This window comes from Eurosta solidaginis, chromosome 2 (genome assembly GCF_040869045.1).
Source record: "Eurosta solidaginis isolate ZX-2024a chromosome 2, ASM4086904v1, whole genome shotgun sequence".
Lineage (NCBI taxonomy): Eukaryota > Metazoa > Arthropoda > Insecta > Diptera > Tephritidae > Eurosta > Eurosta solidaginis.
Window position 1 is genome coordinate 82,702,118 of NC_090320.1, and position 144,179 is coordinate 82,846,296.

The following is a 144,179-nucleotide window of genomic DNA, read 5'->3' on the forward strand; positions in this document are numbered from 1 at the left end:
TCTCATTATTAAGGGCGAATTAATGGTGACTTATAACCATAAAGCCATAACCAGATAAATCAGCTGATCGAACCTACGTTATGGAAAGGAATGTTATCGATTAATGGTGCCATACCATAACGCTAACGCCATAGCCAATCAATTGGTTTTTGGTTTCTCGCCATATCCATAACCTAAAAATATTTGAGTTGGTGAATTTAATAACTTTTTTTTAGATTTTTTTCATTGTTTTGGATACGTTATGACTAAGATACTTATTTTTTGTGGAATATGTTTGTAATTTTTTGCGTTTTCATCATTTTTATGAAATTTTCACGATTTTTAGGTTAAGGCACCATTAATCGATCACATTGAGATGGTTATGGATATGGGTATGGTTACGACTATGGCGTTAGGGTTAAGGAAGTTTAATTTGGCTTTTATTTCATTCTATTATTTTACTGCAGACGTCAAGCGTTGCCACATCAACTCATATGCTATAATTTGAACAAATTTTTTTATGAGTTTTTCACTTTATAACTTCACTGGATGCTACGAGATAGTGATCCGAACCGATGTTAGTTCCTCGGATCTTAAACACTGGTGGCAAGACGTCCGTCTATCACATAAAGTTGAAATGAAAGATACACTTTTTTAAATGTTTTTATATTTTTATTTCAACTTAATGAAATTTTTTAGTATAAATCGGTATGTATGTACGTATGTATATACTTAAGCCATAGCTTACATTATTTATTAAAAGTAAGCACATAAAAAACGTTCCCTCAAGGTTGCATTACATTTCTATAAATTGTATTCTTTCTTGCGCCTCACACACGCACGAAGAAATTTTTGAATATTTTTTTTTCAGTTATTATAATTTTAACTATTAGTTAATATAATGGTGCTAAAACTATAGAATACTTTACTTCTACTTATTTCGGGAAAGAACGAACACATACCATTTTCTTGTCTAATTCGCAGCGACTATTGACAGCGCGAAAATTAGTCACTTGTATGCAGCTATGTCTGATTATAAGTTTCTTGCAAAACTACTAAAGTTTTGCCAAATGGTCAACTTCAAGTAATCTGGTTGTATCACATTGAGCTCTGAGCATGATATATCGGGTACGAATGGAGGGTCCTTGACAGGCCATCTATTCAAACCATGTATTTATCAGCTTCAGCATCCCTCTAAACAGGGTAGAGAAGGGAAACCCCTACATAGTACCACCACCGTGCTAAACGCCATTAACACGCAGACAAATTGAAGATTGAATTAAAAATCTCACCACAGAACAGTACTCGTTGCGCTAGAGCTATCAAAAGCTTTTGATACAGTCAACCACGGCTCGTTACTTCAAGACCTGGAATGGTCCTCCCTTCCTCCAAGTCTCCAAAGGTGGACCGCAAATTATGTCTGGTCGGCATGCATCGGTGCAGTTCAAGAAAATAACATCTCAACACAGGAGAATTAAGCAAGGGGTGCCACAGAGTGGTGTCCTATCCCCGCTTTTGTTTAACTTCTACATATCGAAGCTACCTTCACCACCAGAAGGAGTCACCAGTGTATCCTACGCCGATGACTGCACAATAATGGCCACAAGTCCAGGCCCCCACATCGATGAGCTTTGTAATCACTGATCTCTCCAATTTTTCGCCTCGCGAAACATTATCACCGACCAAATCATCGGCGACCTTATTTACAATATGGACATGGTAAATGTCCACTATATTGGACATCCACTTCAATGGCATTACGCTACCGACTGTCTTACATCCAAATACAAATATTGCGTGTGACGTTCGATCAGGATCTCCATTTTGGTGAGCATGCAACCGCAATTGTACCTAAAAGCCAGAGACGTAATTAAATCCTCGAATCTCTTGTTGGTAGTACTTGGGGTAAAGATAAAAAACGCTCATTACCACTTACAACGCAATTGGCCGGCCGATTGCATGCTACGCGTCCCCAGTATGGTCGCCAAGCCTAAGGGTTTCTCACTGGAAGAAAATACAGGCCTGCCAAACACCGCTCTCAGAACCGCTACGAACTGTCTGTCAGAACTCCACATACATAATGAGGCAAGAGTACTCCCCATTAGGGAAAGAAATGAAATGCTGAACAAACCAGGGACGGAAAATAATAATAATTTTTTTTTTTTGGAGTCGAAAAGGTCCTGGTCAAAAAATTGTCCTAGGTGAAAATGTTTGAGTTCCCAGGTATCCCTATAGCAATATCAAGTCGAATCATGCATCCTTTTTATTTTTCGAACTTTTTCCATAAAAGTCCACATATAAAAGTAAAATCTTTATTTTTATTTTTTGAGTCCGATAGAACTAGTTAAACTGGGACTTTTAAAAATAAAAGTCCGGAAATAAAAGTTAAATCCGGACTTTTATTTTTTAAGGCCCAAATAAAAGTCCCGCTTGATAACTAAGAAACGGCTTATCCGAAATAAAAAAATGTTTTAATATTATTTTTAAAAGTCCGAGTTTAAATAGTTTTCTATCGGACTTAAAAAATAAAAATCCGAAAATAATTTTTATCTTGATACAAATATATTTAAAGCCCAAAATTAACAGTTTTGCAAGAAATTATATTATAAAAGGAATAACAGTTTCAGTCCCTGGAACAAACAGTTTCTGTTAAATACCAAGAAACCTGGGCATCCCAACAGACATCTGATTGAAGAGGCCACACGTCCCAGCGGCTTAAGAAGTCATTTCCGTAAGCATTATGAGGAAATACAGCACCTGAGAACACAGCCGTATGAAGTAAAAAAACACAAACAGATCCTCAGTGATACCCACAAATAGGCTTGGGACCGGCGAACCCAATTCTTAAAGGAAAATACCCAGAACTCGTAGAAGAGGAGCGCACTGCTCGCCGGGAGACGAGCGTCACTCTAGCTCAACTTCGATCTGAGTACTGTAACAGGTTAAACTCTTACCTATCCAGAATCAACCCCGACATACATAGTGTATGTTCTGCTTGCAATGTGTCCCCATATGACACCAACCAGTTTCTGAAAGCGACCAGTGCTAAGACGGGTATAGGAATGTGTTGAGGAACCATACACGTAAAATCAACAAATCGAAAAGGTTTTCATGATAAAATGGCTGCGGACAAAGGATGTCCCAGCAAAACGGCGAGACGGACGAAAGTGCCATCTCAGTGAGACACAGTCCACCGTCTGATAAAAAAGGACGATGGCAAATGGTAACATAGTAGTGAAGAGATCTCTGAGGCACTACTTAATTCACACTTCCCATCGGGAGATGATGCGGAAGAGTTGTATGACAATGTCTATATCCAAATACGGAGCGAGGAGTAGTAGAATCGGTGACAAATACCAAAAACGTTGGTCAAAGTGGAACTACCTTGTTTTCTTGTATCTTGCAGGATGTATTAGTTTGCCATATATTCTACTCGAACCTCTAGAGAAATTAATATATGTGTATTAAGCTGTCCGCTAAAAAAAGTTCGCTTTGCCGGGCGGGATATGACAAATTAAGGTCTAAACGCGTATGGTAGGAAGCTGTCATAGGTCGCCAGATATCTCCATCGTGAGTGCAGGGCTCTTTTAACTGCGTCAACTGACAGCCCATGGTAACATTGGCATCCGAACACCTACCCATTCTACTTTCGCTCGAGCTGATCACCAAATTCATTACCATGGAAAAACGCACTTTCATAAACTTTAAGAAAGAATTTGGCAAGGCTATAAAAAATATACTGACAATCGCTTTGCTGCCCTCCCAATCCAGACTGATGCCCGTCAAGAGCGTCTTTTCGACAAGATCATTGAATCCACGTCGGCTCGTTTCATTCCCGCTGGAAGAATCCCGGAAATCCGGCCACACTTGCCAGCGGAGCCGCAACTTTTACGAGAGAGCGTGACCTTATAACGACCAATGAATCTTACACCCCTCTAACTCTGGTCCACCCGAGTTGGAACTGCAAGTTTCGTGGGCCTTCCTTTACAGGATATTGATGACAATTTGTGAGTGGTCGCACCTATTGGATGGGGCGAAGCACTGCTACACCAACAACAAAATAACTTGGAATTATACTACATAATAAATTGTCGTGAAAGCTCCTTGTCGAAGGAAGGGCGAAGAAGACCTCCGCGTAGCTCTACATCGGCCTACCGAATGTCGTTTTGTTGCTAACAAAATTTACTCGCAGTGCTTTTGCTCTGCAGACTATTGACTCAGCCCAGTTAGCCTAAAAAAGTAAACTCAAAATTATCGCAAACTATCGATGGCAATGAAATTAGTAACACTACTACGGGCACATTCAATCTATGTGACGTCTTTATTGACTGATAACTTTAACCTAACCTCACCAGCCTAAATCAAGAACTTCAACTGAACAATGAAAAAGTAATTTTTAAAATTACCTTTTTATGTGCTGTAAGCTTGCAGAAACCCGTTTTCCTCAAGTAGCTATTTTTATTTGATTTTAAAAAAATTCCACAAACAGAGGAAATTTTCTGTTTTGGTATCACTGACTGTTATGTGCGTGCGTGCATGGGGATATGGTAGTGTGTTTACATTTCAAATTTGAAAATTTCAGCTCTTTCTTTACCAGTCCTATTGTTCTTAACATTTAAAAAATTTAAACCAAATATTATTTATGATATTATTTATGGTAATAATGCTAATTTAAACCACAAACTTCAATATCAAAGAATTGTTTCCAAATATAAATCGTAATGAATTCGGTACTGTGATTTGAGAATACATACAACCGTATGCAAGTATATATTTTATAGTTCTTAAAATAATACTTTTGGCGACATTAATGTTAATATAATTTTTTAACTTAAAATTGAAGTCTAAGTTTACATTGATTCCGATTCGTAGTCCGCAGCGTAGTCCAAAACAACAATGTAACTCTTTTTATTCGCAGCATCAAATTTATATACATATATGTATAGTATCTACTTATGTATTTATATAAGTAAATACATACATATGTATTAACAGTCTTTAATTGTTATCCTGAATTGAAACATTTTTAAGTTGTGCGGTATCCACTAAGTTTTGCTTTGAGTTATGAAGCTTTAGCAAACTGTATAACCGAGCTCATGCGCATCACTTTTGCTCCTGTTTCATCGCTTACGTTAGTAACGCCAAGTTTTACATTTGATTCATCATTAGTCGATTCTGAATTGAAGTGACTGTTCGGCTTATCTATTTGTTTCGAAGATAAATTCCTAGTTGGTCCTTCCATGGGTGAACCCTCGCGCATGTAAACCTTACGTTTACGCAGCGGTAGTGTCATTACGTCACGATCGGCCATCATCATGGAATCGCTTTCAGGTGAAGATGAACGTTCGGGTGATTCCGTTGAAGAGCGTAATGGTGCTATTGCCGCTTCAACTTGGCGAACAATTTCGTTGTTAAGAAGTGAAGGTCTGGTAAAAGAAATTAATTGGTTATAAGCGAAATAAAAATAAGTCTTTGAATAAATATATTTTTCAAACAGTTTACAAAACCAAAATAGATAAATAAAAGTCCGTTTATCCAACCCAAAATTATTGCAGAACAGGTCAGGGCAGAGCAGAGTAGAGCAGCTTTCAAAAGCTAATAGACCAAGCTTGTGTAATCCAGAGCAAACAGCTCATGAAACGCTTTTAAGGCTAAACATTTCAAAACAACCAATTCGTGGCTAATTAAAATGGGGCATTTGGCTAAAATATAAACTAAACTACGAAAGAATTTGTGATCTAGATTGTTCTAGTTCAATTACACGAGCAGACTCATGAAACCAAAAGTAGAACAACTCAAAGCAAGAAAGTTTGTCACTAAACACTGTTATGTAAAATATTTCAGCTGCATTTCTGCAGCTAGAGCTTTAACTGGATAAAAACCTAAAGAAAGAAATCTGGGTAAATTCAGCGAAAAAGACATAGAAACTGGAATTAAATGATTGTATTTTTATAAAAAAATTAAGCAGCTATATTAATCCTTAAGCAATTCCACTTTTACTTATTGAGTTTTTGTTTTCTCTATGACTACATTTGACCTTTCTTCCCCATATCTCTCTCTATAATATCGTGAAATACGTCAAACATATTTTTAGAAATTTACACAACTTCAGAAATGTTTTATTTTAAGCATTGTTGTGGTTGTTGTTGTAGCATTGTCGCTTACACTTCCGTATATATTGGGTTTTTTACGTTTTCCAACTTTGTTGCCTAACTCATTTTGTTGTGTTGATTTTCCGACAGGGTGGATAAATGATGTATGTATATTGACAAATGTATGTATGTATATTGAAACGAATTTCCGTCATCCGTTCTCAAATTTGGTTTAAAGATAAACCGGTTTAGGCGTTGGTTGTGCCATCACCAGTGTCGAGAACCAAAATCGAAACCGGTTTATCTCGAAACCAAATTTGAGAAGGGATGACGGAAAATCGTTTCAATATACATCATTTATCCACCCTGTCGGAAAATCAACACAACAAAATGAGTTAGACAACAAAGTTGGAAAACCTAAAAAACCCAATATATACGACAATGCTTAAAATAAAAATTTTCATTATCGTAAACAGGCAAACTCTGACGGCAGATTCATTTTTTGTGAGAAGTCGAGGGACGACGCCGTGTATTTTGACCTTTGAACTGGCTGCTAAAAATTTCGTTTTGGTAAACAAGCACATCACCTATGTATATACCGCGTCAGTAGCTTTGATCTACTATATTCATTTTTTGTTTTTATAAACAAATTACTAAATATTAGTTTCGTTACGATTTCGTGCTTTGCTAAAAAAAACGTACTAGATTCAATACTGTTTCAGCAAGTGGGCTCTTCTGTTCTTCCCCTTTCTCTTATCATTCGTATTGTATGGGAGTTTTCAAAACGAGCTGTCACTACATAGAACACCTGGCATTATTACATTATGGGCCTAACATTATAAATATAAGAAAGTTAATATTAAACTTTGGGCCATGGCTCAACTATATGGTTGGCTCATGTCATCAGCTGATTTTATTTTTTTCATTTCACTGGAGTAGGGATCGTCAAAAGGAGATGGCAAATGCAAATGCAACCAACTCATTGACAGTATTTTCTTACAACACACAAGAATCGCAGAGTTTTATGTTTTCATTCCATGTCATTCGCCTAACACCAACACGCAGACTTTGACAATCTGAACAAAGGTATGTTGTTGGTGTAGAGATGAGCCAACCATATAGTTGAACCATGCTTTCATATATATTCATTTTGTTATTTGACTTACTCAAATTTAGGCACTGGTGCGTATCCCTTATGCATTCCGTGCTGAGCGAGTTCGCCTCGTTTGTAATGTTCAATCAGTTCGTTCGCCTCTCGTGTATCATCATATTGTGATAGCTCCTTACTAAGCGATGTAAGCCGTTGAAGTCCGTGTGATGTTGTTGGCATGGGAGATGTCGTTAAAGAATTGTCATCAATATCATATTCAGACGAAACGTGGTATTTATGATTATGCAATAATTGGCTTTGTTTTAATCGTATTTCTGATTGTGCTTCTTCCTCTTTACAAGAAGACTCTAACATATCACGCCTTCTCACAATAGATGCCGCTTCAAGTAAAGCTGGATTAATGGTAGGCGGTTCAAGTACGTGTTGATCTGATTCAGTCTGTTGCTGCTGCAGCTGCTGGTAACGGTAGTTTGATGACACTTTTTGTTGATTATATATTCCTGAGTCTTTCATTTGGTTACTTTGATACAACTTAGTAGCTGTTGGATGCTGAAATTGCCGCTGTTCCAACTGTTGTTTACTTAAATCTGTTGGTAACTCATCTATAATGTAAGTGAATGACTGTTCGTTGTTATCTGTTGAATTTGTGGTGCCTAAGGCCAAAGATAATTGACGGTTATTACTAGCACTAGCTACACCACTATCGGGACTTTGAAGATCGACTTCAAGTGCATGTGACGTTTGAGGTGATATAGGCAAAGAATCTGTTGAATCTGCAGAAAGTCGTGATGTTGAGGCAAAAGATGAGCTTGGGGAAAATGTGGATCGCGGTGATTTCGGTGATACTGGATGTACTAAACTAGACGCAGATGTTGTTATATGTGCCGCATAAGTGCGTTCTTCTATTCTTTTTCGTGCTTTGTTATTTGCAGCTCCACAGGAATTTGGTGAAGCGGGCGATCCCGGTGTCGACGTAGCTTCACTACTTGAACTACCCGATATAGAATTGCTAGTATTGCAACTACTGTTAGGTGCCACAGTCGCAGATAAAGTATCATCCTCATCATCTGGGACTTCTTTGGCGTGTCCTTTGATATGCGCCTCCATTTCTTTCTTACTCTTGAATGTTTCATCGCAAATTGTGCATTTGTAGCATTTTGATCCGTAATGTTGAACTCTATGCAGCTTAAGTACGTGATTATAACCAAAATCGCGAAAGCAAATGTCACAATGATACGGTTTCTCGCCCGTATGAGTGCGTGAATGCACTTTGAGTTGTTTAGAGCATGTAAAACCTTTTCCACAACCTTCAACAGGACATTTGTATGGTTTTTCACCGGTATGAGTTCGCATATGAATAACCAGTTGTCCCGATTGAATGAATGTTTTCTCGCATACTGAGCATTTATGTGGCCGTTCGCCGGTATGGATACGCATGTGTCGATGTAACTTTCCCGAGTGCTCAAATGCTCTCTCACAAACATCACACTTATATGGCCGTTCTTTTGTATGTATCCGACGATGTACTTGTAGATTTTCCTTCACGCTGAAAAGTTTATGACAAAATTCACATTCGAAAGGCCTTTCACCAGTGTGGGTTCGGTAGTGTCGAATCTGAAATGATATACATAAATAAGTATGTAGCATGGGATGATTAATTTATAAATAAACACACTGGGGGCCAACGGTAACATACGATCCGCGACCGAATGTCGTTTTTTAAATTACAATATTTTTCGGAGCTGTATCGAATTAATGAAATAAGCTAACTAGGGGCAACACGTTCTCCCTAGATCCATAATATATTATTATTTTTTAAACGGTTTTATTTAGCTCGAGTTGACAGGCCGGCCGTTGTGAACGAATCTTGTAATTGAAATTTAAGTAACTTCCCGACAAGCTACAAGCTTGAAACTTGGAATATAGTTCAGAACCCGATGACAATGCAATAATAAGAAAAAAAATCGCCGCTAGGTGGCGCATGGATCGAGATATTCGCAAAATTCGCATTTGTGGTCCGGTTTGGCTCATATTTGGAACACATAATACATGCAAGAATAGAAATCGACCTGTGAAAAAAAATCGCCGCTAGGTGGCGCATGGATCGGGATATTCAAAAAATCGTATTTGTGGTCCGATTTGATTTGGTCCATATTTGGAACACATAATACATACATGAATAGAAAGCGACCTATGATGCCCGATTTGGCTCATATTTGGAACAAATATTGCATACAGTCTAGTAGAAGTGACATCAAAATATTTTGGAGTTGGAGGAGGGACAAGCATACGTGGCGCAGTCGAGTAAAGTCTTTGGAAGGATTATGTATTGAGGACTTAGGTTGTAACAAAATGTCAGGAAGAGTCCTTGTAATAATGAGTCACTAAATGACCTAAATAGAATGAGAAATAACAGGCAATTAAATAAAGACTAAAAACTTGAAAATAAAATAATTAAAAAAAAATTGTTTCCTTGTAATAATGAGTCACTAAATGAACTAAATAGAATGAGAAATAATAGGCAATTAAATAAAGACTAAAAACTTGAAAATAAAATAATTAAAAAAAAAATTTTAAGTTAAACGGTTTTATTGAAAACAATACTTACATGAAATAATAATAATACGAAAAGGTAGAAAATAATTAGGTTCCTTGGTACTAGTCATCACACTCCTTATGAATCTAGGGCGTTGATCAGACAATTAAATAAAAGCTTTGGACGCGTCATATTTCTATTGATAGTCAGCCATACCAACTGAACCTTAATCAGGTTATGCTACGCCTCACATTTTTAGAAATTTCACGCGCCCAACAACGCCCTAGATTGATAAGGAGTGTGATGACTAGTACCTAGGACCTACCTAATTATTTTCTAGCTTTTCGTATTATTATTATTTCATGTAAGTATTGTTTTCAATAAAACCGTTTAACTTAAAAATTTTTTTAATTATTTTATTAAACCAAATATACGCAGATTACTATCGAACGTCGCACACAGTATTTTTTTGTGCCCGACAGTCGGTAACATAATACCATCGAAGTGGATGCTCATATTATATATACATTTGCTGCGTCGTAAATAAAGTCGCCAAGGTAGCCCTTGTTTAATTATTCTCGGTTTGGATGTTGTTTCTAAACTAGAGCGATGATTGCTGATAATTCAAATAGTTTGCGAGCCACACAAGTCTTGCAGTAACGTGCCGTGATTAATTTTTGATACGATTAACAAGTCTAAATAGGTTTATGGTGAATACTTGGCGCGATTTACCTCCGAGCATGGCCGGATCCAGAGAGGCATTTTGGGAAGGGGAACTTCTCGAAAACAAAAAAATTTCAATTTTTTCGGTAGCCACTATCATTTTAATCGGTGGTAGCGCCTAGTGATGTGTTTTATATCCTACTTAAGTCAACCGGTAAAAAAGTTTTTGTTAGCATTTGTCGTCCATTCTTCGGTCTATTCGTTATCCTATTTGTCCTATGATGACCTCACAGGTTAGTTTTTTTTTTTGCAATAACTGTCATTTAAAGAAATGTATTGTAATGTAATGTGTTTTCAATCAGCGTTTTCAACTAACCGGCGTACGTGCGCTGTAAAAAATTTAAGCTTATGGAAACGTACATACGTAACGTGCGCCGCATATATGTAAACTGTATTTTTAAAATTAAAGAGTTATATTATTAATGCTCGCCCTCCGGATTAACATTTCTGTGAACCAAACGTGTTTTTCGATACAGCTCTTAACATGTTGGGCGTGTTTTAGCAGTCAAGTGCTAAAGCAAAGAATTAAAAGAGTTTTGTTTTCATCTTTATTTCTAAATAATGGCCACTCTGATTAAAACGCGTCAGAAAATATCGCCTGGCATTGTTTTTTGAGTAGACGAAATATCTGCGCGTACCTAATATGCGCCCGACGCGGCGCATATCGTCATCGCGCGGCATTGTATTTACAACTTAAGGGGTATGCTATATGTGTAGAATGTAAAGGCAGGCGTAGTGTGTAATAATGGTATATGTACTACATGGAGTACTACAGAATGTGTAAGTGTAGGCGTAGTGTGTGGTGTTGATACGCTGTATGGAGTAATAAGGGATGAGAGCGTTAGTATAGTCGCTACACAGCAACTCAAGGCAAAGATGTCACCTACATATAAATTAAAGTTTCTGATCATATACAAATTTTTGTGCATGAAAGTGCTCGAGCAAATGTTTACACTGATGTTTTGTTGGAAGTAAAGAGCCAGAGTAAACATGAGAAAATATGTGATTTTTATTACTGATAAAAAAGTGTTAACCCACAAAGCAAGTGGTTAGGTATTCAGTTTTACTTTATTTGGTGAGATTTATATGAAGTAATAAAGTGCAAGCAAAGAAAAAAAATGTTATTTAAATTGAATTAAATTGAAGATAAAAAATAAAATAAATAAAAATAAAAAATTTGAAAAGGTATCATAAAATAAAAGAGAACAAAATAATATAAACTGAACAAAAATAAAATAACACAAAATAGAACAAAATAAAATAAAATTAAATTATATAAAACAAAAATAAAGCAGTGCGTGAAAATGCTATATTGCTCTGGATTTTTTTTTTCTGTTGCTCCGACTCCTAACATGAACAGCGCAGATAAAGTTCTGCATAACAATTTCCAACAGAGCAAATTTTCAATAAAATTTTTTTTACTTCGCTCCACTAAGAATAGCATTTTGTTTGGAGTATTTATTTGCAAATCTGATCAGCTTGCTGTTGATACAGAAGCTGCAACTACATATTCACAATAGCTATAAGAGCAATGAGTACGCCTTCGGGAAGCACAATAAGAAGTGGAGGTGTCCTGTAGCTAAATCTAATTTTTAACGCTTTATGGCGACACAAAAACAATCGAGTGGCGATGTAACTCAGGCTGCACTTGCACCCGTACGCATACCGCTTCTAGAGCTGCAATTACCATCATTTAATGGAGACCCTACTGGACGCATAACGCATTCTGTTCTTTAGTCAATGCTAATACAAGTCCGTCGGACGGACAGCAGCTACAGTATTTAATAAGCAGTCTAAAAAGTGAGGCATTGGAATTAGTTAGTAGTTTTGCAGTGAGTGACAAGATCTACAGTGAAGCCTGGGACATGCTGACGACCAGATACAAATGATGCGATTGAAAAAATAGCAGAGGACAATGCTAAGGCAATTAAACATATTATCAACCTAATTTTGCAGCACATTGGTCCCCTACGTAAGCTCAGCCGACCGGTTGAGATCTGGGATGACAGGCTCGTCCATTTAATTGTTTCGAAATTAGCCTTCGAAACTCGCAAACAATGGGAATTGTCGATTGTATCAGACGATGTGCCATCATTCAGCGAACTTCATGATTTCCTTGAAGCTCGTGAGCGGTGGTTGGATAAATAAATAAAGGTGCAGGATAAATAAATTTGAAAAGAAGACTTGTTGTTAACCGACGATGTCTTCATTGACGAGCTGAACACAAATCTAAGCTTAGTGGTGGAACTTGTTCCTTTAACCACTCCGTGATGTGGCATATAATACATATGCGGTTTGCGCTGCTGGTTCGGCTAGCTCCATAAGGGCCAAGTCAACAAGCTCCTCATGAACTTGCTATACTTCTCGTGAAGACTTTATTTCGCAACGCTTTTTTCCATTCACAGTAATGCCCTTACTGCAGCGTTTCGCGACTCACCAACCAACACGTCTTGTTTTCGCAAAATTAGTAAGAAGGCTAGTTAATTGTATGTCGTAGTAGTGTAGAGATTAAAGTCGGCTTTACATGTTATGGAGTCGCGTTTCCGAACAGCACCCAACCAAATACGGTGTTCTGCGTCATCGGAGTGCCATTTTCACTCTTTTTTAGAAACTTGTCCATTTCGTCCATGCCCAAGAAAACAACTATTGGGCCAGGCTTGAAATTGTTTGAGTCGGCTAGCGGCAAATGTCTTATATGCGGCCACCGTGAAGCGGGTACCAAGTTGGTTGGAAGGTCGTTAGTAATTTTAGGTAAAATAAGTGTACTCACGTGAAAGGTTGAGTCTTGTGATTTCGGAAAGATGCATAGTTTTACCTCACTAAAAGTCACTAAATGAACTAAATAGAATGAGAAATAATAGGCAATTAAATAAAGACTAAAAACTTGAAAATAAAATAATTAAAAAAAAATTTTAAGTTAAACGGTTTTATTGAAAACAATACTTACATGAAATAATAATAATACGAAAAGCTAGAAAATAATTAGGTTCCTTGGTACTAGTCATCACACTCCTTATCAATCTAGGGCGTTGATCAGACAATTAAATAAAAGCTTTGGACGCGTCATATTTCTATTGATAGTCAGCCATAATAACTGAACCTTAATCAGGTTATGCTACGCCTCACATTTTTAGAAATTTCACGCGCCCAACAACGCCCTAGATTGATAAGGAGTGTGATGACTAGTACCTAGGACCTACCTAATTATTTTCTAGCTTTTCGTATTATTATTATTTCATGTAAGTATTGTTTTCAATAAAACCGTTTAACTTAAAAATTTTTTTAATTATTTTATTTAACCAAATATACGCAGATTACTATCGAACGTCGCACACAGTATTTTTTTGTGCCCGACAGTCGGTAACATAATACCATCGAAGTGGATGCTCATATTATATATACATTTGCTGCGTCGTAAATAATGTCGCCAAGGTAGCCCTTGTTTAATTATTCTCGGTTTGGATGTTGTTTCTAAACTAGAGCGATGATTGCTGATAATTCAAATAGTTTGCGAGCCACTCAAGTCTTGCAGTAACGTGCCGTGATTAATTTTTGATACGATTAACAAGTATAAATAGGTTTATGGTGAATACTTGGCGCGATTTACCTCCGAGCATGGCCGGATCCAGAGAGGCATTTTGGGAAGGGGAACTTCTCGAAAACAAAAAAATTTCAATTTTTTCGGTAGCCACTATCATTTTAATCGGTGGTAGCGCCTAGTGATGTGTTTTATATCCTACTTAAGTCAACCGGTAAAAAAGTTTTTGTTAGCATTTGTCGTCCATTCTTCGGTCTATTCGTTATCCTATTTGTCCTATGATGACCTCACAGGTTAGTTTTTTTTTTGCAATAACTGTCATTTAAAGAAATGTATTGTAATGTAATGTGTTTTCAATCAGCGTTTTCAACTAACCGGCGTACGTGCGCTGTAAAAAATTTAAGCTTATGGAAACGTACATACGTAACGTGCGCCGCATATATGTAAACTGTATTTTTAAAATTAAAGAGTTATATTATTAATGCTCGCCCTCCGGATTAACATTTCTGTGAACCAAACGTGTTTTTCGATACAGCTCTTAACATGTTGGGCGTGTTTTAGCAGTCAAGTGCTAAAGCAAAGAATTAAAAGTTTTGTTTTCATCTTTATTTCTAAATAATGGCCACTCTGATTAAAACGCGTCAGAAAATATCGCCTGGCATTGTTTTTTGAGTAGACGAAATATCTGCGCGTACCTAATATGCGCCCGACGCGGCGCATATCGTCATCGCGCGGCATTGTATTTACAACTTAAGGGGTATGCTATATGTGTAGCATGTAAAGGCAGGCGTAGTGTGTAATAATGGTATATGTACTACATGGAGTACTACAGAATGTGTAAGTGTAGGCGTAGTGTGTGGTGTTGATACGCTGTATGGAGTAATAAGGGATGAGAGCGTTAGTATAGTCGCTACACAGCAACTCAAGGCAAAGATGTCACCTACATATAAATTAAAGTTTCTGATCATATACAAATTTTTGTGCATGAAAGTGCTCGAGCAAATGTGTACACTGATGTTTTGTTGGAAGTAAAGAGCCAGAGTAAACATGAGAAAATATGTGATTTTTATTACTGATAAAAAAGTGTTAACCCACAAAGCAAGTGGTTAGGTATTCAGTTTTACTTTATTTGGTGGGATTTATATGAAGTAATAAAGTGCAAGCAAAGAAAAAAAATGTTATTTAAATTGAATTAAATTGAAGATAAAAAATAAAATAAATAAAAATAAAAAATTTGAAAAGGTAACATAAAATAAAAGAGAACAAAATAATATAAACTGAACAAAAATAAAATAACACAAAATAGAACAAAATAAAATAAAATTAAATTATATAAAACAAAAATAAAGCAGTGCGTGAAAATGCTATATTGCTCTGGATTTTTTTTTTTCTGTTGCTCCGACTCCTAACATGAACAGCGCAGATAAAGTTCTGCATAACAATTTCCAACAGAGCAAATTTTCAATAACATTTTTTTTACTTCGCTCCACTAAGAATAGCATTTTGTTTGGAGTATTTATTTGCAAATCTGATCAGCTTGCTGTTGATACAGAAGCTGCAACTACATATTCACAATAGCTATAAGAGCAATGAGTACGCCTTCGGGAAGCACAATAAGAAGTGGAGGTGTCCTGTAGCTAAATCTAATTTTTAACGCTTTATGGCGACACAAAAACAATCGAGTGGCGATGTAACTCAGGCTACACTTGCACCCGTACGCATACCGCTTCTAGAGCTGCAATTACCATCATTTAATGGAGACCCTACTGGACGCATAACGCATTCTGTTCTTTAGTCAATGCTAATACAAGTCCGTCGGACGGACAGCAGCTACAGTATTTAATAAGCAGTCTAAAAAGTGAGGCATTGGAATTAGTTAGTAGTTTTGCAGTGAGTGACAAGATCTACAGTGAAGCCTGGGACATGCTGACGACCAGATACAAATGATGCGATTGAAAAAATAGCAGAGGACAATGCTAAGGCAATTAAACATATTATCAACCTAATTTTGCAGCACATTGGTCCCCTACGTAAGCTCAGCCGACCGGTTGAGATCTGGGATGACAGGCTCGTCCATTTAATTGTTTCGAAATTAGCCTTCGAAACTCGCAAACAATGGGAATTGTCGATTGTATCAGACGATGTGCCATCATTCAGCGAACTTCATGATTTCCTTGAAGCTCGTGAGCTGTGGTTGGATAAATAAATAAAGGTGCAGGATAAATAAATTTGAAAAGAAGACTTGTTGTTAACCGACGATGTCTTCATTGACGAGCTGAACACAAATCTAAGCTTAGTGGTGGAACTTGGTTCTTTTACCACTCCGTGATGTGGCATATAATACATATGCGGTTTGCGCTGCTGGTTCGGCTAGCTCCATAAGGGCCAAGTCAACAAGCTCCTCATGAACTTGCTATACTTCTCGTGAAGACTTTATTTCGCAACGCTTTTTTCCATTCACAGTAATGCCCTTACTGCAGCGTTTCGCGACTCACCAACCAACACGTCTTGTTTTCGCAAAATTAGTAAGAAGGCTAGTTAATTGTATGTCGTAGTAGTGTAGAGATTAAAGTCGGCTTTACATGTTATGGAGTCGCGTTTCCGAACAGCACCCAACCAAATACGGTGTTCTGCGTCATCGGAGTGCCATTTTCACTCTTTTTTAGAAACTTGTCCATTTCGTCCATGCCCAAGAAAACAACTATTGGGACAGGCTTGAAATTGTTTGAGTCGGCTAGCGGCAAATGTCTTATATGCGGCCACCGTGAAGCGGGTACCAAGTTGGTTGGAAGGTCGTTAGTAATTTTAGGTAAAATAAGTGTACTCACGTGAAAGGTTGAGTCTTGTGATTTCGGAAAGATGCATAGTTTTACCTCACTAAAAGTCACTAAATGAACTAAATAGAATGAGAAATAATAGGCAATTAAATAAAGACTAAAAACTTGAAAATAAAATAATTAAAAAAAAATTTTAAGTTAAACGGTTTTATTGAAAACAATACTTACATGAAATAATAATAATACGAAAAGCTAGAAAATAATTAGGTTCCTTGGTACTAGTCATCACACTCCTTATCAATCTAGGGCGTTGATCAGACAATTAAATAAAAGCTTTGGACGCGTCATATTTCTATTGATAGTCAGCCATAATAACTGAACCTTAATCAGGTTATGCTACGCCTCACATTTTTAGAAATTTCACGCGCCCAACAACGCCCTAGATTGATAAGGAGTGTGATGACTAGTACCTAGGACCTACCTAATTATTTTCTAGCTTTTCGTATTATTATTATTTCATGTAAGTATTGTTTTCAATAAAACCGTTTAACTTAAAAATTTTTTTAATTATTTTATTTAACCAAATATACGCAGATTACTATCGAACGTCGCACACAGTATTTTTTTGTGCCCGACAGTCGGTAACATAATACCATCGAAGTGGATGCTCATATTATATATACATTTGCTGCGTCGTAAATAATGACGCCAAGGTAGCCCTTGTTTAATTATTCTCGGTTTGGATGTTGTTTCTAAACTAGAGCGATGATTGCTGATAATTCAAATAGTTTGCGAGCCACTCAAGTCTTGCAGTAACGTGCCGTGATTAATTTTTGATACGATTAACAAGTATAAATAGGTTTATGGTGAATACTTGGCGCGATTTACCTCCGAGCATGGCCGGATCCAGAGAGGCATTTTGGGAAGGGGAACTTCTCGAAAACAAAAAAATTTCAATTTTTTCGGTAGCCACTATCATTTTAATCGGTGGTAGCGCCTAGTGATGTGTTTTATATCCTACTTAAGTCAACCGGTAAAAAAGTTTTTGTTAGCATTTGTCGTCCATTCTTCGGTCTATTCGTTATCCTATTTGTCCTATGATGACCTCACAGGTTAGTTTTTTTTTTGCAATAACTGTCATTTAAAGAAATGTATTGTAATGTAATGTGTTTTCAATCAGCGTTTTCAACTAACCGGCGTACGTGCGCTGTAAAAAATTTAAGCTTATGGAAACGTACATACGTAACGTGCGCCGCATATATGTAAACTGTATTTTTAAAATTAAAGAGTTATATTATTAATGCTCGCCCTCCGGATTAACATTTCTGTGAACCAAACGTGTTTTTCGATACAGCTCTTAACATGTTGGGCGTGTTTTAGCAGTCAAGTGCTAAAGCAAAGAATTAAAAGAGTTTTGTTTTCATCTTTATTTCTAAATAATGGCCACTCTGATTAAAACGCGTCAGAAAATATCGCCTGGCATTGTTTTTTGAGTAGACGAAATATCTGCGCGTACCTAATATGCGCCCGACGCGGCGCATATCGTCATCGCGCGGCATTGTATTTACAACTTAAGGGGTATGCTATATGTGTAGCATGTAAAGGCAGGCGTAGTGTGTAATAATGGTATATGTACTACATGGAGTACTACAGAATGTGTAAGTGTAGGCGTAGTGTGTGGTGTTGATACGCTGTATGGAGTAATAAGGGATGAGAGCGTTAGTATAGTCGCTACACAGCAACTCAAGGCAAAGATGTCACCTACATATAAATTAAAGTTTCTGATCATATACAAATTTTTGTGCATGCAAGTGCTCGAGCAAATGTGTACACTGATGTTTTGTTGGAAGTAAAGAGCCAGAGTAAACATGAGAAAATATGTGATTTTTATTACTGATAAAAAAGTGTTAACCCACAAAGCAAGTGGTTAGGTATTCAGGTTTACTTTATTTGGTGAGATTTATATGAAGTAATAAAGTGCAAGCAAAGAAAAAAAATGTTATTTAAATTGAATTAAATTGAAGATAAAAAATAAAATAAATAAAAATAAAAAATTTGAAAAGGTAACATAAAATAAAAGAGAACAAAATAATATAAACTGAACACAAATAAAATAACACAAAATAGAACAAAATAAAATAAAATTAAATTATATAAAACAAAAATAAAGCAGTGCGTGAAAATGCTATATTGCTCTGGATTTTTTTTTTCTGTTGCTCCGACTCCTAACATGAACAGCGCAGATAAAGTTCTGCATAACAATTTCCAACAGAGCAAATTTTCAATAACATTTTTTTTTTACTTCGCTCCACTAAGAATAGCATTTTGTTTGGAGTATTTATTTGCAAATCTGATCAGCTTGCTGTTGACACAGAAGCTGCAACTACATATTCACAATAGCTATAAGAGCAATGAGTACGCCTTCGGGAAGCACAATAAGAAGTGGAGGTGTCCTGTAGCTAAATCTAATTTTTAACGCTTTATGGCGACACAAAAACAATCGAGTGGCGATGTAACTCAGGCTGCACTTGCACCCGTACGCATACCGCTTCTAGAGCTGCAATTACCATCATTTAATGGAGACCCTACTGGACGCATAACGCATTCTGTTCTTTAGTCAATGCTAATACAAGTCTGTCGGACGGACAGCAGCTACAGTATTTAATAAGCAGTCTAAAAAGTGAGGCATTGGAATTAGTTAGTAGTTTTGCAGTGAGTGACAAGATCTACAGTGAAGCCTGGGACATGCTGACGACCAGATACAAATGATGCGATTGAAAAAATAGCAGAGGACAATGCTAAGGCAATTAAACATATTATCAACCTAATTTTGCAGCACATTGGTCCCCTACGTAAGCTCAGCCGACCGGTTGAGATCTGGGATGACTGGCTCGTCCATTTAATTGTTTCGAAATTAGCCTTTGAAACTCGCAAACAATGGGAATTGTCGATTGTATCAGACGATGTGCCATCATTCAGCGAACTTCATGGTTTCCTTGAAGCTCGTGAGCGGTGGTTGGATAAATAAATAAAGGTGCAGGATAAATAAATTTGAAAAGAAGACTTGTTGTTAACCGACGATGTCTTCATTGACGAGCTGAACACAAATCTAAGCTTAGTGGTGAAACTTGGTTCTTTTACCACTCCGTGATGTGGCATATAATACATATGCGGTTTGCGCTGCTGGTTCGGCTAGCTCCATAAGGCCCAAGTCAACAAGCTCCTCATGAACTTGCTATACTTCTCGTGAAGACTTTATTTCGCAACGCTTTTTTCCATTCGCAGTAATGCCCTTACTGCAGCGTTTCGCGACTCACCAACCAACACGTCTTGTTTTCGCAAAATTAGTAAGAAGGCTAGTTAATTGTATGTCGTAGTAGTGTAGAGATTAAAGTCGGCTTTACATGTTATGGAGTCGCGTTTCCGAACAGCACCCAACCAAATACGGTGTTCTGCGTCATCGGAGTGCCATTTTCACTCTTTTTTAGAAACTTGTCCATTTCGTCCATGCCCAAGAAAACAACTATTGGACCAGGCTTGAAATTGTTTGAGTCGGCTAGCGGCAAATGTCTTACATTTACTCCTGCAGTTTTAAGCAATGCAAGGGTAAATGTAAAAAATGTTCTGCATACAACATGCAACGAAAGCGATTCGTTGTTGTAGCGATAAGGTTGCTCCCCGAAGGCTTTGGGGAGTGTTATCGATGTGATGGTCCTTTGCCGTATACGGATCCGGTACGCTCAGGTACCACAGTATAGTGTTAACTACTTTGTACTCTTTACTTTAATTTTTAAAATAATTTTAATTGAGTTTTCGTGTTAACTTAAAATTTTGAATAACTTCAAAAAAAGAAAATTCTAATTAGTTGGAAAATATCTAAACTCAAAAATAAACAAAAATAAATTTTTATATTTAAAATCAAAATAAAAGATTTTTTTTTAAATATCAACATGAATGTTGATATATTGGCGATCCTACCAATGATCCTACAACTTTAAAACGAACTTTAAAACCAAAATCAACTTGGATCATAGACGAATTTATTTTGCTTTTATGTGATTTCGCAATATATAGACACGTGATCATAATGCAGTACGCACTGAAAAATTAACTGAATAAAAAAATTTTATAAATAGCACTATTGAAATTCTTGTGCATATAATTTAACTATGTTTGTGTTCCCTATACATTTGTGAACAAGAAGCAATACAACAACATTCTGTGCAAATTTCATATAAAAGTCGCTGTAAATTATATATACGAAACATTAAAACAAAGAATAAGTGTTGAAAATCAAATTAAAAATATAAAAGTACGTATAACAGAAATTTACTAGTAAGCATTCTATGAATTTTATGCAACATAAACAAAATACAAAATAAAATTTGTTTACGATTTGTTAATTAATAAAGAACTCTAAAAACGTGTGTGTTAACAAAATAAAAACATTTACAACGATTGGGTTATCCAAGCCACAACAACAATTTTGCACGCAATACACACAAGAACAGATTAAAATGAAGACATCACGATGAAAATTAAGAGATTTACAAAGAAAACAACAAAGCCATTGCATATTTTAAAAGCATTACAATATCAAACAATCCAGATATTAATTTCAAGATATTTTTAAACAATCATCAATCAACTACTTATTAATTTTAATATTTTTTTATTAAATTTAATGTAAGTATAATTTTTATTTTAATATTAAATTTAAATTTTTTAATTATAATTTAAATTAAAATTTTAAACCTTTTAACTTTCAAATTTATTTTAAGATTATTTTTATATCTTAAAAATTTTAATATAAGTTATTTAAATTTATTTATTTTTTATATAAAATTAAATATTGTATTTAAATTGTTAACTCCCTTTCCAAAAAATTCTTAAATATTTTCTTATTTTCAAATTTTTCATTTAAATTTCTTTTCATATGGTTCTACGCTCACCAATACGAACTCGTAAATTTACAAATTCAGAAAATCAAAATATTAACCATACAAATAACATCATGACTCACAATACAACTCAAAATTCTAACATTAATACAACACAAAACAACATCTCTAATACAACACAAAATACTTCAACACAAGATAACTTTACAAATTTTCCTTCTACTAAATCTATTAAATTACCACAATTTTGGCAAGATTGTCCTGATGCCTGGTTTTTGCTTGTTGAAGGACAATTTGAAATTAACAATATCAATGATGATAATTTAAAATTTCAAAATATTCTAATTACTCTTCAACGAGATACTATATCTAAAATTTTAGATGTTATTAACCCTCCTCCTCTTTTTAATAAATATGATACAATCAAAAAAGTTCTATGTGAAAGATTTTCTCTTAGCGAAGAAAAACGATTAGAACAATTATTTTCAAAAACTGAACTTGGTGATCGTTCACCATCTGAATTATTCAGATTTATGAAATCACTTATAGGTTCTGACTCCATAGTTAGCCAAGAATTACTCTTTAAATTGTGGATTCGTAAATTACCACAAGAAATACAAATTCATTTGACTTCCAATAATAATCAAAACAGAGATGAAATTATTATTTTAGCTGACAAACTTTTTGATTTAATCAATAAACCTCATTCTTCCAAATCTCCTGTAGTCTCAAGTATAAATAATAATATTTTAGAACAATGCGTTAAAAATTTAACTGAATTAACTACGGCTATTTATCAAAATTTAAATAAAATTTCTAATGATATTAATTAATTACAAATCCGTTCAAGATATAAAGATAAAAATAGATCTAAATCTCGAAATTTTTCAGGATCAAGAAATTTTTCAAACAATCGTAATTTTAATTCACAAACAACTATTTGTTGGTATCACAAAAAATTTAAGAATAACGCTCTCAAATGTATACCCCCATGCAATTTTAATCAAAATCATAATTCAAATTACGAACAAAATTTAAACTGAAACGATCCATTATGACTATTATTAAACCTACTCGTCGCCTATTCATATTTGATAAATTCAATAAACTTAGTTTTCTTATCGATACCGGTGCAGTTGTATGAGTTATTCCTTTTTCTAAATTTAAAATTTATAAAAGAAATTCGGATCTTACTTTGACCGCAGCAAACGGTTCTTCAATTGAAACTTTCGGTACAAAACTACTTAAAATTGATTTAGGTTTAAGAAGAGATTTTGAATTTCCATTCATTATTGCGAACATTGATACACCAATTTTAGGATCAAACTTTTTAGAAAAATTCGGAATTATTGTCAATATTAAAAATAAAGAAATAATGGATTCTACTACAAAAATTAAAGTTGCTGGATCTTCTGGATTTTCTGATATTTTCTCACTCAAAATTCCTATTGTCGAAAATAAGTTTTCAAAATTACTTTATGAATTTCCATCTATTACCTGTGAACCAGATTATACTAAAAAAGTTAAACACCATACGTTACACAGGATAGAAACAAAAGGTATTTTACCATTTTCGAAACCCAGACGTCTTGATCCAATCAAACTTAAAATTGCTAAAGCTGAATTTGAATTTTTAGTTAAAACGGGTATATGCAGACCCTCAAATTCTCCTATTGCATCTCCACTTCATCTCGTTCCTAAAAAAGAACCAAATGATTGGAGACCTTGCGGAGACTATCGAAGACTTAATTTTATTACTACACCAGATCGGTATCCTTTACCACATATTCACGATTTAACAATTGATTTAAAAAACAAACAATTTTTTTCCAAAATTGATCTTGTGCGTGCTTACCACCAAATTCCAATGGCAGAAGAAGACATTCATAAAACTGCAATAACTACCCCTTTTGGAATGTTTGAATTCGTAAGAATGCCTTTCGGTTTACGAAACAGTGCTCAAACTTTCCAACGCTTTATTAATGAAGTATTTTCTGATTTCGATTTTGTATTTACATACATTGATGACATTCTTATTGCCAGTGATAATGAAGATCAACATATAAATCATTTAAAATCAATTTTCAAAAGACTTGAAGAATATAATTTAAATATCAAACCTTCAAAATGTACTCTCGGTGTAAATAAATTAAATTTTTTAAGTTACGAAATTTCAGGCGAAGGTATTAAACCATCTTTCGATAGAATTGAAATCATAACAAATTTTGAAAAACCAATTTCTATAAATAAATTACAAAAATTTTTAGGTATGATAAATTACTATCACAGATATATTAAAATGTTAGCAACAGAACTTAGTCCTCTGCATGAAATGCTAACACATGCAATTAAAAACAAACTCAAACAATTAAATTGGACAAATGAAACCACAACAGCTTTCGAAAATGTTAAAAAACTTTTTGCTAAAAATACTTTACTTACACATTTCGACAAAAATGGTATTTTATCATTAGCAGTAGATGCATCAAATGTTGCTATTGGAGCAGTTCTTCAACAAACTAGCAATAATATTCTAGAACCCTTAGCTTATTTTTCAAGAAAATTAACTACAACAGAAACTAAATATTCAACATTTGATCGTGAACTTTTGGCTATTTATAATTCAATTAAACATTTTAATCATTTTCTTGAAGGTAGAACTTTTACTATTTATACTGATCATAAACCTTTAATTCATGTTCTAAATTCTAAAGTAGATAGATCTCCTCGTCAACTACGTCATCTTGAATATATTGCTCAATTTACAAATGATATTCAATATATACGTGGAAAAGACAACATAGTTGCCGACACACTTTCCCGTATTCCAGAAATAAATGCAATTTCAACTCAAGATATTTAGAAACTTTATATAAAGAACAACAAACTGATACATTTTTACAAAAAACCATTTCTGATCAAAATTCTAAAAATAATTTAAAGGAAATTCATATTCCAGTTATTAATTTAAATATATGGTGTGATGTTTCTCTACAACCTTTTCGACCTTATGTTCCACATTCTATGAGAAGAATTATATTTGACAAAATTCACTCATTATCTCATCTAAGTATAAGAACAACTAGAAAATTAATTCAAAATAAATATTATTGGCCTAACATGCGTAAAGAGATTAACGATTGGACTTCATCTTGCATCAATTGTCAAAAATCCAAAATTTCAAGACATACTAAATCTCCTATCCAAAAAATTCAAATACCATCAGGCCGTTTTGAACATATTCATATGGATATTGTTGGACCTCTTCCAGTTTCAAAGGGAAATTGTTATATTTTAACAATTATTGACAGATTTTCACGTTGGCCTGAAGCTTATCCGCTTAAAGATATTTCAACAAATACTATAGTAAAAACTTTTATTCAAAATTATATACCACGATTTGGTATACCATTAAATATTACAGTAGATCAAGGTTCACAATTCACCTCAAAATTTTTTACGGAATTAACTAAACTTTTAGGTTCTCATAAAATTCATACATCTCCTTACCATCCCCAAGCAAATGGCATGATAGAGAGATTTCATCGAACTTTAAAAGCAGCAATTATAGTATCAAACGACTCGGTTCATTGGTCTGACATTTTACCATTCATTCTACTTGGTTTACGAACTTATATTAAAGAAGATTTAAAATGTTCATCTGCTGAACTTGTTTATGGCCAAACACTTAGAATACCTGGTGAATTAATTATTTCAAATAGTAATAAAGAACATGATTTTTCTAATGACGCTCTTCATAAAATAAGAGAATATTTTTCGCTTGTTCGTTCTAAAGTTTTTCATCATAACAAAGAAAATGTTTTCGTTCCTAAACAATTAGAAAATTGTGAGTATGTTTTTGTTAAAGTTCTTCGTAAATCTAATTTAGAATCACCTTATGAAGGACCTTTTAAAGTTATCTCTAAGAAAAATAAAACATTTACAATTCAATACAAAAATACTATTAAAAATATTTCAATTGATTTACTTAAACCAGCAAACATACTTATTAACACTAATTTAAATACAAATACATTAAACAACAAAAAAACAAAAAAAGGTTACTTTTAATATTAATTAATAATTTGTTTGTTTCAAATTTTCTTGGAGGGGGAGTAAATATAGTGTTAACTACTTTGTACTCTTTACTTTAATTTTTAAAATAATTTTAATTGAGTTTTCGTGTTAACTTAAAATTTTGAATAACTTCAAAAAAAGAAAATTCTAATTAGTTGGAAAATATCTAAACTCAAAAATAAACAAAAATAAATTTTTATATTTAAAATCAAAATAAAAGATTTTTTTTTAAATATCAACATGAATGTTGATATACACAGCACCATTAAGGTGCTAGCCCGACCATCTCGGGAACGATTTATGTGGCCACATTAAACCTTCAGGCCATCCCCTCCCTACCCACCCCCAAGTTCCATGAGGAGCTTGGGGTCGCCAGAGCCTCATCTGTTAGTGAAACAGGATTCGCCGCGGATAGGTGAGGTTGACAATTGGGTTTGGAGAAGCTATATATTGCGCTGGCAACCTGAAGGGTTGCGCTACACAGCCCCTTGAATCTGGTATTTAGTCGCCTCTTACGAAAGGCATACCTACCGCGGGTATATTCTGACCCCCTAACCCGCTGGGGTAAATCGATTCGTCTTCAGACACAGCTAAGGTAGAGTAATCTCTTCATATTGCAAAGATGATCATGTTGGAAATTCAATCAACTGAACGCTAAAGCAAAGCTAACTGCTATAAAATCGCAAAGTACCTGTTTAAATTGCCTCAACTAGGGCCAGTCCTTGCAAAATGTCGTAGTTCCTGATCATGCCGCATATGCCAACGTCGACAACAAACGCTTTTACACGCTGACCTCAACAACCAAGAGGCAGCACCAGCTTACAACAACTCCATCCAAGGCGCCAACAAAACCTCACAATATGCTAATGCTGAACGGGTGGTTTTACTAGCCACTGCTGAAATTTACATACACGATAACGCTGGTCGCTAGGGCACTTCTCGACAACGGTTCACACGCCTAGGTTATCACCGAGTCATACGTCCAGCGTCTACGTTTACCTAGAAGTGCATCATTAGTTTGCGTCACAGGTGAGGTAAAACTATGCATCTTTCCGAAATCACAAGACTCAACCTTTCACGTGAGTACACTTATTTTACCTAAAATTACTAACGACCTTCCAACCAACTTGGTACCCGCTTAACGGTGGCCGCATATAAGACATTTGCCGCTAGCCGACTCAAACAATTTCAAGCCTGGCCCAATAGTTGTTTTGTTGGGCATGGACGAAATGGACAAGTTTCTAAAAAAGAGTGAAAATGGCACTCCGATGACGCAGTACACCGTATTTGGTTGGGTGCTGTTCGGAAACGCGACTCCATAACATGTAAAGCCGCCTTTAATCTCTACACTACTACGACATACAATTAACTAGGCTTCTTACTAATTTTGCGAAAAGAAGACGTGTTGGTTGGTGAATCGCGAAACGCTGCAGTAAGGGCATTACTGCGAATGGAAAAAAGCGTTGCGAAATAAAGTCTTCACGAGAAGTATAGCAAGTTCATGAGGAGCTTGTTGACTTGGGCCTTATAGAGCTAGCCGAACCAGCAGCGCAAACCGCATATGTATTATATGCCACATCACGGAGTGGTAAAAGAACCAAGTTCCACCACTAAGCTTAGATTTGTGTTCAGCTCGTCAATGAAGACATCGTCGGTTAACAACAAGACTTCAAATTTGGTTCGCTTCCGCACACATCGGTATGGGATAATCGCCGACAGGTATACGTCGCTTAAGAGGACATCGACTACCAACGCATTGTATGGCGCGATGATTCGCCCGAGCCTTTGCGTGACTATCGCCTTCTATCACCTATGGAATGACCTCCACCTCACACCTCGCTGTAAAATCTATGCATTGCGCTGCGCAACACGCAGCCGAAGAATATCAAAACGCCGCTAAATTAATTATGTCCGCTTATGTCGATTTGCTAACAGGGCCTGATTCTCTAAAACCGCTTACAATACTTCAACGTGATATTTCACACGTTCTCTATCAGAACGGGTTTGCGCTCCTAAAGTGGGCAATAAATTGCGAACCATTAAAGAACAAATACCGCATGCAAAAAGTCTTACCGACATCCAAACCTTGGGTTGTATTTGGCCTACAGAAGATGATTCGCTTTCGATTTAAAGCAATTACGGAGTAAACTAACAAAACGTATTTTCCTTTCCGATACGTGCAAGATATTCGACCCGCTTGTTCTTATATCCTTTCGCTTAATAATATGGTTGCAGAAAATCTGGCGCTCTAATACGCTTTGGGATGAGTTAGTATCACCAGACGTAGCTTCATACTGGTTATCGAACTGAAGGGAGTTGCCAAAGCTTTCATCGCTTAAGCTCAGACGGTGGCTAGGTACTAGTCCAACTACAAATGTAAAATTTCATATATTCACCGACACTTCGGAAGCTACCTATTCAGATACTATCTACTGCCGTACACAAACACAAGACGACGAGGTAAACGCTGTGCTGAATGCTGCGTAAACCAGCGCAGCACCCCTAAAAACTACTTCACTACCCCGCCTCAAACTATGCGCAGCTCATATAGGCGCTAGGCTAATGCGCCAAATTCAGCAAAGTTTCGGACACAATGCGAATGCGTACCTATGCCAAAGAGTATATATTGTCAAGAGGCGTCACTCGATACTTTTGTTGTTGCCAAAGCAAATTACTCGATGTTTTCTCAAGGTAGTCGTTGTTTTTTTTTATCAGATGTATTTATAAAAACGCCTTCTATACATTTTCGTGGGGTATTTGTGTTTATTTTACTGATTGTATTAAATTAATTAATTAATTCTCTTTCCAAAAATCGTAATTATGCAAAGTCACTTTACCGCATAACTATATAGGATTCAATTAAAAAAAACTAAACAAAACTTCCTTGAGAATCACATTCGACATGACAGGGTTGCTTTGGCAACAACAAAGTATCGAGTGACGCCTCTTAACAAATATATACTCTTTGCCTATGCGTGGTCCGATTCGATGGTAAACCTGGCGTGGCTGCAAACAATCAACTTTCGTCGCAAACCGCGTGGCAGACGTAAAAGAAGTCTTACCTCAACAAATTGGAGACATGTCCCTTCGGAGCATAGCCCTTCACGGGGTCTTAGCCCTGCTCAACTTCTTAATAATTAGTTGTGGTGGCATGAACCACCTTGGCTTAGTGAAAACCAATTCGGAGCTCAAATCAAGCAAAACCAGCTCGCATCTAACGCAAACCGACGAGAAATGGGATCTTCTAACAAGATTTCATTCATACAACGAGCTCAAACGAGTTACCGCATACCTGCTTCGATTTAGTAATAATGCTCGCATATCTATACGACGTTCTACTGCAGATGGACGATTATCTGGTCCCTTAACCTGCTGAAATTAGCAAAACTGAACTATCATTGGTAAGGTATTCCTAACCTAACGTTTCTCCAAGCCGATGCTAAACAGTGACTTGATGCACATCAATAATTCAATCATTATGTCTACACATATGTACGTACACGCAGCAGAGAAGCAACGCACGAACACATGCATATATCTTATCTGAGTTGCTCACAAGAGAGGGCAATAATTTGTGCAATTGGTTGGCTACGATACGGTTACGACCTTAGCGGCACCAATAATCGATTGCATTGATTCTCATAAGGTTGGTCGAATCAGCTGTTAAAAGGTTACCGATACGGTTACCGATAAAGCACCAATGTCTCCAGCTTTACTCATGCGCATATGAGAAGTTATAAACGTAGTTGTGGCTGGTGATTTTGTAGCTGATAACTAACTAGTAAGTTCTGGAATTGAAAAGCCTAGAAGTATGCAACGAGAAATCAAAAAGTATAAAAGGCGCGACAGTAGAGGCGCAAAAAGTCAGTTTCGTTTAAGCTATCAATCAGTTTGAGTTAAGCAAGTTATCAGTAAGCGAAATATAAGTGTTATTGTGAAGTACTTTAATAAAGGCCATTTTGCATTATTGAAGAGTGGAGTTATTTATTCAACAGCTTAGTGATTCGAACTAAGCAGAAGGTTGCAAATAAGAGGATTTACAGTAAATTCGTTACAATTGGTGTCAGAAGAGGAATTGTTGAATAAATTCCAGAGAACAACAAGGACATGGCAAAGTTCAGTGAATTGAAGATCCAGCAACTGAAGAAGGAGTTGGAGAGCCGTGGATTGAATACAACCGGCATTAAACTCGAACTTCAGGCACGACTACGAGATGCAATGGAAGCAGAAGGAATTAACGTGGAAGAGTATGTCTTTCATCTTGATGTCGACGAGACAACAACAAAAATTGAAGAGAAAAACGAAACATCGCAGACAGTTACGAGCACAGACTTGAACATGATTTTAGCTGCAATATCTGCTCAAGCATCGACAGTGTCATCTCAACTGGCAGAACAGAAGACATATATGGAACCGCAGGATAACCGTATAACATCCAAGATGGAAGAACAGAAGACACGTATTGCAGAAATGTCGTCAGAAATAACATCGAAGATTGAAGCACATGAAACGCGTATTTCAGAAATGTCGTCACAAATGTCATCTCAACTGGCAGAACAGAAGACAAGTATAGCATCCCAATTGGAATCGCAAGAGACACGTATAACATCCAAGAAGAACAAGAGGAGCGCTTATCATTGCAGGTGGCACAAATGTCTTCGCAGTTAGAAGCACAGAAAGCAAGGGTTACATTAAAGCTGGAAGCGCAGGATGAAAAAATCGCTCAATTTCAGGCAGAAGTCGATGATTTGAAAGGTCATGTGCAGCAGTTACAACTAAACCGCTCAGCTGTTTCAGCGAGTAATCCAAAGGTAAAAACACCATTCTTTGACGGGTCTGTTCCTTTCCAGATCTTTAAGCTACAGTTTGAGAAGACCGCAGCAGTGAACAACTGGAATGCGGAAGATAAAGTTGCAGCTCTATTCGTAGCATTGAAGGGGCCAGCAGCCGAAATCCTACAGACGATTCCCGAAGGAGAGCGGAACAACTATGAAACATTGATGGCCGCTGTCGAGAGACATTATGGAAGCGAGCATAGAAAACAGATATTCCAAGTTGAGTTGCAAAACCGTCACCAAAGAGCGAATGAGACTGCAGGAGTTTGCCTCGGATTTTGAAAGATTCGCTCATCTCGCAAATGCGGACGCACCCGTGGAATACACTGACAGGGTAAAGATTCAGAGCTTTATAAATGGCATACGGGACGCCGAAACAAAGCGAGCTACATACGCAAACCCAAAGCCAACATTCGTAGAAACGGTGTCACAAGCTCTGATTCAGGAAACAGCGTCGTTTCTGTGTAAGCCAGTTTTCAAAGCACGCCCTGTTGAAGTAGAAAGGAGAGAGTGGGTAGACGCAATATTGGAGGTGCTGAAAGGATCGCAAAAGCGGAGTGGAAGAGTTATCAAATGCTTCAAATGCGGGAAGCGGGAAGAAGAGTCATTGCGATCTTGATCCTAGTGGTTGCAACAGCATGAGTGATTTTAATAACAAAGCTGGAGGGGATGAGCAAGAGCGAGTAAGATGTAGAGATCAAGAGCTATCTCCAGCTATTGAATGTCCTGTGATATCTGTCTCGCAAATTGGTAGAAAATCGACCGTCAGAGGGAATGTGGATGGCAAAGAACGTGTACTGACTGTAGATACGGGCGCATCTCATTCCTTAATTCCATCTGACTTGGTCAACAGGAGAGTAAAAACGTTACCTGGAGCAAGGTTGTGTACGGTCAATGGCGAGTATAACCAAGTCCAGGGAAAAGTGGTATGTGAAGTCTTGATTGGAAAGGTCACAGTTCTACACAAATTCGTTGTGGCGGAGATCGTTGATGAAGTCATATTGGGAGTGGACTTCTTGGTTGACCATGACATCAAGATCTATATGCAGAGAAGGGTGATGCGCTATAAGAACCAGGATATACCACTTAACTTCAGTTTGCAGAAAGGGTTCAGTAGTAATCGAGTACTGGTGAAGAAGACTCGATAAAGACCACGGAAGTCAAAGGCAAAGGGTGATAGATCGAAAGGGCCAAATAAAGCAAAATCAAAAGTACCTGCGAGAGAAACACTGGCATTGACAAAACCTAATGGACGCACAAAAACGAAGCAACGAATTTCCCAGAAAGAATGCGAGGGTAGTTTCAAGCCGGAGCGCACTACTGTTGTGAAACGTGGGAACGATACTGATTATGCGAAGCCAATCCGTCAAGCGCAAGCTCTACGAAGTAGTTCATTGGCCAAACAACAGAGTGTGAGGGAACGGCCCAGGGTAATGAGTAGTAAGATCAGACACTGGCATGACAAGAACTTTAATTCGGAAGGTTTCTTGGAGGGAGATTTGGTACTGCTATACAACCCTCACCGGCGGAAAGGTGTTCCATCCATATATCGGTGCAGTTGGGAAGGCCCGTACAGAGTTGTGAAGAGGATCAGTGATGCCATCTACCGCATACAAATAATTGGGAAACCACGAAATAGAAGGGTGGTTCATTTGGAGAGGCTAGCTGCGGTTAGATCGAGAGATTTGTCTGATCGGGACGATCAGACTTAGATGGAGGGCAGTGTTATGAATATTAGCAACACTAAGGGGTACTGCCATCTCTAAGCCGATGCTAAACAGTGACTTGATGCACAACAATAATTCAATCATTATGTCTACACATATGTACGTACACGCAGCAGAGAAGCAACGCACGAACACATGCATATATCTTATCTGAGTTGCTCACAAGAGAGGGCAATAATTTGTGCAAGTATTACTAATGCGCATATGAGAAGTTATAAACGTAGTTGTGGCTGGTGATTTTGTAGCTGATAACTAACTAGTAAGTTCTGGAATGGAAAAGCCTAGAAGTATGCAACGAGAAATCAAAAAGTATAAAAGGCTCGACAGTAGAGGCGCAAAAAGTCAGTTTCGTTTAAGCTATCAATCAGTTTGAAATAGCGAAATATAAGTGTTACTGTGATGTACTTTAATCAAAGAGGATAAATATAATAAGAGCTGTCACTCGTTAGTAGCAACTACCTCACAGTTTACATTGAGTAAATGCCTCAAAAATAACGAGTGACGGCTCTTATTATATTTATCGTCTTTGCTTTAATAAAGGCAATTTTGCATTATTGAAGAGTGGAGTTATTTATTCAACAGTTTAGTGATTCGAACTTAGCAGAAGGTTGCAAATAAGAGGATTTGCAGTAAATTCGTTACAATATTTATTCGGACAACGGCACCAAATTTGTCGGTACTGACAAGAAGCTTCCAACTGTTGTTATTGTTGTAGCGGTAAGGACACTCCCCATTCCCGTCCCCTCTGTTGGATACCATCTGACAGACAAGATTTTGAAGTGCTAACAGCGGGTCATTTTATGGTCGAAGAACTAACAAGGGGCCTAATGGAACCTAGCTTAGAACCCTTTATCAACGGTGGCAAGCAATCACTGCAATAAGACAACATTTTTGGAAGCGATGGCGAGATGAATATCTCTCGAAACTTCAGCGGCAATCAAAATGGCTTCGCCCAACACAAAATCTACAACGAGATGGTGTGGTGGTCATACACGATAACAAGGTTCCACCTACCAAATGGAAGCTCGCTCGGGTACTCGATGGCTATTCCGGCAAAGATGATCGCGTACGAGTGGTCAACCTAAGGACATACGAAGGGGAACTACTGAGGCCTATTGCAAAACTATCGATTTTACCAACATTTGTATATTTAAATTTGCAAAGTAATTTATATTTCAAACCGTCGTTCAATGCGGCCGGCATGTTTGAGCCCAATTGGAATCTCTGTATCAATCAATCTATAACTTGACAATATGTCCTAGCATTGTTAGCACTGACCATCAGCTGTTACTATTTACTTCCTTTTTCTTCCCTTCTAATTAAATGAATTGAACCAAGTGGAAGTGTGTTTTTTATCAATCGAGGTTAATCCGCAAGTAAGTATAAAACTTTCGACTTGCAAACTACTAAAAACCACCAACACAGAGCATATTTTTCGCTGCTACTGTCAGTAGCAAATGCAAACACCGAAAAAAAGTGACGAAAAAAAACAAAATAATATAGAAAAATAAAATAAAATGTTTACTAACTAAATTAAACGATTTTTAATCAATGCGTTATCCGTTTGTTATCCAAAAGTTTTGGATTTATCAATCCTGAAAAAAGTATCGAAAAGTTATCGATTTATTATCGGATTGTTACCAATTTCTTATTGGAGTGATATCGAAACGGTATCGATGCTTTTGGAAACTTATGAATTTGATATGAGAGTGTTACCAATTTGTTATCGGCATGTATTTGGATTTATCATCGAAAAACTATCGATACATTATCAATATCTTTTTGATTTGTTACCAATTTCTTATCGGGGTGTTATCAAAAATATATCTACTTATTATCGAAAATTTATCTTATTAGCGGTGTGTTACCAGTTTCTTATGATACTGATACCTATAAAACTTTAATATAAAATCGATGACAAATCTGTAACCCTTCTATGGCAAGCTGATTACAAACCGATAACTGGACGATAATTATTCGTTATCGATAATAAGGTGATTATAAAACCATATGGGTCGTTACCAATAAGAAGCCGGCGGGAGCTCTTCTCAAAAAGCCCGGAACTATTTGTTTCTGGTAGAGTTACCTCTGTTGTCGGTTAACCTCAACCCCAGTTTCAAGACGTATGTTAATAAATAGAATTGCACGAATACTTGATACTCTTGCACGTTTTTAATGTTTCATTTGTTTAATTTTGGTTATATTTAAAATATAAGAACAATTCTTGCAATGCACAACTAAAGGAAATATTTTACACTTTAATTGCTAAAATTAATGCTCATATTCAGTAATTTGTTTCTCATTTATAGCTTTGTAAACTACATTCAAAAAAAATGGTTTCAAAGCGGAGCTTTCTGTGCCGAGTTATCACGTTAAACGGACGTTTAGCGACTTTATTTTATATGATCTATAGATAGATACAACACGATAACTTACCAGCCTTGCGGGTACTGCAAAAGTCTTTTGGCAAACATTGCACTGATATGGATCACTACCAGGAACTCCACTTGTATTGGGTGTTTTTGTAATACCCGCTGTTACATCCCCCTCGCTGATCTCCACTAATTTTGTGGTTGTGGCATCAACACTAACCGATAAATCAATATTCTTCGTATGCGATTTTATATGAGATGTATGAGCCGATTTACTACCAAAAGTTATTCCACATTGTTCACATTTAAACTGTGGCTTATTTGGTTTGCGACTAATAGGAACTTTGCCTGCATTGCCATTGCTTTTTATTGTGACTATGGATGTACCTGATGGCGAAGCTTCATATTCTTGTAACTCATATTCTTGTAAGTCAATGCTAGATTCGGATTTTATATTGGTATGTAAATAAGTATGCGATGCATTTATTGGTAAATTATGTGCAGGAATTTGCTTAGTATTTGTGGCGATAATACTTTTGTTAGTGTTGGATTGTTGTTGTTGTTCTTGCATTATAACAACATTATTGCAGTTTGTATACAAGTTCGATGGGATTTGTTGAAATTCAGGTCCTGGTGGCATATAGATTAATGACGGAACTTCTATCTTTGGTGTTTGTTCCGATGTTACTGTTGGTGTTGGTGTTAACGGTGTACAGTATTGCGCCTGCGATGGCTGCTCTGTTTTGATAACCAGGGGCGCCGATTGGTAATACACCATATTTTGTTTTGTTTCTATAAAAGAAAAAAATATTTTTATTAATGATTTACAGCACAGACCTCGTTAGTACATATGGGAATTTCCACCAAATCAGACCCCTCTCAGCTAATAAATAAATAGCATCTTGCAAAGTCCATACACGTTTACATATGTACATTCAAGTAAGGTTCCTCCATTATAATATAACATTTTTTTGCATAATGTGACGAAGTTGCAAGCTCGGTTCAAATTTGATAGCAAGATAGTTTAAAATATCTTCAAAATCATCATAGCAACTAAAATTTTCACAAATTTAATTCTTTGTATAAGTGTCAAACAACATCTAAATATTACAATATCATTAAGAAAGGTTAATTTTTTCTAACTTTTTATACTTGTCGCGACCTAACATTTGATACATTTTCCTTGATAATTTGGTTCCCCCATAAATTCAGAAAACATAAGTCAGAACCCTTCTTTCAGAAAGCCAAAATTCAGAAGTCAAATTTCAGAGGTCAAAATTTAGAAGGCAAAAAACATTAAATTTGCGCAAATTTGTTTTTGAATTTTGACTTCTGAAATTTTTTTCAGACGTTTAGCATTCTCGCAGCTGTGGTTCATGATTGTTTTCTCCGCTGTGCTAAAAACGTTTGGAGACATATACAATCATTAAAGCTGCAAACAAGTTCCAAAAATTGTACAATTTTCGCGATGAATTTGAAATATTTATTAACTCTCGCATTTGTTCCAGAGGATTGATATCCGAAATGGAGTTTTTTGTAGATACCGAGGAAAAGGAATATAACTCTGAAATACAAAACTTATTGAGTTATTTCGAGGTAACATATTGTGGCGAATATTATGCTGTTAGTAAATAATCACAACAACAAAAACAGCAAGCAGTCACGCTTATGTACAAGGCAACGAAGAATATTCCACACATAACCAGCATCTCGAAGTGAAGGGATATCTCACACACACACACATGTAGTAATCAGCTAAGAGCAGAAGTTGTTACTCACACATACACACACATATAGCTAAATAACCAAGTATGCGATACAAATGTTCCATGTTCGTTAAAAGTCTAAACATTAGGAGAAATATGCGACCGAGGCAACAGAGAGTATAAAAGCAGCGCAAGCTGTGTAATAACTAATCGGTTTGATTTAAACACGCTAGTAGTGAAGTATAATTGAATTTGTGAATTACTACTCCCGCCGTAGGCCAAATAAAGACCATTTTGCAATACTGAATATTGGAGTTATTTATTCGACAGTTCAGCGATTCAAGAGTTACCATAAGGCGCAAATTTATCAGGAACCCCCAAAATTCGTTACAACATATTGGATGGCCACTTACTGGAACACAGCAACGTCGGAGGAAGCATTATATACTGAAGGAATGGTGCAAACTGCAGTCATGGTAAGGAAACAGCTATTATGTGTATTATTATGTGTAGGTCTTACAACCTTAGGGCTTCATTCTGCATTGCGAACGGTAGCTCAGACGAATGATTCGCCTCCAAACGATTTCGTTCGGCGATCGAGCACGTTTTTTTGCTCGTGTCCTGCGCTTGCCAGGCTAAGACTCCAGCTATTAGGAGTGATACAGCTGTCAGATATAGAAATCTTCTAGTATTTGCCAAGAGAACGGAGTTTATGACATAGGTCTGCTTTTCAATTGGGATTTCAGTTTGGTCGTTAAATAAGCTCCTGACAATACTACGGCCTCATTCGGTGTATGTGAGGTCCTCATGGACCGGCCAGTTCAACATAACCTAACCAGGTCAAAATATGTCACATATAAATTTTGTTTAGACGTTTGGACAGTGTTGGGCCAAAGAGATAAGGGTGATAGAGGCGTTGGTTTCACATTGTAATTGAAAAGATGATTAGTGTCATGTGGGGACACGTTACAAGAAGGACATACATTGGGTATGTCGGGCTTGATTCTGAATAGGTAAGAGTTTAACCTATTACAGTATCCAGATCGAAGTTGAGCAAGTTTTTCGCCCCGCGAAACCTGACATTGTCACCGACCAAATCATTAGCGACCTTATTTACAACATGGACATGGCAAATGTCGACCATATTGAACATCCACGTCGATGGCATTACGCTACCGACTGTCTTACACACAAAAATACTGGGTGTACCTAAGAGAGCAGTAATAAAGTCCTCAAATCTCTTGACGGCAGCACTCGGGGTAGAGATAAAAAGACGCTCCTTACCACTTCCAAAGCAATTCGCCGGCCGCTTCCATGCTACGCGTCCCCGATATAGTCAGCATACCTAAAAGTTACTCACTGAAAGAAGATACAGGTCTGCCAAACCACTGCTCTCAGAATCGCTATGGACTGAATGTGAATTTTGGCCAGTGCCTGCTAATTATGCACCTTCTGCTAACGTTCAAATCGCTGAACTGTCGAATAAATAACTCCACTATTCAGTATTGCTAAATGGTCTTTATTTCGACTACTTTGGGAGTAGTAATTCACAAATACCGCGTACTTCACTAAAGCGTGTTAAAATCAAATGCCGCGTCACAACGATATTTATCATATAGATGCGTTTAACACAAGCGTATGCATTCCAGTAACATCGCCACAATCAACCAAGATGTTGCTTTTATAAATATGAAGAAACTTCAGACTTGACAATTGAAAGTTTTTTTCGCCTTGTCCATTACATACAAATTTTGGGGAGCACTGTTATAAAAATTCTCCCTGTACAACAAAAATACTTGCCAAAATATTTTGTGGCGTATTTATTTGCTATATTGCAGTTTTTAATTGCGAAAAATGTTATAAAAGTAATCAACGAGTGGGAAAAATAATTTTACTTGCAAAATGTGCCAGGACCCTTAGCCAAAGCAAATGGCAATTCCTTCTTCATATTGTGACGGATATTAGCATCACTAAGCTGATACTGTGGTCGGGCCGGGCCGGGCAAAGCAACATCAAAATTTTAGAAACAAGTTTTTTCAATTAGAAGAAAGTTTTTCTAAGCAGGGTCGCCCCTCGGCAGTGTTTGGCAAGCACTCCGAGTGTATTTCTGCCATGAAGTCGGAGTCGGCAGAAAATATGTAGGTCCCGTCCCACCAATTTGTAGGACAAATCAAGAGGAGAGCGACGCAAATTGGAAAAGAGAAGCACGGCATAGAATCTCTTCGGAGGCTATAGCGCCTTACATTTATTTATTTTATTAAGCTGATACTAAATAAATAATCACGCAACAATAAAAAACATGAAGCAGCCACTCGTATATACATGAACACATCAATCGTCATTTACACACATACATATATAAAAGGCAACGGAGAGATAACTCACACTCAGATGTAGTCATCAGACGAAGATGTTACTCGCACATACACACGCATATATGTAGCTCAATTACCAAGTAGGAGATACAGCAGTTCTAGAAGGCGAAACGTCTAGACTTTAGTAGAAATATGCGAATTAAGCAACGGAGAGTATAAAATCAGCGCAAGCTGAGTAATCAGTAATCACTTTGATTTAAAAACGCAATTAGTTGTAAAGTATAAGTGTTATTGTGAAGTATTCTAAAGTACTCTAATAAAGACCATTTTGAATTACTGAATATTGGAGTTATTTATTCAACAGTTTAGCGATTCGAACGTTAGCAGGTTTTTTGGGAGTTGGCTACTTTTCCATGTCAGATGGCTCCAGTGTCGGTCAATCTACCGTTCTCCATAAAAATACGTGCAATCTACTCATAATGCATAAGATTGAGTAAGACGCATCTATATGAAAAACTCCTTATGTGACGGGGCTTTTATCGCTTGCACCGCGCTGCTTTTATACTCTCGATTAGCTTCGTTGACCTATTTCTCTTAAGATCTAGACTTTTCACGAACATGCCTTCTGGAACAGTGGTATCTTATACTTGATTATTTGGCTATATACATGTATGTAGATCTGTAGTTTATGTTTTTCTTCTAGCTATATGCGTGTGTATGTGTTAGTAACAGCTTCAGCTCTTAGCTGATGCATGTGAAATAATCTGTTCGCTTCAAGCTGCTGGTTATGTTTGTGGAAATTTCTTCGTTGCCTTTTATGTATGTGTGTAAATGCATTCATGTCGTTGTGTTCATTTACGAACAGCATTTTGATGTTAGAAATGCTAATATCGCCACAATGTCCTCTAGAACACCACCTATACAGTGAGGCGAGAGTACTCCCCATTAGCCCTCACTAGGTAGGCACCTTGTCGTTGGTGTGAGGGCTTAGCCGAACTCCATAGCGCCCGACTATGAGGCGGAGCTGTTTACGACTGACATCTATGCCGTTTCGCCTCATAGGATGGCGGCGGGATGTCGGTAACCAAGAACTGCCAACCCCCTAATCGAGGGTGTTATGCGGACCCTGCCTATTGGACGATTTGCAGCCAAGGGATAAATTCGTCTGTATTCGAACGGAGCCTTCCCGATTCGGGCTACCTCGGGAAGTATTGATGGCCTTACCACAGCAAGGGGCGCTGCTGTGGCGGACGGTTCTTTCCCCGTATATAATACTGGACCGCTGAGCCCGCCTTGTCGGACAGATGGTCGTACGACCAAGATGAGCGACTCATTACCTGATTGTAATAACGACGATGACAAGAGGACTGACTCGCAAGCGATGCGTCGGACTCGGGGAGCAAGAGTAGTGCTGATTCAATGAACTCCGTGTTGGAGAAGCACACAAATGAAAACGGAGTAGAAGAGTGGATAAGGGTACGGAGCAGAGGAAGTACCGTGCAGCACTAAGAATTGTACAAAGCTTGGGAGCAGTGTTCGACCCATCAGAAGTGGAGATCGAGCGCTACTCTATTCTGCACATTACACCTGTAGACCTGGTAGCAAAGAACATAGCATTAACAATTGCAACCAGGCTTGGTGCCTCGGGGCAGCTTGAGCGCCGACCATATGGCCATAGTAGTATAGCGTCATCAATCACAGGACGAACAGACCCTGATTTCCTATCTGCGATTCGAAGGAGATCTTAAGGCCACAATAGAGGTGGACGGTTGGCGCAAGGGTGCGCAAATGGCGGACGAGGCGATACATGTGTACACAGATGGTTCCAAGGTAGTGGAAGGAGTAGGGTCTGCGGTATACTGTGCTGATCCGGAAATAAGCAGATCCTACAGGCTTCCGGATTACTGTAGCGTTTTCCAAGCGGAAATATTAGCCGTAACCAAAGCAGTAGAACCCTGGAAGAGAATAGCTTAAGCTGCAACCGTGTTAACTTTTATATTGACAGTCAAGCAGCAATTATGGCAATAATCTCGCATAGCACAGCATCTAAATGCGTGTTAAGAGTGTAAGCAGTCTCTGGAGAGAATCGGGACAGTGAGAAGCATACATCTATATTGGGTCCAGGGCATATTGGAATAGATGGGAATGAAAAAGCGGACGAACTAGCTAAAAAGGGCGCATCCCTTGAAGCTTGCTCCGTAGACGTCCCAATTAGACTGGGCGAGATTAAGCGAAGGCGAGAGGTGCACATGATCGACCAAGCGGGAAAGGCGTGGGTTCGAGCGCGGGGCTGTAAAGTGTCGAAGATTATGTGTAGGTCTTACAACCTTAGACTAACAAAGTTGCTTCTATCATTAAAAAGAGAGGACTGTAGACTCATGACGGGTATTCTGACTGGACACTGCCTTCTGGCGTCACATGCCTTTAAATTACGATTGGTCAGTGATAGCAGATGTAGGAAGTGCGGGTTGGAGGAGGTAACGATCGAGCACGTTCTGTGCTCGTGCCCTGAACTTTCCAGGCTAAGACTCCAGCTATTAGGAGTAATACAGCTGTCAGTTCTAGAAGCAGCAAGTGGCTTAAATCCTAGGAAGCTTCTAGTATTTGCCAAGAGGACGGAGTTATTTTATAACATAGGTCCTGGTTTTTGATAGGGGATTTCAGTTTGGTCGTTAAAACAAACTTCTGGTAACACTACGGACTCAATCAGTTTATGTGAGGACCTCATGAACCGGCCAGTTCAACCTAACCTAACCTAACTCCCCATTAGGGAGATAAAATGCTGAACATTTTCCGTTGAATACCCAGAACCCTGGGCATCCCAACAGACATATGACTGAAGAGGCCCCAGCTCCCAGGCTTAAGAAGTCATCTCCGAAAGCATTATGAAGAAATACGGCACCTTAGAACACAGCCGTATGATATTTAAAAATGTTGTAAGGTAAATATTATTCCAGGTTCGAGTTTGAGCTTCAAGTAAAGAACAATAATTTGTATGATAGTTAATGTTTTTTTTTTTTTTTTGTTTGTTAATTTTTCTATAACTGAAAGATAATTATTTAACTTGGAATAGAATATAGAAAATTGTTCAAACACCTGTCTTAGCAGCGCAGATACAGAGATCCATTTCCAAGGTTGCTAAGCCTTTATCATCAGTACGCTTTAGGCACACTGCGCCTACCACGTAGCTAAACAGCGTTGATTTGTTTGACTGATAAATCGCTACTTCTATTCCTCTTTACCAACTATATTGTTACGAATATTAGCAAAACTAAGGAGTGCTGCCAGCTCTAAGCGATGCTAAGCAGTGACGTGAATGCACATCAATAATTCAATCATCATGTATCTACATAAACGAAACAATAACTGCGTCTACATATATGTACCATGTACGTGTACGAGCAGCAGAGAGTCAATGCACAAATACGTGCATATATCTGAGATACTCCTATAAGTATGCAATAAGAAAAACTATAAAATTGTGCAATTGTAGTTACAGCTGAGAAGCTTGAGAGCTACTGGACTAGTAGATTCTGGAAGCGTCTAGAAGATGCGAACGAGGAAACCAAAGAGTATAAAAGGCGACAGATGTAGAGGCGCTGTAATTCAGTTTGAGTTGAGCAATCAATCAGTTATTGATTAAGCACGCGGTCTGGCGGCCAATAGTAGAGTTTCTTTTGAGTTATCAATCAGTTTGGTTATTAAGCCAGCCAGTAGCAAAGTATAAGTGTTATTGTGAAGTACTTTAATAAAGGCAATTTTGCATTATTACAAATTGGAGTTATTTATTCAACAGTTTAGTGATACGAACTCAGCAGAGGATTGCAAATAAGAGGATTTGCAAGTAAATTCGTTACAATTGGTGTCAGAAGAGGAATTGTTGAATAAATTCCAGAGGACAACAAGGACATGGCAAAGTTAAGTGAATTGAAGATCCCGCAACTGAAGAAGGAGTTGGAGAACCGTAGATTGAATACAACCGGCATTAAACTCGAACTTCAGGCACGACTACGAGAGGCAATGGAATTAGAAGGAATTGATGTGGAAGAGTATGTCTTTCATTTTGATGGCGAGGAGACAACAAAAATTGAAGAGAAAAACGAAACATCGCAGACAATTACCAGCACAGACTTGAACATGATATTGGCTGCAATAACTGCTCAAGACAGTAACATCCAAGATGGAAGCGCAAGAGGCACGTATAACAGAAATGTCATCACAAATATCCACCAACATGTCATCACAACTGGAAGAACAGAAAACGTATATGTCATCACAGATGGAATCCCAAGAGACACGAATAACATCGAAGATGGAAGAACAAAAGACGTATATGATATATATCCCAACTGGAATCGCAGGAAACCCGTATAAAATCACAATTGGGAGAGCAGAAGACATATATGACATCCCAGCTGGAATCACATGAGACACGTATTTCAGTAATGTCGACACAGATTACATCAAAGATGGAAACACAACTGAAAGAACAAGAGGCGCGTATATCATCAAAACTCGAAGCGCGAATGGACGAGAAAATAACGCAGTTTGAAGAAAAATTCGAGGCAGAGGTGGATGCGTTGAGAGGTCGTATACAGGAATTGCAACTTAATCGGCCGGCTGCTTCAGCGGGTAATACGAAGGTAAAAACTCCATCTTTTGACGGTTCTGTTCCTTTCCAGGTCTTTAAGCTACAGTTTGAAAAGACCGCAGCAGTGAACAACTGGAATGTGGAAGATAAAGTTTCCGTACTCTTCGTAGCATTGAAAGGACCAGCTTCCGAAATCTTACAGACTATTCCAGAGTACGAACGGAACAGTTATGACGCATTGATGGCTGCTGTAGAACGGCGATACGGAAGCGAACACAGGAAACAGATATTTCAAATAGAATTGCAACACCGTTACCAAAAAGCAAGTGAAACTTTGCAAGAGTTTGCTTCGGATATTGAAAGGCTAGCACATTTAGCAAACGCGGACGCACCCGTGAAATACACTGAAAGGGTAAAGGTTCAGAGCTTTATAAATGGCATACGGGACGTCGAAACAAAGCGAGCTACATACGCAAACCCAAAGCCAACATTCGCAGAAACGGTGTCACAAGCTCTGATTCAGGAAACAGCGTCGCTTCTGTGTAAGCCAGTTTTCAAAGCACGCCGTGTGGAAGCAGAAAGGCCAGAGTGGGTAGACGCAATATTGGAGGCGCTGAAAGGATCGCAAAAGCGGAGTGAAAAAGTTATCAAATGCTTCAAATGCGGGAAGTCCGGTCACATTGCACGTCATTGCGATCTTGGTCCTAACAGTTCCAACAATGTGGGTGGCCGTAAACGCAAAGCTGGCGGAAATGAGCAAGAGCGTGTCGGATGTAAAGAACGAAAACTTGCCCCGGCTATTGAATGTCCTGATATATCTGTGTCCCAAATTGGAAGGAAATCAAGCAGTCTTACCGTCAGAGGGAAAGTGGATGGTAAAGAACGTGTACTGAATGTAGATACGGGCGCATCTCATTCCTTGATCCGATCTGACTTGGTCAACAGGAGAATAAAACCGTTACCTGGAGCAAAGTTGCGTACGGTCACTGGCGAGTATAACCAAGTTCAGGGAGAAGTGATATGTGAAGTCTTGATTGGAAAGGTCACGGTTCTACACAAATTCGTTGTGGCGAAGATCGTTGAAGATGTCATATTGGGAGTGGACTTCTTGGTTGACCATGACATCAAGATCGATATGCAGAGAAGGGTGATGCGTTATGAGAACCAGGATATATACAACTTAACTTCAGTTTGCGGAAAGGATTCAGTAGTAATGGAGTACTGGTGGAGAAGACTCGACAAAAACCACGGAAGTCAAAGGCAAAGGTTAATAGGTCGAATGGGCCAAATAAAGCGAAATCAAAAGTACCTGCGAGAAAAACACTGGCATTGACAAACCCTAATGGACGCACTAAAACGACTGAAAGAATTTTCCAGAAAGAATGCAAGGGTGGTTTCAAGTCAGCGCGTACTACTGTTGTGAAACGTGGGAACGATACGGATTATGCAAAGGAAATCCGTCCAGCGCAAGCTCTGCGAAGTAGTTCTTCATTGGCCGAGCAACAGAGTGCGAGGGAACGATCCAGGATAATGAGTAGTAAGATGAAACACACACTCAGAAAAAAATTTCTCCCGATTGAAGAAAAATGGGAATGAAATGGCACTTAAGAAATTTTTTCCTCATTCGCATGTCCAAATTTTTTCAAAATGAGGAAAAATTCTTCTAATTGAGGAATTTTTCCTCATTTTGAAGAAATTATGGCCATGCGAAGAGGAAAAAGTTTCTTAAGGGCCATTTCATTCAAGTTTTTTCTGAGTGCAGGTACGGCAAGGAAAATAATTCGGAAGGTTTCCGGGAGGGAGATTTGGTACTGTTATACAACCCTCACCGGCGGAAAGGTGTTCCATCCAAATTTCGGTGCAGTTGGGAAGGCCCGTACAAGGTTGTGAAGAAGATCAGTGATACCATCTACCGCATACAAAGCATTGAGAAACCACGGAGTAGAAGAGTGGTACATTTGGCGATGCTAGCAGCGTTTAGATCGAGAGATTTGTCTGATCGGGACGATCAGACTTAGGTGGAGGGCAGTGTTACGAATATTAGCAAAACTAAGGAGTGCTGCCAGCTCTAAGCGATGCTAAGCAGTGACGTGAATGCACATCAATAATTCAATCATCATGTATCTACATTAACGAAACAATAACTGCGTCTAAATATATGTACCATGTACGTGTACGAGCAGCAGAGAGTCAATGCACAAATACATGCATATATCTGAGATACTCCTATAAGTATGCAATGAGAAAAACTATAAAATTGTGCAATTGTAGTTACAGCTTAGAAGTTTGAGAGCTACTGGACTAGTAGATTCTGGAAGCACCTAGAAGATGCGAACGAGGAAACCAAAGAGTATAAAAGGCGACAGATGTAGAGGCGCTGTAATTCAGTTTGAGTTGAGCAATCAATCAGTTATTGATTAAACACGCGATCTGGCGGCCAATAGTAGAGTTTCATTTGAGTTATCAATCAGTTTGGTTATTAAGCCAGCGAGTAGCAAAGTATAAGTGTTATTGTGAAGTACTTTAATAAAGGCCATTTTGCATTATTACAAATTGGAGTTATTTATTCAACAGTTTAGTGATACGAACTCAGCAGAGGATTGCAAATAAGAGGATTTGCAAGTAAATTCGTTCTCCACCAGTATCCGATTACTGCTGAACCCTTTTTCCAAACTAAAGTTAAGTGGTATGTCCTGGTTCTTATAGCGCATAAAAGCGCATATCGATCCTGATGTCATGGTCAACCAAGAAATCCACTCCCAATATCTACAGTCAGTACACGCTCCTTGCCATCCACATTCCCTCTGACGGTAAGACTGCTTGATTTCCTTCCAATTTGTGACACAGATATCACAGGACATTCAATAGCCGGGGCAAGTTTTCGTTCTTTACATCCGACACGCTCTTGCTCATTTCCTCCAGCTTTGCGTTTACGGCCACCCCCATTGTTGGAATTATTAGGACCAAGATCGCAATGACGTGCAATGTGACCGAACTTCCCGCATTTGAAGCATTTTGTAACTTTTTCATTCCGCTTTTGCGATCCTTTCAGCGCCTCCAATATTGCGTCTACCCACTCTGGCCTTTCTACTTCCACACGGCGTGCTTTGAAAACTGGCTTACACAGAAGCGACGCTGTTTCCTGAATCAGAGCTTGTGACACCGTTTCTTCGAATGTTGGCTTTGGGTTTGCGTATGTAGCTCGCTTTGTTCCGACGTCCCGTATGCCATTTATAAAGCTCTGAATCTTTACCCGTTCAGTGTATTCCACATTGAAAAGAGAGTTTGGCACTTTGAAAACTGACCACGAGATCATGATGGAGATCTCCATACGGAAGCAAAAAGCAAGTGAGTGCTATGACGTGTTCCACACGGACATAATCTCCTTGAACGCGCGCTTAAGAGAGCCAATGTCGGAAGTTCTACTGATTGACATTATAAAAAGGAACGTCAACAGTAGCCTTAAGCTGTTGCTTTTCAACGCAGATGTAAGGACCCTTCATGATCTACGCGATGTAGCACGCAGAGGTGAACAAGTGCTGAGAGAAAGCAAGCTGTTGGAAGCCACTTACCCAGGACGGCATGTAAACGAAGCACGCGTGACAACCCCGGACATGAGGATGGAAGGCGAGGACGGCGAAATTGATCCGCAGATAGAGGCGCTGGACTATCGACGCAACAGGAGACCGGACTATTCGGGAATCCAATGCTGGAATTGCCAGGCAATGTGCCACTCCTATATATATTGTGAGGAACCCATTAAAAATCCTTTTTGTTTTAAATGTGGGTATAAGGGTGTATTTACTCCTAAATGCCCTAGGGATCATTGCAGGCAGGGAAACCAGTACCCGAGCGAGAAGTCGGGGGAACCTCGTTCGGCTTCATAGCTCCCAGACCAGCCGGTACTCGAGGTGTCGTCCCGTGCACCGAACCAGAGGGTGAATCTCTGCATGGAGGTGATGAGCTTCCGAGGTGCAGTAGTACCCTGGCAAAGGAACACCCAAACGTGATAATAACTTACCCTGACAGTACGGACAGTTCTAATAGTTCTGAATCCGAGAGTCGAACGTCCTCATCCGCGATGGGCGAGCCGATCAAGATTCTGCAACGCCAGCATAGGGATGTCGCTTGCCAAACGCAATTTCCACCAAACCTTGAAGAAAGGGAACATAGATATGAACAAATAAGACCTACCATTTTTGAACAATACCCGGTATCGGACGATATTTTGAAGTGCAGGAAGGGATACCACAGGAGGGTACAGGAGCGTAGACTGCTACAAGCCACCACGTTAACGCTTACAGAGGATGAAAGGCCTCTCGTAAAGGCTAAGATTAAGGATAGTTTTCTCGTAGGGTTGTTGGACTCGGGAGCCAACGTCTCCATCTTAGGGAAAAATGGATTAGAATTCCTGGAGGATAACGGCTTCGATTATCAGCCCTTACATGCGTTCGTATATACCGCGGGCGGCAACAAGCAAAAAATTTTAGGCTTAGTATCCCTACCAGTCACCTTCAAAAATACCACAAAAGTTATTCGTTTTTACCTTGTTCCCTCATTGTTCCAAGAAGCGTACTTCGGGGTAGATTTTTGGAGAGCATTTGCGTTTGCTCCCGAAATATTCCCAAGCGTAGAGTGCATAGAGATTAGACTTGAAAAGTAAGAGGAACTTAACCTCCATGAATTGTCACCAGACCGGAAATTAGAATTGCAAAAGGTCATCGAGACGTTTCCTTCGTACGAGAAATTAGGCCTAGGGCAAACTAAATTAGTGGAGCATCACATCGACACCGGTGATGCCGTTCCCATAAAAAGCAAACATTTCCCTCTTTCGCCACCGAGGCAAGCCGAAGCTTTTAGCGAACTAGACAGGTTACTCGAATTAGGAGTTATAGAAGAATCAAACTCCCCGTGGTGTAGTCCTGTAGTACTGGTCCGGAAACCAGGTAAAGTTAGGCTGTGCATAGATTCGAGGAAGGTCAGCGTGGTGACTAAGAAGGACTCATACCCCCTTCCTCATATCAACGGCTTATTGAGCAGACTAAAGGATACGCATTTTATTAGTGGCATTGATCTGAAGGGCGCGTTCTTCCAGATCAAATTGACAGAGTCCTCCAAGGAAAAAACAGCATTCGCAGTTCCGGGGAGGCCTCTGTACCACTTCAATGTAATGCCATTTGGTCTGTGCAACGGACCGCAGACTATGAGTAGGCTGATGGACAAGGCAATCCCTTCGCGTTTGCGAGAGAACGTCTTTGTCTATCTGGACGACCTTATGGTATGCAGCACTAATTTTGAAGACCACCTGAAATTGCTGGCGGAAGTGGCAAAGTGCTTAACCGAGGCAGGGCTGACAATAAACGTGAAGAAAAGCAAATTTTGTCAGAAGGAAATACGCTACTTAGGGTACCTGATAGGCAGCGGGTGTTTGAAAGTGGATCCGGGAAAAATAGAAGCAATGCAAAACTTCCCGATCCCTAAATCCCCTCGGCAAGTGCGTAGGTTTGTGGGCATGGCGAATTGGTACAGGGCGTTTATTACCAATTTTGCTGACTTGGCAGGTCCCTTAACCGACTGTCTCCGTAAGTCGTCAAGCCCTTTCAAGCTTACCTCTGAAGCTATAGAGGCCTTCGAAAAACTAAAAGTAGCTTTGAGTTCCGCTCCTGTCTTGGCCCAACCTGATTTTTTCAGAGAATTCGTAATCCAATGCGACGCGTCTAAAATAGGTGTTGGCGGAGTGTTGTTCCAGGTCGATGACGAGGGCGCTGAGCATCCAATCGCGTTTGTGTCGAAAAAGCTGAATAATGCGCAACGCAATTACACGGTAACCGAGCTGGAATGTCTCGCCGCCATAATCAGCGTGAAGCGTTTCCGACCCTATGTTGAGGGATTACCGTTTCGTATCATCACGGACCACTCCAGTCTCAAGTGGTTCATGACACAAAAGGACTTGAGTGGGAGATTGGCGAGGTGGTCGCTCTTACTACAAAGATACGACTTTAAAATGGAACATCGTAAGGTCACCCTGAATGTAGTACCAGATGCGCTGTCGCTGTTTGAGGCCGATGAGTTGAATTTCACTACCACACCCGGGGAAATAGATTTAGTCTCTCCCGAATTTAGCAGCAACGAATATTTAGACTTGATTCGGACCGTCACCGAAAACGAGGAATCGCTTCCGGATTTACGAGTGGTGGACGGGGTAATTTTCAAACGAGTTAAATTTCGGAAGGGGGTGGAAGGGGAAGAAGACGCGCTGTGGCGATTATGGTTGCCGAAAGGGTTGACTGAGGAAGCAGTGAGATTAGCACATGACGCTAACCGGAGTTACCATGGCAGGTGGCAGAAAACCTTAGAACGTGTTAGGCACAGCAGGCTAAGGACGTCAGGGACTACGTTCAGCGTTGTGACACCTGCAAAGCTGTAAAACCCACCAATCAGCAGTCGAGAACACCTATAGGGAGTACCTTTGAATACGAAAGGCCATTTCAGCGACTATATTGCGACTTTCTAGAGCCGTATCCGAGATCTAAGCGGCGCAATCAATTTCTTTGTATAGTACTAGACCATCTTTCGAAATACGTTTGGCTAAAGCCCATGCAGAGAGCCACCACTGTTAACGTTATAAATTACTTCGCTTCAGAAATTTTTCCGGCTGTAGGGGTCCCCGAATTTATTCATAGTGACAATGATAAGCAGTTTATCTCGAAGGAAATGAACCAATTTTTTGAAAATTACGGGTTGACGCACGTGAGGTCGGGGTTATATTCTCCCCAAGCAAACGCATCCGAGCGCGTTAATAGAGAAATTGTTTCGAAGATTAGGACTTTCCTGAAAGATAAACCTGACCATACCGATTGAGATGAGCATATACCGGAGATTTTATCTGTTTTGAGAAGTGATTTCCATACGGCGATTCAGTGCTCTCCATGCTTTGCATTATATGGCCAAAATATGGTTCAACATGCCTCAACGTACAAAATTTTAGAGAAACTCGGCAGCCTTGGGGAAGACCAGGTTACGATAGTAAGCAGAACTGATAAGTTGACTAATATTCGTGAGCAGATCCGTAGAAATTTAGATCAGGCCAAGGATAGGGGAGTAACCACCTATAACAAGCGCTCTAGGCAAGTCAACTATAAGGAAGGTCAGGAAGTTTTTCGGAAAAACTTTCCCTCAAGTAACTTCAAACGGGGCATTAACGCCAAATTCCTGCCAAAATACCTGAAGTGTCGCGTGCTTCGAAAAATAGGCAATGCACTGTATGATCTCGAAGACCTAAACGGGAAATTGATAGGTCGCTTTCACGCTTCGGATATTCGTCCGCAATGAACCAGAAAGAACGTTTCTTTGCCAAATTAAAATTTGATTTTTTTTTTATATCTACCTACCAATCGGACTTTTTTTTGTCTGGGCGTTGTGGCGGTCGGGGACATCTCGCCCAGTATTCTCCCCGATCACTGACCTCATAGGATGTTCACACGCGGACTCACCGAGGACCGTGAACACCCCGGCAGTCCACGCTTAGGTCGGACTAGCCTTTCGGAGTTTGGACGAGTTCTCCATATCAAAATGTCTACACCTTTTTTTTATACTCAGTTGAGCAGAGCTCACAGGGTATATTAAGTTTGATTGGATAACGGTTGGTTGTACATATATAAAGGAATCGAGATAGATATAGACTTCCATATATCAAAATAATCAGGATCGAAAAAAAATTTGATTGAGCCATGTCCGTCCGTCCGTCCGTCCGTCCGTTAACACGATAACTTGAGTAAATTTTGAGGTATCTTGATGAAATTTGGTATGTAGATTCCTGGGCACTCATCTCAGATAGCTATTTAAAATGAACGATATCGGACTATAACCACGCCCACTTTTTCTATATCGAAAATTTCGAAAAACCGAAAAAATGCGATAATTCATTGCCAAAGGCGGTTAAAGCGATGAAACTTGGCAGATGGGTTGACGTTATAAGACAGAATAGAAAATTAGTAAGATTTTGGACAATGGGCGTGGCACCGCCCACTTTTACAAGAAGGTAATTTAAAAGTTTTGCAAGCTGTAATTTGGCAGTCGTTGAAGATAACATGATGAAATTTGGCAGGAACGCTACTACTATTACTATATATGTGCTAAATAAAAATTAGCAAAATTGGATGAAGAACACGCCCACTTTTTAAAAAAAATTTTTTTTAAATTCAAATTTTAACAAAAAATTTAATATCTTTACTGTATATAAGTAAATTAAGTCAAAATTCAACTCCTGTAATGATATGATGCAACAAAATACAAAAATAAAAGAAAATTTCAAAATGGGCGTGGCTCCGCCCAGTTTCATTTAGTTTGTCTAGAATACTTTTAATGCCATAAGTCGAACAAAAATTTACCAATCCTTCTCAAATTTGGTAGGGACATAGATTCTATGACGGTAACTGTTCTCTGCGAAAATGGGCGAAATCGGTAGAAGCCACGCCCAGTTTTTATACACAGTCCACCGGCTGTCCTTCCGCTCGGCCGTTAACACAATAACTTGAGCAAACAACGATATATCTTTACTAAACTTAGCCCACCTACTTATCCGAACTCACTTTATCTTGGTATAAAAAATGGCCGAAATCCGACCACGCCCACTTTATCGATATCGAAAATTACGAAAAATGAAAAAAATGCCATAATTCTATACCAAATACGAAAAAAGGGATGAAACATGGTAACTGGATTGGTTTATTTACGCAAAATATAACTTTGGAAAAAACTTTGTAAAATGGGTTTGACACCTACCATATTAAGTAGAAGAAAATGAAAAAGTTCTACAAGGCGAAATCAACAGCCCTTGGAATCTTGGCAGGAATACTGTTAGTGGTATTGCATATATAAATAAATTAGCAGTACCCGACAGATGATTTTCTGGATCACCTGGTGCACATTTTGGTCGATATCGCGAGAACACCTTCACATATACATCTAAGGGCCACTCGCTTTTAAAACCCTCATTAATACCTTTAATTTGATATCCATATCGTACCAACACATTCTAGAGTCACCCCTGGCCCACCCTAATGGCGATGTCTCGAAAAAGCGTCCACCTATAGACCTAATGCCCACTCCCTCTTAAAATGCTCAGTAACACCTTTCGTTTGATACCCATATCGTACAAACATTCTAGAGTCACCTCTGGCCCACCCTAATGGCGATATCTCGAAAAGGCGTCCACCTATAGACCTAATGTCCACTCCCTCTTAAAATGCTCAGTAACACCTTTCGTTTGATACCCATATCGTACAAACATTCTAGAGTCACCCCTGGCCCACCCTATTGGCGATGTCTCGAAAAGGCCTCCACCTATAGACCTAATGCCTACTCCCTCTTAAAATGCTCAGTAACACATTTCGTTTGATACCCATATCGTACAAACATTCTAGAGTCACCCCTGGCCCACCCTAATGGCGATATCTCGAAAAGGCGTCCACCTATAGACCTAATGCCCACTCCCTCTTAAAATGCTCAGTAACACCTTTCGTTTGATACCCATATCGTACAAACATTCTAGAGTCACTCTTGGTCCACCTTTATGGCGATATCTCGAAAAGGCGTCCACCTATAGAACTAAGGATTACTCTCTTTTAAAATACTCATTACCACCTTTCATTTAATACCCATATCGTACAAACACATTCTAGAGTCACCCTGGCCCACCCTAATGGCGATATCTCTAAAAGGCGTCCACCTATAGACCTAATGCCCACTCCCTCTTAAAATGCTCAGTAACACCTTTCGTTTGATACCCATATCGTACAAACATTCTAGAGTCACCCTTGGTCCACCTTTATGGCGATATCTCGAAAAGGCGTCCACATATAGAACTAAGGATTACTCCCTTTTAAAATACTCATTACCACCTTTCATTTGATACCCATATCGTACAAACACATTCTAGAGTCACCCCTGGCCCACCCTAATGGCGATATCTCGAAAAGGCGTCCACCTATAGACCTAATGCCCACTCACTCTTAAAATGCTCAGTAACAGCTTTCGTTTGATACCCCTATCGTACAAACATTATAGAGTCACCCCTGGCCCACACTAATGGCGATATCTCGAAAAGACGTCCACCAATAGACCTAATGCCCACTCCCTCTTAAAATGCTCAGTAACACCTTTCGTTTGATACCCATATCGTACAAACACATTCTAGAGTCACCCCTGGCCCACCCTAATGACGATATCTCGAAAAGGCGTCCACTTATGGACCTAATGCCCACTCCCTCTTAAAATGCTCAGTAACACCTTTCGTTTGATACCCATATCGTACAAACATTCTAGAGTCACCCTTGGTCCACCTTTATTGCGATATCTCGAAAAGGCGTCCACCTATAGAACTAAGGATTACTCCCTTTTAAAATACTCATTACCATCTTTCATTTGATACCCATATCATACAAACACATTCTAGAGTCAACCCTGGCCCACCCTAATGGCGACATTTCGAAAAGGCGTCCACCTATAGACCTATTGCCCACTCCCTCTTAAAATGCTCAATAACACTTTTCGTTTGATACCCACATCGTACAAACAAATTCTAGAGTCAGCCCTGGTCCACCTTTATGGCGTCCATCCATAGAACTATGGCCTACTCTTTCTCAAAATACTCTTTAATACCTTCCATTTGATACACATGTCATACAACCACATTCCAGGGTTCCCTAGGTTCATTTTCCTACATGGTGATTTTCCTTATTTTGTCTCCATAGCTCTCAACTGAGTATGTAATGTTCGGTTGCACCCGAACTTAGCCTTCCCTACTTGTTTTGTTTTGCCTTTCTGTGGGGGCGATAACCACTAGAAATCATCTTTCGGAGTTTTGACGAGTTCTCCATAACAAATGTCTAATTGCCGCAAAGCCCTTTTAAACTAGGAAACAGAAATAATTCCCAACTTGACTTAACTTTTTTTTTGATGGACCTATGTTGCCCGGCTAGCTTCGCAGTAGGACTTTGAGACTCTTATCTCAGGGGTGAGTCGTGCCCCACGTTGATTGGCATCGGAGGTCCCTGGCAGTGGCTTTCCCACAGCGGATCCGGTTTCCTGTTCGCTTCATCGTCAGGTCTTCAAAGCGAAGCAGGTTTGTTACGGTCTGCTGTTATGGTCTACGGTTACGGTCCACTTGGGAGCGTGTTCGCGCGAACACACCTAGTGACTGGCGATATGGCGAAAGTTGCGATACAAAAGTATCGAAAACAAGAAAAAAACAGACCGGCGATCACTAGCGAAAATTGCCATGAGTTTCCGGCATGACAAAATGAGAGGAAGTCTGAAAAATTGAGAAACCACAACGAGCGAAAATTGCCATGAGTTTCCGGCATTTGTGATTTGCTTGAGCCTAATTTTTGGCGGCCCGGCGATTATACAAAGGATCGTGTAACATCTATTGGAACAACTTCAACAGCAAAGGCGTCAAGCACCTATACTGCTTCATTAACATTATTGCTACATCAACTGCACATCCCCACTTATATTCAACTAATCGCAAAACACCCTCGCCGGCTGTGCACGTATTCAAGCGAGTATTGTTGAAGAACCAAAAGACTGCAACGAGGAATTGCAGGCCGATTCCTTAACCCAACTACTAGAAGAACAAACAGGTAAATGCCCAGAAACTAGGAAAGAGTCGATAGCGCAAAGTACCGACAGAGTTCATTCCGACAAATCTAGTTTCTACTCGTCTATTTTGGGTGGTAATAAACTTTGCAACGCGTGTGTTGTGTTGACACAAGCTCAACGTATAGAATATCCAGATGAAGTAGGTCGGCGTTTCACGGTCACACCTAGTGAGGAAAGTTCTAGTGATTCCGATTCAGATTCGGGCGGCACTAAACTAATTGTTGATGAGAAACCCTTGGTATCCGAAGATAAATTCCTTTCTCTACGTTTGCGAAGTGCACTACCACCTTCGGAAAAGAGTCCGACACCAATTCCGCCTCCAGGGCCAGCAGTACGCTGCCGCGTAATACAACCTTACACAGAAGCGACGCTGTTTCCTGAATCAGAGCTTGTGACACCGTTTCTGCGAATGTTGGCTTTGGGTTTGCGTATGTAGCTCGCTTTGTTCCGACGTCCCGTATGCCATTTATAAAGCTCTGAATCTTTACCCGTTCAGTGTATTCCACGGGTGCGTCCGCATTCGCTAAATGTGCTAGCCTTTCAATATCCGACGCAAACTCTTGTAATGTTTCACCAGGCCTCTGGAAGCGGTTCAGCAACTCCATTTGGTATATCTGTCTCCTATGCACAGCTCCGTATCGTCTCTCTAGAGCGCCCATCAATGCTCCATAACAGTTCCGTCGCCCTCTGGAATGGTTTGTAAAATCTCAGCTGCAGGCCCTTTCAACGCCATGAATAGTGCAGCAACTTTATCTTCCGCATTCCAGTTGTTCACTGCTGCGGTCTTCTCAAACTGTAGCTTAAAGACCTGGAAAGGAACAGAACCGTCAAAGGATGGTGTTTTTACCTTTGGATTGCTTGCTGAGACAGCTGGGCGATTTAATTGCAACTCTTGTATACGACCTCTCAAAGCAACCACCTCGGCTTCGATTTTTTCCTCAAACTGCGTTATTTTCTCGTCCATACGCGCTTCTAGTTTTGATGATATACGCGCCTCTTGCGCTTCGAGTTGTACTGTTATGCGTGCCTCTTGTTCTTTCAGTTGTGTCTCCATCTTTGATGTAATCTGTGTCGACATTTCTGACATACGCGTTTCCTGTGCCTCAATCTTCTATGTTATTTCTGACGACATTTCTGCAATACGTGTCTTCTGTTCTTCCATCTTGGATGTTATACGGTTCTCCTGCGATTCCATATATGTCTGCTGTTCTGCCAGTTGAGATGACACTGTCGATGTTTGAGCAGATATTGCAGCTAAAATCATGTTCAAGTCTGTGCTGGTAACCGTCTGCGATGTTTCGTTTTTCTCTTCAATTTTTGTTGTCTCCTCGCCATCAAGATGAAAGACATACTCTTCCACATCAATTCCTTCTGCTTCCATTGCCTCTCGTAGCCGTGCCTGAAGTTCGAGTTTAACGCCGCTTGTATTCAATCCACGGCTCTCCAACTCCTTCTTCAGTTGCTGGATCTTCAATTAACTGAAATTTGCCATGTCCTTGTTGTCCTCCGGAATTTATTCAACAATTCCTCTTCTGACACCAATTGTAACGAATTTACTTGCAAATCCTCTTATTTGCAACCCTCTGCTAAGTTCGAATCACTAAACTGTTGAATAAATAACTCCAATATTGAATAATGGAAAAATGGCCTTTATTAAAGTACTTCACAATTCACTCAAACTTTGCAACGAAAAGCTTGCTTAATAACCAAACTGATTGATAGCTCAAATGAAACTCTACTATCAGAATAATACTGCTATTGCTCGCTAGATAGCGTCTGAATCGAAACTCAAATCAAACTGAATTCCAGCGCCTCTACAATTGCCGCCTTTTATACTCTTTGATTTCAACCTTCGCATCTTCTAAGCGCTTCCAGAATCTATTAGTCCATCAGCTCTCAAACTTCTCAGCTGTAACTACAATTGCACAATTTTATAGTTTTTCTCATTGCATACTTATAGGAGTATCTCAGATATATGCATGTGTTTGTGCATTGACTCTCCGCTGCTCGTATACGTACATGGTACATATGTGTAGACGCAATTATTGTTTCGTTTATGTATATACATAATGATTGATCTATGGATGTGAATTCACGTCACTGCTTAGCATCGGCTTAGAGACGATAGCATCGCTGCTAACATTCGTTACAATATTATATTCCAAGTTACAAAATTATTTTACAGTTATAGAAAAATTAATAAAAAAAAAAACTATCATAAAAATTATAGTTCTGGCCTTGAGCTCGAGCTCAAACCATGAATAGAGTTTGTTAGATCGGTCCCTGGTCCACTTTCCGAGAAGAAACTACACAGGAACACTCTCCTGGATGCTGTGGAGCTATCCTGCAAACTTGAATAAAATCGGCGGAGTGGTTTCGGATTCCATAAGCTGCACACAAATATTGATCCTTCTTTATATATATAAATTAAAAGTAATCATGGAGTCTTTTTTTTTTAAAGCAATGTAATTTTGAGTTTTTTTTTTTTTTTTACCACAGCTGAATTTGCATATCAGGCGTATGATTCTATAATAGCTCGTTGGAACTCTTACGTACACTAAAGACCTACGCATTCGAATTAACAGAATGTACTCAAGAAACAATGACATTGCCACCATCAACAACATCTAAATGAAACCATGCTATGAAGAACTGAAGTAATACCGATGTGGAAATTTAGAAACCTTTATGCACTTGTGAATATGTGCTATGTGTGTATGTAAGTATTTAGCTATGACAGTGGTTGCATATCTACATGTGAGACGGCGTTTGTAAGGTTGGAAAATTTTTTGCTAAAAATGAATAGTAAACAACCACCAGCCATAGACAGAAAATAAAAATTCCACCCTCTCCCAATCTGCTCCTATGTATGTATGTACATATACATATGTATACCGGCAGAGGGAGTTCCAGCTGAAGTTAGCACACAAAATTTCCTTTCACTTTCGAAAGCTTTGCATTTGCGTGTCTACATATGTACATAATTTTCTGCATATTTTAGGTGATTGGGGGTTAAATGGAAGAAATAAAGTTCTCAATGTTTGAAACAAGTTATGGGGCATGTACTGAGATTAGAAATAAAAAAAATGTTAACAACAAATATCATTAGGGTGGCTGTTATGTTTCTACTATCAAAAATATTTTCATCCAGATGTCGCATGTTTTAATGTAAACAGAGCAAGTACGTGTTATACGATCCGTGATCGACATCAATTTTTTTAATTCGGAAAAGCTCTGAAATTACTCATTAGATACATAACGTATTATTATTTTTACGAACCTCAAACCAATATAAAAAAGTTGTTTACCCTAAAACGTGCGCTACCAAAACTCAGTGGGACCGCAAGAAGTCAATCCTTCTTCATATATGCATGTAACATTATTCACATAGTAGTAGCCGACACCGGAACTTTAAGTAAGGACCGCAAAGAACAGGTTGAATTTGGTTGTGTGTTCGTGTTTTAAATATTTGAGGTTTTTTTGTACTCTTTGACACATTTTTCTAATATATGTACATATAATATATTTTATAAATAATCTTTCCAATGTGTAGGTTGACAAAATTTATTTTTTACAATTTTCGTCAAAAATGGCGAAATAAATTGGGGATAGATTATACCTTTTTGCATATAACATAGAAGCAACAGTGGTATGTCAACGAAATTTGTGTATGTCCCAATTCCTATGTAAATATGTCAAATATAAAATGTCAAGGAAATCGGGAGACGTTAACATAGCTTAGGTATATGGGGAGGCACTGTATTTTTTTTAACCAAGTCAAAAAACTGGAACAGAGCTATACATTTTGCGTTTTCCCGAAGTCTTCTTCTTAAGCTTTTTAACGCAAAAATGGATCTCGTCGGCCTATATTCAATACTTCTTCTATCGGCAAATACCCAGTTTTTCAGGAGAGCAACAAAATTGGTGTCACAGCTTCATTTCCTTATAGTTTGAAGTACCCCATTGGGTTATGAGAAACCCCGCTGGGTATTCAGAAAAAGTTTTTGTTCTAAGCTCAGTTCAATTAAGTTAATAAGTCTAATAAATCTTTTTGCTATTCGAATGAAAATTATTTTTATAACAAATATTGCCGATAGAGGTTTTTGCAGAGCAAAGAAAATATTCATTTTTTGGATGCAGGGTGTACGTTGAGTAATGTTTTGAACATGACGCCTTGTACCGAAGGCTTATGCTAATTAAGCTTTCTTACGGCGGTATGCGAAGGCCTTGAAAGACCCATTCACTGGGAAAATTTTGTAGAGTTCTAAGTACAATCTAAGACAGAGTATGGATACCTGTCATTTGGAACCCCATTTACTCCACATGTTCGGCAAGAATTGAATGGGCCAACGCAAATTCATTGGATTTGCTCTTCAACCTCTCTATTTTGATAACCCCTTGCCACCCTACACTGCTAGGTGAATGCTCATCAACATTTTGCACTCGAAGTCAGAGTCTCTGTTCAAAATTTAATGTGTTTTTTCGACATTATCGCTGAAGTAGTTGACTGCCCAGCTCTTCTACGACAAATATGTTTCAATATTCCTAATAGAACTCTCTGATCTTCTAATATACATATTTTAAATTGAAGTTCGGAGATAATTATCTTAACTTTGCCCCTCTCTTTAGAAGGCTTGAAGAGTTTAATCGGATATCTAGAAGTATGGATCTTGACTTTGCAATGTCAAGACCATTGTTTAAGTTACGCATTGAGTCTTACTACAGAGCAAACATAACTGTTCCTGTTGTTTTTGCCATTGACTTAATATACATAAATATGAATATGAACATGATAATGTATGCTTATAAGAAGGTTTCGCATTTGAAAAAATATTTCAATGCTGATAGTGAAATTTTCAAAATAAGAATGAATACCTTTTGAGCTAAGTTTTGAGCCGGGTCATATAAGAAGGGTGAGTCAGAAATCTTTTTGCCATCTAAAACTCATTTTCGTTAAAATTGTTGCTGGTGGGTATTGAATATAACCCGACGATTTATGTATATATTTATATTATGCAGTGGCGTTCACACACTTTTTAAGTACATACATTCAGAACTGTTTATATCTTCAAGTTGTAAGGTATACCGGCAAAAATTCGCTGAATCTAAAGCTTTTCAGAAATTTTCAATTGAAAAATATGACGGCAAACCCCAAGATTAAGAGGTGCTTTGGAAAAAATTCAAAAAGATTATGTTTGAGTTCGTATGTTTATAGCTTATTCAATTGTACTATATTAAAAAAATAAATGTAAGGCGCGATAACCTCCGAAAAGATTTAAGGCCGAGCTTCTCCAAAAATATAGAAAAATAAAACTGTTCTAATTATATGTACACTACTGTATCTACATATGAACGTGCTGCAATAGTCTTTTCATTTGTGTGCAAAGAAAATAAACTTTTGCTCAATTATAATACAGTTTAAACACACCTTGAGCAGCCTTTGCCCCATTGTTAGGTTTTTTTCCAACTTTTTTGTCGGCAGTCTTAGCAGTGTTATTAAATGTGTTCCTTGTTGTCGTGACTTCCATTAACTCAATGCCTGACTTGGAAAGTACATCTTTGATCCATGATTGTTCCGCACTCCAATTGCTGCCATTGTTGCCGTTTTCAGACATTTTTATTTATACATATGTTCATATAAAAAAGCGGTGATTTTTTGGACATATTTTTGAAGAAAACCAGTAAAGTTAATGTTTTCCAGTCCAATTATGAAATGAGGCATTTGTATTTTTGTCCATACAAAATGATGTGCGAACGGATTCAGTCTTTAGAACCAGTCATTGGTTGATCAATTAGGTTTTAAATCAGTCAATTTATTTCGCTATCAGTCTCAGTGGCTTATGGAGGTAGTTTCGATTTGAGTTACATATTGTTTTTAGTTAAGGTTTTAAGAGTTTAAAAATTTTTGTATTTATGTATGTATATCTACGTGTACATACAAATGTATATTTTTTCTAAATTTATTTTGTAGAAGGTAGAACGTTGTTGTACTTTTCAAGTTCAAATTGTCTTGTACAAACATTTACGTTTCATAGTAGATTTTGTTTAGTCTACTGATTATTATTATTTTTTATTTAGATATTATGTTCGGTGTACACTGTTATTTATACATATGAAGCATATGTATGTAAATATTTAATTCGTTTACTTATAAATTATACATTTGTTTGTTTTATTTTACTTTATTTCAATTACTTAAGACTTTACTTTTCATTTTGTAATATTATTTTAAGAATCATTACTTTAATTTTTAATTGCGCCATTATTTTGGAAAAGAAAAAACTTCAGATGATTCAGATTTTATTTTTTCTTAAAGTCTGGTTTGATTATTTGCTTTTCGAATATTCGTAACACCATTTTTTAATTCTTTCGATCCACCGTCGAATAATTCTTACTTCTTCGGTTTCGCATATTCACTCTCATCTTCTTGAAAGACTCTTAATATGTTGTTCGTATAAAAATTTGATTGTCTTTAATTGCAGCCGTTTGGAAGCATTTTGAATATTTACGTATAAAAAACCTTAATATGTTCATAAAATTAAAACTTTTTAAAATCAAGTTTTTTTATTTTTTAAATATATATACATGTGTGTATGTACGCATGCATTTATGTAAATGTTTTTAGTTTTTTTTCTATTATAATATGCGGATTTTTTTTCTCTTATCACTTTCATTTAATTTCCACACGGTCATTTTTGTTGCTATCCTTATTTTATTTTTACTCCGTGAATGCCAAGTTCAGCGTTAGATAGTGTACCGCAAACTGGTGGGTGAGTAGCCGAAAAATATGCTTCTTACCACCATATGGCATACAATCGGAACTGCCACCACCGCCGTTCAAATTCTAAATATTCACATCCACATCACCTATATAGGTACATATACACACATAGGCATAGCTACATAAGTGCCTTAGAAGCTATGAAAGCTACGCAATATGAAAGAAAAGATACTCCAAACTATAGGCAATGAAAGCATCTTAACAATTTCGAAATTAGAAAAAGCTACTGTACTATGTTTTCCACTAGCGCCTTATATGCTATATACAACATATTTATGTAGAAACATACATACATACATATATAGTTACACTCTTACATTTTATTGTTTTTACGTACATATTTATATGTATACATACCTGCATATGTTTGTGTATTTGTACAAAAAAGAGACATTAGAATTGTGCGTGAGAGAGGTTCTTAAAAACTATTTTGTGTGAGGTAATTTTGGGAAAAGCACTCAAAGGCAAAGCTTTCATCGTTGAGACTAGTCAAATTTCTAAATGAGTAAGCGGGAGTTCTTGTATACAGTGGTTCACGAAAGTATTTTTCATGATATCATGTCTGCACAAATTTCGAATATCTATCTACCAAGATAGGTAGACATATTTCATTTTTCAGATGGGTATTCTTATCACTATACATTTACTTAACGGCTCGTCTAAACAGAAAGTGATATTTTTATCCAATTAGTAGTAACCTAACAAGCAGACAGCTAGACGACAAACAACAATGCTGTCTGGCATTTTTTGAAAATTTTCATCAAAAAATAATAAAATATTATACGGGAGATGATTAAAAACATTCAATTTTAAAAGTCTTTTCTATTCGAAACTTAATCTATCGTCGGGAGAAAAATGTACCCCAAATGTGATTATTGTCGAATAATTTATTATTCATATTTTTAAACACTTTTAAATCATCTTTTGATCATATTTGATATCAGCAAAAGATCGTACTTAGCTTGTTTTGGAATAACAACGGACTGCTTTTCGCATTCATTTTCTAATCATATTTAATATTATTTTATGAACATGTTTGAATATTTCTAGTTAACATTTTTTAAACATATTTGATGTTTTTTTGCTATCATAATTGATTACCAGAGGCATGGATTTTTTCATATTTGATATATTATTTGAATGGTGTTTTGTTCTACTGAAAGCATTCGGAGGTCGTGAGCTGCTTGAACCAAAGGTAAATTACAATGAAATCTTTCCCATCATACGAGAATTTCTGCACACGACTTCAATATCCAGCATCAGTTATGATAATGCAATTCTTAAGTTACTTGCAAAAAGGCCGCGAGAAATCATATTTTTGTTGTTCCGCACCATTTATTGTTTTTGACCATAATTCACGAGGGTATTTTGTACCCTCAGCTGGTCTATAATTCAATTAAAAACTTACAGCTTGCGCTGCCATCTAGCGTAAGATAGCAACTGCCAGTAATGCAGCGCAAAAATTCACAATAGTGCCATAGTACAAATAGATTTCTTTGTGTGCTCACAACGTTTATTTTTAACAAATTATTTTTATATAATATAGCTAAACAAAAGCTCTACGACCAAACTTGCCCAAAAATCGCTAATAGCCCGAATCTCCAACTTTACAACCAAAACTTTATTTATAGTTTTGGATTCCAAATAAGAGCTAAAACGGGACCCATACCTAAAAACAGCAATTAGAAATAATATATATGATTACATATGTATATGTCTAAAGCAAACAAATTTCAATTTCAATTTTATAATCGCTTAAAATTTAGTCAGCAAAGTATTCAAAAATGATTCCAAAAAGTGATTGAAAAATGATTTTCAGGGTTTGATCATCAATGCTCGCAATGAGTTTTGAATTCGAAATCAAAACAAGAAAGCCTACAAAATTTTGTGATTGTAGCAGCCATTGTGAATTCAAACAAGTGGCGAATGTTTGATAAAAACGTTCACAATAGTAAACAGCCTCGATCACCTGTTCAATCGCAGTTCTATTACCCAAATTATTTGCTCAATAGTGTTTTTCCAAAATTTATGTAGACGACTGGTTTATTTCATTATTTACATATTTTGAAATGATTGCTTAATTGGCTGCTCAGATTTTATCTGTTAACTAGCTTTTGGAAATGAATATAAATATGTATGTAGTATGATTTTCAGTATACACATTTAAAAGAAAAGCTGAATTGAGACACAAATGGGCAATTCATGGCAGTTCAATTTAATAACCGCGAGCAAAAAACAAACCTATCTTCCATTCTGTAGCCATTCGCGACAGCCATGCTCCCTGTCAGCTATTATTTGACAGGTAGGTATGGCAATGGAGGAATAGAAAGATTTTTCACTTGTATGTATTCACAATGGTAGGAGTATAAGTGTGACAAGAAAAAATTTAAATTTAAGTACACACGATTATTGAATACAAAAACTTTTAAACAGCAATATATCGGCACTCTGATGTTTGTGAGAGTGTACCTAGCCTGTAGCAGCAATATAGGAGTATTACATATATGGGCTTGATCCATGATTCAATCACAAGAGGTTTGTTTGACTGACAAATTTTTTGACAATTGCAGCTACTTTGGTCCCAAATCGAATTGGCATCCGTTAACTGTGTTGTTTCTTTGCGATTATTCGAAAAATATTAGTAGTAGAAAAAGGAATCAATCAGTTTACAAATACCAGATAAGTACTGAACTGCATAATTCCTTAAACCTTTTTTTTTTTAATTGTATGATGAATTTATTAACTATGTCATGATCTATTAGAGTGGCTTAAGGCTTAGGTTTTATGAAATGTACGGACACCAAGGAATCGTGCACTTTCGTAAACCTATGAACATACGAAACCTAAACAAATTTAATCACCTAAAAATGTCATAAGTAAATAAGGGAGATGCTACATCGAAATGTACTCATTGAGCATGTTACTTATTCATGACGTATGTTCGGAACATTCGCATCCATTTAAGAATTTGTGAAAAAGCTTTATATTTGGAACTAGCAGACCTGGCAGACGTTGTTCTGCCCTAAATTTGGCCTATCTGCATTTTTTAATAAGCTTTTTCCGTCTAACTCTGCCCTCTCCCACCCCTTCTCCTTTCCTGATCCTTTTATTCACTCCTCCTTCCGTCTTTTTCGCTTCATCTATCTCCATATTGTTCTCATTCTATTTCTTTCTCAGTATCCTTCTACTTCTCTCTTTTCTCTTCTCTCACCTTCTTCTCATTCTTCTTCATCCCTTATTGCCTGTCCCAGAGGGTGGTATGTATTTTGTTCCAGTCCCAGTCCCACTCCGAGTCTCAGTCCCGGTCCTAGTTCTAATCCCATTCCCATTCCGTCTCTGGTTAACTTTCCGGAAAAAAGGTTCGTAAATACTAATATAGGCAAATTTATATAACAAATTTTCAAATTTTGAATTTTTTCTAAAAAAAAGCTTAAGAATGGCTAAACCGATTTGGGATTTCAAAATCAACTAACCATCATCTCTCCTTCCTGTATCTTTCCTAAAAATTTCATGGCAATCTTTCTATCCGTTCTCGAGTTATGGAGTGACAATCAAAATGTACACTTCTTTTTATATATATAGATATTCGGACCTCGTGAGGTAGTATCAAACGAACGTGTTCTGAACTTTCTAATTTAACGGTTTATCCGGAACACTTCCATGAATACTTAAACGGAAAAAAGCTTTCCGAAATTTCCGGATAAAAAGGTAAATATTCCCTGTGTATGACAATAAGCCATTTTTTCAGTTCATTGCGGCTGCTGAGTAGAGTTCACCCCAGGTCGGCTGCCCGTTCGAAATTGTCCTATCTCAAAATATTTTCCAAAAATTTCCCATTTCAGGATTTGTCACAAAAATGCCCCATATTAGAATTAATTTGAAGAGCTTATCGTAGAATGCTTTTCAATAACTCTTAAGTCCAAATGTATTGAAATTATGCTCAGATAGGGAGTTTTTGAAACAAATTTTGAGATAGTGTATTTTTGAATGAATTTCTAACGTACGGCATTCTTCAAACAAATTCTGAAAGAATGACCAAACCAACATAACTCTATCAATTCAAGAAATATTTAGTAGAAAATGAATTATTTCCCCCAAAACCTGTTGGCATTTCCAAATTCATAATCACTACTAACATACTACTAAAGGAACTTTTCTACTACAATTTTCGCTGAAGGGGATTGAATTATTCCCCGTTTTCCTTACTTCATCAAAGCAACCCGTCTAGATTTTTAAATTTGGGAGCGTCAAAGCTCTGCCATCATTGGAGAACAAACCTCTAGTAATTTAATCATGTGTTTGATCATCAAAAGGCATCATATTTGTTTATTCCTTCTGTTCAACTGTATGATAAATCAGTTTTTAATCACAAAAAGTAATCAAATTGTTTTTTTATGGAGAAATATTCGTAATTTAGTTATTCAAATGCTGTTTGTTTGCTTTGGCGGCCACCGTGGTGTGATGGTAGCGTGCTCCGCCTACCACACCGTATGCCCTGGGTTCGCACCCCGGGCAAAGCAACATCAAAATTTTAGAAATAAGGTTTTTAAATTAGAAGACAATTTTTCTAAGCGAGGTCGCCCCTCGGCAGTGTTTGGCAAGCGCTCCGGGTGTATTTCTGCCATGAAAAGCTCTTAGTGAAAACTCATCTGCGTTGCAGATGCCGTTCGGAGTCGGCATAAAACATGTAGGTCCCGGCCGGCCAATTTATAGGGAAAATCAAAAGGAGCACGACGCAAATTGGAAGAGAAGCTCGCCCTTAGATCTCTTCGGAGGTTATCGCGCCTTACATTTATTTATTTATGTTTTGCTATATTGGTTGCTGCAATTTCGTAGTATTATCAGTATTTCTCATAAAGAGATGCATTTCATTTTTTATTGCGCTACTGGGAACATAAAAAATTCCAAAAAGTAAAGAACTAACTGCATCGGATAAATAATATTTTACATCTGCCTAATGAAGGAAAAACTGTAAAGTATATCAGTGAAATGTTTAGTCGGGCCCGCCAAACGATTGAGAGATGCCAAAAGCCTTTCATTTCATAAGTTGGTAAAGAAAAACGCCTCTTTTTCGCTAACAAGTACAAAACCAGGGGTTTTGATTCCTAGAAAACGGCAGTTTGTTGTGATGAGAGCAAATATAACATGGTGGAAGCGATATGAAAAGCTGAAACTCAAAAATATTAAAACAACCGTGAATTATGATAGAGGTTCTGTCATGGATGTGTATTTCCGCTCAGGGAGTAGTGAAACTAGTTTTTTTTAGAAGCCACATTGGATAAGTATGTTTATTTATCCAGCTTAAAAGAAAATGCATACTCCAGTTCCGATAAAATCGGTATGTCAAATAATGAGTTTCTATTTCAACGAAACATCGATCCCACGAGCATAGTCCATGATGTTTAAATTTGGATACTTTTCATTACCAAACACTTACCAACACCTCCGAAAAGGTTTGGCCTATCTAGAAGATGACGTGCACAAACATAAAATTTCGTAGAAAGTGACCTTAAATCTATTTTGCTCGAAGAATGGGAAAAAATTCCGACAGAATTTGCAGCAAGCTAGTGAAATCTATTACAAATCGTTTGGATCCTGTTTCCAAAAATGATAGCTACCGTAAAAAGTATTAAATAGCATTTACGTAAGTACTTCGATTTTTTTTTTTAAATACTTGTGAAAAGCAAAATACTTTTGTGAGGAAAGAAATGTGGATTTTATAAGTTTTGTTTAGTTTACGGAGAATAGAAAATATATTTTGAAATTTAAATAACTTTCAGTGGTTTTAAAGCTAATTTTTAAAACTAGTGATAGCTTTAATACCACTGAAACTTTTTTACTGAAAAAATTACAAAATATAAAATTAATCAAAGGTGTTTATAATTAGCTTTGAATGCAAAATTATTTTGTGAGCCACTGTATGTATGTATGTACATTCATCCATACATAAGTAGATAAAATATTATAAATACTTATGGCCGTGTTCCTGGTTAGAACTACCCTAGAGCAAAATCGTAGTAAATGGCGAACTAATTCGTAGTAAAAATTAAATTTCCTTAGTAGTTTTCTCACATCTAAACTAAAATTAACATCAATCCTGTTAGTGTTAAACTTAATGTAACTAATAGCTGTTTTTATTAACTGCACAACTTTATGTATACTTATGAAATGTTTTATAAAATTAAAATAAATTAAAATTAAATTAAATACAATTAGTACTTCGAAGTTTCATTAGGTAGTTTCTATCGACTTTTTTAAGTTTTACCATTCCTAATTAAAGAACGAAATGTCAAGAGAGGAAATAAAAGTAATTTAATTCTATGGTTATGAGGTTTCCGGGGCAGTGCTGCCAAATGTTTTATTGGCCTATGCGTAATTGTCGATGAGCATTTTTTTAGTCGCTAGACGTTTTTTCAGAGAACTAGACTGCATAGAAGCATTGAAAAAAGTTTTTTTATGAAGTATTTCTTTCGCGTTTTTAATATGTGTAAAACCGTTATCGGGATCACACCCCGGGCAAAGCAACATCAAAATTTTAGAAATAAGGTTTTTCGATTAGAAGAAAATTTTTCTAAGCGGGGTCGCCCCTCGGCAGTGTTCGGCAAGCACTCCGAGTGTGTTTCTGCCATGAAAAGCTCTCAGTGAAAACTCATCTGCCTCGCAGATGCCGTTTGGAGTCGGCTAAAACAAGTAGGTCCCGTCCCGCCAATTTGTAGGAAAAATTAAAAATGAGCACGAAGCAAATTGGAAGAGAAGCTCGGCATTAAATCTCTTCGGAGGTTATCGCGCCTAAAATTTATTTTTTTTCTTTTTTGACCGTTATCGACTACTTTTTTATATTGAATTTGAGGACATCATATATTTTTCCCATAATAATATAAAAAATTTTAATATGATTTTATGACAGGAAATATGGTATCGTTCAATGTTGACTCACTTCCGGTTGTAAATTTTTGTTAAAACCAAACCAAGTCAGACGTTTCTGTAAATTCTTAAGTAAGTCTTAAGCATTGGAAAAGACATCGATTTGTTTGTAGATTATATTTTGTAGATTCCTTCTAAAAGAGTAGTAAATCCTGAATAAAGCAGAGAAGTAAATTTTCTGCACTGTCCCAAAATCGTAGTAAATCTACTACGTCCGTCGTAAAGTTCTAACTATAGTCATTTGTTTGTACATAGCACATAGAACGTATGTATACTGTAACACAGTTTTATATTTAGTGTGCGATCAGCACATATACGTACATATGTAAAAGATATGTATGTACATAACTTTGTATGTTGGATTTAATAGGAAAAATTTTCGAACGTATTATTAGTGAGCGCCAGCAGCAGACTCTGGGAAGCTGAGGTGGCTTGTCAAATAGTCAATTTGGATTTCGAAAATCGAGATACGCGATAAATGCAATACAAACAGTGTCAATATAGCCCGCGGAGCCATAACCGGGGGCCAAAGTAAAAGGAAGCTCTGTGCAATGATAACTTTGGATATTAGAAGTGCTTTTAACACCGCGAAATGGATGCAGATAATGACAGCGCTACGAAACTTTGGCACACCTGTTTACCTGCTCAGAATAATCGGAAGCTATATCTACGTGACCGTTATTTTACTGTATGTGGTATCACAACGGACCTTCATGTTATCCAAGTGAGCTTCCCATATCAAAGCCGCTACCACCTAACCTAACCTAACTTAAGCGACAGAGTACTCCTTTTTGATACGGATGAGGGACCAAGAGAGCACAACATCACGGGCGGTGTCAATCAGGGATCTGTTCTAGGTCCGACGCTTTGGAATGCGATGTATGATGATGTGCTACAAATCGACCTTCCCGGAGGCACGGAAATTGTCGGCTATGCAGATGATATTGTCGTAGTAGCAGTGGCCAAGAAACTTGATCTGCTCCAAGCATTATGTAATGACGCCGTGGGAAGAATAAAGGAATGGCTGACGAACACGAGGCTGGAGATGGCTAGCAATAAGACAGAAGTGGTTTTGGTGAGCTGAAAGCGGACTGTGGATGAGTCCTAACCATAGGAGATTATCAAATTAATTCAAACTCTTTCTTGAAATATCTAGGAGTAAACATTGACTAGAGCGCTACCGCGAATAATGCCCAACATCGGCGGCCCGGGCGAAGCTACCCGTCAGCTATTATCTAACGTAACCAGCTCGATAATATTATATTCAACACCAGTATGGCACGGATCTAAAAGGTCCACCAAAAATATATAATATCAGTCTACCGTATTACTGCTATACGAATAGCATATGCTTATCGGACGGTGTCCGACGACGCGATCATGTTTTATGCAGAAAAATTACAGATCTACTCTCAGGTGAAATGGCCGATCTGCATGGCATTGGAATCAGCCGACCATCTGAAGAAGCTAAGAAAAGCGCAAGGGCACGAACAATAGCTAGGTGGCAAGAACGGTGGGAAGCATCGAGAAAGGGGCGCTGGACTTTCATGCTAGTTCGGAATATAGTGGAATGGTACGAGCGAAAACACGGCGAACTAAATTACAACCTCACACAGATACTGAGCGAGAACGGCGGCTTCAAGGAATATCTACATGGGCGTGGGATAGAGGAGGATCATTTCCACTGTCCCTCCGAATTGGAAAGCACAGAACACGTAATGTTTCACTGCCCTTGTTTTCACGGCGAAAGACTTTCTGTACACACAGTTTTTGGAGGAGAGTAGCCTTCCATTAGGAATTTAGTTCCCCGAATGTGAAGACAAATAGATTGTTGGACTGCTGTGAACAAGATGGCCTTTATAGTTATGACGCAATTGATGCATGCTGAAAGGGGCGCAAAGAAGTAGTTGCGACTAAATCGCTATATACTATAACTATACAAGAAATATAGTTTCTAACATATTTTTTGCCCCATTCATCTGCTAATTTGCAGTTTTTAACTTTGAAAAATGTTAAAAAAATGACCAAGTGGGAAAAATAATTTCACTTGCAAAGTGCACAAGAACCCTTAGCCAAAGCAAAAGTCAAATTCTTCTGCTTATGCTATGTACATTTTTATACTCAAAATGCCCATATAATCACATACATTAATTTGGATATATACATACATACATGTTTTATTTACTCAGTCTCCCCGCAACTCACAAATCTATATATGCATACATGTATTTACTTATTTATATATAACCATATAACCATATATAAATTTGTTTTGTTTCTATAGTGCTTTTGATTGACAAAAAGTAGCACAAAAGTTCATTAACATTTCGAATTGACGCAGAACGAACGCAAAGAAAATGAAAAATGAAAACATACACAATTTTGGAAACATAGTGCTCATGAAACTTTGATTGAGGCGCGCTACCAAATTTTTGCCGGTCAGACATGTACTGTCATAAGCTTTCACATATGTAAAAGCATTAGAGCATATCGAAGAAAGAGCATATTAATCAAGTACAATATTAACACATTTATATGTATATGTATAGCGAGCCGCCTGCTTCAACCCCAACATCCGCTTGCAGCCGCACCATCACTTGGACCGGCAACCTCCTATGCCAATAGTGCGTGGACGTAACAGCCTATCCTAATAAAAACGAACTGCGTTTTTTAGCGGTTAGTGGATACAAGATACAAAAATTCTCAAATGGATACCTTTCTAGGCTGGAAGGTTCAATCGAAGTTTGAAAACTGTTATGAAAAAGAAAAGTTAGAATTCTTAATGTAGTTAAATTTTATAATGACATCTAAAATGACATCTAAAGCACTCAAAATTTTAGAACTCGGAATTTTAAAACAAAATGCTTAACAGTGTTTCTTTAAATTGGCTACAAACTGCATAAGATTATAGAAATTCTTACTAAAAATTATCGTGACAGTTCTTCAAACTTTTTATTTATTTTTCTGAATATTTGCGGAAATGTTTTCTAATACGATGCCTTTCTCCCCGGTCATAGTACGATTTTTTTCCTATACATTTATTCTACGTATAGATAAACAGGATTTCTTCTATAAAATTATTATAGAAATGTCCAAATCATTATTTTAGGTTACTATTGCATTTGTTTAGAATAAGTATTATTTGTTATAAAATGTAAGTATGAATAAGATCTTGGCGATTCAGTTGTGCATTCTATTTATCCAAAATAGTACGATGATGTGTAGCTCCAAATATTATTAATTTCAGGATTATATTTCATACTTTATATAAAATTGAGAAGAAATGATTCAAACACTATCAATCTATAAGTTGAAAAAATAAATGAGTAAAGTTCTTCCGGACTGAAACACTTTTGAATAAAAACAATACAATTGGGCGAGTGGCAACGCTGCTTTACTTGTAACCTCTCTTAAGTTGGCAAGACAACTTTTACTTGTAAAAAAAATGAACTTTTGGATAAATTGCCGTGAATTTGCCGTAATTTAAAATATGGAGTGGCACGCTAACTTCACATGAAGAAAACCACCTTGGAGACCAGTTAAGAAAATAATTCTTGCGCATGAATTTGCCATAAGTGGCATGTTTTAAGGGCTAATTAATGGTGACTTATAACCATAAAACTATACCCAGATAAAACAGCTGATCGAACCTACCTTATGGAAATCAATGTAATCGGTTAATGGTGCCATACCATAACGCTAACGCCATAACCATACCATAGCCAACCAATTGGCCACTTTTCAAAAACCACCTTCGAGACCAATTATGGAAATAATTCTTACATACGACTTTGCCGTAGATAAGTTACATGTTTTATAAATTCGAAAAAAAATTCAATTCTTTTTATGGTGCACCGACAACTTCATGTGAACTTTACGAAAACCACCTTATATATTTCCTTAGATGCGAAGGTTATTGGGATGCGAGATCTCTGAATATCTCAAGGCTCTTAACTGCATATTCCTATATAAGCTCATCACGCTGAAATTCCCTAATTACCTCTTTGTTAAGTTGATACTTACCAAATCTGTGCGAGTGACTGATTTAATTGTACCTTACTTCAATACTTTACCATCAACGAGACTATTTTTTATCAACATTATTCGTATATGGAATTCTATTCCATCTAATTTTAGAAACACTTTAAACAAAAGCAATTTTAGGAGATTGATTTATGCCCACTTTAGTCAACTAAACTTATTATTGTACTAATCGACTTGTCATATATATTAATATAGTTTATTAATATTACTATTATTGTTATTATTGTTAATAGTTATTTTTCTTTATGTACTCTTATTTATTATTTTTATTGTTTATCGTTTTTGGTTTTTTCGTTTTTATTTTCAATCTTCATTTTTAATCGTAATCTTATTTTTTAATTTGTGATTCTTATTTAAGTTTCACTTATTTATTCCTATTCATAATTGCATACTTCTTTATTACTTATCTTTGTTATACTAGAGAAGATCCTTGCATCTTTTTGTACTATATGTAACCAATAAATGAATCTCGGAAAAATTGTATTTAGTGCACCGTCAACTTCGAAAACTACCTCAGAGACCAGTTAACTAAAAAGTTGGCGGAACTACATGCTTTATGCCGACTCCAAACGGCATCTGCAAGCAGATGAATTTTCGAACTATTTCATAGCAGGAATACGCTCATGGTGTTTACCAAACCACTGCTGAAAGCAAAGTTCTCTTAGGCAATTTTTGTTACACAGTTGTTTTATTTGTTTTTGTCCACCTAAAATATGTAAAACCCAAAGAATTCACCATTTAAAAATTTTGATACAGTTCAGAAAAATTTACGCAACGGTGAAAATTAAAAAAAAATACTATTGCTACAAGGCTATTTGTTTTTTTTTTTTGTCTTCGCCTCGACACGCAGATTGAATCAATAGTGAAGTTTTCCCTACAGCTGAGTCATTGCTATCAGCCTTCAAAAATGTTTTGAATAAGGGAGTCTACTGAATCGTTTTGTTTTGTTGATTTTCGGACAGGGTAGATTATTGATGTATTTTGGAACGATTTTCGGTCATCCCTTGTCAAATTTGGTTTGGAGACAAGCCGGTTTCGGCGTTGCGCCATCATCTGTGTCATTTTTCAAACGGAAAATCGTTCGAATATACATCGAGTCTATTTAATATTTTTTGAAGACCTTTCTTAAAGGATGTTCGATTCGCTATAAGAATTTGTATATTTTATTTCAGTACATGCACATTTGTATAACACGGACACTCTAATGCACATGTTACAGTATTATACAATTACATCGGCTGTGGGGTCTCCGTCGATTTTTGACTAGTGAACTTAAAATATACACTAATTTTCATTATCACTGCCTTCTAATTCACAATTCGGCATAGGGTCAATGTACACTTTAATGATGTGAGTCTGTATGTATGTATATGTAGAGTATAAATAAGAGTGAAGTACATATAATGATACCCAACAAAAGAAAACGCACCCTATGCTAGTCTTATTCCATTTGCATGCCAATGCTCAGAAATATTAATGTAGAGTTGAGAGTATGTAATGTGTAAGGAAGGCTTTATATATCATGTTAAGCAAAACTTCCATTACTTAAGTCAGTTTTGGAAATGCATGCATTAAAAGCAGAAACCAAGCTATTATTCCTTTTATAACAAAACTACTTCGAAAATTATTATTTGAGTCAGAAGGAAGATATAAAATCTGAACTTTTATTTTTGTAAGTTAGGATATAAAAATGAAATGCTGACTTTTATTTTTTGAGGCCAAAATAAAAGGCCAACCCCATAACAAATTAACGACTCAATCCAATGAAACAAATTTTAACCAAATTCTTCTAAACCTACGTATACATAGGAACGTATACCAAGAAACTAGAGAAGGTATGATTAGCATTACGGGAGCCCTAAAAACTACCCCGACAGCAGCATTGCATGCAGTTCTGCACATCAGACCTGCAGACCTAACAGCCAAAAATATCGCCTTTGCCACTGCAACAAGGCTTAAGGTCTCGGGACAGCTTGAGTACAGGCCGTATGGCCATAGCAGTATAGCGCCATCTAATATCCGGCATGTATGGTCCCGTGCCTGAGCTTCGAAAGAGTTCTGGGGCCCACAATTGAGCCGAAGGTTTGACGCCAGGGTGCAGAAATTACAGAAAATATAACAACTAAGGCTTGACGTGGCTGCGGGTTCAAATCCAATCCCCGGAGAAAATGTTTTGAAGAGATTTACAAGGTATAATCGAAACAGCTGTCGTCTTGTCCGTCCCGGTGTCACGTTGTTTAAATGTTTACCAAATTATTAAATAAAAAACAGAAAACATAATTTATGTGTATACAGATGGCTCCAAGTAACGGTCGGGTCTGCTGTTTACTGTGTCGATCCAGAAAGGAGATCCTACAGGTTGCCCGATTACTGCAGCGCCTTTCAGGCGGAAATTATAGCCGTGAGGAAAGCAGCAGAAATTCTGGATGAAGCGTGCTCAAGCTGCAGACGCGTCAATGTATATATTGAAAGTCAGGCGGCGATTAAGGAAATAACCTAACACAGTACTTCATCAAGAAGTGTTCTGAAATGCATAGAAGCATTGGAAAAACTTCGTTCAGGCCGAACCATATATCTATACTGGATTCCCGGAGGAGGGTGCAACGCTCGCTGAAACAACAGAAGGTGAAGGAAGTGCGAGCTACAGAAAGAAACGGTTTAGCACGTTCTGTGTTCTATTAAAGGCGGCAAAGTTGCCAAATCTCGAGGCAGCAATTAAGCTAGGTCCTACAAACTACTAGTATTTGCCAAGAGGACGGAGTTATTCTATAACATAGGTCCTGGCACCTCGGATTCTTCCGTTTGACGTCAAACAAATTCTGGTAACACTATGGACACATTCAGTCTATGTGAGGTTTTTATTGACCGACATGTTCAACCTAACCGAACCAGGTCAAAATATATCAAATATAAATTTTGATTACCTTGGTACCTATATTTGCATTTGGAAAACCACTGGACATTTCAAAATTTATATTACTAATACTAGATATTTAGAATAGATAAACTATGATAACCAAACTCTCATGGTGTTCAAAATAAACTTGCACCTGTTTTCTGCAATACATTTCATTCTAAATTCCAAAAGCGATACTGCAAAGAAATTAGACGCGCCGATTTCCGTGTAATAAAAAAGATTATATTTGAAAATAGTTACTGCCCAATTTCAATTTGTTACAGGCCCGGACTTTTGTTAAAAAAATATAAGTCCGGACTTAATTTTTATTTCCTGATCAAAAAATTAAAACTCCGGCTTTTACTTATATTTGTGGACTTTTATGTAAATAGTCCGGAAAATGTACAGGCTTCGTCATGAATATACTATGGAGATCCCCGGGACCACCGAATTTTGCACCTAGAATAATTTTTTACCCGACCTTTTTCGGCTTCAAAACCAAAAATAACTAAATAAAGTCTTAATTATATTTCTTATAACTGCTTACATTTTTTTTTTTGGAACATAAGTATATATGGAATAGTGCGTCGTATCAATATAAGCATGTTTAAGCTTTTTAGATTTCGGATGTAAGATCATATGTACCTAAGCACATCCACACTTGTAATAAAATAAATATACAACGATTGAATCTATGTATGTATATCTACATTAGACTGGGTCGATTTATTAACCGATATCGCGCCATAGATTTTTCGATAGGATTTGGGCTCAGGAAAAAGAGTTCCACTACGCATACCCAAAAAAATAATTTTCGAGCCTGCGAAATTTCATTTTTTTTTACTTTTGTCGACTTTAATTTTTAAGGTTTTTTTCATGACCTACTAAAAAAAATTTCATTTGATTGTATAATTTTCATGTAATAGTTCGTCGAAAAAAAACCTTAAAAATCAAAGTCGATAAAAGTCAAAAAAAATTTAATTTCGCAGGCTCGAAAATTATTTTTTTGGGTATGCGTAGTGGAACTTTTTTTCCTGAGCGCAAATCATATCGAAAAATCGATGGCGCGATAACGGTTAACTTTCGTCCATACAAATCGACCCAACCTAATATACCTACCTATATATACATACGGGAAAATCCACAAAATTTTCAACTTTTGTGTTCCACGGTTGGTACTCTGGACAGAAGAACTTATTGCACGTACATACGTATGTATGTATGTATTTATGAGCATTTAGTTTTTATTATTTAACTCATTAATGCCCGCAACTTTTTTTTCGAATTTCAAAACCAAAATTTGTACAAATAGTATCCAACGGTGTAGAAACCAACTTTGTTCTAGCACTTTGAAAAAAAAATGGCGAAGGGGGTGTTTTTGGGTGGCAACTTTGGTTGCCAATGAGCACTTTCGTTTACAAATGACGTAGGCAAAAAAAAAATGTTTGTTTGACAGATTTTATGTGTTTTTTTTTATTTAATAATGCGTAAGTAATATAAATATGTTTACAGAAATTCTTAAGAGCTATGAAATTGTTCAAAACAGTTTACTGGATGAAGAAAGACATTACATTTTTTGCACAGAAATGCTGTTCGTCCCCCACATTTTTTGCAACGATGGTATTCGACTCGCCCTTGACTACTATGTGATACTTTTTGTCAACTCTTAAATTATCTACCAAACATTTTTGACTAGCTGATGACGGACCTGGTATCAATCGCGGTTTTCCATATGATCTTAGCAAAAACATGGCACATTGTCGTCTAAACTCGAGAAGGGGTAGGTATATTTTTATCCATAATACAGGATCATGCTTTCATCGACACTAAGAAGTTCGCTGTGCGATACTTTTTTGAAATTTTCGTTGAGAATTTCAAAAATCGGACGTATTTTGTACATTCTATCATTCATATCAATTACAGAATTATCCGCAAAATGTATATATTTAATCATATTCTCAAAAGTATTTCGAACCATTGAGTTTGTCACAATGGGGCAAATACAATAGTCGTCTCCTTTCCAGTACATGCGCCGCTGTTGTAAAATAATGATAACCACTAAACAAAAGAATGCCAATGAATACCTTCAAATCGTCTGTGTCAATTGAAAATGAATGGTTGCCCTTTTGGGTTGCATATAAAGTTGTTTGCGTTATTATCTTGTTTATCAAGTCTTCCGAAAACATAAGAAAAAAAGCATCTATGGGTTGCTCCAGGGGGCCTACTCTGTATTGCGATGCGAAAGAAAAAATACGCGAAATCGCAAAATCGGTACTCTGTATCTTGACATTCGCATGTATATTTTGACTTTCGCATTCACATTTTGCCCATTCCCAATTTTTCTCCCTTTTCGCATTGCCGGCACTCTGTAAAGCGAAAGCGAATGTCAAACAGCATTCATTTTCGCATTTTTCTTGCTACAAGTAATAGGCATTCGCATTGTTCAAATATGTAAGTATTAATTGATGATTTTATAAATTGATATCTTTATATTCATTTAAAAATATATAGGACAACTCAAAAAACAAAACAAACACAAAAGCACCAATTTGTAATCCTAGTGGACTTAAAATACATAAATAAATAACAATTCAATCGAAATCACTTTTTTATAAAGCATTTCTATTTGAAATCATGTCATTTTTTATTTGTTCTCTGATACAACTAGCAATATTTCCCATTCTATGATTTTCCACGTTTTCTGTATTTATCACGTTCACTTCTTCCAGTTCAATTTCTGAACTGGGAGGATTTCTTCATTTAAATCAATCCTTTCTTCATTTAAATCAATCCTTTCTTCATTTAAATCGTTCCATAATGCTACAGAATCCTTTTTTAAATTTTTTCAACAAAAATTAATCGTTTGCCGAAATTGTAATCGCCTTGTTTCTTTTGTTCTCTTTCTTTGAGTTTGGTCAGTGATGCATACTCAAGCAAAAAATTTGCGAAAAATAAAAAAGCGACATTGTTAGCGATGCGATAGCGCTACAGAGTTCCAATTACCTTTCGCATCGCAATTTATTTTCGCATCGCACTGCCTTTCGCATCGCAATACAGAGTACGCCCCCAGGTCAATACTTTCAGAACTCGCTTGAAAAGAAGGCACTTCAAAATCTGGTATAAATTCTTTCAACCACTTTGCATCTTTGCGTTTTTGTCTTTTTCTGGGAGGCTGCTCCTCTTCGATATTAATATTTTCCATCTCTCTCAGCTTGGCGTCAGTAGTTAAAACCCTACGGGGTAAGTTTTCGACATTTCCTTCTACTTCCCCATCAGAGTTGTCAGAATCGACATCTTTATCTTGGTCTGCCCATTCAAGTGGCGGAAGAAGAAATATGTCTCCTCGGGCTTCATTTTCACTATCATTTTCCAACTCACTTATTATTTCATCTAATGACAATCCACGTCTGCCCGAAAACCTAATAAATGGACATTTACAAATAATATTTTGAGTAACTGCAAGCAAATACAATAAAGCGTATAAAATTGAAAACTTTGTTGCAATATCTATGTAAGTGCTCATTGGCAACTAAAGATGCCGGTGTTATAAAACTACACTTGGCTATAAACAGGCAACATTTTTTTTTTATAAATGTACTTAGAATGAATAAATACACTACTTTTTTAAACAAAACATAAATTTTTCACTTCATATGTACTATAAGTTTAAAAAAAAACTTACATTTTGTTCGAGAACTTTCACACAAACACGTGTCTGAAATATACACGAAATTCCACGTCTGTTTTCAGGAACTAAAAATCACAAACTAAATCAAATTGCGTAGAAATAGAACAAAACGGTACATCTCTCAGCAATTGTGCTCTTTTTTAAACCACACTTCCCGTTCACCTCACTCTTAAAATGCAAATAAGAGCGACACCTCCGCTGGCAACTAAAGATGCCAATGAGCGTTAATGAGTTAATCTATGTCCTAATGATTTAAATGACGGAAAAAGTTGAAAATATGTTTTTGGAGAACTTTGAAAGGTGAAAAACGTGTTTTTACACTTTTTCAAGTAGAGGTGGATTCGATTCGATTTTCAAAAAAAATCGAGCCCATAAAAGTTGATTTCTGTCTAATTGTCTAACATCAAGGAGTACCACATGGGTCTTCATTTTGTCCTCCAATCGCAGTGGGGTTATCAGAGTATTCGCTACTTATTTATAGTAGAAAAACCGACTTCGGGTACTAAAGTGCATATACATTTTTTTTAAGATATTCCAGTTTTTTGCGCAGAACACTATTTTAGCTTAGAAATCAAACGGAGCATACGTTTTGTATATAACCCTCTTATAAATATCTCATCGTAGCTCCCCTGACGTTTGGTTGGGAATCATGGATCTCTCGATAGTCGATGGCATTTCCTTTTGGATTGTTGAAGAGAAAAGTTCTGCCGACGATTTATAGTCCTCTCCGAGATGCCAACCGCTAGGTCAAGTTGTGGGAAAGCATGACGACGCTCCAGCACATAAACTATTCCTATCGGCACCAGTATATGGACACAGACGAAGGGGGAGACCTTCGCCAAGAAGACTTGATCTTCTTTGGTGTTCGCAATTGGTATCAGCTATGTTGAAACAGGGATAGCTGACTTGATTTGTTACGCAACGCCAAATTCTCCTAGGTGGTTAAGCGCCAATTGGTGGTAATGATAAAATGTTTTCATCTTCTCCCTCTTTCATTCAAATACCCCAACACAAAAAAAAATTGCCCGGTTCTAAAAAAATCGATTCTTCATTCCGTTATAAAAGATAGGTGGTCAGGGTTCGTTGAAATTTAAAAAAAACATTGGAACATGGGAAGCTTGCGATCGATTTTTGAGTAACTTCTCTCTGAGATAGAAACTTGGAACCTTACAGTTCAGTGTACCGTGACAATACAAAAAAGGATAAACAATTCCGCTGGGCTGGAGCACTGGTGGTGATAATAAAAAAATCAAACGTCCTAGAAAACTATGTAGATGCTTGAAATTTTTAACATATTTCTGAGAGGAAAGACTGATTCGTTTTGTTTTGTTAATTTTACGACAAGGTGGTTAATTGATGTACATATATTGGAACGATTTTCCGTCATCCCTTGTAAAATTTAGTTTGGAGACAAATCGGTTGCGTCGTTGCGCCATCATCAGTGTCGGTTTTCGTTCTGATCTGTTGTTGTTGTTTGGCTTATATTTATAGTGCATTAGTGCCTGGCAAATTCAATTTCGCTCGAAAATACTTTCAAGACAGATCAAACCAAGGCGAATCCATACCAGGTGGTGGCAAAGCGAATTCAACCAATTCGCCGTGCAGGAGAATGTCAAGTTGATTTCGATTAACTGACATATTAAAGTACAAGGCTCTGTATGGAAAATAATCAAGATTGGATCAAACAGCCAATTGAATCGTATGGCGAACACACGTAACTAAAACGATATTAGGTTGATATTGCTTGATTAAAGTTACTATGCTTTAATTTCTGTCTTCCATAACTCTAGAATTATCTGTTCCTAAAGCCCTAAAGTTTTTAACATGTATTCATTCGATGTTCTTAAAACTGAATATACTCCAAACTATTTATCTAGATTTTCTAAAACTAAAAAAGCTTAAAGCCAAATCGCAGTTTTTCAACCTAAAAAGAAAAAAATAGCTAAATGTAGTTTAAAGCAAGTCTAAGTTCGGGCTTAATCAAATTTTTTTCGATACTGATGATTTTGATATATGGAAGTCTACATCCATCTTTATATCTGTACAACCAACCGTTATCTAATCAAATAAATAATACCCTTTGTACAAGTACAGCTACGTATACATAAAAATGGTAAAATGGCATAATTGCCCCGAATTCCAGCATTTACTAACACTAAAACTCACAAAGAATAACAGCCTAACTCTAATAGAAAGGACTTACCATTCCTCATGACCATGTGCTTCTAAGTGTTGCATACTTTTGTGCGCACTTGATATTGCTCTAGATTTTTATGCCATGGTGTTTTAGCGTTAGTGATTGTTGGAATTTGGGGGCTGGAGTAAGTTTTGAAAAAGGGTAGGTCACATGTGCAAATGGTTTAGCATACTTCATTGCAAACTTGGCTATGCTATTGCTGCGCCTTTGCAAATACGCAATATCAAAAACCCGTAGTTGGTTTTTCAAAACTGAACTGCAAATCAGCAACTGTCAATACAAAACAAAATGTGCAATGAAAAAACTCAAAATGAAAAAAGTTTTTCACGATCCGTATCTTACCCAGCAGAGAATCGTACTAGGTCCGAACTAGCGCAGAGCTATCTCATTAAGACACAGTGCTATTTCTAATTCTGTCCCCTCGTAGTATATTCAACTGACACTTTCAACTTTGTGATGTTCTACAGAATGGTAATTTCCCCCCTTTGTAGAACTTTTGAACACAACCTTAACTGGTACAGTCGCAGATGTTTCTGAGCTTTCTTAATTTAAATACATAAAGCTCAGACTTTGGCGCTGTTGGCAAAAGTGTGGCTCCAATTGTCCTGCTGTGAATACGATTAACACCAGTTTGGAGAGAGTCATTGAGCCTGTGGTGCGAAACTAGTGATTTAGGTGACTGTCTCACATTTATATTTGCTATAGCGACGTTTCCCACATCAAATGCATAAAACTCTGAACTCCATTATTTAATTTTTGATTCAGCGCAATTCTAAATATTCCCTCGGAATTTTGTTTTCGGCGATTTTTTTATTCCCGCGGAAAAATGCCTCCTGGGGAGAACAATAATTGGGGAATAGTACTTTCGAATTTTCGAAGTCAACTGTTTTGTCAGTTGAAATTCCGTTGCGCATTTCTTATTTTGTTTAAAAAATTTAAAAGTTTAAGTAATTATTGTTGCGAATTTGTTTGAAATTAAGAAATAAAGTATAAACAATGCACAGTATTGCATTTCATATGGTATTCGAGTTGAATTCGTCTTTCGTCATATGCCAAAATCTATTTAAGCCTTCCTAAAAAATCCTTGCACAATTTTGGGTGGTTGCATCAACTATACCAAGAGCTCTTCCGTTGCTTATGGTATACTTTTAAAATAAAGAATATTGTGGTAGAATGTACATTAGGGTGGGTCGATTTGTATGGACGAAAGTTAACCAATATCGCGCTATCGATTTTTCGATAGGATTTCGGCTCATGAAAAAGAAGTTCCACTACGCATACCCAAAAAAAAAAATTTCCAAGCCTGCGAAATAAAATTTTTTTTACTTTTTTTCGACTTTGATTTTTAATGTTTTTTTTCATGACCTACTAAAAAAATTTTCATATGTATACCCTGTCCGACCCAAAAATGTTGAAATGAAGAAGGTTGCAAATAAGAGGAATTTCCGTAAATTCGTTACAATACCTACTTTTCTCCCATAACCGGTTTCCGCTTTTTCGAACATTGTTAAGAAAAGGAGAAATGAGAGAAGTGAAAAAACTCACAAGGAATTTTTATATAGAATACAAGAATGGGAGAAGCGAATAAACTCGCAAGGAATTTTTGTTTATAATTGGGCTGATTATATTTGTTTCTTGGAACTCATCTCCCACCGCCATTTAAAATGAGGGAAATCGGCCGGTAGCCACGTCCACTGTTTATACTCTATGGAAAAGTTAGTAACTAGAGACATAAATTTCTAGTTCAGAACTATACATTAAGTACCAAAAAAGTAGTAGTTGAATAGCATCCAGATTTTTTCTGGTTCAAAAATCGAAAATGTGGGTTTTAATATTTCATATTAAATATGTATTAAATAAATTGCTATTTACGGCTTCTAGCTTTAAGGCTACTACCTTTAAGGAGCTTCACTATGAGTATGCCTTCTTTACCCACACTTTAAAGCCTTTCCCTTACGTAAATTCCATAGCATATACATATGTATGCAAGCAATTTGGCAGGAAAGGGGTACCACTACGGGAAGTTTTTCGCCATATATTCTAAATGTACTCCAGACAATGACAATCCACGTATGTATGCATATTTGATTGAATTCGTACTAAAGAAATCTCATATGTGAGTTGGAAATTAAGCAATCTAGGAAATGTTTTCAGTCATACATCAAAAGTCGTTGTAGTTGTCACCACAAAATTAACATGGACTTTGACGGATTTTTTTTTTTTATAATGTCCTAAGCCTGGGAAATCAAGGACCGCTCGAACTTTCATATAAAGGATTTTTAATAGAACCGTATACGAATATAAAAAGAAACATTAATAGTAAAACGTGGCGCGGAAAAAATAACGAACACCTCCAATGTTTCAAGAGCCATAACTCGAAGAAGAATTGATGTTACGTGACGAAATTGAGACACACATATGTATATCTTTTTTATCGAGACATATTTCTTATTGAAGTAGGTAAGAAAAATCAGTAAATACCCACTCGCAATTTTAATATTTCATTTTTAAATTTCAAAATTAGAAAGAAGTTTTTCTAAGTGTTCGGAGTCGGCATGTAGGGACAGTGACGATTTCTTGAGACAAATATTCAATATACGAGGTCATTCGGTGAAATTTCAAGCATCTGTGGAAACTTGAATAAAGATATGACCCTCATCCCTCACCCCTATGATCCCTCATATCTAAAAAATCGGTTGGTTGAGAGATATGTATATGCCATTGTTGTCCGACAAACGTTTAGTCTCGCTCACCAAATTTATTCGATACATCTCAAGAATTCAAGGACTTGTTTGCATTCAATAAGACAGACGGGCATAGCTAACTGAACTCAGCTCGTCATCCTTATCAATTCGGTAAACTTATAGGTAGTTCTATCGCATCTCCCTTAAGGACTTACAATTTTCGGTATTCTGACCAAACTTACCAATATATCATTTCATTTCATAATATTAAATTGAGTTAAATTGAAAATGAATCGAAAATAAAAAATCGAATAAAAAAAAGAAAAGAAAGGAAAAGAAAATAAAAGAAAGAAAGGAAAAGAAAATAAACGAAAAGAAAAGAAACAAATGGAGAGATAACAAACCCGAACCCATATCTGAAACCAACCTGGAACTGAGTCAAACCCGGAACCGGAATTCCAAACCAAAACCGGCAATAAATTTTAATATAAACCCAATACCGAAAAAAGTAATAGAAAACAAAAAAATACTAAATAGCGAATCGAGACTAAAACGCGAAGCAAAATAAGCGCTATCTTAAAAAACGGATGATATTGTGACGAATATTAGTGACACTAAGTGATACTCACATCACTAGTCTGATCCTAAGTAAATGAAGCCACAACAACAATAAAGCAGACAGTCACTTGTATCTACATAAACGAATCAATCATTATGTCTACACATATGTACGTACACGCAGCGGAGAAGCAACGCACAACCACATGCATATATCTGAGATACTCCCGAATGTATGCAATAATTGTGCAAGTATCACTCACATATACACGCGCATGGGGTATGAGAGAGTCTATGAAATCATGCATCTATACTATAGAAGCGCCTAGAAATATGGCAACGAGCAAAACGCACAGTATAAAAGCAGCAACAGTTGAAGCACGACAATCAGTTTGATTTAAGCACGCTATCTGTAATAGAAGTGTTTTGAAAGTAGTCTAATAAAGACCATTTCGCATTATTGAATATTGGAGTTATTTTTTCAACAGTTTAGTGATTGGAACCTTAGCAGAAGGTTGCAAATAAGCGGAATTGAAGTAAATTCGTTACAATATTTTTATAATCAAAGTGTAAAATAGAACCGAATCGTAAGTTGGATACGAAATTTGTTAAGGCCAGATTTAAGAACAGTAAAATGTGCTACTTAAACTGGAATCAAAACCGGAGCTCAAATTGCTGTAGCTATCAAGCTATGTTAGGATCCGTTAAGTTATTGTTCATATCCACCCAAATACAAGTCTTACGACATTAGACAATCACAGTAAGTCTTATCTCAGAGATGACTGTAGGATTATGATGGGTGTGAGCCGTGTGAGTAAGGCACTGCCTACTGACTTCTTATGTTTATAAATTAAGCCTTTTCAGTGATGGTCCTTTGCCGGATGCAGATCCGGTATGTTCCGGTACCAAGCCCGACCATTTCGGGATCGATTGGTTATGACCACATGCGACCTTCTAGGCCAGACCACCCTCCCACCCCCTATATCCATGAGGAGTTCGGGGTCGCCAGAGCCTCTGCTGTAAGGAAACAGGATTTGCCGCGGATAGGTGAGGTTGACTATTGGGTTTGGAGAAGCTATATATTGCTCTGGCAACCTGAAAAGGTTGCGCTACACAAACCCTTGAATCTTTTATTTTAGTCGCCTGTTACGACAGGCATTCTAACCCCCTAACTCCCTAACCCCCTAGTCAGCTTAAGCGGTAGCTTGTAACGGCATAAACTTATCAGGATAAATATAGACATCCATATATCAAAATTATCAGGCGAAAATTGACGAAAGTCATCATTTAAACCAACGCATCAGATTATTTGTGGATGAACACAAGCGGGCGAAATGGGAGGACCAATTAAAGAATTAGAAGCTCTCTGCCGGTGTAGGTAAGCTTTGGTCCACCGTGAAGTCTCTATCGAAAACGACTTAGCGCAATGACAAAATCTCCATCGCCCTTGGCCTTTGGAAAGTCAGACGGTGGGCCTACAGACGCGCACACAAGCATAAATACAGCGCGTCCCCAATTACCATCACCGCCAATGAGGTTGAAGATGACATCGTTCATGCTAAACCATCTAAAGCAGTGGGTCCAGATGGCATAGCCATGCCGATGCTTAAAAACCTAGGCAAAGAGGGATTTAATTATCTACCGCATGTCTTCAACCTGTCCCTGTCCAACTTCGTCATCCGCGAAAAATGGAAAATGGCCAGGGTGGTTCCGCTATTAAAGCCTGTGAAACCATATAACATAGGAGATTCTTATCGTCCGATATATCCTATTGCCAGTGGCCAAGACACTTGAAGCCATTCTGTTTCCCTACTTTAATGCAAATTTTCAACTAGCCAATCATCAGCATGGCTTCCGTAGCACTACCACTGCGCTAAATGCCATTATTACTCAGATAAATTGCGGATTAAATCAAAACCCTCACCATAGGACAGTACTCGCTGCGTTAGACCTGTCCAAAGCTTTTGATACTGTCAACCACGACACGTTACTGTAAGACCTGGAAGGGTCATCCCTTCAGCTAAGTCTCAAAAGAGGGACCCAAATTATCTGTCTGTTCATTGTATCGGTCCAATTCAAGAACATAACATCAAAACCAAGAAGAATTAAACAAGCGGTGTCACAGGGTGGTGTCCTATCCCCACTTCTGTTTAACTTCTACATATCGAAGCTACCTTCACCATCAGAAGGAGTCACTATTGTTTCCTACGCCGATGACTGCACAATAATGGTCACAGGCCGAGGCCCACACATCGATGAGCTTTGTAACAAAATAGCCTTTCCCTTACGTAAATTCCATAGCATATACATATGTATGCAAGCAATTTGGCAGGAAAGGGGTACCACTACGGGAAGTTTTTCGCCATATATTCTAAATGTACTCCAGACAATGACAATCCACGTATGTATGCATATTTGATTGAATTCGTACTAAAGAAATCTCATATGTGAGTTGGAAATTAAGCAATCTAGGAAATGTTTTCAGTCATACATCAAAAATCGTTGTAGTTGTCACCACAAAATTAACATGGACTTTGACGGATTTTTTTTTTTATAATGTCCTAAGCCTGGGAAATCAAGGACCGCTCGAACTTTCATATAAAGGATTTTTAATAGAACCGTATACGAATATAAAAAGAAACATTAATAGTAAAACGTGGCGCGGAAAAAATAACGAACACCTCCAATGTTTCAAGAGCCATAACTCGAAGAAGAATTGATGTTACGTGACGAAATTGCGAACACTTATGTATATCTTTTTTATCGAGACATATTTCTTATTGAAGTAGGTAAGAAAAATCAGTAAATACCCACTCGCAATTTTAATATTTCATTTTTAAATTTCAAAATTAGAAAGAAGTTTTTCTAAGTGTTCGGAGTCGGCATGTAGGGACAGTGACGATTTCTTGAGACAAATATTCAATATACGAGGTCATTCGGTGAAATTTCAAGCATCTGTGGAAACTTGAATAAAGATATGACCCTCATCCCTCACCCCTATGATCCCTCATATCTAAAAAATCGGTTGGTTGAGAGATATGTATATGCCATTGTTGTCCGACAAACGTTTAGTCTCGCTCACCAAATTTATTCGATACATCTCAAGAATTCAAGGACTTGTTTGCATTCAATAAGACAGACGGGCATAGCTAACTGAACTCAGCTCGTCATCCTTATCAATTCGGTAAACTTATAGGTAGTTCTATCGCATCTCCCTTAAGGACTTACAATTTTCGGTATTCTGACCAAACTTACCAATATATCATTTCATTTCATAATATTAAATTGAGTTAAATTGAAAATGAATCGAAAATAAAAAATCGAATAAAAAAAAGAAAAGAAAGGAAAAGAAAATAAAAGAAAGAAAGGAAAAGAAAATAAACGAAAAGAAAAGAAACAAATGGAGAGATAACAAACCCGAACCCATATCTGAAACCAACCTGGAACTGAGTCAAACCCGGAACCGGAATTCCAAACCAAAACCGGCAATAAATTTTAATATAAACCCAATACCGAAAAAAGTAATAGAAAACAAAAAAATACTAAATAGCGAATCGAGACTAAAACGCGAAGCAAAATAAGCGCTATCTTAAAAAACGGATGATATTGTGACGAATATTAGTGACACTAAGTGATACTCACATCACTAGTCTGATCCTAAGTAAATGAAGCCACAACAACAATAAAGCAGACAGTCACTTGTATCTACATAAACGAATCAATCATTATGTCTACACATATGTACGTACACGCAGCGGAGAAGCAACGCACAACCACATGCATATATCTGAGATACTCCCGAAAGTATGCAATAATTGTGCAAGTATCACTCACATATACACGCGCATGGGGTATGAGAGAGTCTATGAAATCATGCATCTATACTATAGAAGCGCCTAGAAATATGGCAACGAGCAAAACGCACAGTATAAAAGCAGCAACAGTTGAAGCACGACAATCAGTTTGATTTAAGCACGCTATCTGTAATAGAAGTGTTTTGAAAGTAGTCTAATAAAGACCATTTCGCATTATTGAATATTGGAGTTATTTTTTCAACAGTTTAGTGATTGGAACCTTAGCAGAAGGTTGCAAATAAGCGGAATTGAAGTAAATTCGTTACAATATTTTTATAATCAAAGTGTAAAATAGAACCGAATCGTAAGTTGGATACGAAATTTGTTAAGGCCAGATTTAAGAACAGTAAAATGTGCTACTTAAACTGGAATCAAAACCGGAGCTCAAATTGCTGTAGCTATCAAGCTATGTTAGGATCCGTTAAGTTATTGTTCATATCCACCCAAATACAAGTCTTACGACATTAGACAATCACAGTAAGTCTTATCTCAGAGATGACTGTAGGATTATGATGGGTGTGAGCCGTGTGAGTAAGGCACTGCCTACTGACTTCTTATGTTTATAAATTAAGCCTTTTCAGTGATGGTCCTTTGCCGGATGCAGATCCGGTATGTTCCGGTACCAAGCCCGACCATTTCGGGATCGATTGGTTATGACCACATGCGACCTTCTAGGCCAGACCACCCTCCCACCCCCTATATCCATGAGGAGTTCGGGGTCGCCAGAGCCTCTGCTGTAAGGAAACAGGATTTGCCGCGGATAGGTGAGGTTGACTATTGGGTTTGGAGAAGCTATATATTGCTCTGGCAACCTGAAAAGGTTGCGCTACACAAACCCTTGAATCTTTTATTTTAGTCGCCTGTTACGACAGGCATTCTAACCCCCTAACTCCCTAACCCCCTAGTCAGCTTAAGCGGTAGCTTGTAACGGCATAAACTTATCAGGATAAATATAGACATCCATATATCAAAATTATCAGGCGAAAATTGACGAAAGTCATCATTTAAACCAACGCATCAGATTATTTGTGGATGAACACAAGCGGGCGAAATGGGAGGACCAATTAAAGAATTAGAAGCTCTCTGCCGGTGTAGGTAAGCTTTGGTCCACCGTGAAGTCTCTATCGAAAACGACTTAGCGCAATGACAAAATCTCCATCGCCCTTGGCCTTTGGAAAGTCAGACGGTGGGCCTACAGACGCGCACACAAGCATAAATACAGCGCGTCCCCAATTACCATCACCGCCAATGAGGTTGAAGATGACATCGTTCATGCTAAACCATCTAAAGCAGTGGGTCCAGATGGCATAGCCATGCCGATGCTTAAAAACCTAGGCAAAGAGGGATTTAATTATCTACCGCATGTCTTCAACCTGTCCCTGTCCAACTTCGTCATCCGCGAAAAATGGAAAATGGCCAGGGTGGTTCCGCTATTAAAGCCTGTGAAACCATATAACATAGGAGATTCTTATCGTCCGATATATCCTATTGCCAGTGGCCAAGACACTTGAAGCCATTCTGTTTCCCTACTTTAATACAAATTTTCAACTAGCCAATCATCAGCATGGCTTCCGTAGCACTACCACTGCGCTAAATGCCATTATTACTCAGATAAATTGCGGATTAAATCAAAACCCTCACCATAGGACAGTACTCGCTGCGTTAGACCTGTCCAAAGCTTTTGATACTGTCAACCACGACACGTTACTGTAAGACCTGGAAGGGTCATCCCTTCAGCTAAGTCTCAAAAGAGGGACCCAAATTATCTGTCTGTTCATTGTATCGGTCCAATTCAAGAACATAACATCAAAACCAAGAAGAATTAAACAAGCGGTGTCACAGGGTGGTGTCCTATCCCCACTTCTGTTTAACTTCTACATATCGAAGCTACCTTCACCATCAGAAGGAGTCACTATTGTTTCCTACGCCGATGACTGCACAATAATGGTCACAGGCCGAGGCCCACACATCGATGAGCTTTGTAACAAAATAAACGGTTATCTCCCTGATATTTCCAGTTTCCTCGCCTCGCGAAACCTGACACTGTTACCGACTAAATCATCGGCGACCTTATTTACAACATGGACGCGCCAAATGTCGACCATATTGAACATTGTCGTCGATGGCATCACGCTACCGACTGTCTTGCACCCAAATATCTTGGGTGTGACGTTTGATCAGGATCTACATTTTGGAGAGCATGCAACCGCAATTGTTCCTAAAATCTAGAGCCGTAATAAAATCCTCAAATCTCTTGCCGGCAGCACTTGGGGTAAAGACAAAGAAACACTCATTACTCCTTACAAATCAATTGGTCCCGATATGGTCGCCAAGCCTAAAGGTTATTCACTGGAAGAAAATAAAGGCCTGCCAAAATACTGCCCTCAGAACCGCTACGGGCTGTCTTCTTATGTTCCCAGGAACACCTGCACTATGAGGCGAGAGTACTTCCCATTAGGTAGAGAAATGAAATGCTGAACAGTTTCTCGTGAATACCCAGAAACCTGGGCATCCCAACAGACATCTAATTTATGAGGCTACACCTCCCAGGGGCTCAAGGGGTCATCTTCGTAAGCATTATGAGGAAATACGGCACCTGAGAACACAGATGCATGAAGCAAAAAAGCACAAGCAGCTCCTCAGTGATATCCATGAACAGGCGTCGGTCCTCTATGCCAGGAATTGCCCGGCGAATCCAGTACTTAACGAAAAATACCCAGAACCAGCAGAAGAGGAACGCAGTCTCCCTAGGGAAACACGCGTCACACTAGCTCAACTTCGATCTGGGTACTGTAACAGGTTAAACTCTTACCTATCCAGAATCAACCCCGACATACAAAATGTATGTTCTGCTTGTAATGTGTCCGCACATGACACCAACCATCTCTTCAATTGTAATATTGGACCAACGCCTCTCAACACCCCTCTCACTATGGTCCACCGCTGTTGAAACAACAACTTTCCTTGGACTCCCGTTAGAGGACAATGATGACAATTTGTGATCCGTCGCACCTATTGGATGGGGCAAAGCACTGCTAAAACAACAACAAAACCAGGTGAAACAATAAATTCATTTAGACATGTCCGTCCGTCTGTGAATACGATAACTTGAGTAAATTATGAGATATATTGAAATTTGGTATGTAGGTTCCTTGGCACTTATTTCCCATCGCTATTTAATGTGAGTGAAATCGGACGATGGATGACCACGTCCACTTTTTATATATGTATGTACATAACTACTTATATTAAATTATGGAAAACACTAAAAACATTTATTTAGTAAATAATGCAGCATCATAAACCAAATTGCATGCGTATGTTGACATACTACATAACTTCTGATTTAATTATATATATATTTTTTTTTCAATTTTCGAAAAGGGGTGTCGCACCACCCACTTCTGCCAAAATAAATTTTTCAAAGATTATTCGTCATAAATCAAAAACGGCTTAGGTTGTCTTCACAAAACTTGGTTAACTGATTAACCTTGTCTTAAGGAGAAAAAATTTATAAAATCGGCGTGGGCCACTTTTTTATAAGATTTTGAAAAGGACCGTAGGGGAATATAATGGGCTATATCTTTGCGAAAAATAACTTTAGGTACATATACTTATGTACATACATATTGTAACGAATTTAGTGAAACTCCGCTTAGTTTACACCTTCTACCAACGTTCGTATCGCTAAATTGTTGAATAAATAACTCCAGTATTCAATGATCCAAATGGTCTTTATTAGACTACTTTAAAAGTACTTCACAATAACTCTTACTTCACAACTAATTGCGTGTTTAAATCAAACTGCTTAGTAATGCCTCAGCTTCTGCTGCTTTTATACTCTCGGTTTCCTCGTTCACGCATTTCTCCTAATGTCTAGTAATTTCGTGAACTTCATGATTGTTTACCAGCTATACACATGCATATTTGTAGATTGTATCCATATGCGTCCATGTGAGTACTACTTCGGCTGATGATGACATGCGTTTGTTAGTATCTCTCTGCTGCTTTGTATGTATGTGTGTACATGATGATTGATTTGTTTACGTACATACTGCTTATTATCGTCTTAGTAATGGTAGTATCGCTTAGTGATACTAATACTCGTCACAATATCAATGCCATATTACTGCGAGAGTGTATTCATATTAAGCAAATTAATAAATAAAAAAATTATAAAATGGGCGTGGCAACGCCCTTTTTTGAGCAATCATATATATACCCTTCGGGAGCGATACCTGGATGAATCGACCTATCTTGCCACATTTCGGTACACTTCATTCCAAAGAGGGATATTTCTAATAAAAATGCCCCCTTCCCTGCAAAAATCTCGAGTACTCCATGCATGCATGTAATTTTGATAACACTTACATATGGCGTATTCTTCTCCCGAAAAAATGTTACCCTCATGTTGCACTCGTAGATTCTATCTAATACTGTTTTCACACAGACGGCTTATTGAATAATACAGGCAGTTTTCTACATTAAGACGCTTATTGAGCTCAATCTTCCCTACAAAATTCGAATCTATTATTATTTCATTAGTAGCTAATTGAATGCCTAATGAAGTCAAAGGCACAATGCAACTCTGTTGGCAGCTTTCCGCTTCCGTTTCCGCTTCTTAGTTTTCAAAGCAAATGTCATTGTCTGCATGGCGGAACGATACAAGGTGGCCGCATCGAATAGCTGATTATAACCTTTTTTATTTGATTTGATACATCAACTACCGGCGCAGTACGATTTTGACATTTGTCCATCAAATTTACAAGTACATGGAATTTTTTTTGTTTGTAGGTATGTCACCATGCTCCCACCTTGTATCGTTCCGCCATGATTGTCTGTCTCATCTTTCATACTAATCGAGCAGTTGCTTCTGTGTGAAAGCAAAAAATTTACGATTTCATTAGCAGGTGAAATGAGAGCATTAAGTTTCTGTGTGAAAACAGTATTACCCCTCTTGTTATTCAGTGGAAAGTATTTTGTGAAAGGAACACACAAACTCGCGGGAAAGCGGAGAAGAATCAACAGGGCGACACTATTTTCAAAAAAGAAAACGCCGTTAGTGTCTAAAAACTGAAATTTAGTGAACTACACAATAGAAGCTCTTAGCTGAGTACATAATGTTCGGTTACACAGGAACTTCGACACCTTTGCTATTTTCTGTATTATTTTCTTCGTATTCAATTTACAAGGCACGCACTTCTTGTTCTATCCCTGCAAAAATCGTTGGATCATGTGGTCCACTGGAGTACTTACCATTCTACTCCACTGTAATGCAGCGATGGACCAACTCATGTTTCTACACGAACATGTTGTAAGCCGATCATTGCTCGTTTTTAACGATTGTAATCACTACACGATGTTTATTGGACTGTGGATACTCCTTGGATTACTCTGATGTAATGCGGAGCTGGAGTATATGGTCCAGTCCTAGGACATCGCAATGTTAATTAGACCATATTTTTTGTATGAATTGTGGTTAATTTTGGAGCACTCGGTTGGTCCATAGCGAGCATGGGGTAATCGCGATTTTTGCAGGGATGAATCCCGATTCCGATAAAACTAATTCCGGTAAACTCACTTCGGTTAAAAAGTAAAAAAACTTTAAGGCGCAATAACCTCCAAAGAGATTTTAGGGGCGTACTTGTTTTATGCCGACTCCGAACGGCATATGCAAGGCAGATGCGTTTTCACTGAGATCTTTTCATGGCAAAAATACACTCGGAGTACTTGCCAAACACTGCCCAGGGGCGACTCCCCTTAGAAACATTTTCTTCTAATTGAAAAACCTTGTTTCTAAAATTTTGATGTTGCTTTGCCCGGGGCTTGAACCCAGGATCTTCGGTGTGGTACGCGGAACACGCTACCATAACACTCCGGTTACATACCTAATATCTATACTAATATATATTTTGAAAGCCGTTTTTTTCTGGACCGCAAAGCTCGAAAACGGCTAGACTGAATTAAATGAAATTTTGCATGTAGATTTGCTTGGGCCCGGCATGGTTATAGGCAAAAAAAAGTATAATAATCCGGAAAGGTTTTGGAGATATCCCACATACAATACATTTCATACAATATGGGTATCAAATGACAGGTGTTGACGAGTGCTTTAACATGGTGTAGTTATTAGTCCCATATCAGACCCCGTTTTTTGGGGTATTGACCAAAATATGGACCAGGTGTGGCCCTAGACGGTTTTCCTACAATATGGGTCTCAAATGAAAGGTGTTGACGAGTGCTTTAATATGGTGTAGTTATTAGACCCATATAAGACCCCGTGTTTGAGGTATTGACCAGTGTGTTGGCGGCCGCCGTGGTATGATAGTAGCGTGCTCCTCCTACCACACCGTGTTGTTGTTGTTGTTGTTGTTGTAGCGATTAGTTACTCCCCGAAGGCTTTGGGGAGTGTTATCGATGTGATGGTCCTTTGTCGGATACAGATCCGATACGCTCCGGTAACACAGCACCATTAAGGTGCTCGCCCGACCATCTCGGGAACGATTTATATGGCCACATTAAACCTTCAGGCCATCCCTCCCTCCCCACCCCCAAGTTCCATGAGGAGCTTGGGGTCGCCAGAGCCTCGTCTGTTAGTGAAACGGGATTCGCCGCTCGAAGGTGAGGTTGACAATTGGGTTGGAGAAGCTATATATTGCGCTACCCGGGCAAAGCAACATCAAAATTTTATAAACAAGCTTTTCAATTAGAATAAAATTTTTCTAAGCGGGGTCGCCCCTCGGCAGTGTTTGGCAAGCGCTCCGAGTGTATTTCTGCCATGAAAAGCTCTCAGTGAAAATTCATCTGGCTTGCAGATGCCGTTCGGAGTCGGCATAAAACATGTAGGTCCCGTCCGGCCGATTTGTAGGGAAAATCAAGAGCACGACGCAAATTGGACGAGAAGCTCGGCCTTAGATCTCTTCGGTGGTTATCGCGCCTTACATTTTTTTTTTATTTATGCACCAGGTGTGGCCCTAGACAATATGGTGTTGACGAGTGCTTTAAAATGGTGCAGTTCTTAGTCTCGTGTGAAACCCTGTTTTCGGGATAGTATGATTTGCTTTTTGTTTGAAAGTTAATAGCTATTTGTTTCTTACTGCGTGAGTCCATGTTAAAAAAGAATTAAAATCAGTGAATATTTATATATGTACCTCTGCGAATAATTGTGAAACATTTGAAAACAGTGAAAGTTTATAATTTACGAATATTTGCTTTCACGAATAGTTGTGTACATTTAAAAAAAAGAATTAAAATCAGAGAAAATTTATACACAGTCTCTCACAAAAAAAGTATACACCCCTTTTTGGAAAGTTCTCACCAACTTCGGCTTCAGCAAATTTATTTTAACTAATTTCCTATAAGAAAATGTATCAAGATCTAATAAAAAAAACTATAAAAAGGTGTATACTTAAGTAAAGGTGTATACTTATTTTTGTGAGTAACTGTACCTATACGAATAGGTGTGAACTTCCTAAAAAGGCAAATGCCGAAAGAGCGAACCAGACTAAGTCGGAAAACACCGCACAACGCGTTAACAGCAGCTACCTATCGTGAGCAAGAACGCATTCCGATTTATTGTTTTTCCAGTAGATGCGCGTTTAATTACCAATTAAATTACGATTATGCCAATTCAAAGGATGTTCTAATAGGAAGAATGAATGTGGTTTGTATTCATTGCGGTGCAAAAAAATGGAGTGGCGAGGCGCCAGGTTTATGCTGTGCTGGAGGTAAGATAATTCTTCCCAATCTTCAGGAGCCACCGGACCCACTAAAATCCCTAATTCTCGGCACTCATCCATTATTAAAGCATTGTCTGGATACTGCTAGAAAGTATAATAGTTTATTTCAAATTCCTTCTTTTGGCACGCATGAGATAAGAGAAGGAAATTCATGCCAACTTACAAAGTTCAAGGTCAGGTATACCATCTTATTGGATCACTATTACCAAAACCGCATTTCTATATCCCAGTACCTACAAATGTATTTTATTTCCGAGGCTGACCAAACCACCATTCGCTCAAAAATGATACCAGCGTTAAATTTGGAAGTTATAGATATACTACAAAATTTTCTGCGTATATATAACTCCTTTGTTTCCAGCTTCAAATATAGCAGTGTGGGATGACTACAATGACCAATCGAGCGCATATTGAGGCAGCAGATCGCACATTAAAAGACATAAGATTTAACGACAACCCCTTTGGTGGAATAACAATCCTTTTTGCAGGAGATTTTCGTCAGACTTTGCCTGTGGTGGCGAAGGGAACTCGAGCTGATATTGTCAAATCATGCTTCAAGGCATCTTTATTATGGAATCACGAAATTGTGTCTGCGAACAAACATTAGAGCACATCTGAATCCCCAGGATTTACTCGACATGGGAGGTGGTAAAATTTCCAATGAGAACGGTTACTTTATAGTTGATTTAAGGCTAGGTAATGTGGTGCATAACGTGGACGAATTAATATTGCAAATTTACCCGAATATTGAACATCTTTGCAGTAAGGCATATACCTGGCTATGCGAGAGGGCTGTCGTTTCAACAAGAAATAAAACGGTAGACGAAATTAACAACATATTGATTCCCAGCGAAACTAGAGAGTATTTATCAACTGACTCTGTCCTTAATACAGAAGATGCCGTACACTACCCTACTGAGTTTTCAATTCTCTTAATCCCTCTGGCTTACCCCCTCATATATTAAAGTTAAAAAGTAACATTCCAGTTATTTTACTGCGCAACTTAAAGCCACCCACGTTATGCAATGGGACGAGATTACAAATAAAACGAATGCATAACAATATCCTCGAGGTAACAATCCTTACGGGTCCAGCTGCAGAAGAAACATCGTACGTACCTCGCATAGCTATGATTCTTACCGATATGTCTTTCCAATATAAACGGTTGCAATTTCCAGTGAGTTTCCTTCGCAGTGACAATAAACAAATCTCAAAGACAAACGTTCAACTGTGTTGGTATTGACTTACGGGCAGAGTGTTTTACACATGGGCAATTGTATGTTACAATGTCCAGAACTTGGAACCCTCAGAATCAAGCTATACTACTGTCTTCAGATAATAAAACTAAAAATGTAGTATATTCTGAAGTACTTTGAAATTTAGTGTTATGTGCCTTTCTAATAATCGAATGTAAATATAAAAGAAATATATATAAAAGAAATTAATATTCATATTTAAATGGATATCGAAACTAACATGTTCTGCTTATTTTAAAACATTGTGGCGCATAATCATAGTCAAAATAAAATAGATTTTAAATTTAGTTGCAGCTTTTTGACAGAATCATAGCGTACAATACCAAGTGTGTCAACTAAGCGATAAACGTCCAAATTACAAACAGCCTCGCTCACCTGATGCAAATCTCAGGTCTAGAGTTGCATTTTTGGGACGTACGAGTACTTTAAGCTGAGTTGCATTTCATAGTTTAATAAAACTTTGTGGTATTTACAGTTGAAATAATTGCATATATTTCCACGGAAATATAAATAATAGAAGACTTTTAGCCTCCAACAATGCGGAAACATACGGACATTGCAAATAGTCCAAAAACTCTAGAAAAACTTAACAAAATATAAAGCGCCACACGTGTAACATTGTTGTTTTTTCATTTAAAAATGCTGTTACTTGGTTATTGTATTAGACAAATATAATGAACTTGGGTACAGAAATTCAGAAATCATAGAAAATATTTTACCGATATACTTTGTTGTTGGTTCTAAAAAGTTGTTCACAATAATTTGAAAAACTCTACTTTTTCTATGCTTTTTACACGTAGAGGAGTAACCTCATGTAATAAGTTAAATTTTCAATGAAAATTAATAACTCTGAACTGAACAATTTTCGCCATGCAAAAAATTAAAATGCTGTGTAACAGGAGCAACACTTTTGTGACTACATAAACCCTATTTCAGTTTTTTATGTCCCTGCACAGAACCCTAATTGACCGTTTTCAACCGAAACAACAATGGCAACCCAGATTTTCCCGTATTCTAACCTAAGCGAGTGCCTGTCAGAAAGAAGTCAACACACTTGTACTTATCCACAATGGACAGAATTTTCTATGAGCTATCTGTCGAAAAAGCTGAAACTAAATGTAAAACCTTTTTATTTTGACTATGATTATGCGCCTGTGTATTTAATAGTAAAGCATCTTTATAAAATGTAAAAACTGAACCTGTGAAGAACTTCCCGCACGGGCTTCTAGTCTTTAATATACATATGTATGTAAGCAATTGCTTGTCTGTTTATGCCATTCTGTGTTTAATTTAAACACTTGCAAATGCATACATACTTATGTAAGTATGGTGGTTCGTTTCGTTTCGTGAAATTCGATTTTTGAAAACTCTCGCATTGCCTCCAACAGAAAATATGTATGAGTACAAGCACGAATGCGCTTTGAGCAAAATGCAGTTGAAAAGCGTTGCACTGCCTCCACGTGTAGTTCAAGTTCAAAGCTGTTTATTTGCAGACGATGGCGTTGCCGTTTTTTTATACAAGCCGATTGGCTTTACGACGCTTTGTTTGTGGCTTGACGTCGGCATCGCTGTCGCTTAATCGACTGAGAATTTCTGCTGGATACATGTATATGTGTGTTTGTAACGATATCGTCAGCTGAAGAAGCAATGCATTTCATTTACTTTAACAAAAGGCATATGGATATGTGAGTGTGAATGGATGTATCCCAGCTAGCATTTAGACTACATGTGACACTCGAAAGGCATTTTCGATACATATCCGAATCGTTTCCAGTCTTGAGGCCGGCTTTACAAGGAACACTTGCCTCTTTCTATCGCTTTGGCAGCGCTAGTTTAAATTCTACAAACTTTAGCAAGCCAGCCAGCTCTCGAAGTGTGAATGGATGTATTCCAGCTAGCATTTAGACTACATGTGACACTCGAAAGGCATTTTCGATACATATCCGAATCGTTTCCAAAGTCTTGAGGCCGGCTTTACAAGGAACGCGTTTGCCTCTTTCTATCGCTTTGGCAGCGGTAGTTTAAATTCTACAAACTTTCGCAAGGCATCCAGCTCTCGATCACGATCAAATGTCATTGGGACGGTCGGAATTCGTACTATGAGAGTTGCCAGCACTCAACTAATGTGTACACATAAATGGGTGCCTATTGTTTCACACTTTTTTTCATAATCGCTCCATAAATTTTTACTTAAAAAGTTGAAAGAAATTATCGAACTAATAACTAGTAGATATTAAAAATTTTACTTCTGTCAGGAGCTTTGTGCAAAAAGCAATTGCACATTATGTATGTATGTTGTGGTTCTTGGTATTTTTTCGGGGTAATTCTATACGACAGCATGACACTGCTAATACGCGTCCAAAAATAGTGAAAGAAGTGTCAAAATATGTGTATTAATCTCGGCAACAATAATCCGAAGTCGGAAAATAAAAATTTATCTCTGACCGGAGATATTTGCAGTTGAAGTTGGCGATTTTCATGTGGTTGTTGTAATGTTGTTGTACCCACAAAAAAAAATTGTGAACATAAGTGTTTTGCGCGGATATAGTTTTGGTCTCCATACCGCTGTTGGACCCACCCAAGGTAATTTTTTATAAGCGCGGCCAAAGGCCCCCAACGTAGAAAGGTGTTCTGCGCAAAAATACTATGGATACCACCCCCGATTTCGGAGGGACCCGCGGGCCATTTTTCGGTTCTTCGTTAATATCTTTTGAACGAGTTAAAATTTTTATTTTGCAGTTTCGGATTATTAATACTGATGTCAAGACGCTCGTTATACATCTCTCGACATTTTTGAAAGCGTATTAGCAGTGTCACGCATTCGTATAGAATTACCTTTTTCGGCATAGTTTTTCTATCATGATTTAAAACAGCGGTCCTCATTTAGTGAAATAATTATTGGCACAACTTCATACGTATTATTACTCTCTTTCGTCTTTAGTTGTCGCTGAACAACCAAATTAGCAACATCGAATGAGGTTATTGTTTATTTGCGCATTTGCGAAAAGATATTTTGCAAACAAACGCTCATGTGCAGAATGGTTTCACGGTTTAATATTAGCCATTTATTTTGTTTAAATTTTTCCTTAGACTCAAGCAATAAAGTAGTATTTCTATGGCATATTTACGAATTACTTTTTATGTGTTAAGAAACATGCGTGCATAGGTCCTACCTCATTGATTTTTCATCAACTAAACCTCTAACAATAAGATCATTTTAGTTTTACCCACACAGCCACATTTTAGATATTGGGTACCACTGATTTAAAATACATATTGTAATTATTTTAAAGCAGATTCATTGGTGCCGTTTGTCGTATCGCTGTAGTCGTATCCCTAACGTAAAGCGCCCATTACTGATACTTATCATACACCCCTATTATGAACTCATACGATACACGATAAACGCTTGCAATCTGTTATACCATATTATGAAATAAATGCTAGCGTGTGAAACCCGATCGTTAGCGTTTATCGTTTATCGTGGTATTGCCATACGCTAACTATCGCATCAACTGTTCAATTTTCTACGCTAGCCATCGTTGATAAATTTTTGCACGATACGTTGGGAGCTATTTAAATAAAGTAAATATAAAATTATTACAAAATCTAAAGGACCCAACTAAAGCCTCATTCCCAACACTCTGTTGCAATACCCTGGGCAAAAAGCCTTAAAGTGGCACAAACCTTCAAAATATTTGGGATTGATGACCTATTTTTACGGGCGCGCAAACTGCCTTCTATTTCTGTTAAGACATATTCTAACATCAATTTTGTTTATTAAACTTTTTCTTTACTTTTAGTATGTCAGGGACTTACAGTGTAGAGTTCATTTCAAGAAAATTGGAAGCATCTCTCAATTTTCTTCTTTCTATGGCATCTATGCAAGTTTCGTCAATTTGTTCATTTGAGTTTATATAAAAGGTAACAGAGGTTGCACAAAACATTTTATTATTACAGCTTTTAAAAACTTTTGCCACTTTCACGTACAAGATAAATGAATTGTTAGTATTTACGTTTTGTTTTGCTATATGTTTCGTATAGATTCACAAAAATTTGTAAACAAAACTCTGCTGTCATTCACAATAGTACATCTATCGGGCGTGTGGAAATCGCAATATGAAATCTAATTTTTTACGATACGCTAGCAAGCGTTTATCGTCTATCGTATAAAAACTCATAATAGGGGTGATAGACTTGACTTGACTTGAGAACTGTCACTTACAGTTCTGTTAAATGAACATTGCATGTTACTGATTACTCAAAACTTAGCAACACTTTACTTGACTTAGAAGTCTGTTGAATTTTGATTTTGTAAGTTCTAAGTGACGTTTACATTTTGAGATGCCATTTGTTTGTTTCCATTTCATTTTGACATTTTGTCATACAAATTTACATTTATGATTATGATGCTAGATTGTATGCGCTAAGTGGAGTATAATCGTGGCTAAGTTGCCAAGTTTACGCCAAGTCAAGTCAAGTCTATGCTAAGTATCAGTAATGGGCCCTTAACCCTATACGATACATTGTTATCGATTAATGGTGCCTTAACCCAAAAAATCGTGAAAATTTCATAAAAATGAAGAAAACACAAAACATTACAAACATATTCCACAAAAAAATAAGTCTCCTAGTCATAACGTATCCTAAACAATGAATAAAATCTAAAAAAAGTTATTAAATTCGCCAACTCAAATATTTTTAGGTTATGGATATGGCGAAAAACCAAAAACCAATTGGATGGTTACGATACGGTTACGACCTTAGCGTTACGATATGGCACCAATAATCGATTACATTGATTCCCATAAGGTTGGTCGAATCAGCTGTTATAAGGTTACCAATACGATTACCGATAACGCACCAATGTCTGCAGCTTTATGGCTTAAATAATTTGTTTTCAGACTAAAGGAAAAATTTAGAGATAGATGGAACGGGGAAAAGAGAAGGAAAGGGAGGTAGAGAGAAAATAAAGGATGGAAAAGACGGAGAGGGAGAAAGAGACGCAGAAAGAAAGACAGAGAGAGGAATGAAAAAAGGATAAAGAAAACTGGAGAGGGGGAGGGAGAGTAAAAGGTAAAGGCTTCCTAAAAGTAATGCAGATATGTAGAACAAAGTTAGAGCAGAACAACGCTACCTGGTCTGCTAATCTAAAATAAAAACAAATAAATATTAAACTTCAATTATTAAGTTTATATTAAGGCTCTCATTTTCAGTCCATTATTCGACTAATCGACTAGTCTAATACATAGTCTAGTACCTTTATAGTAATTTTTACGTTGAATGAAAATCAGCTAGCTGTTATTCGATTTCAACAAAGCGTATAATCGACGATCTTTTATTTTTCGAATACTGAATGTTTCATAAATTCAACTTTTTTAAATTAAATTTTTTTAATAATGCAAATGATTTTCTGGTAACGTATGTAGCTGCCCTGAAAGGAAGTCAGTTACTAGTAATACAAATTTCCTAAAGTGCCAAATAAGTACTAGTTCGTTAGTAGCTAGATTTTCTCGTTATGAAATTGACAGTTTGGGTTTTAATATTTCATATTTAACATATGTTTAAGCAGAGCTGTTCGATCACAGTACATATGTATACAAAATTATATGTCCACTAAAACTTTAAATTGAAAAAAAAAAAAATTATTTTAAATGTTTAAAGAATTTTGATGATCCCCTCAATGAATAAATTGTGAATTAAAATTTTTCCCAGTGCTATGTTTTTGAAAAAAATTTTGGTGTCAATTTGTTAGTGTAAATTTGAATATCACACCCAAGTTCCTTGGCTTTATATGGAAGTGCTTTTTCTTCGCACTTTCATAAGACATTCAGGCGAAAAGGGACAATTTCCACCGCCTAGGACATCGCTAGTTGAAAGCATGTAAAAGCGATAGATCGCGAGGTTCCGAATGCAGTAGAAGCGTATCAGGTTTGAACAACAGATTTTACCTACAGGTTGGGTATTGAAATTATTTTCCAGTGTAGTGATGACAAAGAAGCAAAGTACAAAATATATGAGATGCAGATGGCTTCATTATATGTATTTTGTCTCCTTAGAGACAGTCATGTACCCCACAGGGATGACGAACCCGATCCCACAATCGATGATGATGGAATAAATGTCACCCCACCCGATTATAACGAAGTCAGAGTAGCAATAACCGTATTAAAAAACAACAAGGGCGCGGGCGCTGATGGATTGCATGCATAGCTACTCAAATACGGCGGGAGGGGTTGGTAAGGCGCATGCACCAGCTTTTTTGCAAAATATGGTCGGACGAGTGCATGCCGAAGATTGGAATCTAAGTTTTCTTTGCTCAGTCCACAAGAAGGGGGACACTGCAAACTGTGCCAACTATCGCGGAATCAGCCTTCTTAATATCCCATGTAAGGTCCTGTCAGTGAACAATCTATAAAAGTGTGCAATTACTGGCGTATGTTGATGACATTAATATCATCGGTCTGAACACACGCGCCGTAAGAAGCGGTAAAGATGGGTTTGATGGTGAATAAGGACAAAACGAAGTACCTGCTGTCATCGAGCAAAGGGTCAGTGCATTCGCCCTTGACAACCACGCTTCTGTTGGCAGCCATAATCGAAATAGAAAAAGACTTCGTTTATTTGGGAACCAGCATTAACACAAACAACAACATCAGCTCTAAAATCCAGCGAAGAATCACTCTTGCCAATAAATGCTGCTTTAGACTAGGTAGGCAATTGAAAAGTAAGTCCTCTCTCTACAAACGAAAATCATGCTCGACAAGTTACTTATCGCACCCGTCCTGCTATATGGAGCAGCAACATGGACCATAACAACATCAGATGAAGCGGCCCTGGGAGTGTTCGAGAGAAAATGTCTTCGAAAGATTTATGGACCTTTACGCGTTGGCGATGGCGAGTACCGAAGAAGATTTAATGATGAGCTGTACGAGCTTTACGCAGAAATAAACCTAGTCCAGCTAATTAAAACGCAGTGACATGCGCTGGCTAGGCCATGTTATGTGAATGAAAGATGACGCTCCGCATAAGAAAGTATTTTAATCGGAACCCGCCTATGGAAGCAGAGGATGAGGGCGGCCCCCACTCCGCTGTCTTAACCGCTCCAACAACATTATCAGTCTATTATTAAAATATATTATAAAATATCGAATAATTAATGTTTCGTTAATCTTTTTACACACTTTTTATTTTACATCTTAGCCAGTTTTGTTTTGAATAAATCGTAGAACTCTAAAGCCTAAGCTCTTAAAGCCCAAGCTTTTTAACTTATGATCCCATTTGTAGTAAGTATGTACTACAGGCTAATACTTCACCCTATATCAGACAAGGTTGGAAAGGAAAAGTGGTTTGAGATGGTCCGGTTCTAATACTTTATCCCATAAGTTGTACATCTTATATTTTTAAATTGTTTCTGATTTCGGCTTCTCACAGTCCCTTCTAATTTCGCCTGTTTATCGCACTGGCAAAGCTTTGACAATGTTGCAGCGTAAATTTTTGGTTTTTCTTGAATATCAAAAATACCACTTTAAAACAAATTTTCTTCGGATTATGTTAATTCCATCGGTAATCGTGAAATAAAAGTAAAAACTCACGTAAACACAAAAACACACAACGAACTGTTGAGTAATACACGTATTGAAAATAAAAATGAGCTTGGAAACTAAAGATATAGTTAAAAAAAAAACTAAAAAACACGCAAATATGGTGTCGTTTTAGTATCTACAATCCACTTATGTAGATATTTGATGTTGATGGCACCGTAGAATGTTTTGTAGCGTGTTATTTACCCATTTCAATAATTGCCGCTAGATGGTTCTAACTCTGCTTTGAGTGCCTAGTCTAGAGAGTTATAAACAAGCATACATACATGTGAAGCTAACATAAGCGCATTTAAAATAAAGCAAGAAAATATGTAAATAATTTTAAATTGTTGGCCGAGGTGTGATTGTGAGTACCCTTAATAATGAATTGAGGAAAATACAATGTTTTCACGTTAGGTAGGTAGGGATTCGGCCACCGTGGTGTGATGGGTAGCGTGCTCCGCCTATCACACCGTATGCCCTGGGTTCAACTCCCGGGCAAAGCAACATCAAAATTTTAGAAATAAGATTTTTCAATTAGAAGAAAATTTTTCTAAGCGGGGTCGCCCTCGGCAGTGTTTGGCAAGCACTCCGGGTGTATTTCTGCCATGAAAAGCTCTCAGTGAAAACTCATCTGCTTTGCAGATGCCGTTCGGAGTCGGCATAAAACATGTAGGTCCCGTCCGGCCAATTTGTAGGGAAAATCAAGAGGAGCACGACGCAAATTGGAAGAGAAGCTCGGCCTTAGATCTCTTCGGAGGTTATCGCGCCTTACATTTATTTATTTTTAGGTAGGGATTCTTTCTACGGATATGGCACGGTTTTTTTTTGAAAATCTACCACCACATTAGTTTCAGAAGTGGCAGCATTGGACCTGATTTATTTCAGCAGGGGAAGTGACTGGGTTACCGCTGTGCAACGATCAGGGGTGGCTTTCCGTAATTCGATATCGAGCAGAAACGAGTATCGAAGTATCGTTTTTGCTTTCTCTAACAAAAAATATCGTCGGTTTGTATCGAATGTTCGATATAAACAGCTCGACAACACTTTTGCTCTCGTTTTTTTTCGCGGCTATTAACCGCATCAAAACGTAAGTTAAAATTTTTAATATGTTTTTTATTTAAAATATTTGATATTTATTTACAACGCTGCTCAACTGAAGCTACTAGTTGAATTTATAGCTGCCGGGCAACGCACAAAATTTGCTTGATGGTTACCATAGCAACGGGTAGTTGTGTGCTTGATGGTTACCATAGCAACGGGTAGTTGTGTGCGTATCGGGTGATTGTCGCTTGCCCGGCCACCACACAAGCATAAAGCATCAAGCGCCATTTGCATTGAAAATTCGTAGCATTGTTTAATGTATAGTTTGGCAGCTTAAGTAGAGGTTATGTTGCGAATAGAGTGGAAGGCAGTGGACTAGGCAGTCGAATGTCATATAATGAAGGAATGGTGTTCGGAGTTTTTTCAAAGTTAAAAAAAAAAATGATAAAAGCTTTAATATAAATAAAACTATTGTTTTAATAACAACAAAAACTCCATATATATTCTGTATACATAAATTGGCAAGGATTATCTCACTTTAAAATTTGAATTAAATAATCTAAAGTTTTTTTTGAAACTGAGTCGAGAACTGTGCGTGTGAATGTGCGAATTTTCACCGATCAGCTGTTAATTGCGCTACTTGGTAAAATTTACAAAGATTCGTAGCGTGCGGACGTAAACATATCATCGGATGACGATTTTTTATTGCATATTTGAACTTTTTTCTAAGAATTTTTAGAATTTTTTCGAGTATGGAGTTTTGTAGCTTATTCAATTTTAATATAAGCTGTATTTCTTTGCTAGCTATTACAATTAAAACACTAGCTAGCTTACCGAATTGCATGGAAAGCAACAATAAAAAGTAGTCGAATTGAGTTGGTTAAGCGGTTTCAACTGAAACCGCTTAGGTAATTGTCGACCTGATTGATAGTGTTGTATAGTGATGCATATTCAAAAATAGGGCACTATTGTGAACGAGCGAATGAAATGAACATACGAATGTGCAGATAAACAAAAATAGGAAAATAACAGCGTGGCTGCAGGGTGACATACATACAAGCAAACACATGCATTTCATGTATTTTGTTTGTGTAATTCGCTGGTTGAGTGTCAAAAACATACTGCGCTAAAAGTAGAAATGTCATAGCAGCTAAAAAAGTAACATTTAGCTGATAAACTTCCACCATCTGTATGGTTTTGCCGTAATGAAACTGTTTAGCTAGTTGAAGCGTTTTTTTTTTGAAGCACGCGACTATAATAAGATGCTAATCTTAAGCCACTAAGAAAATTACCTGATTTTTGGCAATTTTTTTTCCATCCGATCTTTGCATTCGTAGGTTTCAATAAACCGCAATGTAAAAACTGTTTCTTACGCGAAGTTGCTCATTGTACGTTCTCACAAAACTAACACATTAAAGCTGTCGGACAACGCACAAAATTGGCTTGATGGTTACCATAGCAACGTGTAGTTGAGTGCGTTTCGGGTGATTGTCGGTTGCCCGGCCACCACACAAGCAGAACCCATCAAGCGCCATTTGTATTGAAAATTCGTAGCGGGCAGACGTAAACATGTCATCGGATGACGATTTTTTATTGCTTGTAAATTTTGCGAATTTTCATAAAAATTTTTCAACTTTCTTCTAAGAATTTTTTCGAGTATGCAGTTTTGTAGCTTATTCAATTTTAATATAATAAGAAGCTAATCGCTAAAACGGCCACTGTGGTGTGATGGTAGCGTGCTCCGCCTACCACACCGTATGCCTTGTGTTCACACCTCGGGCAAAGCAACATCAAAATTTTAGAAATAAGGTTTTTCAATTAGAAGAAAATTTTTCTAAGCGGGGTCGCCCCTCGGCAGTGTTTGGCAAGCGCTCCGGGTGTATTTTTGCCATGAAAAGCTCTCAGTGAAAACTCATCTGCCTTGCAGATGCCGTTCGGAGTCGGCATAAAATATGTAGGTCCCGTCCGGCCGATTTGTAGGGAAAATCAATATGAGCACGACGCAAATTGGAAGAGAAGCTCGGCCTTAGATCTCTTCGGAGGTTATCGCGCCTTACATTTATTTTTTTTTTTTTAAGAAGCTAATCTTAAGCTACTAAGAAAATTACCTGATTTTTGGCAATTTTTTTTTCCATCCGATCTTTGCATTCGTAGGTTTCAATAAACCGCAATGTAAAATCTTTTTTTTTTATGATTTTTCCGGTCAATTTATTTTTGTAGATTTTTGTTGGTAATAGGCTTTTTTGACCAATCGTTTTTTAATTGCAAATAAAGATATTTATTTCAATTTTTCCACCTAACGTTTCGCTAGACTTCCTAGCATCATCAGAGGTGATCTAATTTATTAACAACAATAAAGATAAAAATATTTACATTAATTTATGGTATAAAGACTACTTTAATTTATATATATAAATTTACTTTATATATGTAACGAGAACACTAACATTGATTTACATACGTACAAACATAGACAACACTTACGTAATATATTTGTTATTTAAATATTAAAACTAAAAGAATTAGTACCATTTAACATTGGTATCATTGTCATACTGATTCTATGACAATGATACCAATGTTAAATGGTACTAATTCTTTTAGTTTTAATATTTAAATAACAAATATATTACGTAAGTGTTGTCTATGTTTGTACGTATGTAAATCAATGTTAGTGTTCTCGTTACATATATAAAGTAAATTTATATATATAAATTAAAGTAGTCTTTATACCATAAATTAATGTAAATATTTTTATCTTTATTGTTGTTAATAAATTAGATCACCTCTGATGATGCTAGGAAGTCTAGCGAAACGTTAGGTGGAAAAATTGAAATAAATATCTTTATTTGCAATTAAAAAACGATTGGTCAAAAAAGCCTATTACCAGTAAAATCTTTTTCTTCCGCGAAGTTGCTCATTGCACGTTCTCACAAAACTAACACATTAATGCTTGTCAACCACGTCGGCGACGATCAAATAGACCAGCTGTCAAGCGAAAAAATCTAAAAATTTTGATTTTCATCAACGCGAAGCCGACAACAAATACGTGTGAGCACGACATCGCCCGATACGCACACAACTACACGTTGGTAACCATCAAGCAAATTTTGTGCGTTGCCCGGCAGCTTATGGAAAAACATAATCAGCCCAATTCTAAATAGTTCCTCGGCATTTTGTTTTCGCATTTTTTTATTCCCGCGGAAAAATTCCTCCAACTCTTTTCTCGTAGGGAGAACAATAATTGGGGAACAGGAATTTGGAATTTTCGAAGTCAGCTGTTTAGTCAATTAAATTTCGTTGCGCATTTCTTATTTTGTTTAAAAAATTGAAAAGTTTAATTATGGATGCAAATTTCTTTGAAATCAAGAAATAAAATATAATCAATGCACAGTATTGCATTTCATGTGGTATTCACTGAAATGAGTAATGAACAGAGGAGCACAAGAAGAAGAAGGCGGGATAACACAAATTCGCCGGATTTGCCTGCTTCCATTCAGGCGGCCAAGTCGAGGTGATTTCGTCTTTCGTAATATGCCAAAATCTATTTAAGCCTTCTTAAAAAATTCTTGCGCAATTTCTGCATAGCTGCATCAAATATACCAAGAGCTCTTTCGCTGCTTATGATATACTTTTCGACTTAAAATAAAGAGTATTGTGGTAGAATTTTAGCACAAATTTGTACAAATATGTGTTCTTTCTTAAAAGAACCAATTTCCTTTAACTATTTTGATGCATTCCTTTAACAAGTGAAAAAACTCCTAAGTGATGGCAGAGAAATCTCCCTTATTCATAATACCTACTTTTCTCCCATATCCGGTTTCCGCTTTTTCGATCATTGTTCAGAATATGAGGAACGGGAGAAGTGAAAAACTCACCAAGGAGAAAACTCGCACGGAATTTTTGTTTAGAATTGGGCTGAATGCGTTAGCTAAAAATAGCTTACAAAAGACTAATAACGGCCGCGCGAAAGACAGTTATGGAGCAAATTAACGGACCTGCTAAATAGTAACGGTCCTCCTGTAAAAGCGGCGCAGGCATGGCAGAAAGTGGGTTGCGGCATTAGAAATGATACAAATTCTCTTTGAAAATGTGTGTGGTAACAACATACTTTTCTTCTAGGTATGGACTGACTACAAATATAATACGAAACGCAAACTAACACAACGCATTAACAGTTTGAAAAGAACGGGCGGTGGTCCATATGATGCCGTTTCTTAAACGACACGGAAGAAAGGATAATTGCCGTAGCAATATACGTGCTTCGTACGCCTTTCTATTGGTTGATTTCTCTTTTAAGATTTCCATGGTTAGCCGGTATTTTCTTTGGAAGCTGTGAAATGCAAATATACAGATTTAAGACTTACTCTTTGAAATGTGTATAATCTTACTGATTTTGTGCCAACTCCATAGGATTAGATACTTCTCTTATCCTCCTCCTATTAATTGATGAGTTTTCCGCACAAAAATCGTCCAAAATCAAAAAATAACGCCAATTAAACATTTTTTGCTTTTTATTTTTTATTTATGGCACAAGGTTTTTGACAGGCACAAATCACTTCCCAAAATATGAGAACAAGAGTGCCTTTATCGAAACACGGAAACCAAAACGGCCTCGTCGAGGGTTCCATATCGAATTGAAGTATCGTACCGACGAGTGTCGACCATCGAATTACGGTAAATAGGTACCTACATGGATTAAAGCTTGCAACCTACAAATGTCTATATAAAAATACTAGCAGACCCAGCAGACGTTGCTCTGCCCTAGCGTTGGTCTATCTGCATAACTTTTAAGCAGTTGTTACCTCTTACTCTCCTTTTCTCTCTCCCCCTTTCCTTATCTTTTTATTCACTATTTCCCCTGCCTCTTTTCTTGCGTCTCTTTCTCCTTCTCCAGTTTTTCCTCACTTTTCCGCTCCAACTATCCATTTCTCTTTATCTTAGTGTAACTCTATTTCCTCCCTCTTTTCTCTTCTTTCTAGTTTTTCTTGTTTTTCTCCATTCCTTTTTCGCAGTCCCATAGTCTAAGTCCCAGTCTCAGTGCCGCTCCCAGTCCAAGTCCAAGTGCCAGGCGTAGACTACGTGACGCCCTAGAGCGTGAACAGCAAGGAGCCACAAAAGATTTAGAGAAGTTACGTGGACGTCTGGTTTTGGGATCTAGCCCATAACATCCTGTCCGATGGAACCTTCCCTTACACGAGACACACTGACAAGAGTATGACCGTCCTAAAAAGATTCTTTTCCGGCAGATGCAGCAAAACCATTTCTCAGGACCGTCCGATGGAACCTTCCCTTACACGAGACACACTGACAAGAGTATGACCGTCCTAAAAAGATTCTTTTCCGGCAGATGCAGCAAAACCATTTCTCAGGACCGGGGCCAGGAGACGGACCCGGATTGGGTTCGATACCTTCCCGGAGCAAGAGAATATGGAGCAGTTCCGCTGCAAGGAGCTGCTGGGAGGATGACAATTTGTGGGAGCGACGCAACAAATTAAATGGGGTTACACTGAAATGACAGTCCTTGGTCGGGAAAAATCCAGAGTCGCTCCGGTACATAGAACCGACTTGCCTTGGTAAGCGTTGTTTGTTATCGTAGAAGTGCCGATCGCGAAGATTATCGCTTATCATGTTTTCACCATCTTTGTCCACCATGCACTATTTCAAGGGACGGAGAAAAGTTATCGATACCAAACTCGATACCTACTCGCATCTTACTCATTAAAAAAAGCTCAAAAAATCCTATGCAAATTTACCCTTTGCATAAGTATTGCCGTTTTGATACATACATACATATGTAACCAAGTGACACAGCTTAAATTACAAAACATCTGTAAATGGTTAGCGCAGCATGCCTAAGGCGTACTGATGATGAAGGCTTTGCACCCTTCGAAATGGATCTATCTGCGCAGCTATGGCAGGTTGTCTGAAAAACTTTCTACTTACTATTCCAAAAACAAAATACAATTTTTCAAATTTAGAAAAATTAAAAAATAACAATAATTATCATTGGAAAAAAATTATTGTTCTGGCCTTGAGCTCGAATCGAACCTTGAATCATTTATCAATAGGCCGATAAAAACAAAAACACCTGTAAAAAATGTATTCCGCCTTTTATTTGCCAAAACCTAATTTAACATATTAAGGCCCACTTGCAGAACGGCACGTTATCTTTTTAACTCCGAGTTAAACTGACATGAAGGGTTTAACTCATACATAATTGACAGATTTTTTAAATTCACTGAGCTAAAAAAAATTACTTGCCGTTCTGCAAGTGGGCCTTAGTGTATCCCTCTCTATAAGCCTGCGAAAATCAACTACCGGTTTGAAAACGAAGCAGAGTTGCCGCTTCGTATTTTTAAAGCGATTTCAAAAACTCCTGGACGGCAGTAGACACCGTTCATAGAACTTGTTTCATATTTCGAATCTTAAATTTCCTAACAAAAAAAAGCAGTAGATCCATTTTCCAATCCAAATAAAATAGTACACTGAAAGAAAAATACTGGTAAATCAACCGAAATACGGGTCAATTCAACCGAAATTTTTGTCAATTTTTATCCATCGTACCAAGATGTTGAATCAACTGCGCACAAATCGTTGATCGTAATTGACCGTTTTAGTAGTCAAATGAATAAAAAAAAGTTGTTGCGACAGCTTTGCATGAAGTACCTATGTTGCCTTATAAATATGTAAAAAAAAATGTAAGGCGCGATAACCTCCGAAGAGATTTTAGGCCGAACTTCTCTTCCAATTTGCGTCGTGCTCCTCTTTAATTTTTCTTACAAATTGGCGGGACGGGACCTACTTGTTTTATGCCGACTCCGAACGACATCTGCAAGGCAGATGGCATCTCATGGCAGAAATACACTCGGGGTCTTGCCGAACACTGCCGAGGGGCGACCCCGCTTAGAAAATTTACTTCTAATTGAAAAATCTTGTTTCTAAAATTTTGATGTTGCTTTGCCGGGGATGTGAACCCAGGGTCTTCGGTGTGGTAGGCGGAGCACGCTACCATCACACCACGGCGGCCGCCATATAAATACGTAAATATGTGATTACATAAATACGCATGCTTGCTACATATACATACATATAAATATAGAAATGAAAATAGTACCCTGCAAAAATCGTTGGACCATGTGGTCCATTGGAGTACTTACCATTCTACTCCACTGTAATGCAGCGATGGACCAACTCATGTTTCTACACGAACATGTTGTTAGCCGATCAATGCTCGTTTTTAACGATTTTAATCACTACACGATGTTTATTGGACTGTGGGTACTCCATGGATTACTCTGATGTAATGCGGAGCTGGAGTATATGGAGTATATAGGACATCGCAATGTTAATTGGACCATATTTTTTGTATGAATTGTGGTTAATTTTGGAGCACTCGCTTGGTCCATAGCGAGTACTCCATACATGCATGCATGGATTACTCGCGATTTTTGCAGGGTAGTCACTCAATTCTTTCAGTTGCAGCCATGGCGGGACGATACAAGGTGGCAGCATGGAACAGCTGATTATAAACTTTTTTTATTTGATATGATACATCAACTTCCGGCGCAGTACGATTTTGACATTTGTCCATCGAATTTACAAAAACAAAGTACATGGGATTTTTATTTATGTTTGTAGGTATGTCACCATGCTGCCACCTCGTATCGTTCCGCTATGGCTGCAGCTCAGCTCATTCTCAATTTCTTCTCTCGCATGTAGTTACCACACTTGATTGTTTCGAACAAAACTTGCAGTGTAAATTTTTGACGTAGGATTTTAAAAAAAAGAGAACTTGCGAAACGTAATGAATCAAATCGCAGGAAGGTAATTCACCACTGGAGTAACCTTACATGTAATTCGGCAAGTTTAATTTTCGTAACACTTTAAGTTGAAACGACTCCAAAACAACTCAAACTTTTATTTTCTCGGAAACATCAACATTAAAAAAGGATGTTGTTTATTATCTTATCTAACGAATCTATAGCATAAGTGAAAATTCATAAAAACTTGAACAAAATGTTACTAACTTTGGAAAAATCCTTTTCGCTCAAGCAAAAATTTTGCAACAAGAGGGCGCAATTTTGCATTTCGCTTGGACGAAAGTTGCAAAATTGTAGCCGATAGATAGTGGTCCCGGTATCTCATAATTTTTTGCACAGTAAATTCATAAAAGGGTTTTTTCGTTTAAAATTCATAACTGAAAAACTAGTTTTTTGTTGTTTTCCCATTTCGTGTGTTTTTCGATTTGATGGTTTTCTTATTTTGGTGTTTTTTTTAACAAGTGGCACCATCGTCATAAGAACAAAGTAGAGAACGCAGTGAGCGTAAAATTCTCTTTGAAATTTGCTCATGTATTGACAGTTGATCACCGTTTAAATGACCTGTAAGATCAGTTGTGTTAACAGAAAAATCAGATTGATTAGGAATCTGTCAATTTTACAGAATTTTGTTAAGTTAAGAGCGACAATTTCTCTTCTGTTGAAATTACTAAATTAATTTGTTCGCTTGACAAAGAAATCGGTCGAATTAACCATAATTCGATCAATTTCACCGAATCTCCGTTCAAGAACAGAACCGATCTGTTGATTTTACCATCACCATTTCTTTCAGTGTATAAAACAAATATTACTGCTTTTGTTCCCTGGAAATAGGTTTTACATAGAAATGGTCTATCACATAAAATACCATTATAAAATTTAGCTGTAGGAAAGATTTCGAAGCAAAAAATCAGTGTCAAGTACAAATATTCTATGAAAAAACAAAAAGGGGTAAATATAGTTTTTAGTCTTTTTTCAGGATCCCAAAAAATTGTGCACCAAAATCACCCGATAACGGTGTTTCATAACACCTTTCTGCGTTGGCTGCCTTCGACGGCGCTTATAAAAAAATTACCCTGGGCGGGTCCAACATCGTTTTGGAGACCTAAACTATATCCGCGCAAAACACTTATGTTCACAGTTTTTTTTGTGGGTAAACATTGCTACAACCACATGAAAATCGCCAACTTCAACTGCAAATATCTCCGGACAGAGATAAAAATTTTCTTTTCAGCCATCGGATTATTGTTGTCGAGATCAATACGCGTCTTTTGACACCTCTCTCAATAGTTTTGGTAGCGTATTAGTAGTCGACCCCTCAATTAGACTTTTACCCGCGGTGATTTGCATGTGGTTGTTGTTGTGTTTATACCCACAAAAAAAATTGTGAACATAAGTGTTTTGTGCGGATATAGTTTTGGTCTCCAAACCGGTGTTGGACCCACCCAGGGTAATTTTTTATAAGCGCGGCCGAAGGCCGCCAACGCAGAAAGGTGTTCTGCGCAAAAATACTATGGATACGGTTTCGAAGGTAGCCGCGGATCTTTTTCCGGTTTTTCGTTAATATCTTTTGAACGAGTTAAAATTTTTATTCTCCGCCTTCGGATTATTAATACTGATATCAAGACGCGTCGTTTGACACCTCTCTCGATATTTTTGGTAGCGTATTAGCAGTCGACCCCTCAACTAGACTATTACCCAATTCTCGCCACATAATACATACAATGTATGTATGTTTGTGGTGGGTACATATACATAAACATACATATATGCTTGTGCATCTGCCAGCCACTAATTCACATTTTTTAACTGTCGATTTTAAACCTATACAGAATTGTTTAATTATTAAATACCTACATATGTATGTATCTAGAAGAATACATATATTCATATTAATATGGACATTCATATGTATACATCCGTATTTAAATATGCAGGTATATTTATACAGATTTGATACATTTGGGTTCTCACACACAATTATGAATTTTTCACCTTATGCCGAATATTCTTTGAAGTCGCACCTTTCTGTTCAAATCTTTTGTTTCACTTATTTCCTTTAAAAGTTTCTTTTTACACTTTAAACTTTTTCCGTTTTATTATTCTTTATGTATTAACACATGCGAATTGTTCTTGTATGCGAGTATAAAGTTCGTTTTATTTTCAGTGCCCGCCAGATACGTTGTGATCGCTTGCAAGTTGAATCAATAATACCGACAACGCTGGCGAAACGTTACTCTTGTTCTGACGGATGTTCTGTTTCTGCTGCTGAGGCTGCCACTGCTAACGCCACTGCCGACGCCGCAGCAGCAATCGGCGAATTGTAGCAGGCGTCAGTGATGGTGTTTTGATGTAGTGACATGCCGGTTGCGAGGTTCATTATGCCCGAAATCAATTTTTGTTGTCTATGGCTGAGGGTTGTCACTTAACGCTTACGCTAGCTGTTGCGTTGTTTACGTCGCGCCGGTATAAAATCAAAATAAAATACCGGGCCATGTGTAGTCCCCAATCCCCTGCTTAGCTAATTCTCATTTTAATATATACACATGGATACCGACATCTATCCATAAATGTATATACATATGTAGGTACACATATCCATAGGTATATGTACATACATATGTACATAAATGTAGATATGTACCAAATATCATAGTTGGGCACTGAAGTTTATTTACATTTCCATCAAAATTTACATGATGAATAAAAACTAAATTGTTTGGTGACATTAAAAAAATATCTGCTATCACTTAAACAAACACGGGGACGGGTCCCACAGTAGTGAAGAGTTCCTTGAGGCACTACTTAACACACATGATGCGGAAGAGTTACATATGTAACAACGTCTTCACTTAAGTCCTGCAACTCCTAATAGCGGAGCGAGAGATATAGCATTTTCAGGTCAAATGAAACTTTTTTCATTTCAAATGAACATTTATCATTTTAAATGAAACTTTTCATTTCAAATGAACCTTTTTTCATTTTAAATGAAACTTTTTTCAAGTCAAATGAAACCATACTACTAAGGTAATTGTCAATATATTTATATCGTACTTTATAACTGTGGAGAGATCTTTTTTAATTATGCTGAAAAACACAACCGTAAAAAGTGATCTTTTCTACTCTATGGCGCAGTTGCATTGCACTTCACTCGTTTGGGCCTTTGAAAACATATGTATATATTTGTTTTTATTCCATTATTTTTATACTCAGTTGAGCAGAGCTCACAGAGTATATTAAGTTTGATTGGATAACGGTTGGTTGTACATATATAAAGGAATCGAGATAGATATAGAGTTCATATATCAAAATAATCAGGATCGAAAAAAAATTTGATTGAGCCATGTCCGTCCGTCCATCCGTTAACACGATAACTTGAGTAAATTTTGAGATATCTTGATGAAATTTGGTATGTAGGTTCCTGAGCACTCATCTCAGATCGCTATTTAAAATGAACGATATCGGACTATAACCACACCCACTTTTTCGATATCGAAAATTTCGAAAAACCGAAAAAGTGCGATAATTCATTACAAAAGACAGCTAAAGCGACGAAACTTGGTAGATGAGTTGAACTTATGACGCAGAATAGAAAATTAGTAAAATTTTGGACAATGGGCGTGGCACCGCCCACTTTTAAAAGAAGGTAATTTAGAAGTTCTGCAAGCTGTAATTTGGCAGTCGTTGAAGATATGATGAAATTTTGCAGGAACGTTACACCTATTACTATATGTACGCTTAATAAAAATTAGCAAAATCGGAGGACCACGCCCACTTTAAAAAAAAAAATTTTTTGAAAGTCAAATTTTAACAAAAAATTTAATATCTTTACAGTATATAAGTAAATTATGTCAACATTCAACTCCAGTAATGATATGGTGCAACAAAATACAAAAATAAAAGAAAATTTCAAAATGGGCGTGGCTCCGCCCTTTTTCATTTAATTTGTCTATGATACTTTTAACGCCATAAGCCGAACAAAAATTAACCAATCCTTTTGAAATTTGGTAGGGGCATAGATTTTATGACGTTAACTGTTTTCTGTGAAAATGGGCGAAATCGGTTGATGCCACGCCCAGTTTTTATACACAGTCGTCCGTCTGTCCTTCCGCATGGCCGTTAACACGATAACTTGAGCAAAAATCGACATATCTTTAATGAACTTAGTTCACGTGCTTACTTGAACTCACTTTATCTTGATATGAAAAACGAACGAAATCCGACTATCACCACGCCCACTTTTTCGATATCGAAAATTACGAAAAATGAAAAAATGCCATAATTCTATACCAAATACGAAAAAAGGGATGAAACATCGTAAGGTAATTGGATTATTTTATTGACGCGAAATATAACTTTAGAAAAAACTTTATAAAATGGTTGTGACACCTACCATATTAAGTAGAAGAAAATGAAAAAGTTCTGCAGGGCGAAATAAAAAACCCTTAAAATCTTGACAGGTATTACAAATATAAATAAATTAGCGGTATCCAACAGATGATATTCTGGGTCACCCTGGTCCACATTTTGGTCGATATCTGGAAAACGCCTTCACACCACTCCCTTTTAAAGCTCTCATTAATACCTTTAATTTGATACCCATATCGTACAAACTCATTCTAGAGTCACCCCTGGTTCACCTTTATGGCGATATCTCGAAAAGGCGGCCACCTATAGAACTAAGCCCCACGCCCTTTTAAAAATACTCATTAGCACCTTTCATTTGATACCCATATCGTACAAACAAAGTCTAGAGTCCCCCCTGGTCCACCTTTATTGCGATACCTCGAAAAGGCGTTCACCTATATAACTAAGGCCCACTCCCTTTTAAAATACTCATTAACTCCTTTCGTTTGATACCCATATTGCACAAACGAATTCTAGAGTCACCCCTGGCCCACCTTTATGGCGATATCTCGAAACGGCGTCCACCTATGGAACTATGTATTACTCCCTTTTAAAATAGGTACTCATTAACACCTTTATTTTGATACTCATATTGTACAAACAAATTCTAGGGCCACCCCTGCTCCACCTTTATGGCGATATCACGAAACGGCGTCCACCTATGGAACTAAGGATTACTCCCTTTTAAAATACTCATTAACACCTTTCTTTTGATACCCATATTATACAAACAAATTCTAGGGTCACCCCTGGTCCACCTTTATGGCGATATCTCGAAAATGCGACCACCTATACAACAACCACCACTCCCTTTTAAAACCCTCATTAATACCTTTAATTTGATACCCATATCGTACAAACACATTCTAGAGTCAGCCCTGGTCCACCTTTATGGCGATATTTCGAAACGGCGTCCACCTATAGAACTAAGGCCCACTCCCTTTTAAAATACTCATTAACACCTCTCGTTTGATGCCCATATTGTACAAACAAATTCTAGGGTCACCCCTGGTCCACCTTTATGGCGATATCTCGAAACGGCCTCCACCTATGGAACTAAGGATTACTCACTTTTCAAATACTCATTAACACCTTTCTTTTGATACCCATATTGTACAAAGAAATTCTAGGGTCATCCCTGGTCCATCTTTATGGCGATATCTCGAAACGGCGTCCACCTATGGAACTAAGGATTACTCCCTTTTAAAATACTCATTAACACCTTTCATTTGATACCCATATCGTACAAACGCATTCTAGAGTCACCCCTGGCCCACCTTTATGGCGATATCTCGAAAAGGCGACCACCTATACAACAACCACCACTCCCTTTTAAAACCCTCATTAATACCTTTAATTTGATACCCATATCGTACAAACACATTCTAGAGTCACCACTGGTCCACCTTTATGGCGATATTTCGAAACGGCATCCACCTATAGAACTAAGGCCCACTCCCTTTTAAAATACTCATTAACACCATTCGTTTGATGCCCATATTGTACAAACAAATTCTAGGGTCACCCCTGGTCCACCTTTGTGGCGATATCTCGAAACGGCGTCCACTTATGGAACTAAGGTTTACTCCCTTTTAAAATACTCATTAACACCTTTCATTTGATACCCATAACGTACAAACGCATTCTAGAGTCAACCCTGATCCACCTTTATGGCTATATCCCTAAATGGCGTCCACCTATAGAACTATGGCCCACTCCCTCATAAAATACTCTTTAATGCTTTCATTTGATACACATGTCATACAAACACATTCCAGGGTTTCCCTCGGTTCATTTTCCTACATGGTTATTTTCCCTTATGTTGTCACCATAGCTCTCAACTGAGTATGTAATGTTCGGTTACACCCGAACTTAACCTTCCTTACTTGTTCATTGTATATTGTATTTAAATGTAATACTTAGAATATATATATTAGAATGGTTCGATTTATTAACCGATATCGCGCCATCGATTTTTCGATAGGATTTGGGGTCAGCAAAAAAAGTTTCACTACGCATACCCAAAAAAATAATTTTCGAGCCTGCGAAATTTAATTTTTTTTTTTTTTTTTGACTTGATTTTTAAGGGTTTTTTCATGACCTACTAAAAAAATTTTCGGAAATTAAGTTTCCTTTAAACTATTCTGATCTATTTCGTTGTAGTGCGAATAAAACAAAGTTTATTCCACCTTACGGCCCAACGTTTCGCCAAATATCCTTGGCATCATCAGGTTTGTAATATTTTTAGATGTGGTGGTTGACAAAATTACAAATGAAAAATAAATAAAATTTACAAAAATTACACCATTAATTACATAGAAAATCAGTACCATCGATTTGTGGTACACTTTGTCACATTAAACACTATGAACACTATAAAATTTTCGTTTGATTGTATAATTTTCATGTATACCAACGTTTTTAGCGGACGCTTTTGAGTCGGACGTATGAAATTTTTTTTAGTAGGTCATGAAAAAACCCTTAAAAATCAAAGTCAAAAAAAGTATAAAAAAAATGAAATTTCTCAGGCTCGAAAATTATTTTTTTGGGTATGCGTAGTGAAACTTTTTTTGTTGACCCCAAATCCTATCGAAAAATCGATGGCGCGATATCGGTTAATAAATCGACCCCTTATACTATATATATTCTAAGTATTACATTTAAATACAATATACAATGAAAAATAATGGAATAAAAACAAATATATATGTTTTCAAAGGCCCAAACGAGTGAAGTGCAATGCAACTGCGCCATAGAGTAGAAAAGATCATTTTTTACGGTTGTGTTTTTCAGCATAGTTAAAAAAGATCTCTCCACAGTTATAAAGTACGATATAAATATATTGACAATTACCTTAGTAGTATGGTTTCATTTGACTTGAAAAAAGTTTCATTTAAAATGAAAAAAGGTTCATTTGAAATGAAAAAAGTTTCATTTGACCTGAAAATGCTATACCAGGATTGATGACAATTACTAAAATTTAATGAGCAATAAAAACTGTTACCGAGTTCAAATCGGCGGGTTCAGATAGGATATTCCCTGCATGCTGCAGATGGCAGATGTAACGATTGTAGAATGCCTTAGAATCATCTTTTATTTTCATAAAACTGACCCACGTCCCTCAATCTCGAAGAACTGCTCCAGTAGTCTTCATACCGATAGCAGGCCTATTAGTTTGACATCTCTTCTGCTCAACGCTTTAGGAGATTAATATATGTGTATATAAAATCAAGTATGAATGAGGAATTATTCAACGCCAAAGGTAAGTCAATCGAAATCGATACTGCATTGCATAGGGTGGTCATGAATATAGAGAAAGCACTGGAAACCGGGAATATGGCCTATTTGCTTTTCTGGATATTGCCGGAGCTTTCAACAATTTCTCGAAACGAGCAATCATGGATAGCCTGAACTCGATTGAATTTCATCCGGCCTTAACAAATTGGATCGGCTCCATGTTAACCTGCAGAATGATCACGTTGCAATGGGGTCTATGAGAGGCAACAAAATCCGTAAACACTGGTTTTAAAGCAATTGCTTAGGCGGCACGAAGAATAACCAGTCAAACTCACGGCATATGCAGATGACGTTTCAGTAATCATAAGCGGCAGATACCTAACAAAAGTTAGCTATATGACTGATCAGGCGCTTCGCGTAGTAGATGCCTGGCATCTGGAGTTGGGCTAGCCGCCAACGGGAAAAAAACGATCTAATACTATATACCAGGAAATATAAAGTCCCTATATGGATAAAGCCTAAGCAGGCCGTTTGGCCATAACAGTATAGCAAGATCTAATATCGGGCAAACGGAATATATGGTCCCGTGCCTGTGCTTCGAAATAGTTCTGGGGGCCACAATTGAGCCGAAAGGTTGGCGCCAGGGTGCAGAAATTACAGAACTTATTTCACGTGTATACCGATGACTTCAAATTAACGGAAGGGGTCTGGTCTGCTGATTACTGTAGCGTCTTTTAGGCAGTGAACAAAGCAGCGAAAATTTTGGAGAAGGCGTGCCTAAGCTGCAGTCGGGTCAATATATACATATATTGGAAGCCAGGTGGCGATTAAAGCAATAACCTCACACAGTACTTTATCAAGCAGTTTTCTGGAATGCAAAAAAGCATTTTGCTAAGGCCGGACCATAAATCTATAATGGGTTGCCGGTCATAAAGGGATAGACGGTAACAAAAGGGAGTGAGCAGCACTTGGTGAATCGACGGAAAAGGTCCCAACCCGTTTGGGTGAAATCAAAAGGAAACATGAATTGCAGGAAAGGCTTGGACACAAGCAAGTGGCTGCAAAATTTCTGAGATCATGTGCAAATCCTACGATATAAGACTCAAAAAAGGCGCGGATATCTCTGAAGAGAGAAGACCTAAGGCTCACGCTGGGCGTACTAACTGGATGCTCCCTTCTAGCGTCACATGCTTATACGTTAGGCCTCGTTAGTAGCAGGAGTGCAATATGCAGCAGGAAATTGAGCACGTTTTGTATTCGTATCCTGCACTCCCTAGTGCTAGCTATTAGGGGCGACAGAGTTGCCAGATTTTGAGGCAGCATTTAAGCTAGGTCCTAGAAAACTTTTGCATTTGCCAAGAGAACAGAGTTATTCTATAACATAAGTCCGGGAACCTGATCGCGGTTCCCATGTTTGAACGTCAAACGAATTCTGGTAACACTATGGAGACATTTAGTCTATGTGAGGTCTTATTGACCGATCAGTTCAACCTAACCTAACCATCACTTATAGAGTAAGAGCCCCGTGACGGCCAAACCTTTGTCATTTTATAAAAGTTGAAATTTCGTCAGTGCATACTTCCAACTGAAGCAGGATCATCTCATGGCAGAAATACACTCGGGGTCTTGCCGAACACTGCCGAGGGGCGACCCCGCTTAGAAAATTTTCTTCTAATTGAAAAATCTTGTTTCTAAAATTTTGATGTTGCTTTTCCCGGGATGTGAACCCAGGGTCTTCGGTGTGGTAGGCGGAGCACGCTACCATCACACCACGGCGGCCGCCAAATAAATACGTAAATATGTGATTACATAAATACGCATGCTTGCTACATATACATGCATATGAATATAGAAATGAAAATAGTAGTCACAAAACTGATTCTCAATTCTTTCAGTTGCAGCTCAGCTCATTCTCAATTTCTTCTCTCGCATGTAGTTGCCACACTTGATTGTTTCGAACAAAACTTGCAGTGTAAATTTTTGACGTAAGATTTTAAAAAGAGAACTTGCAAGTTATAGAAACGTAATGAATCAAATTGCAGGAAGGTAATTCACCACTAATTACATTACATGTAATTCGGCAAGTTTAATTTTCGTAACTCTTTAAGTTGAAACGATTCCAATATAACTCAAACTTTTTTTTTCTCGGAAACATCAACATTAAAAAACGATGTTTTTTTATTATCTTATTAGATTCGTTACCATATATATTCTAAGTATTACATTTAAATACAATATACAATGAAAAATAATGGAATAAAAACAAATATATATGTTTTCAAAGGCCCAAGCGAGTGAAGTGCAATGCAACTGCGCCATAGAGTAGAAAAGATCACTTTTTACGGTTGTGTTTTTCAGCATAGTTAAAAAAGATCTCTCCACAGTTATAAAGTACGATATAAATATATGGAAAAAAGTTTCATTTGACTTGAAAAAAGTTTCATTTAAAATGAAAAAAGTTTCATTTAAAATGAAAAAAGGTTCATTTGAAATGAAAAAAGTTTCATTTGAAATGAAAAAAGTTTCATTTAAAATGAAAAAAGTTTCATTTAAAATGAAAAAAGTTTCATTTAAAATGAAAAACGGTTCATTTGAAATGAAAAGTTTCATTTGACCTGAAAATGCTATACCAGGATTGATGACAATTACTAAAATTTAATGAGCAATAAAAACTGTTGCCGAGTTCAAATCGGCGGGTTCAGATTGGATATTCCCTACATGCTACAGATTGTAGAATGCCTTAGAATCATCTTTTATATTCATAAAACTGACCCACGTCCCTCAATCTCGAAGAACTGCTCGAGTAGTCTTCATACCGATAGCAGGCCTATTAGTTTGACTGCTCTTCTGCTGAACGCTTTAGGAGATTAATATATGTGTATATAAAATCAAGTATGAATGAGGAATTATTCAACGCCAAAGGTAAGTCAATCGATACTGCATTGCACAGGGTGGTCATGAATATAGAGAAAGCACTGGAAACCGGGAATATGGCCTAGTTGCTTTTCTGGATATTGCCGGAGCTTTCAACAATTTCTCGAAACGAGCAATCATGGATAGCCTGAACTCGATTGAAGTCCATGTATGTATGTATGTATTTATTTGAAAATTTGTTCCTAGCAAAACAATTTTGACAAATTATTTAACAGTGCTAGTCATGAATAGCATGAGCTATAAAAATTGAACATTTATAATAATAATAAATTAGATTAATCAATTTAAATTAAATATAACGGACAATAGTGAAATATTTATGTATGTAAATGTAAATCTTAAAACTAAAGAAAAGTAGTTAATAAATATTAAAAGACAGCAGTAGTGATGATAACCTTTGGCTGGTTATAGATTGAATAGTATTTAACAAATAAAGAAAGAAGACGCAGAGAAAGGAAAAGGACTTAGAAATGAACATTTTAACAACAACAATTTGAGATCCAGTTTAAGAGTCGTTAAAAAATGATGTTAGCTCTTTTCTGAAGTGCAGAGCATTACTTAAGAGTCGAAGACTAGTAGGTAGCGAGTTCCAAAACGTATTGCAGTAACAAAGAATTGGCGCTCAGAGGTTAGCGAGCGGTATCTGATGTGCTTAAGAAGAAGCACCGATCTTGATGATTGCAGAAAAATAAGCTTACGATATAGATAGTCAGGTTCCTTCGTGTGTATCAATTTATGGAGGAAGGACAGTGTTTTGACTTTTAAAAGATTTTCGAAAGAAATGTTTAGCAACCTTTCAGCATGTTGAGATACGTGGTCAAATCTTTTCAACCCATAAACATATCTAGCAATGTTTTTGTAAACAACATTTAGTTTGTTCTTGCACAGATAATCACAGTTTGAGTAAATCACACAACCATGGAGTAGCGTAGGTATTAAGTACGATTTAGCCAGAAGTAGTCTTATATGCAAAGGCGTGAAATACTGTGTTAACCATAGTGTACGAAGCATTCCACTTTCCCAACCGTTCTAAAAATATGGTCTTTCCATGTCAATGTTTTGTTAAAAATTACACCTAAGTTTTTCGCCGTATCTACGTATTCTATAACGGAATTGTCGAACACTACATTCTCTAAATCATTAGTGGGAAAAGACCTTCTATGAATAACAATACATTTTGACTTATTCGGGTTTATACATAAGCCATTCATAGCAGCCCATGAAAATATTTGATTCAAATCGTGGTGTAAGTTACTTATGCACAAGCTAGTTTGATCACGAGGACAACACGTAAATAACTGCACATCATCAGCGTAGATATGAACATTACAATACTTAAGGACATCGGGTAAGTCATTGATGTACAGAACAAATAACAGAGGACCCAGGATAGAGCCTTGAGGGACGCCTCTTAAGACATGAAGGAAATCAGACTTTTCACCATCTATACATACTGCTTGAGTCCTATCGCCAAGATATGATCTTATAAGGGCAACTGCATGACCAGAGAAGTTAAATAGGTGTTCCAGCTTCCTACAGAGCAGAGTGTGGTCTACAGAATCGAAAGCTTTGGAGTGGTCAAGAAGTGTTAAGAAGGCAATGTAACTTTCATCCACTCGCTCACGAATTTCTTCTGTCACAGATAATAGTGCCGTTGTACAGCTCCGCTTTGACCTGAAACCGGACTGACTATCTGACAGGAGCTTGTATTCATGTACATATGATACGATTTGGCCATGTAGAATACGTTCAACGACCTTAGAGAGGAAAGGGAGTATGGCTATTGGTCGATAGCCATTATTTTGTTTACGGATTGGAATAACTTTTGCAGCTTTCCAGTATATTGGGAAGACACCGTTCGTCAAAATTGAGTTGACCAAGTAAGTAATGTGGGGAAGGATTTTGGGAAGAATGACTTTTAAAAACTTTGAACATATACCATCAAGCCCCATTGCGTTAGACTTCACAGAAAGTATGGCTTGGACAACATCACAATTATCGACACAAACAAACTCGAAAGGGCTAGTGTCAACATTAACACGCACGGAGTAGTTATCAATACACACATTGTCGGCTGAGTTTGGTAGTCTTACGAAAGTATTATTTATTTCGTTGATGTCGACATCAGGGGGATGAGACAGGTCACCTTTGGGCTTACCAATTCCTATTTGTTTGATTTTGTTCCACTTTTCTTTTGTATTCAAAGCAGAACTAAACTTATACTTAAAATAATTTGCCTTGGCCAGCCTTTCGGCTTTGTTTGCAATAAGCCGAGCTGTTTTAAAGCAGCTATGCGCTTCGACTGTTTTGTACCTTTTCCACCGTGAGCAGGCTTGGTTACGAAGGTGGATAAGGTGTTTTAATGTAGCATTGAACCAAGGGCTATTCTTGTATTTAGGTGTTTTTATTTTTAGTGGAACGTGATCATCGAATAACTTATTTATATTATCCTGCAGAAACTTTGTCTGGTCATCAACCGATGTTAACGTACGAATCAAGCTCCATTCAACCGACTCAACGGACTCAGCAAGGGAATAATAATCTATACTTCTGTAATCGCGATACGCGAACGACCTTGGCCTACATGATGTTTGGAAGTTGTAGTTTAGGAATATCAGGTCGTGTTTTGAGAAGCAGGAGGCGGATAGTTGCGTGTAGTGAATCATTTTATGAAGATCATTGACAAAAAATAAATCTAATAGAGAAGAGTTAGTATTTGTGAAATGCGTTGGTATAGCACAGTTTGTGGGAAAAAGTCCCAGAGATTCCATGCTTTGTTTTAAAGTGGCGTCCACCAGTAGGTTACTATTAAAATCTCCAGCGATGATAATATTGTCATAGTCTAATAGTAACGATTGAAGAAATTCAATAAACGCGGAAAAATCTACTAGTCGATTCGGTCTATATGCACAGCCGATAAGAAGCCTACTATTATTATCAGAAAACATATGAACAAACACATATTCCACAGGATCACCTGGACTAGAACAACAACACAATTTACAGGACATACTACTTTTTACATATATCGCAACACCACCACCATGACCACTTCTATCAACTCTGAAAAGTTGGTAGCCATTTATCTTCACCATATCATTTCTATGAAACGAAGAAAACCATGTTTCTGAAACACATATGACATCAATATCGGAGCCTTCTGACAGAAACCTCAACTCGTCAAGCTTTTTATAAAGGCTTTGCGCATTGATATGAATAACTTTCAGCCCGTTGGCTTTTTTGCTGACTATGCGCAACAAAGTAGATAGACAGTCTTTGGAACTCGGGGACTCATTATCGGAGACCAACATTGTAAAAATAATTAAGTGAATGATGTACACTGAATTTGGCTAACAATATAATTAATGATTTTGTGATGTTGTAGGTGGAGAAAAAGACAGAGAAGGAATAGATTAGAAGAGAGCAAAGAGAAATATTTATTAGCAGGGGGCTGTTAGTTAAGCCTTTGGTGGCTCTCCAGGGCGTTGTTCGCAACCGGCGTGACGTCTTCACGAAAGGAAGTATTGTTTTCCGGGTCGAGACTCTCGAGAAAAGTCAGGCTGGGGACTGCTTCGGGTCGGTCGCCGAATTTTCGCTTTATATGCACCATACCCCGCATTGTGAACACCGATGAAACCTTTTTCCTCTTCTTTAGATGGATCTCAGCCTTGAAGATCTCATAGTTGTTTTTGGTCAGCGATGCATTAACAAAGATAGGCTCATTGGAATTTATTCCCACATGCACGAGTCGCAGCCCTTTGGTGTTGTTGTGGCGCCTGAAGCTCGCAATCGTTTTCAACAGCGTATTTCGGTCCGCGGGTGTGTAAAATTTAATGATAACGGCGGGATCACCCGTACCGTGGGGTAGTTTGCGTTTCGGCCGAAAAACACTTTTTAGGGTTTAGCGTGAAGCAGAGGTGGTGGAAAATCTTTTGTAAGTTTTCCCCTTCCTCGAAGGGAATCCCATGAACTCGGACGTCGCATGCAGCAATTTGGAGTTCTTGCTTAGATATAAAGTTTTCCTGCTTACATACTCTCTGTTTTAGTGTGGCTATTTCATTTTCGAGGTGCCCAATCCTCTCAAACATACCCTCCATGCGATTAATTCTACCACTTAACTCGTTTAACTCCTTCTTCAGGCCTTCAAATTTATCTTCCAGTTTTCTGCATGTAAACTCCATCATACGCTTTTCTGCTTCCATTATTTTATTGGACAACGAGTCATTGTACTTTATGAGTCGTTGGTTGATTGTACGGATGAGGTTAGGAGATGTATCGCTTAGACGAGGAGCCTTTTTAATTATTTCAGCTTCATTGCCCAAGGTCTCGCCACGACGCTTTCCAGAATTTTGAGACATAGTGTTCCAAAAAAATACTCCAAAAAATAGATGAGTTGGAACCAGGCGGCCTTAACAAATTGGATCGGCTCCATGTTAAGCTGCAGAATGATCACGTTGCAATGAGGTCTATGCGAGGCAACAAAATCCGTAAACACTGGTTTTAAAGCAATTGCTTAGGCGGCACGAAGAATAACCAGTCAAACTCACGGCATATGCAGATGACGTTTCAGTAATCATAAGCGGCAGATACCTAACAAAAGTTAGCTATATGACTGATCAGGCGCTTCGCGTAGTAGATGCCTGGCATCTGGAGTTGGGCTAGCCGCCAACGGGAAAAAACGATCTAGTACTATATACTAGGAAATATAAAGTCCCTATATGGATAAAGCCTAAGCAGGCCGTTTGGCCATAACAGTATAGCAAGATCTAATATCGGGAAACGGAATATATGGTCCCCTGCCTATGCTTCGAAAGAGTTCTGGGGGCCACAATTGAGCCGAAGGGTTGGCGCCAGGGTGCAGAAATGACAGAACTTATTTCACGTGTATACCGATGGCTTCAAATTAACGGAAGGGGTCTGGTCTGCTGATTACTGTAGCGTCTTTTAGGCGGTGTACAAAGCAGCGAAAATTTTGGAGAAAGCGTGCTTAAGCTGCAGTCGGGTCAATATATACATATATTGGTAGCCAGGTGGCGATTAAAGCAATAAACTAGTGATGGACGATATGGCGATTTTGAGCTATCAGTGAAAACAGATATGACTCTTTTTGAATCGCGGCTATTTTTTATAGCTATAGCGATCGCTTTATTTTAACAAGCGATTCTATACAGAAGATATGATCGGCGATACAGCAATTTTGAGCCATCAGTGAATATAGATATGGCTATTTTTTACAGCTATGGCGATCGCTTTAACTTACCTTTAATAAGCGAATCTGCAATTATTTGTATACTTGGATATAAAAAATGAATGTTTAAGTTTGTTTACCGGAGTAGATTCAATGTTATACATAAATTTAATTTAGTATACAGAATATATGAACCAAAATTGGAATAAAAAGAAAAAAATATGTACCTTTTTTTGTAAACTGATGTAATGTGAAATTCAAATTTTCTGAGATGTTATGATATATATTATTAACTGGCTGACGACAAAATGTTCAGACTCGTATTACACTCAATGAGATGAAACTAGCTGAAATAGATGTATATGCATCTTTGTTTTATTAATTTTGCTAATTGAAAATGCTTTGATTTTTAAATGTAAGATCAATCAACCCGAAATAAATCTGTATATGTAACACCATTAAATCATGATTTATTTACTATATCCTACACCGACGTATTCAGAAATTCTCCGTATGAATTTATTCTGAAAGTTGTATTTGGCTGCATAATATTTATACAATAAAGCGAATCAATTTTTAATGAAAAATACATAGAAAAAATATAGCAAATTCTTCAAACTATTATAAAAATATTCTTTAGCAGAAAATTAGCCACACACTTCAGTGCAGTGAATTGCATTCTCACAAAAAACTTAATTTGAGTTAATCTGTTTACAATAAGACGAGTGATATATGTTTCTATAATTCTTTTATTTTTCCATCAAAAACACAAATTTTATAAAACTGTTAACGGCTACAGCCTACAAATATTAACTTATGAATAACATATGCATTAGTTTCGGTAACGTTTTACAAGACGGTGCACCACCTAATTTTTATCGAAATTTATCAATGGTCGTATCAAAAGACGCGTCTCGACCTCCGTTTTAAGAATCCGAAAGCGAAAATTAAATTTTTATTTGTCAAAAGATATAAGCAAAAAAACGGTTCAAATTTCCATGTGATTGTTGTTTTTCCCACATTTGATGTACACACACACACTAATGCAGAAAGGTGTTCTGCACGCATTTAGTTTTGATCCCCAAACCGGTGTCGGATCCACCCAGGGTAATACTTTATAAGCGCGGCCGAAGGCCGCCAACCCAGAAAAGTGTTCTATGCAAAAAAATTGTGGATCGGGCCCCATATTTCGGACCCTCCCAGGGTCGTTTTACGGTTTTTTGTAAATAACTTTTGACTGAAATAAAATTTTTGATTTTCGCTTTCGGATTCTTAAAACGGAGGTCTGGACGCGTCCTTTGAGAAATTTCGATAAAAATTAGGTGGTACACCATCTTATAAAACGTTACCTTAGTTTCATGTCCGATCAGTTTTAGCAAGCATAAAATATGCTATTGTTTTTTTGTTTAAGCCAACGTCCCATCTTATTTCTGTACCCTCCTGTATTTGCGGAAAATAAAAATTTTAACCCGTTCAAAAGATATTAACGAAAAACTGAAATTTGACCCGCGGGTCCGTCCGAAACCGGGGTGGAATCCGTAGTATTTTTGCGCAGAACACCTCTCTGCATTGGCGGCCTTCGGCCGCGCTTATAAAAAAATACCCTGGGTGGGTCCAACACCGGTTTGGAGACCAGAACTATATCCGCACAAAACACTTATGATCACAATTTTTTTTTGTGGGTACTACAACATGACAACAACCACATGGAAATCGCCAACTTCAACTGCAAATATCTCCGGACAGAGATAAAATTTTTCTATTCCGCCGGATTATTGTTGTCAAGGTCAATACGCGTCTTTTGACACCTCTCTCGATATTTTTGGTAGCGTATTAGCAGTCGAACCTTCAACTAGACTTTTACCAACTTTGGATACAGTCAACCACGACACGTTACTGCAAGACTCGGAAGGCTCTCCTCTAAGTCCTCCTAGTCTCAAAAAGTGGACCTTCAATTATCTGTCTGGTCGACAGGCATCGATACAATTCAGGAACGTAACCTAAACCCAGAAGAATAAAACAAGGGGTACACCAGAGTGGTTTACAATCTTCGCTTTTGTTTATCATCTACCTATCGAAACTCCCGTCGACACATACATGTCCTCAAGAGAGATATCATATTGATAGTGAGCAGAGATTTTGACATTTTCGTCCAAGTGTAATAAGTGACAAGCTACAGGCAGCACTTGGTTTAAACCGTGGAGAAATTCAATTCTTTTTCTATTGTATGAGAAAGTTCGGCTATCCGCCTGCCTGGTTGAAGGAGGCTAAAGTGGAACACTCAGGCATATCGCTTTTCACAAAATCAGTAATATGTTTGTTTTTTTATATAAATTTATTTTCCAATGTTCACAAAAAGTTAAATATTGCAATAAAGATGTATGCAATAGTATTGTGTAGCATATAAACCGAGCTGCTTATTATTATTTACAATCACTCCACTTAAAAATATTAACAAACAATCAATATTAACAAACAAGCGATTTCATTATTTGTTTACACTGTTTTCTTTATTTATTTTTGTCAGGTGTTTCCCTGCAATATTGCCAGCTCGTTAAAACGATGTTATTCCAAAAAATTGCACTGCAAACTTTTCCGAGATAACAAAATTAATAAGTGGCTATACTGGCTACATATTGGGCTTGACAGTCTCAGTGAAAACGCAGTGAATACGTAGCGACTACGTAAGAGAACGAACGCGAATACGTAAGAAGGTATAAAATACGAATTCTGGGTGAATGTGAATGTGAGTGAATGCGACGCAAACATTCATGGTGACATACATAATAAGGGCCTTAGTATTAGAATTTCCTGCTGAAGGAAAATCGCCAATAGCTATTGGCGATATTCTACCAAAGGTGATTGTCATTCAAAAGAATCGAATGAAGGAAACTCGCCAATCACTGATATATTTGGATTGCAATAGCTATAGCTATTAGCGATTTGTCAATAGCGGCGATGCAATCACCAATAGCGAAATATCGTTCCTCCACTACAATAAACTCACACAGTACTTTATCAAGCAGTGTTCTGGAATGCAAAAAAGCATTTCGCTAAGGCCGGACCATAAATCTATAATGGGTTCCCGGTCATAAAGGGATAGACGGTAACAAAAGGGAGTGTGCAGCATTTGGTGAATCGACGGAAAAGGTCCCAACCCGTTTGGGAGAAATCAAAATGAGACAGGAATTGCAGGAAAGGCTTGGACACAAGCAAGGGGCTGCAAAATTTCTGAGATCATGTGCAAATCCTACGATATAAGACTCAAAAAAGGCGCGGATATCTCTGAAGAGAGAAGACCTAAGGCTCACGCTGGGCATACTAGCTGGATGCTCCCTTCTAGCGTCACATGCTTATAAGTTAGGCCTCGTCAGTAACAGGAGTGCAAGCTGCAGGAGGAAATTGAGCACGTTTCGTATCCTGCACTCCCTAGTGCTAGCTATTAGGGGCGACAGAGTTGCCAGATTTTGAGGCAGCATTTAAGCTAGGTCCTAGAAAACTTTTGTATTTGCCAAGAGAACAGAGTTATTCTATAACATAAGTCCTGGAACCTGATCGCGGTTCCCATGTTTGAACGTCAAACCAATTCTGGTAACACTATGGAGACATTTAGTCTATGTGAGATCTTATTGACCGACCAGTTCAACCTACCCTAACCATCACTGTTATAAAACTTGAGTTATGGTGGCTTTAACAGATATCGTGCAACAAATTTGCTGAAAAATAGACATTTCTTTCGTCATTTTATAAAGACTGATGTTCATATTGTAACGATTTTACTTGCAAATCCTCTTATTTACAATCCTCTGCTAAGTTCGAATCACTAAACTGTTGAATAAATAACTCCAATATTGAATAATGGAAAAATGGCCTTTATTAAAGTACTTCACAATACACTTATACTTTGCTACACACTGGCTTAATAACCAAACTGATTGATAACTCAAATGAAACTCTACTATTGGCCGCCAGATCGCGTGCTTAATCAAACTGATTGATAGCTTAACTCAAACTGAATTACCGTGCCTCTACATCTGTTGCCCTTTATACCCTTTGGTTTCCTCGTTCGCATTTTTCCAGAATGTACTAGCATTGTCCATGAGCTCTCAAACCTCTCAGCTATAACTAAAATTGCACAATTTTATACATCTTTTAGGCGCTTCCAGAATCTACTAGTCCAGTAGCTCTCAAACTTCTCAGATATATGCATGTGTTTGCGCATTGACTCTCCGTTGCTCGTATTCGTACATGGTACATATGTGTAGACGCAATTATTTATTCGTTTATGTAGATACATAAAGATTGAATTATTGATGTGAATGTTTGTAGTTTACAGTCTCTCGCGCGCACATAGGCGTATAAGTAAATGCATCTGTGTGTGACTTCTCTCTGGGCTGCCTTATATATGTGTATACTTGATTTGATTATTAACGTAAATACTGCTTGGCATGGCCTTAGCATCGCCTTAGTGATGGGATAACTTAGTGATGCTAATATCCGTGACACTGCCCTCCACCTAAGTCTGATCGTCCCGATCAGACAAATCTCTCGATCTAAACGTTGCCAGCCTTTCCAAATGGACCACTTTCATTTTGGTTCGTGGTTTACCGATGGTTTGTATGCGGTACACTACATCGTTGATCCGTTTTACAACTTTGTATGGGCCTTCCCAATTACACTGCAATTTCGGGGACAAACCTTTTTTACGTTGTGGGTTGTATAACAGCACCAAATCTCCTTCCTGAAAACCTTCTGAATTAATTGCTTTATCATATCTGGCTTTCATCTTGTCACTCATAATCTTTGTTCGTTGCCTTATCAGATCATGTATTTCTCTTAGCTCTTCTTCCAAATCACTAGTGGATTTCCTGACATTTCTCTCCGCATTGGCATCTATCCCAAACTTCAAATCAGCTGGCAGTCTAAGGTCATTGCCAAAAATTACTTTTGCAGGGGTTTGGCCCGTTGTCTCATGCACTGCTGATCGGTAAGCCATCAAGAATAATGGTATGCGGGTATCCCATTCTTTATGGTACTTGTCTACTACTTTCCTTAAGTGCTCCTCCAATGTTCTATTGAATCGTTCTACCATACCATCGGATTGAGGATGCAATGCAGTTGTCCTTGTTTTTCGAATGCCCAATGACTTACACATTTCCTGGAACACAGCTAATTCGAAATTCCTGCCTTGGTCAGAATGTAACTCCATTGGTACACCATACCTTGCAACCCATTCGCTTTTAACCACTTCTGCTACTGTTTCTGCTTCTTGGTTTGGGATTGGATATACCTCTGGCCATTTACTGAAATAATCCATAACCACCAGTACGTATTTGTTTCCGCGGTTGCTAGTAGGAAATGGACCTGCGACATCCATGGCGATCCTTTCAAATTGCTTCATCTGGCCATGACTTCGTGTTCTGGGCCCTTTCGCTCTGCTGCAAACCTCGCAGTTCGCAATCCACTCAGTGACCGACTGACGGCAACCAACCCAATAGAATCTCTGTTTAATCTTCTCGAGCGTCTTCGTGATTCCAAGATGACCTCCGCTTGGACCATTATGCAGCTCGCTGAGCACGTCAGGAATCCTCTTTCTGGGAACAACTATCAGTTTATTCTTGTATTTACCATCCTCAATCTCCCATACTCGATGAAGGCAACCGGATATCAATTCTAAACTGTTCCACTGTGCCCAATATGACTTCGCAATGGGACTCTCTGCTGACATCTCTTCTCTGTTTGGTCTTTCATTTCGTTCGAGCCCTTGCATAACACGTGACAGATCTGCATCTTCTAGCTGGCACTTTCTTAGCTGTTCCTTGTCCCATTCATCTGTACATGTTATATTCATTAGCCGGACATCTATAATGTCTTCTTTAGCCTCGGCTTTTGAACAGTGCTTGCATTCCAAACTACATGGTCTTCGTGACATTGCATCAGCATTTCCATGGGTACTACCTTTTCGATGCTCAATGGAAAAGTCGTAGCTTTGTAGTCGCTCGATCCACTGTGACAATTGTCCTTCCGGATTACGGAACTGCAGAAGCCATTTCAACGCACCAAGCATGTTTTCCAATGTAGTCCTTTCAGCGCCTGGTCCATGAGTCTCTCAAAAGTAGCTGGTGCATTACAAAGTCCAAAAGGCATCACTGTTAATTGCCAAAGACCATCACCGACACTGAAGGCTGTTTTCTCTTTATCTTCCTCCTTCACCTCAACTTGCCAATAGCCGCTTTTCAAGTCCAGTGTGGAAAACCATTTCATACCAGATAGCGAGTCCAGAGTGTCGTCAATTCTTGGCAATGGGTAGCTATCCTTTTTCGTCACGTCATTTAACTTCCGGTAGTCCACGCAAAACCTCATTTTTCCATCCTTCTTCTTTACAAGTACTACCGGTGAGCTCCATGGACTAGCTGATGGTTCGATGACGCCGCTGTCGCTCATTTCTTGTATAATTTGACTCACCACTTCCCGCTTCGCCAGTGGAACACTACGTGGAGCTTGAAGTATCGGCCTCGCGTCTCCAGTGTCAATTTGATGTTTCACAACATTGGTGCGGCCTGCTTTGGAACCATCCTGGTCAAATATGTTCGCGTATTTTATGAGCAGTTGTTTTGCCTTACTCTGATAGGCTTCCTCTAGCTCTTGCGTCCATGCCGTGATATCATTTAAAAGATCAGTATTACTAGATGAAACGTGTTCCTGGAGCTGTTCACAGTTAATAACTACTTCGGCCTCTTGGCATCTTCCTAAAATAGCTCCTTTGGTCAAATTGAATGGTGACTTGAACTCATTGAGTACTCTTACCGGAATACGTCCATCTTGTTTTATCATAGCCAGGGTTTTTCCTACAAGTATGTTCAGTGCTGATTTATTTGCTGCTTCGACAACCCACAATTTGTTAGTCCCACAATCTCCATCAACCTTTGCCCAGATGACTGCTTCTGATTTTGGTGGTATTTGCTGACTCTCTTCCACCAGCACTCGTTTACTACTGTAGCCTCTCTCGTAGCCGAAATTAAGTGGCACATCCATGTTCTTATATCGCATCGTCTTGCCTTGCATATCGATTTTGATGCCTTGGTTGATTAAGAAGTCCACTCCAATTATGATTTCATCAACAATACCTGCCACTATAAAATTGTGTAGTACCGTGACGTTCCCAATTGCTACTTCACATTCTACTTCTCCAATTACCTGGGTGTCTTCTCCAGTGGCTGTACGCAATATTGCTCCATGCAATGGTCTTATCTTCTTGTTGACTAAATCCGCTCGAATGATGGAATGAGATGCACCCGTATCTACATTCAGTAAACGTTCCTTTCCATCCACATGTCCTCCGACAGTAAGATTGCTCGACCTTCTTCCAATTTGTGAGATAGAGATTATGGGGCATTCAATTGAGGGAGTCAGCTGCCGCCACTTGCTACTGACTCGCTCTAGTTTAACGATTGATTTGTCTTGGAGATTTCCTCATCTCCTTCTGCTCTGCGTTTACGACCACCCACATTGTTGGAACTGTTAGGGTTGGTGTTGCAATAACGCGCAATATGCCCTGGCTTTCCACACTTAAAGCATTTGACTGCATCATTATTCTTCTGCTGCGTACCCTTCAATGCTTCCAAAATTGCGTCTACCCAGTCTGGCTTTTCCACTTCCACGCGATGAGCTTTGTACGCTGGCTTACTCAAAAGTGAGGCTGTTTCCTGAGTCAGTGCATGCGATACCGTTTCAGCAAACGTTAGTTTTGGATTCGCATATGTAGCCCGCTTCGTTTCGACGTCCCGTATGCCATTTATGAAACTCTGGATTTTTACCCTTTCAGTGTATTCCACGGGTGCGTCCGCATTTGCAAGATGAGCCAATCTTTCAATATCTGAAGAAAACTCCTGCAATGTCTCATTTGCTTTTTGGTAGCGGTTTTGCAACTCAATTTGGAATATCTGTTTTCTATGCTCGCTTCCATAACGTCGTTCTACAGCAGCCATCAATGCTTCATAATTGTTCCGCTCTCCTTCGGGAATCGTCTGTAGGATTTCCGATGATGGTCCCTTCAATGCCACGAACAGTGCAGCAACTTTATCTTCCGCATTCCAGTTGCTCACTGCTGTGGTCTGTAGCTTGAAGACCTGGAAAGGAACAGAACCGTCAAATGATGGTGTTTTTACCTTTGGATTACTTGCTGAAACAGCTGGGCGGTTTAGTTGTAATTGCTCCATACGACCTTTTAACGCTTCTATTTCGGCATCAATTTTGTCCTCGAGTTGTAAAATTTTTGCATCCTGCTCTTCCAGTTTCACAAAGAGCTGCGATGATACCTGTTCCGAAATTTGTGCCGACATTTCAGATATACGTGCCTCTTGCGCTTCCAGTTGAGATGCCAAGTATGTCTTCTGTTCTTCCAATTGTGATGTTATACGGGTTTCCTGCGATTCTAGTTGGGATACCATATACGTCTTCTGTTCTTCCAGTTGTGAAGAAATTTGTGTTTCCTGTGCTTCAATCTTCGATGTTATTCGTGTCTCTTGGGATTCCATCTGTGATGACATATACGTTTTCTGTTCTTCTAGTTGAGATGACATGTTGGTGGATATTTGCGATGACATTTCTGTTATACGTGCCTCTTGCGCTTCTAGTTGGGATGCCAATTGCGACGACATTGATGCTACTGTCGATGTTTGTGCAGATATTGCAGCCAATATCATGTTCAAGTCTGTGCTGGTAACCGTCTGCGATGTTTCGTTTTTCTCTTCAGTTTTTGTTGTCTCCTCGCTATCAAGGTGAAAGACATACTCTTCCACATCAATTCCTTCTGCTTCCATTGCCTCTCGTAGCCGTGCCTGAAGTTCGAGTTTAACGCCGCTTGTATTCAATCCACGGCTCTCCAACTCCTTCTTCAGTTGCTGGATCTTTAATTCACTGAACTTTGCCATGTCCTTGTTGTCTTCTGGAATTTATTCAACAATTCCTCTTCTGACACCAATGGTAACGCTTTTACTTGCAAATCCTCTTATTTACAATCCTCTGCTAAGTTCGAATCACTAAACTGTTGAATAAATAACTCGAATAATGGAAAAATGGCCTTTATTAAAGTACTTCACAATACACTTATACTTTGCTACTCGCTGGCTTAATAACCAAACTGATTGATAACTCAAATGAAACTCTACTATTGGCCGCCAGATCGCGTGCTTAATCAAACTGATTGATAGCTCAACGCAAACTGAATTACCGTGCCTCTACATCTGTTGCCTTTTATACCCTTTGGTTTCCTCGTTCGCATTTTTCCAGAATGTACTTGCATTGTCCATGAGCTCTCAAACTTCTCAGCTATAACTAAAATTGCACAATTTTATACATCTTTTAGGCGCTTCCAGAATCTACTAGTCCAGTAGCTCTCAAACTTCTCAGATATATGCATGTGTTTGCGCATTGACTCTCCGCTGCTCGTATTCGTATATGGTACATATGTGTAGACGCAATTATTTATTCGTTTATGTAGATACATAAAGATTGAATTATTGATGTGAATGTTTGTAGTTTACAGTCCCTTGCGCGCACATAGGGGTATAAGTAAATGCATCTGTGTGTGACATCTCTCTGGGCTGCCTTATATTTGTGTATACTTGATTTGATTATTAACGTAAATACTGCTTGGCATGGCCTTAGCATCGCATTAGTGATGGGATAACTTAGTGATGCTAATATCCGTGACAATATATATGGTCATTGACAGACACTTTCCATAGTGGCTTTGTCCACTAAAATGAAAGCTGAAAGTTTTTTACGGCAAACAAAATTTAAAAAGTTTTTTTAAAGATTTTGTATTCGAATTTCAGTATAAAATTTTAAGCGTAAACGTAGATAGATGTAAAAAAAAACAGCTAATGTTGTGGTAGGGAAATGTTTTCTGAAAATTTAGTTCCCTATGCCCAGCTATGATACGTGCCAATGTATGCACGTACATATGTGCAGCTGCGTACGAAGCATTAAAATATATAAAAAGGTTGCCAAAATTTGCTGTTAGACACATACCATAATTATTTTTGGGTAAAAAAGAGTTCTTGCTGCTAAGAATTTCTGTGTTTTATTGGTATTGGTAAATAGTTGGCTACCCATCAAAAATTTTAACTTTATATACGGCTTATGCTATGTGAGTGATGCGACTACAAACATAAAAAGGTACAAACAGACAGGCGGACTAATATTTAAAAAACTGTTGATTTGGTTTCCTCCTATAAATTTTTCTTAATTACCGATATTCAATGTAAAATTTTATTATATGCATCGGTCTTTTAATTTTGATTTTATTGCAGTTTGTTACAAATAGATTTAAATTTGATCTGACGATGACGTTATTTTTCAGTATCTTTTTTGCACTTCTATGGTGTATGTTCATGTTTGTTCATACAGATACAAATTGCCCGCAACAAATTTCTTTTCATCCGGTTGGCTGAAAAGAGCGCCACGAAGCAAGATAACGGCGACGAAGTTGTCACTAGCCCTCTCCCTTCCTCGCAGCACCAAAATCGGGTGAAAACAAATTTGTTGCGGCAATTCGTATCTGTGTATGAACTGGAACATTAAAGTTCTTGACAATCGACTCTGCGAATTAGTCAATTAGCAGAAGTTGTTCAGAAAAATAATCGGTAAGAATTTACAACAGGAGCCGACTGATAACTAATCATCATCATTAGTTGTCGCTTAACCGCCATAGCGATTTGTTAATGGGGGCCCATTACTGATACTTAGCATATACTTGACTTGACTTGAGAACTGTCACTTACAGTTCTGTTAAATGAACATTGCATGTTACTGATTACTCAAGACTTAGCAACACTTAACTTGACTTAGAAGTCTGTTGAATTTTGATTTTCTATGTAAGTTCAAAGTGACGTTTACATTTTGAAATGCCATTTGTTTGTTTCCATTTCATTTTGACATTTTGTCATTCATATTGACATTTATTGATTAAGATGCCAGATTGTATGCGCTAAGTGGAGTATAATCGTGGCTAAGTTGCCAAGTTTACGCCAAGTAAAGTCAAGTCTATGCTAAGTATCAGTAATGGGCCCTTTAGGGTACGCTTACACAGCCACCGATAAACCGAAAAATTGCAATCGGCGGGGCTGGTGTTAAAATTGCAACCGATTATTGGCCGGCAGCATATTTTTACATTTTATTTTTTCGCAAAAATACGGTTGCGTTTATGCTTTTATGTGCTTATCCCATAAAGGGTGCCTGTTTTGCACACAATTAATTAATTTTTCAGTCCATCGCACAAATAATTAATTTTTCACAGTAAATGCACGCAATTTAATAAACAGAATCGGCCGATAAAATTGAACACGCGCGAATTTGTCGGCAGTGAAAAACGACAACGGCCGACACCAATTCGGTGATCGGTTGAAATGTACACACATTAGACGATTACGACCGACATCGGGCGATCAGAATCGGTGGCTGTGTAAGCGTACTTTTATACACTGTTTTCGTTTGAAGCTGCCGAATTTTTCGGTTGAGGCCACCGCTTCTTTTCGGGAGCCGCACTTTTCTTTAGCAGCCCACCTATCTTTCTTTTCCGCGCAGGACCTTTTATACTTTAGTCGTAAGCGTTATGCCATTCACGTCGTGCCAAATAAAGTGAGGTGAAAAAATGGAGATACAATAGATATAACTGTTTGTTTTAAAACACAGCTCATCTACAGAAAAGTTCGTGTCTGTTGCTTTTATTGTGCCGTCGTCTGCGTAGGAATCTATGGGGGCTCCGTTAAAAAGGGTGTGTAGATATGAAGAAATTAAAATTACACTTCTGTGGGCACTCTATGGCAGCCCCTGTTTATTTTTCCTTGATTGGAGTTTTCGTATTCTACTTTGCAATAATGTTGTAAGCGATGCAATTTCGCGTCATATGAAATCAGCTGATTAGTAATTTTCAAAAACAAAGTACATGGAGTACATATATATTTATGTTTATATGTATGTATATTGCCTTTCTGCCACTTCGTATAGTTCTGCCATGTTCCGAGTGATAAATATGAAAAAAAAATTTCATACATGCTCCTAAGATTTTAAAACGACAAGTATTTTTTAAATAAATACTCATCGAAGCAAGAGCGTATGCTAATGGTTTTCTGAAACCTGCTGATATCGAATACCAGCTAGCCGATTTTCAATTAATGCAAAGTTTCTGCTCGACCAAATGATTAGCCGAGTAATCGATTGTAGACAAGAGCCTACCTACATGACATGTATTCCACTTTTTATAATCACACACATTATATTTTGATGGGCAATATAAGTGTATAGCAAAAATAAAAAGCGTTTGCCTTTGTGCGTGCACCTATTAAAAAAAAAAAGAAAATAAATGTAAGGCGCGATAACCTCCGAAGAGATCTAAGGCCGAGCTTCTCTTCCAATTTGCGTCGTGCTCCTCTTGATTTTTCCCTACAAATTGGCCGGACGGGACCTACATGTTTTATGCCGACTCCGAACGGCATCTGCAAGGCAGATGAGTTTTCACTGAGAGCTTTTCATGGCAGAAATACAATCGGAGCGCTTGCCAGACACTGCCGAGGGGCGACCCCGCTTAGAAAAATTTTCTTCTAATTGAAAAATCTTATTTCTAAAATTTTGATGTTGCTTTGCCCGGGAGTTGAACCCAGGGCATACGGTGTGATAGGCGGAGCACGCTACCATCACACCACGGTGGCCGCCAGCGTGCACCTATTAGGGATTTTCATTTCTCATTCTAGCAGTAATTTGTATCAAACCGGCTCAAGCAACACTGCAGAACCTTTATCACTAAAAAGTTTACCGGCAACGTCATCGCCATCGTAGTAGACGTTAATGTGTATGTATGCATATGTGCATGAGCTAGCGTTGTTCTTCTTTACTTACTCAATAAAAAATGTATTATGATATCTCATTATATGAACATTGAGTGGAGGGCTGTAGATACATAAATACATACATGCATGCATTTGAATATTTGTATGTACCCAGCAAACATTCGGAGTCATAAAAGATTCAGAAAGTAGTCCTAAATCGGAGGGTTTTCACTCTTTATTTGCATATTTACTTACTTACTTACTTAATTGGCGCTTAACCGTCTAAACGGTTATGGCCGTCCAACAAGGCGCACCAGTCGCTCCTTCGCTCCGCCAATTGGTCACACCAAGGGAGTTTAAATCGTTTTCCACTGGTCCTTCCAACAGAGTGGGGGCCGCCCTCTACCTCTGCTTCTATAGGCGGGTTCCGATAGAAACACTTTCTTGGTCGGAGCATCATCCTTCATTCGCATAACATGGCCTAGCCAGCGCAGCCGCTGCGTTTTAATTCGCTGGACTATGTTGATGTCGGCGTATAGCTCGTACAGCTCATCATTAAATCTTCTTCGGTACTCGCCATCGCCAACGCGTAGAGGTCCATAAATCTTTCGAAGAACTTTTCTCTCGAACACTCCCAAAGCCGCTTCATCTGCTGTTGTCATGGTCCATGCTTCTGCCCCATATAGCAGGACGGGTACGATAAGTGAATTGTAGAGTATGATTTTCGTTCGCCGAGAGAGGACTTTACTTTTCAATTGCCTAGCTAGTCCAAAGTAGCATTTATTGGCAAGATTGATTCTTCGCTGCTGGATTTCAGTGCTGATGTTGTTGCTAGTGTTGATGCTGGTTCCCAAATAAACGAAGTCTCTTACTATTTCGGAATTATGGCTCCAACAGTAGCGTGGTTGCCAAGGCGCGTATGCGCTGACTCTTTGCTGGATGACAGCAGGTACTTCGTGTTGTCCTCAAACCCATCTTTACCGCTTCTTTTTCCAATTTGGAGTAGGCAGAACTAACAGCGCGGGTGCTTAGGCCGATGATATCAATGTCATCAGCATATGCCAGTAATTGCACGCTTTTATAGTATATTGTTCCAGTGCGGTTAAGTTCTGCAGCTAGTATAATTTTCTCCAGCATCAAATTAAAGAAAGCGCACGATAGGGGGTCACCCTGTCTGAAACCTCGTTTAGTTTCGAACGGCTCGGAGAGGTCCTTGCCAATCAACGTCATTTTGCACAGCCGTATAAGTTTTGCGGGTAGACCAAATTCAGACATAGCGATATATAGGCAGCTCCTTTTCTTGCTGTCGAAGGCGGCTCTAAAGTCGACGAAGAGGTGATGTGTGTCGATTCTCTTTTCACGGGTTTTTTCCAAGATTTGGCGCATTGTGAAAATCTGGTCGATGGTAGATTTACTAGGTCTGAAGCTGCACTGATAAGGTCCAATAAGCCGGTTCACAGTGGGCTTCAATATTTCGCACAATACACTTGAAAGCACCTTATATGCGATATTAAGAAGGCTGATTCCACGATAGTTGGTGCATTTTGCAGTATCCCCCTTCTTGTGGACTG

The 144,179-nt window shown here is 37.8% G+C and overlaps 1 protein-coding gene across 4 annotated transcripts; it reads right to left on the reverse strand.

Annotated features, from left to right (window-relative positions):
* Window positions 1–629: 629 nt before the first annotated feature.
* Window positions 630–116,233, reverse strand: Kr-h1 (Kruppel homolog 1). Of its 4 annotated transcripts, none has more exons than XM_067765934.1 (4): window positions 116,037–116,233; window positions 34,733–35,460; window positions 7,238–8,796; window positions 630–5,405 (listed from the first exon to the last, which is right to left on the reverse strand). In XM_067765934.1, exons 2-4 carry the CDS (start codon window positions 35,444–35,446, stop codon window positions 5,042–5,044), a joined length of 2,637 nt encoding a protein of 878 aa, XP_067622035.1. In that variant the 5' UTR covers window positions 35,447–35,460; window positions 116,037–116,233; the 3' UTR covers window positions 630–5,041. The 4 variants fall into 4 exon arrangements, with proteins under 4 accessions (XP_067622035.1, XP_067622033.1, XP_067622034.1 ...); XM_067765932.1 differs by having other exon boundaries at window positions 116,008–116,233; XM_067765933.1 differs by having other exon boundaries at window positions 115,991–116,233.
* Between the last annotated feature and the right edge of the window lie 27,946 nt (window positions 116,234–144,179).

Coding starts and splice junctions, on each gene's coding strand:
- Kr-h1 (XM_067765931.1), bottom strand. CDS start 60,559: ATGTCTGAAAACGGCAACAATGGCAGCAATTGGAGTGCGGAACAATCA. Junction 8,797..34,732: donor TTGCAGTACCCGCAAGGCTG/GTAAGTTATCGT, acceptor ATATCATTTCAG/ATTCGACACTACCGAACCCA. Junction 5,406..7,237: donor GCACCAGTGCCTAAATTTGA/GTAAGTCAAATA, acceptor TTCTTTTACCAG/ACCTTCACTTCTTAACAACG.